At 32.9% G+C, this 129,830-nt stretch overlaps 2 protein-coding genes, 1 long non-coding RNA gene and 2 pseudogenes across 4 annotated transcripts; 1 reads left to right on the forward strand and 4 right to left on the reverse strand.

Moving 5' to 3' along the window:
• Positions 1–12,850: 12,850 nt before the first annotated feature.
• On the reverse strand, positions 12,851–14,525 carry LOC148600693 (uncharacterized). Its single transcript, XR_015917207.1, has 3 exons — positions 14,467–14,525; positions 13,807–13,869; positions 12,851–13,536 (listed from the first exon to the last, which is right to left on the reverse strand). It is a non-coding gene; the product is annotated as an uncharacterized LOC148600693 (long non-coding RNA).
• Positions 14,526–26,102: 11,577 nt separating this feature from the next.
• On the reverse strand, positions 26,103–42,158 carry LOC148600694 (uncharacterized). Its single transcript, XM_088555160.1, has 15 exons — positions 41,976–42,158; positions 41,442–41,683; positions 40,895–41,073; positions 40,346–40,443; positions 39,723–39,994; positions 39,269–39,430; positions 37,037–37,077; positions 34,801–34,932; positions 32,509–32,622; positions 30,891–31,004; positions 29,134–30,374; positions 28,261–28,327; positions 27,479–27,589; positions 26,742–26,873; positions 26,103–26,319 (listed from the first exon to the last, which is right to left on the reverse strand). Exons 1-15 carry the CDS (start codon positions 42,078–42,080, stop codon positions 26,171–26,173), a joined length of 3,159 nt encoding a protein of 1,052 aa, XP_088411286.1. The 5' UTR covers positions 42,081–42,158; the 3' UTR covers positions 26,103–26,170.
• A 9,119-nt stretch (positions 42,159–51,277) lies between these two features.
• Positions 51,278–57,836, reverse strand: LOC148600695 (uncharacterized; annotated as a pseudogene).
• Positions 57,837–65,371: 7,535 nt separating this feature from the next.
• LOC148600696 (uncharacterized) lies at positions 65,372–66,378 on the forward strand (annotated as a pseudogene).
• A 994-nt stretch (positions 66,379–67,372) lies between these two features.
• LOC148600697 (perlucin-like protein) lies at positions 67,373–70,478 on the reverse strand. 2 transcript variants are annotated; one of them, XM_088555463.1, is made up of 5 exons: positions 70,358–70,478; positions 68,888–68,967; positions 68,365–68,452; positions 67,888–68,110; positions 67,373–67,438 (listed from the first exon to the last, which is right to left on the reverse strand). In XM_088555463.1, exons 1-5 carry the CDS (start codon positions 70,443–70,445, stop codon positions 67,411–67,413), a joined length of 507 nt encoding a protein of 168 aa, XP_088411589.1. In that variant the 5' UTR covers positions 70,446–70,478; the 3' UTR covers positions 67,373–67,410. The 2 variants fall into 2 exon arrangements, with proteins under 2 accessions (XP_088411589.1, XP_088411590.1); XM_088555464.1 differs by having other exon boundaries at positions 68,888–68,992; positions 70,358–70,439.
• Positions 70,479–129,830: the final 59,352 nt, after the last annotated feature.

Here is a 129,830-nt window from a genome sequence, read left to right on the forward strand (position 1 = left end):
AATGTGTCAAGGTAGATCATACCTAATTTGTCAAGCATATAGATTTTCCTAGCTTTTTTTCCAAAAGATACCCCTGAATGAACATACTTTAGAATGTCAAACCAAGGGTAATCGAACTTGACTTCGAGATACATGCAGTAATTGAGGTTATATACATGTACATGTATATGATTTATGTGTATAGGGATTTTTCACTTTTTTGCAATTTTGTTTACAGAATCCTTTGGATATGCAAAATTAAACGAATTTAAAATGTGCAGCATCATGTACACATGTATAACAAACTTAAAGCATTCACTGCAATACAGTGGATTTTTGACAAATTAACAAATTTCACCGCACAACATATTTCAAATACAAATTATCTTGTCAAATTTTAACAAATTCGGTTGCGATTAACAGGTCGGACAAGCATTTTATAGTTGAGTTGAAAGATGTCAGGAAATGATTACGTGGTTCACCAGGGAAAATCCCAAGATAACGTATAATAGCAATTTTAATTATTACAAAACAGTTTTACTTTAGAATGCAACTTGAAAGATTTTTTTTTTAATTTCACTTAAAACAGCCTTAAAAAACCGTCATACGTTGCTCGAAGTAATAGGAAACCTGCGTCTGCGAGACCCGGGGTTACTATATCCAATGAGAAATCTTCTTACAAAATCGTGATGAGAGAATTCATTTGCATATCCAAATTATTATGTAAACTAATTTGCATACAATATTGACTTTTGTGACAAAATTCAGACAGCCAGACAAACTGTAGCATTATTGGAGTAGGTCGGGGGCAACCTCAGATACACTAAAATAATTTGATTAAAGCGGAGACTATATATATACATACATTGTATCACGTTTTATTGAGTTGACAAGTTGTCTTGCATTTCATTACCCCTTGCTTGCATCTGCATTGTACGCCCATTCATGTTTTTGACTAGAAAATTTCTATATTGTTAAAATGTTGCGGACAACTTGCATAAGTTCAAATTAAAATTAAATATAACCTCAGTGAAATTAAGTATACACGTAGTTCATGCTTGTCCATGCTACCAGTTTTTAGTTGAGCCCGAGTTACTCATTTACTTTAGTTACTCTATATGTATTTTGGTTATTTCATGCATGTCCTTTTTATGCGTGTTTGTTTTCAAGTCTGGTCTTTGTCCCTGGATTACATTCTTTTGATTTCCGCTAGAATCTTGGTTCCCTTGGTTACTTTTTCATTTTTAGTAATGTATTAGTTCGACCAACACAGATGTTTTTTGACATATTTTGTTCTCTATTAGTTGTTTGTTTTTCGGGTACCTATCAGGTAAACTATTGGACACTTTCAACCTTATATACATGTAGCTGTATTAATATCTCAATGAAATAAAATACTTAAAAATGAAATAAAAAGTTGAACAATCCGTTATCATGGTGCAGATTGTTACACCACAAAGATCCATGAGTTCATGATGACAACCGTAAAACTTTTGTAGTGATGACTTCAATCTTGTAGCAACATAACCCTGTTCCAGAAACCAAGTTGTAAGAAGTCTAATACGGTACAATAAATCTGCGTAGTTACGACAAGCTCTATCATAACGTATGAGTTGTGACATGAAAACTCAATTCTCGAGTGCTGAAGGGATGTTGTAATCGCGTCTGTTGTACTTCCGGTTAAGAACAATTGCCGACAACGAAATTTTCTGAACTGAAAAAGAGCCAGGAAAAACAGATTAGGTTCCTGTAAAAAGTATATACATGTCTGTTTCAAAACAAAGAAAAAGTGTACCTTTTATAACGCCAAGGGTGACAATCCGTATGATATGGTGAGCAGAGCCGTTGTTGCATATGCTGAGAAAAATGGTGTCAAAGTATTATACTTACACAAAACTTCTGAAGCAGTGTGATTGTCGTGGAAGATCCATACATGCATTTGAAAAAAAAATTGAGAATGATGATTGTTGGAGTCAATTGTTGGGATACATACCATATACCAGTAAAAATTCAAATATGGGGCTAAGATCTTTCATAATTATTTTTTTTTCCCATTTTCTATCATGATTAACTTTTTATTTTGGAATATGAAGGGTGCCTTGTATGGCAAAGTTACTTAAAGTCTTTATTGCGATGTTCAGATGTTTATTTTTTTTACTGAACATTGGTTAATAATTAAAGGTAACAACAAAATTACCGAACACTAATCCGATCCATATTCAAGTCAAGTCCAAAATAAATCTGGCAAAATATATATTACACCACTGGAGCAGCTAGTATCCCAATGGTCCTGACTTGGTACAGGCACTTCAAACAAAATGGTGGGATAAATCTAGGTTTTACAGCGCGCGAAGCATCCCTCTTCCATTGCGGTGTAACTATACCAGTGGTGTTTAAGAAGCATTTGCATGCTATTGCCGTATAACCACCATATGCAGGAAGGGATATTGTTGCACAGGTAAGGAAAATTTATGATATCAAAATTAAAGTCGTCTCTTTTATCATAAATCTTAGTGCTGCGATGACCAGTGTTGTCAAATTCAAGATGTAGCTCCAAAAAATGCAGAACAGGCTGTTTCTGTAGTCTCCTTTATCTCGAGATCTGGTGGATATATTGACGGTAACCATTTACCAAAGGAAGGGTTGATAGACAATACATAAAACGGATTTAGCATCTTTTAAATTTTTATTCTTCACGAGGTTCTGAAGAAATTCAGTCTCGTATGAATATTAAAAACAAATCGGCTACAAGAGGAGCGCAGCTAGTGCCCATTAGGACTTGTTGAGAAATAGCTCATCCAAATGTAACAAATATGTTATCAATGAGGAAATGAAGCATAACTCAAACCTGCTTTTCTGTGTAGCACACTTTGCCCTCCTGCGACGTTATTAAAATATGTTGATTTGTAACCAAGAACACATAACTTTTTTGAAAAAGCAAAAGATTTACGAATAAGTCCTTTCAAATGAGATTTCAACTTATCATGTGGTATCGTAGTGTAAAGAGTTGAGAAGTCAAAAGTTTGGAGGGAACTAATTTCCGAAAAGCTTCTGGATTTTAGGTTTTGAAATAAATCTTTAAAATTGTTAAGCATCCACATATGATTATACCACTACGAGAGTAAGTGGTATGCAATAAGCTTGCTGTCCATCCTTCACTGCGGACTAATGAGAACAATGTATCTTTTTTGCAAGAAATCGAACCAAGGTTATAGCGGTAATCAAAAGAATGTACTCCAGGGACAAAGACCAGACATGGAAAACAGACATACATACATAAAGTAACTAAATAATACATACAAAGTAACAAAAGCAAATGAGCAACTCGGACTCCATTAAAAACTGGGAGCATGGACCAGGTGCACCCACTAGATTTTGATACAGACAGATTATGTGGAGCTGTATTAAGTTTGGGGACATTTTAATGTTGATATAAACAATACTTTTTACAATACGAAGATTAGTTCTTTGAGATATTTTTTTTAACAAGGAATATAAAGGTTGCTCCGTCAAAAATAAAAATCGACCACAGAGAACACTGATAAATTGTAAAGATAAACCGGAATTTTTAGCAAATTGTGTACCCCTTGAAAAGGTTCATGATGATTGTCCTTTTGAATATTCTGATAATTTTCTAGTGTCTTTTTCATTAGAAATTAACTTGCTGTTTGATGTATCATGCCGACCTAGTGTTCATAAATTGGTCAAAAGTAGATAATGTATTAAATTGAAATCGATAAACTATTAACTTCCATGGTCCAGACATATTGTGCTGTAACATAAACGACATAGGGCAGTATGCCTGTATCATAACGAATGTTTTGCACATGACTCATGTATTCCGTATGGACAATATCGTTCCTTTTAAAAACCTTATTGGAAGCGAAACGATTTATGCAATTACTATTCCAAACAACGAATGGCCCAACGTGAATGGGTCAACTCTGGGACACCAAAGGGAATATCAAATAGGTTGTACACGGAATATAAAGAAACGAAAAGAGAGTTTAGAAAGCGGAAGCGACAAGCAGAAAGGATATGGAATGACGACAGCTATGAAGAATTCAAGCAAGCAGCTAAATGCAGTATAGGTGAGTTCTACAAAACAGCCCGAAATGCAAAAAATCGAACGTGTGACCTATGGGGACAATACTTTGAACGATTATATTCGGGTACTACGGACGACGAAAGCAGTACAAGTTTTTAGAATCATGTGACACAATCTGTTCATAACTTATTTGCAAATAATCATTATAATGGTAACAATTTAGAAAATCTGATAAAAACTGTTGAATTGCAAAGCTTTGTTATTACTTTAAAGCAAGATAAAATAACAACCGCACATTTCATATACTGAGGTAGAACTGTATCAAATATCTGTTTTCTTTATTCAACCTGATTATGAAATATGAATATCTACCGAATTCATTGAGACACGGCGCCATAATTCCGTTATACAAAAGGAATAATAAGGACAAGGCAAACCAGAGCAGCTAACAGTTATTCAACCTACGCATATGACAGGTTCTTACGGGTGACTGCAAAAACTCATCGATATTCTTGTCAAATATGACTTAGCACTTGTTCCTGAAGGCTTTTTTCTGATTAATATTATCCGAAAAAGCTACTCTGGAAGAAAATTATAACCATGCTTCACAAACGTATGAAGGAGTAATCAAGGGAACCAAAATTCTAGCGGTAATCAAACAAATGCAATCCAGGGACTAAGATTAGACATGAAAAAAGACAAACACAACAAGAACAAAAAAAAAAAAAAAAAAAAAAAATAAGTAACTAAAATAATACATACAAAGTAACAAAAGTAAATGAGCAACTCGGACTCAGCTACAAACTGGGAGCACGGACCAGGTGCACCGTTAGGGTAAGCGTCTTCTGCTTTTCTAGAAACACTCGTCGAGTATAAAAAGTCAAGTCCGGGGTAGGCGAATGAGGAAAGGAAAACTATGACACGTTGAACAAATCCGTTTTCATGGTGCAGATAGATCGAGAAAATCAAGGGCAATCCGCACTTATAAAACGACCAGCCTCGGTGCGATATGCAAACATACATACATATCTTACTGAACAAAGCTATTAGGACTGGCGACTTTGTTTTCAAGGAATAAAAACAAACTTTTGGTACTTGTCAAACTAGGTTATTTACCGATCAAGGAAGTGAACAGTTCTTTGTGCAGTATTTATTCACCAGATGTACTTAAACACTCAGTCCTAAGTTGTGAACATTTTCTAAATACTCACACTGAAATGGTTTATGGAATAGTTGACATTATCGATCAGAGACTCGATCAATTATTTCGAGCAAGATGATGACAAACCTATGACTTCGCTCATGGATGGAAAAACATATAATATAAAAGCGTTATCTGCCAACTTATGGGCTGTATAGATGTGTCACACAGCTGACTATATGTATAAGCTTCATGGTGACTTGAAACCCCCTTCTTCAGTCTTATGTACGACCTCACTTAAATGTATTGAAAATATTATGATGATACGACTTCACTTTAAATTTAATTTATTTGTAAACATTTTCATGTGTAAGTATGTTTTGTCTGTTTGCCTACTTGAATCGATTTGAGTTGTATTTGCTGAAGTTACAATATTATGCTCTTCATGTTAATGGAGGAATAAAATATATATTCAAATATCTTCTGTATTGTTTTGACTTCTGTTTACTAATTTTGAAAGGTGGTAATCTTATGTTGCCCATTCATACTGTAAAAACCAGCAATAATTAACTGTAATGGAAGCGGGAAATTTAGAAGTATATAAAACATTATTTAACCCACCATTTCTATAGTAAAAGGGATCATTGTGGTGATTTCAAACTTCCGGTCTTTACCTTGATATTTCCATCTGGCTGTTAATATTTCTTTTTGACTGTTTCATAGAGTTAATAATCAGTTCGGTAATTTTATTATTACACTTCAACTTAAACACGAATAGAAATACATATATAGGACCAGTTCTGTCATACATTGTTTGTGCGAAGAAAAACACATGAAATCATATGTATTAAATTATCATAGAAAAATATGACAGTACTTTCCTATATGAAGTCAACAGCGAAACAACTGCCATATGTTTACTTTTATTTACAATATTTCCATTTATATACATGCAAAATATAAGTGTGTTAATCTTAATTATGCTTTTTCAAATGTTTCCAAAGCATGTAAAACGAATGTTGCAATTTTTCATAGGTTCGCGGTTATGACTGCCTGATTGTTAATTCAAAATAAACAGAAGAGAAAAAAGTTATTTTGATATTTTTTTAAATAAATATTTACATTTCAATTGCTTGTATTACAAAAAATTGAAAAGAATTCTTTTGACCAATTCAGAATATATACTATAAGGAGAAGATATAGTCAACATTGGGTATTCTTGTTAAAGAATGTCTCTATACATTGTTCCAACTTTGACTTTTTTCAAGAACAACAATATACTCAAGAATAATATTATTATGAAAAAACCTGCAATTCATTTGACATGGTTTATTTTATCCAGTGGTAAACCACATATATTGTTATTTTCAATTCGTACATCGTGTAAGATCAAGGACATGAGTGTCTCCGATCTTGACACTGACCATTAGGTTGTGGTCTGTCAGTCTGTTGTTGTCCGTCGTTACTTTTGTTGTTCATTGTTGGGACACAGTAATCTCTAGAAAAATAAGTTGTGCTCCGGTTACGTTATGGGTAGTTTTTACTCAAAAGTGTTTTACATAAACCTCTCTGTAGTGACCCATACACGATACGTTTATTACGACCTGTGAAGTATTGAGGATTTTGGTCATCTTCTAATGACGTTGAATTCTTTTCCGAGTTCATCGTAGGCACTACCTCTAAATAGGATGACGTCAACCCCTGAAGAGTTGATAAATGTACATTCTCAACCTTTGTTGATACTTGATCAGATTGGTTGATCGAGCTATCATTGTCGAACTCTACCTCGTTAATACTTTCGTACAAATTTTCATCATGTTCACGACTAAAACTTGGAGTTTCTAAATAAGAACTAGTTTGTAGCTGTACTACATCGGTGCCTAGTTGTTGGTTTGGTTGTATCGCATTTGCTTGTGTCCTATACTTAATAAACCAAACTTTGCAACCGATAGTAATTACTAATACCAGTACAAATCCAGCACCAAAATATATATATATGTAAGGTCCTTATCATCATCACGTTTTTTGTTTGGTGAATCATCTTGTTTGATACTTGTCTGCCGTGACGTCCCCGTCGTGGCATGTTCAATAAACGTTGAATTGTAGTCTTTTAGAATATGTGAGAAAAAAATTATGTAATTGCATTGACAATAACATATTTTTATATCAATTTTATTTTGATAGTTAGGTACTGTAGTAATTAGCATTTTAAAACGGGAAGTTTATTTTGATCAATAACTGTCGCAAAAATGAAAGGACATTCGATCGAAAATCTAGGCATACGAAATATGTCAGGCCATTTTTGTGACTCTATTTGCTACACTGCTCCATCGTATCAAAGAGTAATCAAGGGAACCAAGGTTATATCGGTAATCAAAATGTAATACAGGGACAAAGACAAGACATGGAAAACAGACATACACAACAAAGAACATAAAGTAACTAAAATCATACATACAAAGTAACAAAAGTAAATGAGTAACTCGGACTGCACTAAAAACTGGGAGCATGGACCAGGTGCACCGGTAGAGTAAGCGTTCTTTGCTTTTCTAGAAACACTCGCCGAGTTGCTCATAAAAAGTGAAGTCCGGGGTAGACAAAAGAGCCATTGAATAAATCAGTTTTCATGGTGCTGATGGATACATCATAACGATCCACGAGTTCATGATGACGACCATAAAACTTCTGTAGTGATGACTTCAATCTTGTAGCAACATAACCCTGTTCCAGAAGCCTATTTGTTAGAGTTCTAGCGCGATACAAAAAGTCTGCGTAGTTTCGGCAAGCTCTAGCATAACTTATGAGTTGTGATATGAACACTCCATACGCAGGCGCCGAAGGGATGTTGCCACAGATGAAAGGAAAGTTGACAATTCTGAATGAAGGTCATCACGTTTGTCGTAAAGTTTGGTCAATAGTTTTCCTCTACCATCGATTTCTAAGTGTAGGTCAAGATATGAGGCTGACTTCACAGTGTCTGTAGTATCCTTTATCTCAAGTTCTTTTAGGTAGATGCGATGTATCAAATCCCCGAAATTAGGATTGTTTAAAGATAATACGTCATCTATATAGTGGAAACTGAGATTTAAGGATCTAGCCAAACGATATTCTTTCTTTCGGATCAAATCAGCTATAAAGTCAGCCTCATAAGAGTGAAGAAATAGGTCAGCAAGTAAAGGAGCACAATTTCTTCCCATTGGAATGCCGACCGTTTGTAGAAAAACACGTCCACCACACTGAACAAATATTTTGTCGATTAAAAATTCCAGCATTTTGTAAACATCTTTCTCTGTATATTTGAAAGATGATTTGAAATTATTTCTTACAAAGTATGAGGAATCTCTACCAAGCACTATATATTTGTATCTAGGTATACCATCTTTTTTGGAAAAAAAAACAACGATGTATAATGTTTTTAACTCGGGATTTTAACTGAGTATGGGGAATAGAAGTATACAGTGTTGAAAAATCATAGGTTTTAATGCTATTGTATTCAGATAATAACCTTGAACTGATTGTCTCCAAAAGATCTTTCGAATTTTGCAGGATCCACGTTGAATTAATACCACTACGGGAGTAACAAGTGTTGTGGTAGGACTGCAGGCCTTCTTTGACAGTTGTGAGTATAGAATTTAAAAGTTTTGAAAGAGGTTTGGTGGTACATTTTGCAGATCCAGCTATGAAACGTTGTTTGTATGGATTCTTGTGAAGTTTAGGAATCCAGTACATAGACGGTAAATCACAATCATCGTTCTTGGTAGAGAGACCAAAAGAGGATAGCACAGATTTATGGTTTTCCACAATCTCTTCTTTGGAGAGAGTGGTAGTAGTATAGGTCTTATCACTGCTATTATTTTCTACGTCTAACTCTGATAATAAACATTGGATATAAAAACATTTTGCAGACAAAAACAATGCTGTTTTGGGCTTTGTCTGCTGGTACGACAACATATTTGTCATGTAAAGTAGACAATGTTTTTGCTACATCGATACAGCGATCAATAGAAAATCGATACAGCGAAGATAATGTAAGCATAGAAAGGTCTGAACAACTCCCAACGATGTTAAAACTGTCCCGTCAAATTTGCAATTTTCAGACCTTTCTATATATATATTTCTCTCTGTGTGTGTGTATGTCTTTTTTGTGTTCCGAAGTAGTGAGAACTTATTTCAAATAATTTCCTATAGGTTGAATTATTAGTTATACCTGTAAGCATATTCGTCGAATTACTTTCCAAATCTGCATAGGTTGAAGTTTTTGTGGAAGTTTTAACTAAAACAACTAGAATCATATTGAAAGTCAAACACAACAAATAATTAAAGTTTCGCGAAAATTGGGGCAAGTCACCTCCTGTACACATATGTGCCGCAAAACCTAAATATTTAGATATGGCTTATTATTCTACATCTGAAAACTAAGTTACATTGAATTCAGAGAATTTGAAGTTACGGCGGGAAAATCAGTCAACATAGCATCAGCGACTTTCACATGGTCTGGAAATCCCAAAAATTATATTCAGCGCGTAATTTTCACCCGACGAACCAAATTTCATCGAAATCGGACCATTTTTTAAATTTTGGCTTGAAAATTGGTCGCCATGGTTACGGCAACGTTCGAAATTTCATGAAATGTCAAAAAATAAAATTCAGCATGTCATTTTCACCGTAAATACTAAATTTCATGCAAATTGGAGCATTTTGAAATTTTGGCGAAAAAAATCGGTTGCCATGGAAACGGGCAATATATCGTTTCTCTATTTTTTGCATAATCATCTTGTTTGGAATATAAAACTGTTATATTGTAAAAATTTCAAGTTCCTAGGCTTCTTTATTTCTGAGTCATTGCAATATCTTATATTTGGAATTTTTCTCTTATTTAGCAGTCATTTTAAAATCAAACACCTGTTTTGAAACTCATTTTTTTCCTAAAGAACTGTATATGTTACAATACAAATTGGAATCCAGAAATATTACCTCTGTACAAATTTGAATTATAATTTGTTTTTTTTTAATAGAACAGATCGAGTTAACTTGATTAACAAGAGAAACGTATGAAGAAATCCCCACTAACAATTTAAATTTAGATATGTAACAATATACCCCTTCATTTTCATTACAGGTAAACCTAGGAACAAGACGCCTATTAAAACTTTTTACATAAATTATCCAAACTAACCTCTGCTTCTTCTGGAAACATCTACACGAAAAGAGTACATTTCTTATCAGTTGTATTGATATACTTACCGTGCATAAAAAAAGAAAATGTAAATTCTTCCAGTGTAAATAACCATTTTTGTTTTTAGGGATACAAATCATCCACTACAAAATATTTCTTGTTATTTATTTTCGTTAAAGGGAAAATACATATTACTTGTACTGTATTTTTTTTTTAAATTTTGCGATATCACAATTTAAACTGATTACATCACCCCTTATATATAATCGATGTCTTTAACATCTAACTGATACATGAACCATTAATAGACAATTGATAAATATATAGAGTTAACAAGATTTTATATTGTCGATACTAAATGCATGATTTTTTTTTCTGTCAACGCTCTCCACAATTACAAAATTAAAAAAAATGTTCAACATGTCATAGTTTTCCTTTCCTCTTTCGTCTACCCCGGACTTGACTTTTTATAAGCAACTCAGCGGGTGTTTCTAGAAAAGAATAATTTATATTCGCCCTGCTCGGAAGAAATTCAAATGCTCGAACAACATTTGAAAGCAACAATAACATCATACTTTTTCCAACCATTGACCTAAGAGATATTGGTTCTGCCGGAAATAGTCATTGAGATGAAATATCAATACATAAATAGAACTGCAAATAATAGGAAATGCAAGTCGTTATGCTTTCCGGGGCAATTAAATTGATATAATTTCACCAGGTTTGTTATTAGTCGTGTACTTCGTTTGACGTATGTTGTGTAGCCTGTTTTTTTTTCGTCGAGTGTCCTTATGCGGTTTAGATTTGACCATGGCTTTTCTTTTCCCTCGCTTGAACATATCATGATTTCTTTATCATCTGAAACATCTCATGGGTATTCTAAGAACAAACAAAATGTTGTAGAAAAGTCAAAGAAAATTAGATCATTGTTTAGTATACAGTGGAACATGAACCGCAAACGACACTACCATGGTTTCTCATAGCAAAATGTTACAACATGTTTCCATGGTATAACGTGTCTGCCAGCTAGGCTATATAAAATATAGCTTTCTAGAGTGGTGTAGGGCGCTGGGCTTTGTGCAGGCGTTGTTGCCATAGATGTCACAATGGTACGAGTTCGAGTCCCGCGGAGGGAACGACCAAATATTTGCATCGCAAATTTGACAGTTCTAACATCGTTGGGGTTCTTTCAGACCCTTCTATAAGTTTACATTATCTTACATGTATCAATAGAAACGTTTGCTAGAAAACGTGTCCCCAACACTCCCACACTTGACTAATTCGTTGTTGATATAAAACTCCAGCATTTTGAAAACATCTTCGGTCTATTTGGAAGATGATTTGGGGTCGTTGTTTTTACAACGTATGAGAAATCTCTACCAAGTAATACATTTCTTCATCTAAATGTACTGTCATTTTTAGTATCATCCGTATATAATGTTCTGGAGTCGGGATTTTTACTGAGTGTTGGGAATAGAAATATAAAAAAAGTTGAAAAATCATGGTTTTTAATGTTATAATTCAAGTAACAAACCAAAAATAACTCGTCTTATCGAGGTGTAAGAAGTAACCAACACAACCAACATATTAAGATGTTTTAGTTTATTTAAGATTTATAAGTAGCAATTTAGTATTGGATGTTTTTTTTTGGAGTTGCTATCTGTTCTAGACACCTGATGTCATTCAGAGACGGACTAAACATGGAAAACAGACATACACAACAAAGAACATAAAATAACCAATTTAATACATACAAAGTAATTATAGTAAATGAGCAAGTCGGACTCCACTAGCCCGTGCAGGTTCGGTTGTCAAAAGAATATACCCGCAGCAGATCTTAGCGTATCGTTAGAGGCAACTAAATAGTGCTCAGAACCCTGGCCCGGGGCTAGGGCGTTCTGCCCACGGTGCAACTGGATTATGTGCCTCAGGTGGTGGAATGGGGTATTCCTGGCACGTTACATGGTGGGGTCGTCAGGCCATAATACGGAAAACCATCCCGCGAACCATAGTGGTGCATCAAGTTGAGAAAGATCCCATGTTTCTCGCATATTAAAAATAAACATTATATGGTATTCTCTGGAAGTAGGAACCATAGGGCTAAATTGCCAGATCCTACCAATCTCTCCCTACTTCCAGTTGCAATCAAAATTTGTCGAAATCAAAATCAAAATCAATCAACTGACTCCACGATGAACATCGAATAGAATAGAACAATCGTCATATACTAGAAGGCCACATAAGAAAGTTTCTGTACGATTTAGTACAGTTCAAACCTGTAAAAAACAGCGATGTGAATTACTCTCAAATGAAATACGAATTAAGGGTAAAAAGAAAATAGAAAGTTATCAAGAACTGAACATTCTTGATTCGAAAGTTGAAAGTTGTATGTCGTAATGAAACCAAGAGGTCTTCTACTTTAGATATTAAATCAATAAATAGTTAATGTAAAATTTTGTAAATGTTTAAAAATAAAAAAATTCTCTTGCACATGTTGCAAGTTGACATGAAAAATCTCCAGTTTTAATGCTGCAAGTAGTCAAGGACACGAGTTTCGTCAATGTCGACATTAATTCGAAGATGCTACTTTATGTTTATGATCTTTGCCCTCATTTTTATTTGCAATGTAATACGCTGAAGATGGACCACTTTGTTTAGATTCAGTGTTAGATAGTTTCTATGCTGTGATGTTTTGTCTTTTTCAAAAGACCTGGTTGAGGACATCAGAGTATTCTCGTCTTCTGATGATGTCGATTTGCATCTATCCGAACTTTCCATTGATACAACTTCCAGATATGGTGACGACATTTCCTGCCCTGTTAATACCTGACTATTGTTCATTTGCTGAAAGGCATGGACAGGTTGGTCAGTAATGCCTTCACTGTCCAACAATTACGTCGTCAATAATTTCGTAGTAAGAGTGAACAGACCTAATTGTGGAAGCTCCTGGGTTTGGTGTAATCTCAACTGGCTCTGATGGTTCAAACTCTATTCCACTTGCCATCGGTATAATCCGGTGATTGTGTTTATAAATCAAGACTTTGAATCCAATAGTCAGTAATGTAAGTATGAAAAAAGCAGCAACACTAATGAGATAAAATGTCTTGGTTTCAAAAATATCTGCTCTTTTATGCCGACTTGTTGATGTGTTGGCTGTTGAAATTAATCTTGATGTTGAAGCTTTTGTTGGACCTGCAAAACCATCTGTATAGCATTTGCCAAAGTGAAAAGAGAACAATAGCATGAATAAAAAATTGGTTCCGGTTAAAGTTTAAAAAAAAATAAAATAAAACTGTTACAATGAAAATAACTAATGTTAGCAAATTGTACAAGAATTCCTCTACAAAAGAGATATTTGGAAAATCCTTTTAATATATATCGAATAAATTTAAATACAGAAGAAATAATGATAATACTAAAGATGAAATAAATACACTTTACATCAAGCGAAGCAAAAAGTACCTGATGACCACTCTGGAGTTGTTGCGATCTTTGCCGTTGGCTTTGTCAAATTTACAGTAGAAACTGAAATTCAACGTGTAATTTAAACTCAATTACAGCCTTAGAAAAAAATGTAAAAGACATGATCAGTTGCGTGTAGCGATTTATTGGGAAAGAGGTAAAGTGTAAGGATTGGACATGTAAGGTAAATATGATTATTATCATGAACTCTTGGATAGTGATTGTGTATCCATCTGCACCATGAGGACCAATTTGTTTGCCGTGTAGTAGTTTTCCTTTCCTCTTTCGTCTACCCCGGACACGACATTTAATGAGCAATTCGGAGGGTGTTTTTAGAAAAGCAGAATGCGGTTACCCTACCACTGCACCTGGTCCATGCTCTTAGTTTTAGTAAAGCCAGGATTGCTTATCAATTTTGTTTTATACGTGTTTTTTTTGGTTTGTAATTTGTTCTTGTCTATTTTCCTTGTCTTTTCTTAATTCCCGGAGTATATTCGTTTGGTTTCCTCTCGAATCATGACTCCCGTGATTACTTATTATTCAATTTGAAATATAAATTACGGCAACAGGTTAATGCGTGTCAATTTGTGATATTCCAAAGTCAGGTGTATTATTTCTTATGCATTACATACATTTGGCTTCGATCAATTTTTTTTATACCTGATGATGATGTTTGGGATGTGATTTCCACTTTGTCAAATGGTTCGTCGACCGCTTCTGATAGAGTAAACAAGAATAGCATATTTAATGTTATCGTCAAGCGTTTTTTCCCATTTGGCGCTCTTTAAATCGTAAATAACATAAATACAAAGTTTTCATATTGGATGAAATTGAACCTAAAATTATGATGTTTTCTTCCAAGTAGAAAAAAATGTTAAACATATAAATACTTTTTTTCTAAAAGAATATTCAAAAAGGGTAAATATGCTTTGGCAGATTGGAAAACAGTTAAGCTTATAAGCATAGCTATGATCAGGCGATACAGAACAAATTATAGCTTGGTGTTCCTCCCTTTGATAGACAGAAATATATTATGGTTAACAATATTGCCATCGGCTTGCGCTTCACACAAGTAGATGCCCTCATCTGCTTTCGTGACTTTTGTAATTTGTAGATTGTATTGGTGATGGTCCTTAAAAATATTAGGTCTGTCTATCCACGGTTTCTTTTCTACTGTCCTTTTTCCATCCGCAAGCACATCTGTATTTTTTCTCCATCTATGGTCCGTTTACCCTTTCTTCGTATTACAAATTAGAAGAACATCTTTATTTACTTTCCCGTCTTGAATTCTTATGCATTGAATGACACTTACGAAGACTGAACAGATTCAACATACAAACTTTAATTGGTAAGTTCGTGTATCACAATTAAAAGAAAATAACAAACATTAACCAGGTAACGATTTATTTCAAAGCTTTCAATATTGGAAATGATGCAGTCGTTCAAAGTATTCTTCAAATTATGCTTATTAGGTTCATGTCGGTTGCACATATAACATAGTTTATTTCTGGTTTCCTGGGGATTTTTAAATGTGTACATACATGTTCCGTTGTATTATTTATGAAGTCTTTTCATTCATTATATCCGACTATGTTTGGGCATGAGATCCCCTCTTGACACCGTAACTCCTATTTGTACCTTCAGCTTAACTTTTACTTCAAATTTGGAACAGTTGTTTAAAAGAAACACTTATCAATGTTATATGCGTCATCGTATACAGGAATGAAATCATGTTAATTTTATGTGTTGACTATTATATATTCATTTGTTAGGAAGGGGCTATTGTTCGACAAAAGTACATATACCTTAATTGAACGTAACTATTAACACGACAGTGGGATTTCATCAATGTACAATTTTGAAAAAAAAAACTTACTTTCGATTTCTTTGATATTCTTATTAATGACGATATCAAATACATACTTCGAGAAGTAAATTTTATGAACATAATAAAAAGCAATACAAAATTGTCTTCGAAGAATGTTTTAAGTTTTATTAGATGGAAATTGAAATGTTGCAATGAATTATAACACTACTAAGTTATATAAGTCTGAAAGTTTCAAAAAGTATTGACTGTGTCTCGACTTGTCTTGACCCAGTCTCGACTTGTCTTATCTTGTCTTGACCAAGTTTTCACCAGTCTCAACCCGTCTCAAAGAGTCTTGAACAGTCTTAAAGAAGTCTTGACCAGTCTCAAATGAATCTCAAACTGTCTCGATAGCATATATTTAACAATTTAGGACTGAAAACACTCCTAATTTAAGAATACAAAGATAAAACCACTGTATCTCTTTTATGCATGAATTGCCTTTTGCATAATTTTTATTGAGACTGTTATTCAGGTTATAGGAAAGAACATTCATGATGATACTATGATATGGAAAACATCAAAGTTTGGATGGAAAAATTTGAAAAGAAAGCCAAATAAAAATAGTTTAATTGAAAAATTTGATGTTTAACCACTGCCTGTGAAATAAAAAAAATATATTAAATACAAATTACTCTGCCTAATTTAAATCAATGCATGCATACAAACATTTACAGTAGATAACAGAGTCTACATACAAACAGCAATATTATACTGAGAAATTGAATCAGTAGACTACTGAAAAATGTAAAATTTCGGCCGAAATTGTGCAGATTATAGCTTGAAACTCGTTCGTGGTTACCTCTGAAGTTTGTCTTTTTTAAATACTCCTGTTCATCCCCGAAGTTATTTTTAAAAAAGAATCTGAATCGCCTTTCTGTGCATCTTAAAACCGCTCAGTAGTCCTGGGTACACAAAGGACTAGATAAAAATTCTAGGTACCTGTATGTGACGTTCATCATTATACTGGAGAAAGTTGTATACTAGTAGTTACGCTATTCAGCCAATATACAATATACCGTGCAATCGACCCGGCTGGTGGCATTTATTACGATCCTCGAAATCACAATACCTATATGTACATGAACTACTTGAATCACATAAGCAATAAGCATGGTACCGTATAAAATGATAATGTTGTTTAATCATTATACAGATCTATGTTGATATATAATGTTCGTGTGATATATTAATTACAAAAAAATAATAGATTTCTTCTTTTCTCTTCTTTTACTTGTTTTTTTTTCCTGTTGTGTGTGCAGTTTTTTATGAAATAAAAATTATAGTTTATAAAAGGATGTTTATAGAGAAGAAAATTGGTTAAATCGTGCCTGTCAATAATAGTATTATCTTTTAAATTAATTTGCAATTTAATTTTCTATATCTTAAGTACATCTATGTATCATCGGAAGAGAAACCAAAATATGTTTTAAGCATTTTAAAAATAATTGAAGATATGAGAGATGCGAGATGCATCCCCTATATAGCATAAGGAAGTTAGTATGCACTGAGGGAAGTACAGACATCCTACATCTTTACATATCCTCACTTTGCAAATTTAGGTATAACTAAATCCAAATGTCTGACCATTTAATGATATAGTTTAACGTCTTTTTGGCAGTAAGAACGAGAACGACTTAACCAATCGAACAGACCCTGCTTTAAACTAGTCGTACAGCCAAATAAAAGAAGTTCACACTCTCGCATGCACCGTAAACAATGTGTCTGGCTGACTTTTGTTTTGTTAATATGTAACTTGTAACGAGATATGTATCGAAAATCTGTAGCGGATGTTCAGCGTTAATGTTGTAAATGCATATTTTCGCATGATAACGCAAAAAATATAATAATAAACAGTTTAGTTGACGCTAATAAGCCTCTGTGGATACATGTACATAATATACAAAGAGTAATCAAGAAAACCAAGGTTATAGCGGTAATCAAAAGAATGTAATCCAGGGACAAAAGGTTTATAAACTATTTCACTTTTTATCTAGTAAAAAGCAGACAAGTGGCATGCAGAAAATTTGTATCAGCTTCATGTTTAACAATATACATGTTATAAAAAACATGCAATTAATGACTCCTTTTAGTTTGGCTATGCATTATAAAATGGAATGTTTGAATTTGTTAACAACAAAACACAATCATCATAATCATCTGAGATGTAAGCAGATTGTTTCTATGGTTTATAAGCTATTTATTTTAGACGGTAGTTTCGGTGTAATACTTAGATCAATTTTATTTTAAAGAACATGTGTCTATTGGTGTCAGACATGAGCCATGAACGCAGGGGTATAGAGGTGAAAGATGTCTTTTCTTACATTTGTATAGTTATTGACCTGTATCAAATTAAAAGGGACTTCGTGTATGTACATGTACAATGTACCTGTATGATGAATTGTCAATGTGTACATTTGTATTACTGTTTTTTCTATATAGTAATCTATATAATATACATGTTTTATAGCTAAATTTAGGGCGATCCTTTCTTGGGTTAGTCCCAATATTATATAAACCTTACTTAGGGGCTTTATTATTCCCTAATTAATTAAGTTTTCAGAATTTAACATAAACACATGTATTTAGACACATGGTAGTTAGCTAACAGTTGATAAGTGACACGCGTGTATACTGTGCCTTTAGTGACATTACACAGATACTGAGTGAAATTATGTAATATTTAATATACTAGCGGTATACTTGTACATGTATGTACAGTTCATTTTTGGTATCGAAGTAATGTTATAAAATCTAGTACTGACCAAGTGAACCGAAGACGAGAAATATGAATAAAATGTAAACCTTATACACATCATAAAATTCCAAGCTGAATGGAGATTTAAGGCTCTTCCCTTACTCCACTTTTACATGTATAAAATTTACGTAAAAATTTCTATTTAAAGTTTAGACAGCTCATGGAGGCTCATTTCCTTTACATCACATGTATCGTATATGTATAATTCACATACACAATTAATTTGCTCGCTGGGGATTTGAAATATGCAGCAGATAGATCAAGCACTGAGTAATACCATTTATAACCGAAGTACTCTCTGTTTTCGATAAGTTACATGGAAAAAAAATATCTGTTTTCTTACTACAAATTATTTCACTGCATTGAAAAGATATCCACACTTTACATATACACTCCTGCAGTTGGAGTATAAAAATGACAAACAATTTCTGTACAAGACATGATTTGAGAACTCAAGGGTACCAAGATTCTAATTAAAATCAAAGGAGCTCAATCCAGGGACTAAGACCAGACAAACTATAAAACGTTGAACAAATCGGTTCTCATGGTGAAGATGGATATACCGGAACGATTCATGTGTTCATGATGACAACCATACAATTTCTGTAGATGACTTCATTATTGTGGCAATATAACCCTGTTCCAGAAGCCTAATTGTAAGAAGTCTAGCGCGGTACATAAGGTCTGCGTTATTACGGCAAGCTTTGGTATAACGTATGAGTTATGATATGAAAACTCCATATGCAGCCGCTGAAGGTATGTTGCAACATACAAAAAGGAAGTTGACAATATTAATGCAGAATGGACAGTCAATAGTATGATATTTAGTTTGTGTGACAAGTTCCTTCAATTTAATCCTTGATCCTACAAAACAACACCCATGAGGAGCTGTCTAACCCTTTTGTGTCCTACGAAGAGCAATGGCACGGTCAGTTAATGCTATATTTCATATAGCTTGGATGCGTAGTGGTCAAGGGCGCTTGATTTAGTGCCGAATATGTTGCCATGAATGTCCCAGCGTTACGTCTCCGAGTCCCGCCGAGAAAACAACCAAACATTTGCTTTACAAACATCTTTAAGAATGTTTCAGACAATTGTATGCTTACGTTATCTTCCTTGTATCAATTATGGTCCAATGGAACATATATTAAATAGATTAGTCACAATTTGAGACGTTCTACATATATATATTTATATATACTAATATTCTTAATCATTGTTTTAATTTTGTATTTAGACAGGTATGATACAGGTAGCAAAAAGCAAAAAAAGACAAAATTGATGAGAGCGAAATATTCACAGAAGTCGAAGATAAAGGACATTATCATGATACTGATAGACGAAATTCTAGTCGACTTGCCTCTTTTGAACCAGTTAATAAAGATAATCAAGAACATTCAGCATCATGTCCTGCAGACTTCGTCTATAAGAAAAAAGAAAGACGCATACAATCTGCTCCAGATGTAACAACTTCAAGTAAAGGGGAAGACATTTTCAAATCGGTGTCAGGTGTTGTACCGAGAACGAAAGGTCTGTAATTTTCCCTAAACTTGCACAAAAATCCAAAGGTACTCATTACATACTACCCGTTTTACAGTAATACATATCAGTACGTCACACTTAATTATAGTCGTACCTGTAAACATGTTTATGATATGTAAACATTAACACGTGTTAACCTTTGTGCTTTAACCGAAACATTTATAAATTTATTTACTGTAATACAATAACAACAAAAAATATTATCGTTAATGGAAACTTTTTGATGGACAACTTTACATTTTTACAGGCATTGTTGAACGACAAAATGACAAGAAAAGGGCAGGTTCAACTGCATCAACTCGTTCTTTTCAAAAACTGGACAATAACAGCGCAAAATCACTCACTACAGAAGATGTTTGTTATTTTGAAGACAATGTTGTACATGTTAAAGATGAAACCTATGGTAAAGACGCCAACGCAGAAAGACACGATCATTTTTACACATAACGTTAACGTTGCAGCTTCCAAAACAAGCATCATTACTTGAATAATATATCTTATGTCATAGACAGTAGGAAATGGATACACTCCCTGGTTCAATCAACATTCCTTATATTCCTCTGTATACTCTGTTCCGTGTGCCAATTTCCGTGAACCATGTATGTTCCGTGTCCAATGTGTGTGCTGTGTTCCGTTTGGTTTTCACTCATTACAGACTTTGAGAAGACAAATACCAATATATAAAACGGCAAACTTATATTGCAAGGCCCCTATTAAAGTGCACATATATTTATTCTTAAATAAACGTAAACAGCAAAATATCGAAAGCTGTACATATATGACTCAATTTGAGAAGTCAATGTGCGAGAACGTCTTATGCCTATAGAGTTTCATTTGGCATCAATGAAAACATAGAATTCGATTTTGTATCGGGTTATAAATTTCGACATAATGTACCATGTTATTTACCGAACAGTATGATTTCTCTCAGGCTTTAATCTATTTAAACAAATGTTTTAGTAAAACATTGTAGTTCGTGGGCTGATATAAGCCCTGTGACCCCTACTCATCAACCAAAATATGATTTTCAGCTACCCATAAAACTCCCAACGAAGCATTTTGTCATTTTGTCAACAACAAAAAAAGGAAGCATTTCTATACGTTTTGTCTACTTTTAATACCTCGTTGAGGCAAACATCCATTTGTTACGTTTTTTTTTTATTCTTCGAATGACGTAGACTGATTTGTTGTGCCATGCATCATTAATTTGATCCTCTATCCTACATAATAACACCTAGATGAATTGTCCCGTACTACCATATATCGTGTATTTAGTTACAGCCCTATATCAATCCTACGAGCCTAGCTGGCCGAGTGGTCTAGGGTCTTTGTGCAGACGGTGTTGTCATAGATGTGACAGCGGTACGAGTTCGAGTCCCGCGGAGGGAACGACCAAGAATTAGCTTCGCAAATTTGACAGTTCCAGCATCGTTGGGAATTTTTCAGACCCTTCCATGCTTACATTATCTTCCCTGTATGGTATCAGAAATGTTGCAATAACACCAAGGGTTTTAGGGAAAATTGAAAAAAAAAAAATATATATATAAAATGGCTTATTTGATATTTTCTGTTAAGTATTATCACAGTTAATACTTCTTGTTTATGACTTTTGGCGATTCTTGAAGTCAAAATTCATCAAAAATACATAAAATGGGATTTTTGATTTTATCGTAAAAAGTCAGAAACATTTGACTTGACAAGGTATTGCACAAATAAAACGTCTCAAACTTGGTATCATTTGATAGATAATTTAATTTCCTACATAAATAAACCACGAAAATATATTTTTTAAGAAAGCATTTTCAAAAAAAAAAAGTATTACCCATACCTCTAGAAAACTTGTCTCAGTATCAAATAGAATTCTCTTTCAGAGCATACCTCGGATTTAAAACTCATATTTTAGGTATTCATAATTTATATAATGATGTACCTAACATATCTGACAAATTGAGGCAATTAGATTTTTCCTTTTGGGGTGACAATTACTATAAAATCGAAAAAGAAAGGAATTTTCAGAATATCAGAATGTCCTCTTTATCACCCGTTATTGTCTTATTATCAGAATACTTTAACTTTTGTGTTATATGGTACATTAATATATTGTCTTAGCTTCCAAATGAATACAAGGAATATACATTTTTACTTTTTAAAGGCAAACTAGATGAAATATTGCCACCCCTACCCATAAAAAAACCTCAAAATGAACTAAAAATGTTAATGTAGTGTATGAACGGTATGCAATAGAGACATTAGGAACTATTGTATTAATTATTGATGTACCAAACATTTCTGCTCATTTCCGGCGCGTATTTTTCAGGTTTAAATGTTACAATCACGAGTTTTTCATACAACTTTTATTTATCACACTGAAAAATGAGTACAATTCCAAACGTACCTTTCGTTCAGTTGCGTATCGCTGGGATTATGAAAGGGTACGAAACTTTCAAATGTTAAGTTAATTGTCGCCCATGATGTCCTCAGCTTTATTTACATTTCTTATAGTTTTTGATAATTCTTATATTTCATTATATAAGCAGAATAAAAAAATATACTTAATGAATTTTGAACTTTTTTGAGCGATTTGCTATTTCTTTGCAAAAGAGTAATCACGGGAAACAAGGTTATAGCGGTAATCAAAAGAATGTAATCCGGGGACAAAGACCAGACATGGAAAGCAGGCATACACAACAAAGAACATAAAGTAACTAAAATTATACATACAAAGTAACAAAAGCAAATGAAAAACTTGGACTCGACTAAAAATTGGGAGCATGGACCAGGTACACCGTTAGGGTAAGCGTCATCTGCTTTTCTAGAAACACCCGCCGAGTTGCTCATAAAAAGTCTGGTCCGAGGTAGACAAACGAGGAAAGGAAAACCATGACCCGTTGAATAAATCAGTTTTCATGGTGCAGATGGATACACTATAACGATCCCCGAGTTCATGATGACGACCATAAAACTTCTGTAGTGAAGACTTCAATCTTGTAGAAACAGGTGGTGAAAGGATGTTGCTGCAGATGAAAGGAAAGTTGACAATTCTGAGTGAAAAGTCATCACGTTTGTCGTAAAGTTTGGTCAATAGTTTTCCCTTACCATCGATTTCTGAAGTGTAGGTCAAGATATGAGAATGACTTCACAGTGTCTGTATTATTCTTTATCTCAAAATATTTGCAAAAGCTTAACATCATTTAAACATCATAAAGGCAATTTACAAGTACTGATATTACATGATTCATTTAAGACTGAGTTTTCATAGCCATTAACTTAAACATTTCTAAACTGATGATCTAGTCAATATCTTCTGGCTGTCATTTGTCTATAAATTCATTGATTCACCCATATTTATATATAGAGATATTGAAGGGTAATGATGTCCTGCTCTACTAGTGGCACCAATCATATTACAAATGAGTACAATCCGGTTATAGACTAGCAATAATTTCATGACACACACAAAAGGGTGCCGTCAAAACCAATTCCCATTTGGGGAATTCAATTCAATTTAGATACATGCAATATTATACATAATAATAACCCAAACTCGCGGAAAAAATGAAGAAATCATTGAATCTTTTGAACTAGTAGATCATTGGCGCATTTGTAATCCTACTGAAAAAAAATATACATGAAGACAAAAACGAAGTAAATTACATTACTTTTTAGTGACTGAGAACTTATTTACATTAATGCAAATACAAAAATATTACCTGGTTACAAAATTGATATTCAGCCATTGTTAACTCATTTTCCACTGAAATTTGGAAACGTGGGAAAGGTTACTGGAAATTCTTCTATCAACTCAAGACTCTTTATCTGAATTGATCTTTGTCTATATCTTATAGTATTAACAGAGCTAGAGAAGAAAAGGAGATCATAAATTAGTTGGAAAATGATATACAATAATAGGAAAATTGTATGAACTCATCTACAAGTGACTCTATACAATCATTGTTAGATAAGTTAGAAATAGAAAATATTAGAAAACACAATAGAGGGACTATATCCTAGATCAAAGGCAAGCTAGTATGAAAATAGAAAAAAATGTTCTCAGTATTTGTGTAATTTGGAAAAAAACTTCATTAAAAAAGTAATAGGTGATATGATAGATAACTATGGTGTCCACATAGCTGATCAATTTGAGATTCTTTCACAGCAGCAAACTTGTTATCAAAACTTGTATTCAGAAAGATAAACAGGTTGTTCAGATAGATTATTTTTACCACATGATGTGGTTAAGTCAACGAACCAACATAACCTTTGTGAGGGTAATTTGTCATATGAGAAATGCCCTTTTGCCTTGAGGAATATGATCAATGGTAAGAGCTCCGAATCCGATGGATTCACGACTTACTTTCATAATTTTTTTATAAAGATATTGGTCCATTGGTATTTCGTAATTTGTACTTTGCATATGCATATTCACAGACAGGGTTAAATGTAACACATTTATAGGAGACATATCACAGGGAGGGTTACATATGGTTACATATGACATATACCTGAAGCCGACATGGGCAAATAGGTATCTCCTCAATCATGATGACATCTGGCAGCAAATATTATTTTATATGCACATCCTAATGAGATTTCTTTAAAAAGAGAAGCGAATTTAAATTTAGAAATCCCAGATATTAAAAGGTACTTTATTGTTTTAAAACAATGCTGTTAAAAATACACACTTGAAGAATTTCCAGTACAAATTATTGCATGAAATTATTCCTACCAACACATACTTGCTCAAGATAAGGCAAAAATTTACAAGAGTAATCAAGGGAACCAAGGTTATAGCGGTAATCAAAAGAATGTAATGTAAGCTTATGCTATTTTTTTAATAGAGGAATACACATTTGAACATTTTGTATTATTGTACTTTTACGAGACAATTCTGGTTACAACTTTCAGAAATAGTTAACATTTTTGGACGCAATTTTACATTAAGCCACTATCAAGTTTTACTGGGATGTTTATCAGAGAGCCCATTTATTAATTTTCTGCTCATAGTTGCCGACATTTATATATAAAGATACAGGTTCAAGGATATTACATAAAATATCTTTGGCTGGGATTCAATGTTCAAACCATACCAATCTTAAGAGTTTTATATTGCAAATAAGAATAATAAAGTATTTCCTCTTAAGAAAATGATTGGTTCTCTTACACATTATGTTCCACTGACACATTTTATTGTTTTGATGCTAATGCACTTGTTCAGCATATTTATTCGTATTTTTCAAAATAAGGTACATGCACGCATACGTTGCATTAAAAAGTGTATGAACGCGCACGGTAAATGAATGTAAATAAAATTATATATATTATTGTCAGGTGGTGGTGTAAGGCTGAAATGTAAAATCCTGATAATATATATATATTTATGCAAATTTTAGTCGTTCCCACCGCGGAACTCGAACTCGTACTGCTGTGACATCTATGGAAACACCGCCTGAACTAAATCCAGCGCCCTATACAGGCAGAAATTTTTCACATGAAATTCATGTTAATCGAGCTTCACAAGAAATTCACGTGAACTTCACATGAAATTGACATGATTTTCACGTGAAATTCACTTAACATGAATTGCATGTGTACAACTCATGTGAATATCACGTGAAGGCTCGATTCACACGAATTTCACGTGAGCTCTGACACGAAATTTATTTGCTCAGTTCAGGTGAAAACCATGTGAAATTTGTGTGAAAGTCATGTGAAATATTCTTGCCTGTGTAGACCACTGATATATATATTGCCATAAAGAGAGAAGATTTGAATAAGAGAGATAACCTTTTTTTTACCACAAAGTCGGAATAGCTCTGTTAATACTTCGCTTCGCATTGACATAGAGCTTATACACGTGTCTATGTTTGTTTTATGAGTAATTTGCATAATAATCTTTATTTCATCTACGTCAATTAGTTAACAATGTATTGTTTATGGCAACCTGAACACGTCTCCTTATAGACAAATATAAGTTTCAATGTCGCAAAAGATACTGTATTAGAATTCGCCACAAGCAATTACGTAACTCCAGGTTATATATATACTTTCTGTCACAACCTCAACATTATCATTATGCATGCTGGTTTTATCAAACACTTATAATAAACGAACGAAAGATTTAAGACTATACAGTATATAAATCAAATTTATTTGCGCCACAAATTAGTATATCAAAAATTAAAACAAATATATAACATTTAGTCAAAAGGTGAATATCCTGCCATATTTGGTCCATTATTCACAGTAGTAAATACATTGTAGACAGCATAAAGCATAATACCACCAGACAATGCCAACCCAGTGCTGAGGACCACTACACTTGCAACGTAACCAATGCTGCTTATCTCTACAAATAAGGTTTGAAAATGGTAACAAAATAAGTTAATAATGTTTTCGATTAACCCTTTTTCTTTTTCATAGACACCGCGGGCACTCAAACAGAACTACTTTCAAATTAATTTCGTTAATAAAGGCCTTTAAAACATAGTTAGCGCTATGTTGATCTTAATATCTCAAACGAGATACCTAATTTTAACTCTAGAAGAAATATACTGATTTGAAAGGTAAATGTAAATAGGAATAGATATTAACCAATTCATCAACTTATATGGTTTCGTCATTTCCCATGAAATGAGCGTACCACAAGATACATTTAAAAAATAAATATTATAACAATAAAGTCCTAAATGATATAATAAGCACATACACTAAAAATGCAAACTGCTGATTAAGGGTACAATATATTGTTAGTAATATACTTGAACTTACCATCTTCGCAAAAATCCCCAGTATGTGTGTCTGGACAAAGACATGAGTAGTCGAGCAAACCATCTAGACATGTCCCTCCATTTTCACAGAGAATATCTTTCACGGCATTTGAAGTATGGCAGTAATCAATGTCTGAAAAAGTACTAAAGCACTAACCAGAATTTTTGCGTCATTAAAAAACCGTACACAGGCAATTTTATCAACAGTCCAGGAAAAACTTGTATAACTTAAATTCAATTGGACGGAAAAAAGATTTAAAACATAATTAATTGGAAATAAGAATGACCAAAATATGCCAAAAAGACTGAACGATTACGCGGATTTTTTTCCGCGCATGAGTTCAATCTTCTAGAGTGCTCGTCACGGTTAACTATATTTTTTTTATTTTCGATAACAAATTGATTATTTTATTTATTATATAGATTTTTCTCTATAACTAATTGTAATTCCAACATAAGTTTTGTGATTGGCTGATTGATATTCGTTTGGGACATTCTGACTTGAGTAAGTCTGACAGAGACATGTCGATTGATCACTGCCATGTTCTTTATAAATGGGATTTCACGTATAAAGACAAGATATATGATATTTCACACTATTCTAAAAGAACATATATATTGTAATACATATCATATCATGGTAATCAATTACGAGGACGTAGTAGTTTCTTTTCTGAAAAGTTGGAAGATTTAGTTAAATATTATCTTTTCCGGAGTATCGCTTGTTATCACATATACCTATATGGCATAAGCGTCCAGTGTAACCTGCAGTACAAGTACACACAAAATCTATCCATCCGACAGGTTCACATATTCCATTGTTCATGCACTGAACATCTTGACAAGGATCTGTAACAAAAAACAATTAGAATAATAACAAAGTTATAAATGTTATAATTTATGTTGTCCGCGCGATTATTTATTAATGAATTATCTAAGCTCTCTTAACTGTCAAGTCCCGTGTGGATATGAGTGTCAGACGAATAGGCCCGCAGCATCGCTTAGCTTGTCGTTAAACAGGCGACTAAATAATGATCAGAACCTTTGCAAGAGGCTAGTGCACTCTGCCTACAGAGTAAGCGGGTTGTGCGCCCTAAATGGTGGAATAGTTTACCACGTGCATGCTACATGCTGGAGTCGTCAGGCCATATATTACGGAAAACCTGAACTTGGTCGACCCTATTACTCTTGTGTCCCTTCCAACTTTTTATTTCATCATCATAACAAGATTCATTTTATCACAATTTTTATTTTCATCGCTCAAATATAGCTGAAAGACTGCTGCTTTGGGGTTAAACACCAACAATATATCAATTTGAGCTTTCAAATTTGCATTTTCACAGTCGTAAAAACATTTTTGTATAATACTGCTCATAAGAGGAGAGTTATGTATTTTTTTATTAAGAAAAACTATATAATATTGTAATGGCAAGTAATTCTAACTGCCTGTATGTGTGTGTGTGTGTGTGTGTGTGTGTGTGGATAATTGATTATAGCCTTCCTACTTCAACGACATATACCTATTCCAAAGTAGCAACTGTCATTTCCAAATCCACCGTCAGAATTTAAAACAACTTCAGAGCAATTCTTCAAAAAAATATAAATCAAAGATGTAGACGATAAACAAAGGACACCTCAAGCAAATAGAAGACTGCTTGGAACAAATAGTTATGATCACTTTTAAGCTAGCTTTGTACGTCTTTTAATCAGAGTATTCTGAATTCATGCTCTTGTGAAATCCAATGTAATACAAAAGTTAAGTTAGAACGTACTTTTCGAGTAAGGTACAATTTAATTTGATAAGCATACTTGTATGTTTTAAATATCTTCAAACAAATAGAAACGGTAGATATATTGCCAACCTACTGTTCACATTCTTTTTTTACAAGTTAATACTCTCAACACACGATCTTTTATTTTCAAATGAAATACAAATTCTTGGTAATTTGTTTAACTGACAGGGGAATAGCTAAATGAGAAGATGCAACTAAATTCCATAATAAATGTCAATTTGAAGAGCAGTAACTTTCAATAATTTATGCACTTCACGAAAGACGAAAAAGTGATAAGATTAAATATGAAATAATACACCTCGTATGTAACAACAACTGGATAAAAAGATTTTGCTTGATTTTTTGTTTTTTGTTTTTGTTTGTTTTTGTTTTTTGTTTTTGTTTTTTTTTTCAATTAAATAGTTGCGATTTACCATATGCCATATGTTAGAATACCCATCTTTCGGCAGAAAAAGAGTTTTATATAACTGTATCTGCTTCTTTATCGGGCACTTAAACGCAACGTGAACATGTGAAACAATTATATTTATGTGACATTAAATAAACAAAAACAGTAATTCATTAAAGATTATATCAGGTACATTTTAAGATAATACTTACTGGAGTCTGTTTATGGAATCTAAATCCTGCTGTATATCCATATGAAATAAAGTGTTGTATTCCTGTAGAAATTGCCATAAAAGTCACTGTTGGGAAAATGTGCCTAAGGGTATGTGCCCCACTGCTTATCTTTACATCTGCAAATTTTATATCATTTCGGCCATGGACAGAACTCCAGTTCGCATTATGTATCGCATTATTATCCAACCGAAGCCCAGGTATAAAATCATCAGATATGACAATAACAACAAAATTTTCAAATTCTTTTGACACGAGGTCTACCGTCAAAAATGTGTAATCGGAGGAATATTGATTAATGGGGGGAATTATTATCATTGAAGGATCCCCAGTTTGTGTTTCATTGCAATTTCCGTGGACAAATAGCACTACAGCTATTGGATAATTGGCCAAAATTATTCTTGATTCAATGTTCGGTATAACGACGGAGTAGAAATCACCTGGTTTAATTAATGTAATATTAGAATAACCTTGCACATTGACAAAGGTATTGGCTACACTACTGACTATTTTGAATGTGTCTGGTTGTGAACATCCCGGCATGCCAACAGTCACAAATTCTGTTCCCCATTTATCTATAGATGGTATTTGTTGGACTAAATGATCACAGGAACTACCTCCAATTTTTGCGCAAATGCTCCCACTTACAACAGCTATTGGCTTAGATCCAACGACATAAGTACCTGTGAGGTCACCTTCTATAGCTGATAAGAGAACTGTCTGGAATTTGTCTAGAATTACGGCGAATGTTTCACCTCCTTTATATAATGTTTCATTAAATATGACTCCTACTGAAGTGGTACTCAGATGCAAGGTTACTTCAGTCCCATTGTCTGCTCCTACTACCATGAATGTTGATCTTTCGTCATAGGAAATAACGTTGTGTTCCTTACCCAAAACATCTGTCGGTAAGACAAGGTAGCTATCCGTTGAAAACTCCTCTTTATTATTGGCATACACTACAATGTCCTTATCAGAAACCACGTAAATACCTTTGCCCTCAACATTTCCTGCGATACCCTGTAAATCCGTTCTTACAACATGTGTATGCACCTGTCCTGGTTTGACCGTAAACGCTGTCTTTTCAGGAGAAAAAAGCGGTGTTGATATCTGCACATTGGCCTCTTGAAAATCGGTTGTAATAAAAATGTCTAGCTTTGGATCACTTGTATAAGCATTAGGTATGTATCCAAATATGAATTCAGTTCCTTTATTCTCGGTGCCTATTAAATAAACAAATGTAAAAAAAAACAAACAAGTTGTAGTATTATCATGACAATTTTTGACATTTCATATGATGTAAAAAAATGTTAATCACCCCATCTTTTAAGCTCACTTTACCCGAAAGGCCGTGTGAGCTATTGCCACAACTAGGCGTTTGTCAATGTCGCAATCCATCGTTCTCGTCAATATTATTTTGCAACACTCGTTACCACTTCAGTAACTAGACCAGTAAGAATCCAACTTGGTATGAATATTCCTTAGGATATGTTACTGCAATGGCCCATGACAAAACGATCTTGATGACAAGGGATACAAAAGTATCTAGAATCAAAGTAGTAGGAAGATAATATACTAGGATCACTGCCTTTGGAAGGCCTAACAATGAACCAGGTTGGCGTCCGGGTTCCTTGGAGCCACTAGTTTAAGTAACAAGATCAATTATTACCTAAATACAGCCAAAGTTCTTTTCTGGAAAAAAATGTAGATAAATTTGGCATTGAAGTTGAATATCTTACCTAATTCACAATGAGTACCACTTTTGGTTTGCGGGCAGCTACAATGGTACGTAAATAAGCCATCAATGCAAGTGCCTCCATTCAAGCAAAGTGTTCCGTTACAGAAATCAATATCTAAAAATATATAGCTGCCTTTGACATATATATATATATATATATATATATATATATATATATATATATATACATATATACATATATATATATATATATATATATATATATATATGTATATATGTATATATATATTTAAAGATAACTTTACGCTTAGTGGCACAGTGGCATATAATTTAATTAAAACAGCGACGGTTTCCGAAATATCAGGCATGAGAAATCTGATTATTTTTCTTCAAAAACGTACAAATTACAATTTAAAAATTGGATATAAAGTATTTGGTTAACTACCCATTCAAACAGGAATCGACCCATGTCGAATTGGGAATACGGAATAGAGTATTTGAAACACGATAATTAAATGAAAGAACTAAATTCAATGAAACATGCGATTTCTTACTTAGACTGTGTTTTAAAATCGTATCAACGATAATCATCATCATCATATGAAATTCACGTGGCGCATTATCCGTGATAATAAAGCAATTATGAATTAGGTAAAGAAGATGTGTGCGGGGTAATTAGGTTTTTGGGCTTCGGTAACTGAAAATGGAAAGAATCTAAAGATTACTCACTCCCCAGGACAATTGTTTGGCCTTATTAACCTTATATATAACTCTAACAAAAATGGAGAGTGTTTTGATTTCCTAATGGACTGTTAGTCAACGGTAGCTGAAACGTCCGAAAATCGAAAGTAAGAGAAGCATGTTGTCAAGTACTACTAATTGAAGATTGGGAATGAAACATGTCATATTGCAGAATATCGCAACAGTCAAAAAGCTTGTATATTTTATCTTTTATGTTGTCTACTATGCATACTTTAGCTCTACTGAAACAATTAAATCTGCTTAAAACGCAACACTTACGCATGTATGAGATGGCTACCGATTTTGCAATACGTAATGGAATTTTGTTTATAAATATATTGGTCTAAAATGTCTGAAAGGGCAACCAAGGGAACAAAGGCCACAGGGACAATCAAAAGAACGCAATCCAGGGATAAACACCAGACATGGAAAACAGACATACATAACACAGAAGATAAAGTAACATTTGCGTGACGATAGAAAACGTATGTGGCTTTACAAAATTGTGCTGCGTTTACTTAGACAAAAAACCTGCGGTGAATAGCTTCCACAATAAATAACCCAGTACAATGATCCTATATAAAACAAGGCACGATCATTCGTTTTCCCAAAAAAGTACGAAGCACTGTTGTACAGTTCAGTTTTACACTCGTTAAAATTTAGAGGTAATGAATTTAAACTTGTAAGAACAAAACCATTTGTTAAAAAGGTAATTTTGAAAGACAATAAAATTGGAAACTATAAAGAGATTACAGAACCTAAAAAATACCCGTAATCCAAGAAAAAGTACAAAAAGTATCCCAAAATAGGTAAAATACTTTCTAATATGGCACTATTTGAGACAATTGAGGTTACTGTACGTGTGCCATTAATTCATGAATGCACCAGTTATAATAATAATATAATTCGTAATATACCAGTTTGACAGTGATCTCCCGTGTGAGAGGCAGGACAAGAACAATTGTAACTAGTAGAACCTGCAACGCAGCTACCTCCGTTATAACACGTTGCTCCTTCACAAAGATTTATTTCTATAAATAAAAAAATGATATCTAGGTATTCTGTATATTTAAGGGTCAATACCATACTCTCTCTTTTTGTAAGAACAAAACCTTTTCAAATGCTGGAATTTTTAATGGACAACATATGTATCTAGTGTGGTGGACGTGTTTTTCAACAAACGGTCGTCATTCCAATGGGAACAAATTGTGCTCCTTTACTTGCTGACCTATTCCTGCACTCTCATGAGGCTGACTTTATTGCTGATCTGATCCGAAAGAAAGAATATCGTTTGGCCAGATCCTTTAATCTCAGTTTCCGCTATATAGATGACGTATTATCTTTAAACAATCCTAATTTATGGGATTTGATACATTGCATCTACCCCAAAGAACTCGAGATAAAGGATACTACAGATACTGTGAAGTCAGCCTCTTACTGAGTGACCTACACTTAAAACTCGATGTTAAGGGAAAACTATTGACCAAACTTTACGAGAAACGTGATGAATTTCATTCAGAATTGTCATCTTTCCATTCATCTGTGGCAACATCCCTTCAGCACCTGCGTATGGAGTGTTCATATCACAACTCATACGTTATACCAGCGCTTGCCGAAACTACGCAGACTTTTTGTATCGCGCTAGAACTCTAACAAGTAGACTTCTAGAACAGGGTTATGTTGCTGCAAGATTGAAGTCATCACTACAGAAGTTTTATGGTCGTCATCATGAACTCGTAGATCGTTATGGTGTATCCATCTGCACCATGAAAACTGATTTATTCAACGGTTCATAGTTTTCCTTTCCTCGTTTGTCTACCTCGGACCAGACTTTTTATGAGCAACTCGGCGGGTGTTTCTAGAAAAGCAAAGGACGCTTACCCTACCTGTACACCCGGTCCATGCTCCCAGTTTTTATTGGAGTCCAAGTTGCTCATTCGCTTTTGTTAGTTTGTATGTATGATTTTTTTTTTACTTTATGTTCTTTGTTGTGTATGTCTGTTTTCCATGTCTGGTCTTTGTCCCTGGATTACATTCTTTTGATTACCGCTATAATCTTTGTTCCCTTGATTACTCTTTTTCAAAGTTCTATCTTATTAAATGGACATTCTTGGTCCTGTATCTGACAAAGTTTCTTGCACTATGGTTTTAAATTGCAGACTGGATGATAACATATTCTGTTCATTTGTACTGATCTCCTATGACATTATCATGATTATGTGCATAAGCTGCTGAAATAAAGATGAACAATAACCTCTGAAGATTAAATAGTGAAGCTCCAAATTCAAAATATAAATGCATTTTTGAATCAAGGAGTTGACTATAAATAAGTATTAACAAAAAACGTTAGATAGATAATGATCAAATAGTTAAGATCAATGTCCATTAGTTCAAAGGTGAACAAGATCAAAGTCCTCCTCCTAAGAGTTAATCGAATTAATCGCAATATGTAATGTGTTCAAACAAACACAGCACAATTCTTTTATTAAGCTATCATTAAATCAGACTGTCATTATACTAATTTAAAAATATACCAGCTGTTATACCTGATTTTAATATAAATCCTGGTATATTATTACAAATTTTGCATATCAATGTAAAGTTATCATGACATAAGCATGCGCACACTAAATCAAAGATGTTAAAAGATTTAATCGAAAGCATAGTTTTATTTGTTTTTTGGTTGTTTATAATACCGTGAAATGTACAACACCAAACATGCATACAATATTCTGAAATTCAACGGGTCATAGTTTACCTTTCCTCGTTTGTATACCCAGGGCTTGACTTTTTATGAGCAACTCGGCGGGTGTTTCTAGAAAAGCAGAGGACGCTTACCCTACCGGTGCACCTGGTCCATGTTCCCAGTTTTTAGTGGAGTCCGAGTTGCTCATTTACTTTTGTTACTTTGTATGTATGATTTTAGTTACTTTATGTTCTTTGTTGTGTGTGTCTGGTCTTTGTCCCTGGATTATATTCTTTTGATTACCGCTATAACCTTAGTTCCCTTGTTTACTCTTTTGCAATATTGTATACAATATATGAGTGTTCTTTTGTAACGTAAAGTACTTTATTCAAAGTGATCAGATCAAGTATATATATAATTTCAAAAGTATTTCTCTCTCTCTCTTGTTAAATGGGTGTGAGAGTTTGTAAGTGTGTGTGTTTGTGTGTTTGTGCTTTCGAATAACAAACGTATCATAACATACCTTCCATGCATTGATCACCTGTGTATGAAGCTGGACACAGGCATGTATAGTTCTGCAAACCATTGAGACATGTTCCTCCATTTTGACATAAAACTTCTGTTCTGGTCACTGTATTGTTACAGAAATCCAAACCTTAACATTATAAATATATGGTTATAACATTTGTTTTAAGACTTAAGATAATTGACATGTAGATATATTGTTATTAGGCAGTGATGTGAGGAAGGTGAAACTTGAAATGAAATTTAAATACCATTTATAATCATTGTTATTCATAATATAATATAATGTCTTTATTTAGGTCCAAAAAGTAAAATTGGCTTTGATGTACGGTTTTCATTTGACCAAATACATTTTCCTAATTGTCATGTAATAAAATGTTTAAAAGTCCGAAATGTCTTTGGGTCGAATTATCTGGTATTAATAAGCTGATTACGTAATTTTCGTAATCAACACATGCGTATGCCATGTTTTGACCATCCTTATCTTTGTAGAAGGTAAAATGCGATTTTTATCCAATCATCGAAACTAGCAAATGATTTACGAGATTGTTGTATTGCACAACAATCCTATTCACAAAGTAAAAATAAGCTGCCATGGTAATGTTTACGCTCCCGACTTTACATGCACTCAACCTTACAAGAATGTTTTTTCTCTCCTGTTAATTATAGAACCGGCGATCGTACTAATGCGTTTTCCATAATCATGAGTAGTACATCTATTTTGCCTTTGGCGCCTAGGTCAATCACAACAAGTTAAAACATGGCTATTAACCTATGCATCGGATATGAGACTTTAGCCTTGTCATCAAAGTCAACTTAGGGAAATTTTGGCTTCAATTAAACTTTAGTTACTGTAAGCTCCTTAACAGATGGCCACATTTAAAAACGGAAGTTATGACTATCACTATGATTTCACAATTAAGTATCTGTATTCGCAATGCGTAATCCTTATATTGATTATTCAGTTGAATCGTTCGCCAGTTCGTCTTACGTTCCAATTCGCAATTTATTTGAAACAACTGAATATTTAATGATTGCTTAATGCTCATTTGCTTTTGATCCTTTGTATATATTATTTTAATTACTTAATGTTCTTTGTTGTGTATGTCTGTTTACTATGTTTGGTCTTTGTCCCTGGATTACTCTCTTTTGATTTTCGCTAGAACCTTAGTTCCCTAGATTACTCTTATACTTCATGATATGATGCCGCTGTGTACCACTTTTCTTCATCTTACACACTTTGAGGTTTCTTTATGCAAAACGCAGACTTTAGCATTCGTCATTCAAGGATGAACCATTTTCTCTTTTCGCAGCTCCTCTTATATGAGGCAGATTTTTCACATTTTTATCATATGATGTTAATGTGCAACTCCTATTGTTTTAGATATACATATATAAGGGACAGTGAGCGGGGTGGGGTTATGTCAGAGTGAGCCATGCCAACAGTTTTCTTTTGTTTAAGAAGAGGTTGTTTTGATCGTAACATTTTGATTTATATTGCATTTGCTTTAACTCTTATATACATATGTTATTTCAATTTTTCAGTTGATGTAAGTTTTATAATGGCTTTATTTATAACCTTGATGTTACGTCAAGTTCAATTAAAGACACTAACAATTAGTTGGTATACATACAATACCCCACGCACACTCTTTCGAAAACTCCCTGTACCCAAATAAAAAGTGGTTCATCTTAAACGATGTTCACACATTGGAAAAGAAAAACATCTCTTCTGTCCGACCCCTCCCCAATTTGATCCCCTTGAACCGACTTCTGTAACATCATTGGTGTAAGGATTGCTTAAACTGCTGGTTAGATTATGGGATTTAAACGACTTTGGGTCGGTTTACGCTGATTATCCCCCAAGGCGGTTTATGTTGCAGCGTAAACCGTCCCCATAATCTACCCAACAATTGAATAAATTCTTATATTTTAATTTAAAAGATCCAGAAAACAAAAATGAAATCACAATATTTTGTTTTTATAATATGAAATCAACATTTATTTTATAAAGGATTGAAACCGTCAACTGGCAATCGATTGCGCAATTTGTAATTAATATGCATGCTTTTAGTATATTGGGTACCCCACTGAAGTACTCGTAGTTCCCTATATATAGCTAGTTAGGTGCGTGGCAAAAACGCAAAGTTCGGTTAGACGAAATGGACTATATTGCTCGAGAACGCTGAACTATTCAAATATAATAAAAACATTTAAAATAAACACTGACTCACCGGGTACTTCTACAGTAATACAAGCCTGGTCTGATGATTGGCTGTAACGACACATTTGCTACTTTATATCATTATGCCAAGGTAAAAAATATTACATTCTTCCGATATGATACAATGTGAAGTAAAAACTTTGAGGAAATGCAATTCTTGAATAAGGTAAGCGTCCCATTTATTTGAGTATAAAGCATATGGTAATCATCCCATCTGATTAAGTTTAGAGCAATGGGGAATAGGGAACATTGGAATTGGTCATGGTGCAAGACATTGGTATAGGTATTAAATATGCTCATATTCATGAATCCTTATGTAATATCCAGCTGCCTAATACTAACCGTGACATAGTATTCTTTTCCTCTGTTATCTACGACGGGTGTGACAATTAAAGGAGAACTCGTAGGACATTTCTAAACAATCAAAGGACGATTTCTTACCAATGCACCTTGTCCATGCTCCCATTTTTTACATCGACATATAAAACACCAGTACCCAACACGTATTTTTTGCATCTATTATATGCTTAAAATTAACATTTTGGTCCTTGTTGAGGTATTCTTCTCATGGATAGGGGTGGCAATTTTTCACCTAATTTGTCTTGGAAAAGTTCAAATATTTATTACTCAGGTTAATTAGAAAGCTAAGAAACTATATAATTGAGTTTGAATATACAAAAGCTTGTTTGAAGTACAGTATTTGGAAAAAAATACAATTATTGGTGAAATTAAAGAAAATGTTAACTTCAGAAAAATTCCTCTTTTTATGAAAAACTCATTATTGTTACATTGAAACTGAAAAAATGGCGCCTGAAATGAAAAAAATATGTTAGGTACATCGCTTATTAAAACAAAAGAACCCAACATGTCTATTGTACATCCTATATTTGCCAAAAAATAACATTTTAGTTCATGTTGAGGTATTTTTTTTTCATGGGTAGGGGTGGCATTTTCCCAGCTAACATGGCATGAAAATGTTCAAATATTTATTTCTTAGGCTCATTTTAAGGCTTAGACATTTTATTAATGTGCAGTATCACATAATAACTTGTTTAAACTAGGTGATTCTGATAAAAGACAATAACGAGTGATGTAGAAGAAAATTCTGAAATTCTGAAATTATCCATTTTTCCGATTTTAAAAGGAAAACAAAGCGCCTGAATTGATCAGATATGTTTTGTACATCTTTATCTAAATTATGAATGCTTATAATATATATATATAACTTGTAATTTTACTAAAAATTCGAAAATCCCATTTTTGTTTTTGCATTTTTGGATGAATTCTGACTACGAAAATCAGCAATATCCATCAAAAAAACCCTGGATTTATAAATTGGGATAATATTAAACAGAAAATACCGAATAAACCATTTTTAACTGATGCATAAATACTGTAAGGGTTTTGACATTGAAAAATTTGATTTTTCGGTGGGGTAAGGGTTCATTATTTTCATTTTACCCTAAAACTCTAAGTGTAATCACACCTGTTTTGTCATCATTAGAAAGATGAGACATTTGGCTACACGATAATATCTAAAAATGTTTAGTTTTTTTTCATAAATGCTATTCCAGGAAGACTTAGACTGTCAAACAATTGAGTCACAAAAATCTTAGCTTTTTGACGCAGTGGGTAACAAATATAGGCTGTTACTGAAAAAAAATCCGAGAATATTCTTTGGCAATAAATTAATTCGGTAATGGGAGGTATAATGATATCTAAAAATCACCATGAAGTTGATGAGGGGGGAGTGCACGGTGGACCCTCCCAGCACATGGACTATTATAGAAATTGCAAAGTTGTAAATTTAGTGATAAAAATATAAGACAGTGATTTAATACTGATGGCACTGGCCAAATTCTATAAATTTAAAGGTGACATTAAAGATGAGAAACATAAAAAAAAGCAAATCATGACATGGGTTGCAAATGGTAAATCTTACCTCGCTCAATTTGTTGCTACAAGGTTGGCTCAAAAAATGATTTTAAAGTTCCCTTTCAACGAAACAACATTTTGCCTCAATTCAAAGATTTGTCACTCTTTCGTCAATGAATTTAAATGTATTTATTTCTCTGCTATCGTTGAAGATAATCGAAAACCATCTTTCAACTTTTAGAAAAGATGAATTTGTGATATGAAGTCGGTGATTTTTTTTTAACATAATTTGTCATGTGCCATCCACTGCCTGGTCTTAGCATGTACTCCTTCTTAATGCTAATAATAGGACACTAAAGTTATTTACCCCAAGCTATTTACAGCAGCATAACAAAATATATGACTACCGCTCTGGTCAGGCGAAGGAGTCCAAGTAACATTAATGTACCATTCAGTTCCAGAAGTTCCGAATGGCGCTACCGGCGTCGTCAATGTTCCGATTGGAGACACTGTGAGAAATTCTGTGATACTTTTCCATGAAAAAAAAATCAAAAGGATAAAAATAGTAATTTATGATTCTGATTGTTTTTGTCACAATGCTAAGTCGACGTCTGTTTTTCACGTTTGCTACTATTATCATTTTTATCGAAGATAATTGTGTGTAAAAGTAAGGACGTTCAAGACCAAGTCATGCTTATGGTTGAAATACAATATTTTACTGAGAGGTTGTCGGGAAAAATACGTTATCATAACTTTGATATTTTAATGTGCTTAGATTTGATTTGAAACTCCAATAGTTCTGTACATAATAAAAAACATACCTAACACTTGTAGATCCTGTATTGGCAATGAGCGTTTTGAAAAACGTTGCATCCGGTTCTAATTTTGTAACAGTGTCATTTATATTTGTATCGTTTCCTAGTTGCGGTTTATTTCCACACGAATCAGTTGTAGTAGATACATCTAGTAAAAATTGCAAAGGAACACTGCTATATGGTTCACTCTGTGTTGTAGATGAGAAATCTTCAATTTGAAGTGCAACAGCGTATAAACCAGTCGTAGTAGTTGGTGTCCAACGCAAGACACACGCATCCTTAAATAGATTAGGAAACCATATACTATGGACAACGATATGCATGAGTGTAATAATTTCTTTTGCATTCACTTTCTACATATATCGTAGTTGTGTATTTGATTGAAATTGTTTATTTTCAATGCGATCATTTGAAACAAGCAGAGAAAAAACACATAAAATACCTTTACTATCACCAAAATAAAACCTCTACTGAAAAATACATACATGTAACAATTCAAATTTGTCAAACTTATTTCTCGTATAATGATATTAACGCAATTTTTTGTGCAGATAAAACTTTCTAGACAAACATTCGTTTTTTTTTTACAAAATAAACATAATTTCACATGATAACGTGTATTAGCATACCTCTTCCAAAACAGCACCAGGAACACCATTGCACACCGTAAAACACTCATCCGATTCGCCCCAGCGACAACGTATTATATCACCATCATCATCTGCTACTGTAAATGTCAGAAGGTAAAATTTTAACCACGAATAAAAAAATATTACAAGCAGAAAATTAAAGGTCTAATTACGATACATAGTAACCTAAAGCACACAAAAAAACTACTACAACATTTAGCTTTCAGACTAAATAACTAAATAATACTTTTTTTTAAATATTTTAACCATAAAATAGATTATCATAAATATGTTTTGAAGTAAAAGAAGATGTTTAAATATCGACGAATTTTGCCTGTTGAGCAGCAACATCAATGCATATAAATGTTTGGCAATACAGAGTTGAAAAATCACCTAACTGAATGGACAATATACAACAAACGAATTGTGAGGCCTATTTGTAACAAATTCATTCCAACTACCGAATATCTAATCCTTCATTTCAATGTTTGAAAACTTTTATTGAGTTCTGGCTGGCAGTTTATAAAGTATTTGCGAAAGATGTTTTACCTGGAATACGTAAGTCATAGTTGCAGCCAAGTTTTAATCGAACAATAGGTTGCATCGCTGATACTGGCGAAGTGTTGATGCGGCCTATATCGTTTCTAAGGTTTATATTTGCGACGGCTTTTAGTACCCACGAGCTGGACCCGACTATAAGAGAACTTATCCAGCAGCAAGATGTGTACCTATGCAGAAAAACAAAAAAAAAAAAAACAAAAAAAAAAAACACGAAAATTAGCTACTAAATGTATCTGATTACGATTCAGCTTATCAAGACAACATATTTATGTAAGAAGTTTGAAAAACAATTGAAGCATTCAAGCTTGGAATTGACTACTATTGATCACCGACATACTTGAACACATTACCACTCAAAGTCACAACACACCACTTTATCTGCTATATGCCAGCGGGGAAGCAGTGACACTCATTCTTAAAGTCTGCTATGACTTGGCTTAAATCAAAGCATAAGGGAAGAGAATGCTACTGATGACCTAAAAGGCGGGTTATGTTAAAAAGAGGTCGATCCACTTTGATAGATATTGAAACATACCTAAAAACAAACACGTTATCTGCAGTCGTTGGAAAACTGTACTCTACAACACGTTGACCAGTTGACCAATTTTCGTCTATACTGTAGTCGGTGCAAATATAAGACATTGGGCTAACAATATTGCCAGTACATCCATTATAACAAGATAATGTTCCTTCTCCATTCATTAAATCACCTTGCTGATCGCACATATGATCCGACGAATAGTCCCGTCGAAATGCCACGCGATAAGTAATTGTTATCTACAGAATAAGTTAATCTATTTTGTTGTGCATCAGTTTTAATGGGAACAAAAAATAATCAACAATAAAAATACTACAGCTACGGCCAGTACTCTTTGCCTTTTTTGTTTTGACAGGAAACACCTAGCAAATGTTATAACATTACTCCTCAAAATGTTTTAGACATTTTGAAAACAACACTTATAATATGTTTGGAAAACAAAATACTTGAAAAATAAAATGACAAAGCAATATATTTCATATCAATCAGAAGTTATTTATAATAGTGCAATTCAAGCAAATTAAATCTTGCCTTATTTCCATCAGGTTTCCATGTGATCATTCCTCCACGAAAATGACTGGATTCTGAAAAACGTAAACTGCATGCTAACACAAATGTGACCAGAATAGGCATCATATTTAGTAAAGAAGAAAGTGTAATTCTTTAATTCGTTAGAATGAACACCAAATTTGATACTTTTATATCGTTTTGTTTTAAATTGTCTAGTCATAATGAAGAAATACTTCAAAGATTTAATACAACGACCACATTGTAAAGTGTTATCTATATTGTGGGTTATTGAAGACTTATTGAAGGCATTAAAATCATTTGTTACATGCGAATGATATCTATTATCAAAACAAAACCACATGAAACATAAGTCAGTTGGTAATCGAATAACAAAACTATTGTCTCCACACAAACAATAGATATACTGCATGAAATGAAATCCATATGTGTTATGGTAAAACATTAATTTCTTACTTTAGTTGACTGATAATTTAAAATTTTATCCGGTTGTAAACAACCCATTTTGAATAACATTTTAAATAAAAAGAAAATAAATGCACTGAAAAAGGCTTAAATTGAGCGTTATGTTTATGAAGGAGTAATCAAGGGAACCAAGGTTATAGCAGTAATCAAAAGAATGCAATCCAGGGACAAAGACCAGACATAGAAAACAGATATACACAACAGAGAACACATAGTTATTAAAATCATACACACAAAGCAAAAAAGCAAATGAGAAACTCGGACTCCACTAAAAACTATCTAACATTTTAACAATGATTATACCATTTGTTGTACGGACCTATCTGTTGACTAATGAAATTGTCATATTAAAACTTGTTGTTAGCATACAGACTTGTCTTTCCCCTAAAACAAAAACGTAATTCTGAATTACCCTATGCAACATTCTGGAACCAAATTATTCCTATAATGATCAGCAAAACTTTGATGCCTGTTAATTTAGTTATCAAGAGTGGTGACAAATATATGTAAATTGATAATAATCAGTAGTATTTGATTTTTTGTTTGTTTGTTTGTTTTGTTTTGTGTTTAAAATAGATAATAAAATGTGCAGAGTTTATACTTTCATTGTAGGATCATATCAAAAGAAACATCAATTAAGAAATACATTATATCATTGTCGTAGTTTCAAAGTGACTAACATTTTAACAATGATTATGCCATTGATGTACCGACTTACCGGTTTACTATATATTATGACCATTGCCCAGAGTTAATAACTTTGGTATTTTTATTGTATATCCTTAAAAGAAATATAATTATTGATGATAATTAATCAATTAAAATGACCACGTGATGCAAAGCAGGATGTTCTTGTTCTCGTCGAATGAGCAGAAGAACCGGATAAGATAGTTTTACGATCTATTTTAGTCCTTGAATAGTCTATTATATACATATATGATGAGAGTGTTGCCTATGTCTCAAATTCATATACATGGTAAAACTGATGCATTCAATCAAAATGTAAACGTTTGCATTGATTTAATGGTTATATTGATAAAAATCATTTGAAACTAAACTCCACACAAACAATGTATTTTTTCTCGAAATACTGTATTAGGTCTTAACAAAATATACAATGCCTTTAGAATTAGAAGTCCATTTGTGGTTAACTCTAGATCTTAAAAGCAGCAGTTTTTTTTTTTTTTTTTTTTGGTAAAATCAGTTTTGTAAAAACATAACGCCAGCTGTCATTTCCACCTAGATTGTTTCAACTGTGATAAAACCTTATGTCATTTAAAGTACGTGAGACAATAACCTTTGTTGTCAGGGACTCTCAAATTACTCGAGGAATTTTAAAAAATCTGTAAGAAGGGTAAAACCACCATACATAGTATATAATATAAGAAAAGTGAGTAGCAAAAAAAAAAAAAGTAAAATTCTTCACCTGGTTACCAACATTATCTTCCTTTAAAATAATAATAATGCAGTAAAGTTTCAAAACTGGTTGTGTATGAATACAATATTGCCAAAGCCATTGCTGTCATTCTGCTAACTGTTTGTCTATACACAAATATAATTTGATTTGATGTGTAACACGCTTTCTGATTGGTATAATTTGTCGAACCCGGCGTTTAACAAAGATTGCGTGATATTGCAAAAAAAATGAGAGTATTTATCGAAATTTGTATGATGAGAGAAAAGTCTTCGGTATGCATTTAAGGTTCATAACAGACCGGTTGTAGGTGAAAGAGACAAGATTCGTTCTGTTAACATGTGCTTTTCGCGACTGATTGTTAACAGATATAAAGATGCATATCTACATTTCACATGTTGTTCAAAGAAAATTAGTACAGATGACATCCACATTTACAACGTCAAGAAGAGGTTTTCAAACATATACTTCTTCTTCATACACAGAAGAAAAACAACACTGACCTGAGCATTATTTACATTAGATAAAGGCAAACAATATTTTGGTTACATATTGGGCATTTCCATTTCATTTGGATCATTTTGAAAGCATAGGTGGTTGAAATATAGGAAACCTAAATTGTCGGATTACTGCTTCCCCAACACACGGTGCTTATCTTCGAAACTACAACGAATGTAGAGTCATGTGTAGACATATCTTCCAATTAGATTTTACCAGTTAGGTCTTATGGAAATATTAAAATACTATAAAAGTTATGTTTTTATTCTCTAAAAGAGAAAAAGATTTTTGTTTTTGGTTTTAAGATTCAGTCCACAATATTGGACTCCTGCTTTTACAATGAACTGTCATATTTACGTACTGTAAAGTATATCCATTCAAATATAGTTCTTCCGAGAGATCTCTAGATATACACTCAGTATCAAACGCAATTTTCTCGGGGAAGCCTTTTTCCAAATATTTGAAATTTCGAGAAACAAAATTAGATATTGAATCCATTGGCAATTAGAACATTCGCATCAGAGAACACGTTTTTGCAATTCGAAAAAGTATCTCGAAAATAAAAAATAGGGAATTGATAAGTTTGATTATTGATTATTACCCGAGAGATTTCTTTTTTCGAATGTTGAAAAAGAATATCAAAATAGAAGGTAATACCTAACATAAAATAAATACTTCAGAACGAACAGAAGAACCGATCGTATTTAATCCACTATAATGTTAAATCGGTATAATAGGTCAATTAAGGCCAGAGGTAAAAAAAAGGAAGAAAGAAGAAAAAAAAAAAAAAAAAAAAAAAAAAAAAACAAGCAAAAATAAACAAACAAAAAACAAGAAGAAAAAAAAAACCAAAAAAACAAAACAAAACAAAAAATAAATAAATAAATAAATAAAACATAAAGAAGGAAACGTCAAAAGAAGTATATGAACAATGCAAAAAACGGTTCAGTTTTGTCAATAAACTCACAACAGAAAACCTTGAAAATAATCAGATATTACTACTCGCCAAAAGTCTAAAGTTGTTCGGAGTATTAAACCAAAACATACTAGAATATCTCTTATACAAGACTTTGTAGAACTAGGAAGAAAAATGCGATGTTAATATTTATTTGCCGGTGAATCTAATGAATTCAATCCCTTCCAAACAAAAACAGGATTCAAGATGAACGCAGAACGCAGCAAACTGTGCAAATGAAACCTTCATTTCAACAAGAATCGTATTAAATAAAATACCAATGAAACCATTCCGACACAACTTATTAAAACTTGAAAGAAATGCACTGTACACAATAAGACTGAATGATCGAATAATAATTAAAGCAGACACAAAGTCCTCAACGGTTGTTTTAGACAAGGAGGTATATTTTAGAATGGCTAGAAAACAATTAAATGATGAAATACATTATCAACAAATTCAAGAATCAGAATCTCACACAAAAGAAATATTACAAAGTGTTAATGTAATCATTTATCATCTACGACATAACAGTTTCATTGACAATGTTACATTCAAATATCTGGTGAGCAATAAATCATAACGATTAGGTAGATTTTAATTTCTTTATTTTCTACCAAAAGTACAAAACTTAAGCTCCAAAGACAGGGAAAGAATTAAAGAGAGTAGAAACAAAATTCAAAATATAAAAAATCCCAGGGAGGTCAATTGTTTCGTTTTACAATAAACCATTGGAAAAAAGTAGCAGAATACAAAGTTTATTTTATCAAAGTGTGGTCAATCAGTTCTGGACAAATAAAAAAGACTCGTCTGCATTCAAAAATAAGCTTGAAAGTGTCAAAACACCCTGAGATATATTATTGGGTTCGTTTGGTATTACGAGTATGTACACAAATTTATACCACTCTGAAATAATAGATGTTATTAATAAAGCGTGGCCTAAAATACCAGAATGTAAAGTCGAAATTTCAATCCCTCCAAAAGAGAATTACTGAAACTTTTAAAATAAGCACTTGAAAATAATGAATTTGAATTCAATGGGCGAATATATAAACAAAACGTAGGAGTGCCCATGGGTTCACCAATGTCTCCATGTTAAACTGACCTAAGAATATTTGAAATAATCTCCGAAATACTAGAACAATTGCCATACTCATCGAATTCTGTATTATCAATATATAGAGACGATGCATTTTTACTATTTAAAGCCAACAAGCAACATCTTTATGAGTTATATAATATCGCAAATAACGTACACCCTCTCCTTTTGCACATGAGTTTTCTGATTCTGAGGGAGAGCGATTTAAGGCTTACAAAACACTGGATGTCAAATTGTATCGTAAACCCACAAACAACTTCAATACTTAGAAAAAATCATCAACCAACCCAACTTCCGTCTTCAAAGGATTCATGATTGGGGAAGTAACATGATTCAAAACAAGGATGACCTCAACGGACAGATATAACTATTCAAGAACAAACTTTCCAAAAGGGGTTACAATTTGGTGAATCCATGGATACTAAATACGCCTTCGAAATTTCGATAAAAAAATTAGAGTATAAAACTAAAAATAAGAGATGTTCATCAGTAGTTTTCGCTGCTAAATTCAGTCCAGTGTTCAAACAATTAAGACGATGTTTGACAAAAACACTAGCATTTCATTGAAAACGACGAAAAAACACGTGCATTATTTCCTAGACCGCCGATAATAGCTTACAAAAATAAAAAAACGAAAACAAAAAAGATTATCTAACTTGAGCAAAATTATAAACAGTCATAGAAAATGGAAAATTTATAACTATACTCAGGTAAAAACAGATTCACCGGTTGTAGAGCTCTCTGTCAAAATAAAATATATTTTACTCTATCGATATGAAAGGCTAGAGAACTTGATGACGATGTACGGCCTTGGTCATCGTGGCCTAAATGATATCCAAAACACAAGGTGAACAGAAAAAAAAGTTCCTACTGACTAAATCTAAAAAGAGAGGTAACTGCTACCTCTTATGAGTACACTGAACAGTACAGAGGGAATAACATTATTACAGAAATCATGTTTAGAGAAAATTAATAAATACAAACAGACAATCAACTCCTCAAACTTATTGGAAATAGGGAGCAAATAGCTTACTAGAAACTCTGTTTAACACATTAAGTGAACATAAATATTATGAAAAAATATAATCAATAATCAAAATACTAGACTATTAAAATATATATTACAAACTTAAATCTCTTTTAGGTATTTGCGAATTGATACAATGAATATATATGGTCTCCAATAAGAGATAAGTCTACAAGATCAATAATGCCAATATGTGTTGATATGAAGTTACAAAAAATAGGCAAACACACAAAAAAGGAGGTGAAACTACATCTAATCAATCATTTGAAAACTATTATGAAATCAATAGGCATACAATAACTGACAAATAATTTACATGGAACTTGTTGATTTGCATGTGCGTGTTGTGGATCTGGTCCATAACTACAATTGTATTTGTCAATTTCATTGACATGAGGCGATGATGAAGATATATTTCGCAGGAAAAAAAGCAACGTGTAAGCGTGTTCTTAATATTTGCAAATTTACGACGCAAGGTTTGTCATATCAAAATTGTTTCATCATTAGTCTGAATTTTGACAATTGCATTTTTGTGACAATTTGTATATTTGAATTCCCATGTATTAATTGCATCATATTAGAACATATTAGATTAAATTTATGATAAAAGTGATGTTGAACTGAACTATCTTCACCTGTGCAGCAATATACCTTCATCCAATTTATATTGTGTATATAGTTCGACGCTTATGCAAGTGCTTACTACTCTGAATCTCCGTGAAAGCCATAAATATCTGTGTAAAATACTCCTGAATCAGGGATATAAAGCAATGTGTATCAAAAGGTCTCTTTCCAATTTGTCTTTCAGATATCAGTCCTTGGTTGAAAAAATACCCAATTTCCTTTAATAACCACTGATTTAACGTTTATGACACTATAGCTTGCAAAAATCTTTAATCATCACCGGTATATTTAGGCCCCAGTGTTAGGGAGATGTTTGGCACACTGTAAAACCAAGATTTAACCCACTATTTCGTTAAAAATGCTTGTACCATGTCAGTAATGTTTTCGTACCTGCTACTCCGGAAATGTAATATCTGTTTGTCCGATTTATTTTGACTTGACTTAATAATGTTCGTTTATTTTGTTGTTAGCCTTATTTGGAAACATTTTCGTGGGTGGGGGTGGGGGAGCTTGGCGAAAAAAAAACAAGGAAAGTTCCTGATACGATGTATGACCAGATTTTTGGGGACTGCCCAAAAATTCGGAATGAAAGTCAAAACCCACATCATGTAATAACCATAATACGTTTTTCAGTTGGTTTCGTCAGTTAAACTAACAATTTGATAATTTTTTATCTTACACTTGATGAATCTTTGTCTCTGTGGGAATGGTCGGCAGTTGTCTGTCTTCTTTTCTTTACTTTTTGCCACTGACAAATGTCATGACGCCAACCATTGTGGTCGATATTCTGTTTATTTCTTTACATTTTATCTGTATTTTGTCTTTTGGTTTTCGCAAGAATCGTGGTTCCCTTATTACTCTACCAATCAAGTCAATGAGATGCCTAAATAGATACGTTTTTACTTCTGCTTAGAAAGTAATAAGTCCGGTAATTCTGTTAATACCATTCATACATAAATACGTCAGTTTTACGCTTACTAAACGTTGTTCTCATGTAACTAAACATAACTTTAATGTACATTTTCGGTTGATATCTTCGACTTAAAATTTGTATCAATGTCTTCCCTTTGAACCAGAATACTATATGTAGTATTCTTATTACCTGATTAACCATCAGTTTATTATTTAGTTGATGACAAGTTTTATTTTTTAAGTAAGCATGCAGCACAATAGCAAATACATTATCAGGTTATTACTTATAAGTAAAACCATTACGGTAAGATCGAATTGCGAGTATGGAATCAAAAAATATCTTATAAACTCAAAATATTTTCGAAGTAAAGTGGATTCGAAATTAAAACGTAACTCGAAAACTATAGAACTTTACACGTGTTCGTGTGACAATACAACTGTAGAAGTAACCAATAGTAATTGAAGCGATTGGTTGTTTAATTACATGATAATTCGGTTTATTGTTTTGCTTCATATTTGGTCTTAGAGAAGTGACACACTTAAGTACGTAATAATTCATAGTATACATGTTGTACAGTGGCACCAAAAATGTGTCTACGTAGTCTTGATATAAGGCGAAAATTAAAGAAAAGCTATATTTTACTGTTAGCCAAAAAATGCCTGAAAGTGTGACATCTATTGGCTTGCAAACAAGGTCTTTTTCACGTTGTCTTTTTTTTAATATTGGACAAACTTAAAATCTAATGAACGGATAATATATATTTGTACAACAGACAAAAGAGATTAGAAGAAAAATTCAAGGATATATTTTGTTTAAAATGCATATTTAACATGGTTCTAAAAATACCCCCTATAAAGAACATACACTTCAAAGTTAGTGCAAGTTATTCATAATAAAAAAAAATATGAATGTATTCGAACACTGATTCGTCGAGAGCACCTTTACTTTACTCACAAATAAATTATCATATGAATTTCATAACATAATGTAAATAATATCTTATCTAGTAATTGACACATAGTAACGCTTAAGCAGAAAGTTAAAATTCGTGTTATACATGTAATAGCATACAGCTTGCAGTGATCTAATGGCACAATCAACATACTCTTCCGAACCATGATCATTTTATAACATAGATAATTATCAGTTTACCGTAACAGCCATTTTCGAATGAAATCAACATCTACATTAGATTTTTGTACGGATAAAGACAATGAAGACCAAATATATATTCACGATATAAACTTAGAACCTCAATTTGAAAAAAAAAAATAAGCAAACAGATGCACGCACACAAGCACAAATCAGAATATCCCTCAAACTTGTTCTTATTGTACAGTACTGTTTAAAGACTGAATTAGTTGTACATTACCACAAGTAGAATGTATAGCTTTAACTTAAAATAATATATTCAACGTAACGTTAGATGCCAATATTACAAATAGATGGAATAAAGTCAAAGACGACTCGAATGCACGGAGAATATCAAAGTAATTACAGGAGTTTCTCCGGTTTCATTTTTGCTTAAATTCGTATCTGCATTGTTGGCTAATAGGATTTTAACAATATCCAGATGACCTTTATCACAAGCTATGAATAGTGGTGAGGACGAAGTGTCTTCTGTACATTTATTAACATCAGCTTTGTTGAGAACGATAATACGAACAATTTCTATATGTCCTTCTTCAAACGCTTTATATAAAGATGTTGCGCCAATGTCTTCTCTATCTTTATTAACATTAGCTTGACTTTCAATTAAAACATAACCACTTCTCCATGGCCATTTTTACATGCTATATACAAAGGCAATGTTTCTATATGTAATCTATCTTTATCAGGATCTGCATTTTTGTCCAGCAAAGTCTTCACTATAGCTGAGTGACCATACTGACAAGATATATACAACAGATTTACATTTTTCAATTATTTCAGATTTGTTTGAAAGTAAAGTCCTTACAATTTCCAAATGTTCATTTCTGCATGTTATAGACAGAATGGATGTTCCATTATCTGCTCTACAGTTATCGATGTTGGCTTTATTTTCAACAAGCAAATTTACTATATCTCGATGACCTTTTGGCACGCTATATACAAAGGAGTAACCCCTTTATCCGTTCTCTCTTTATTTATATCACCAAAGTTAGTTAATAATATCTTTATTATTTCTAAATGTCCATGCTGCGATGCTATATATAGAGGTGAGGCCCCAGTGTCTATTCTGCATTTATAGGTGTTTGCCTGGTTCTCGAGTAAAATTTTAACTATTTTAAAATGGCCATTTTCGCAAGCTTTATACAAAGGTGTTTTTTCCATTATTGTTTCCACCTAAATCAATGACAGCCTGCTTATCAAATAAGAGTTGTACTATTTCCTTGTGACCTGCTTGGCAAGCTTTATACAAGGGTTATTTTCCGGTGTCTGTTCTGGATTTGTTAATGTTAGCCTTGTTGTTAAGCAAAATTCTTACTATTTCAGTATAACCATGTGTACAGGCGAAGTTCCGTCTTCTTTGCAGCCATTTGCACTAACACTGTATTGCAAATATCATTTTAGCCATGATGTTTCACCTAATAAACAAGATTGAAGCCACGCGCTATCCCCATTTTCAGAATCAATAGTATTAGCTAATTTGGACTAGTTTAGAAATGTCTTGAAAAAAATCGTCACGGATTTTTTGTGTCTTCATATTAACATTATTGAACACATCTTACACGCGTCCATTCGACCAGTCATTGACTAGCCTTTTAACAGGTAGTTCGCGGTTTTTTTGACGGGACATTGATCAAAAATATGTTTTCTGTTGTGACATTTTCCATCTTTCCCTTATCAATGTGCTGCTTGCGTTTTATATTAAGCATGGCAAAATCTTAGTACCGAAATAATATGAAAGAAAGTCAAATATCTTATCATGGTATGTTTTATAGACACCTTCTTCTTTCTTCATGAAAAATTCCAAGCAAAACTTCTAACTCATTCCTTATTCTCATTCTTGATGTTCCTTTCTTTAATCAGCATGCCTCACATGTATTTTCAATAACAGTTCGTACTTCATTGTCTGTATCCTTTGTGAACCATTCCTCCTTCAGCTGATTGCTGAACATTACGCACAAAGCTAAAGCACAATACTTTCCGAAATGCTTCTCAATAAACATGTTTTCCAGTTTTTTCGAATACACTAAAAATGGATTATGAAAAAAAATCCTGTAAACTTGATGAAGATTTTTCTTTAATTAACTTACAAAATAATGGAAAGAAATCATACAAATGGGCATATTTAAAAGCGCCATGTGGAGTAGCTCCAACATTTAAAGATTCAATTGATTTTAGCTCTGTATCAGAAAGTTTAAAGCCATCAGAATTTAGATCACATTCTTAAGCAAACAACTGAAAGAATCGTCCTTATAAACCTGCAGTCTACATGCTACAGTTATTTTGACCCCACCAAAACTGTAATAGCTATTGATATTCTCTATAAATTCTTTCCATTTGTATATTTCGGTAATGTTAGCTGAGTATTTACCACAAAAATCATCAAGAATGAAAACAGTTTTCTAATTTGGATTGTAATAATGTTCAATATCAGTTGATGTCTTTACTGGAAGAACGTCAAACTTATCGTCTACCATCTATAGGGTCACATGCCTAATTATTGCCAATAATTGTCAAACAATTGTTTTCCTTGCACAGTTGTAGTATTCTGTGCACTGCTGTTGTTACGATAAACATTTTATCGTCGTCCCGCCATTTTTTTAGCTCTCGTTCAGTAATTCCTGTAATAAAGTATGAAAGATTACAGTGTTAAATCTCATTTTCGCAATATCTATAGGCAAATACATAAATATTTTATCTAATGAGACAAATACAAATACATGTCAGAAACCATTGTCAATTTGTTAAAACATATTCATTCATTAAACGATTATAACATTCAACAAAAGTCATTTAAATGACTTCGTCAACTTAATGTGACAATATATGTAACGCGCGCGACATATATGTTCTGTTTATCTAACAAATAATAACATATCAACAAAACAAGCGTTTCGCAATACAATATAGGTTATGTAAAAAATACAGTAATAGCGATAAAAAGTAGGGAAAAATACTAAACAAAAAACGAAGAACATTACAAAAATAAATAAAGAAGACCAACAAAAAAAAAAGGAAAGACACAGAATATATAAAAGTAGAATAAACGAAATGTTATGTAAACAGGGTTCAGTCTTACGTTTGTTCTGACAAAAAGGTCTTTACGAATAAAATATGAGCTAAGAATCAAAAAACGTTTGTATAATAATTCATCGTTTAGTAGAAATATTCTAAACACTTCAAATGCTTCCCCTAAGGTGGTTTATTATCATTATACAAAAAATATTTACACGGTTTTGTTAGTTTTAATGTCTAGCCTTTATGACATTTCAGACAACAATTCAATCAGTCATTGTTTCGCCCATAACTTGCTTTTAATATCTGTAATGCTTCTTAAATTACAAATGGGACAAAGTTAGTGCAGTGACACTTAAATGAAATTTGTCATGATATTAAATCGTCTGATTTATATGGTTGGTATCATTTGTTGTTTGAGTTGATAAAGGTTAAGTTATAATTGTTTGTTTGTGTACAGTATGAACGAGATTTTACACATTTTGTTTTTTCTTGCTAAAAAGCGTAGTTTGTTTGAAGGCACACGTTAATGAATGAAAGAAATTAAGTTTATACTTCTTTTGTTCCAAGATACAGTGTCTCTGACCTATTACTGGTAAATATTCATGCATATTGGACAATTCTTCGGTTCTTCGTGACTCTTGTTCGAAATCACCAAGGCGCTGTTTCAAGGAGTAATCAAGGGAACCAAGGTTATAGCGGGAATCAAAAGAATGCAATCCAGGGACAAAGACCAGACATGGAAAACAGGCATACACAACAAAGAACATAAAGTAAATAAAATCATACATACAAAGTAACAAAAGTAAATGAGCAACTCGGACTCCACTAAAAACTGGGAGCATGGAATAAATCAATTTTCATGGTGCTGATGGATACACCATAACGATCCACGAGTTCATGATGACGACCATAAAATCCTGTAGCAACATGACCCTGTTCCAGAAGCCTATTTGTTAGAGTTCAAGCGCGATACAAAAAGTCTGCGTAGTTTCGGCAAGCTCTGGCATAACGTATGAGTGGTGATATCAACACTCCATACGCAGGTGCTGAAGGGATGTTGCCACAGATGAAAGCAAAGTTGACAATTCTGAATGAAAAGTCATCACGTTTGTCATAAAGTTTGGTTAATAGTTTTCCTTTACCATCGATTTCTAAGTGTAGGTCAAGATATGAGGCTGACTTCACAGTGTCTGTAGTATCTTTTATCTTAAGTTCTTTTGGGTAGATGCGATGTATCAAATCCCCGAAATTAGGATTGTTTAAAGATAACACCTCATCTATATAGCGGAAACTGAGATTGAAGGATCTAGCCAAACAATATTCTTTCTTTCTGATCAGATCAGCCTCATACGAGTGAAGGGATAGGTCAGCTAGTAAAGGAGCACAATTTGTTCGCATTGGAATACCGACCATTTGTTGAATAACACGTCCACAACACTGGACAAATATGTTGTCCATTAAAAATTCCAGCATTTTGTAAACATCTTCCTCTGTATATTTGGAAGATGATTTGGAATTATTTCTTACAAAGTATGAGGAATTTCTACCAAGAACTATATATTTGTATCTAGGTGTACCATCTTTTTTGGAAAAACAACGATGAATAATGTTTTTAAGTCGGGATTTTAACTGAGTATTGGGAAAAGAAGTATACAGTATTGAAAAATCATAGGTTTTAATGCTATCATATTCAGATAATAGTCTTGAACCGATTGTCTCCAAAAGATCTTTTGAATTTTTCAGGATCCACATTGAATTAATACCATGTTTTTGCTACATCGGGGTCTTTGAAAACTGATGTAGCCTTTGCACTCATTGACCTACTTAAAACTTTCATTCGTTTCAAAATTAAAGACCTCACGGCCTTCAACCACTCTGACAGATGTCTTCTTGTTCTCGTTTTATCCATTTTCTTGCATAGTCCTCGACGGCATCCATAAGAACTTTAAAGTTATAATTCCAATTTATGGAGCGTGGTTCACGGTACTTGGGACCTTTAGAAAGGATTTTACACAGAGATTCGTTTTCGACAATGGTTGAATCTCCCGTAACGACGTGACCAGAAGGACAACATTTGAATGGTGAGGTTTTGCAAGAACAGTCAGGTGGTTTAGCCTTGAAGTCCTCAATCTTGAGGTTCTGCAATAGCCTTTTATAATTAAAAATTTTGGTTGCGATGGGTGAAGTATAATATACTTATTATATATAATATCTTCAAGTATTATATTTTGATTAGATCTATCCCATACCATGGTTTTAAGTTTGAAACATTCATCATATAATTAAACTCCACCGATTCTTCTTATTGCCTTAGGCAAGTAAACATTTATACAATGACAATACAAAGAATACACTATTTAGGTAGAAAAAAACGCATCAAAATTATGCTTTATCTAAATATAAACACAGCCAAACTTGTAGCGTGTTCTGAATTGAAATTCAATGCTATGTGTATAAGGGTGCCATATTTTATCGGAACATATCAAATGTAATATTATATATGTAAGTAAAGAATATAGTAACTATAAATCGATCTACATGTAATTGAACATTTCGGTTTCAGCTCATTTCAAACTGGGTTTAATGGGGATATATTCATGTTATATCGAAAACTTACGACGATAAGATCTTATGCGGAAATGGTACGGTGTATTTAAACCATATGATTGTTAATAGTATAGTATGATGAAGCAATTATATTGACAATAAAGATGGGGGAGCAAAAATAGAGGGCGCAATACCATGATATTCAAAGGACAAATTAAAAAAAAAACTGTTAGGAACCGAATAGATAAACGACATGAACCTTTCTCAAAGCCAGGTAAACTAAGATACAGTAAAAATGTTCCACTGGAATTTCAAATTTAACCATACTGCTTTCTGAAAATATTACGATGAAAAAGGAAGCATATTTTAAACAGATGGTAGTTCATTCCTATATTGAAATCTAATACTGTATGTTATGCTCATGACTTTAAAACTTTAGATGTTCTATCTACATACAATGTATCATTGTCCAAGCTACCTTTATAAGCCGTTGAGATTCAAAACTGTTGATGTTTACATAGAAAAGAAAACCAAATTCCGATGAGGTGCCAATGAAACTGGGGATATGAAAGAAGGTCAAACAAAGGAGATAAGCGTATTTAAAACATACAAATAAGAAAAACAAAATGTAAAATTACACACACAAATATGTGTAAACTGTATATAATGAACAGTTATAGGGGTCATGTCACTAGTATAGCATTGGCTTATTTATTTAAAAGGATTAACTCTACAAGTAAGGGTCACATGTCTTCAAACCGTTGGTTTTCTATTTTAGCTTCATATGTATATGCAATTTCATTTCGGTAAAATTTGATTCTACACAAATCAGCTCCAATAGAGATATCTTGGATTTCAGGCAGTCCATCGAGTACTATTATCGATGTTAGGTGTTTAAAAAGAGTCAGGGTAATATCAAATGTGTTTGAATCTGCTTTTCCTGTTAAAATTCAAACAAAACAAAAATCAGTAAGACTAACTTTTTACATAATACCGCTTCTAATTAAATGTGGCGTATCTATTTATAATTAAACATCGCAAGCTAGGGATATCGCTACTGTAACTGTTTGTAAGTACAATATAGATATTTGTCCTTAATTGTGCCCTACACTGTTTTAAATACCATCAGTTTCAACACGATTAGATAGCAAACAAATCGATCAAATACAGTTATTTATTGTATATGCTTCGCTGTTAAAATATCTTTATTTATTTGTAATGTGGTTAAAAATTAAAAGGTGAAATGCAATTCCCATAACAAATGCTATTGCTTTTAATAAACAATGTGTGCAAGGAAAAAAGTAAATGGACCACAGGACTAAAAAAACACTCGGAGTTTGGACTAGGTGCACCGATAGGGTAAGCATCCTCTGTTTTTTTTGGAAATACCCACCGAGTTGCACATTAAATGTCACGTATTGGGTAGTTGAGAAAGGAACAGAAAATTGTGATACTGTGAACAATGCTACAGATGCAAACGCCATAGCGACCCACGAACTAATGATGACGACCATTAAAATCAGTTATGATAGCTTTAATCTTGTAGCGACATTTGTATAAGAAGTCTAGCAGTGTACAAAAAAGTCTGCTTTTTTAAAGACAAGACGTCGTCTTTATAGCAAAAAACTGAGATTAAATGATAGCATGGGGTTAAGTGCGCTATCAAACCGGATAAACTCACCTTTCATTTTGAAATAACTGTACCAAATCAGGACTAGGGCGATGGTTTTCCAACTTTCCATATTTTTACCCTGATATTGCCATCTGTAATCTGTAATACGGACTTTCCTTTACACTATTTTGTTTTATTATTGCATACACTTGATCAGTTTTGTAATTTTGTTATTACCCTTCATTCTGATTATAACCTTGTATTCATGGTTTTCCGAATACCTTTCGAATTTTTCAGAATCAACATTTGACATTTGAAACGACTACGATACAAACTTGAACTAGGAAACAGTAATTTTCACTGACTCTGGTTGATGACGCGTTTTGTTTTCAACTCCATTAAAATACTACGATCCCGCTTCAGTGTTCTATCTAGACAAGATGGTGTGAAATCTCCATCAAATACAGTTCTGACGGCACGAGGGGATATTTTGGTAAGTAACATGGACATCCTGATAAAATTTTCCTCCTCTTCTGTAGCCATGGTGTCTTGTTTTTATCAGAAGTTGTTTGGGTTAAAAAAAACAAAAACAAAACAAAAACAAAAGCAAAAAAAAACAAAAACAAAAACAAAAACAAAAACAAAAACAAAACATAGTAATAACAAAGCTAAGGGAAAGGCAGAATGAATTAATCATTTTTTAAAAAGAAATTATTTTTGACATTGTGCTTTAAAATATCGACTTTTTGACCGTCGGCATTATGAACATTTAAGAGTTACCTAAATGTGTAGTGTCTTAACATTTTCGATGTCGTGTTTCGATTTTGTGCGTTATTGTTTAACAAGCATCCGGTTTCCTTCGCTTAGATCTCATATTTTTATTGCGTGTTTTTTTTTGTGTTTCTGTTATTTGAGTGTTTGTTTTTTTTATTTATATATCTTACAAAAAAAAAAAGATTATTTGTCAAGTAATAGCGAATCAATGTTTAGTATTTCGTATAGTTTGTTAATATTGAATTGACTGCTAAATGAAATTTAAAAAAAATGAATTATATGTTTGTCAGATATTAAAAAAGCTTTGATATTTTTTTTTAATGCTGTTACGTTTATTTTTTTAAAATTAATTGCAATTTAACTATATAAAGTGTAATTATATTAGGATATATGTATGTAATGTATCTTTCTTTGTACTATAAACTACACTGTGAAATATATCTAATACATACATGTTTATGTACGACACATATCGATTTGGAGAAACTTTACAATTTCATGGTCTGTGAACCATTATCTTTTTTGTTTAAACAACTAATTGGCAAACCAGGATTAAACCAAAATGGTTAAGGTTCTACATTATTAAAATCATCACTTCAGAAGTTTTATGGTTGTCATCATGAACTCGTGATTCGTTATGGTGTATCCATTTGCACCATGAGCACCACTTTGTTCATCAAGTCTTTGTTTTTCTTTCTTTCTCTTTGCCCGACGTGCAACACATGTGTTTGTTTCTAGAAAAGCAGAGGACGCTAACATTATCGGCGCACCTTGTCCACTAATTCTTAGGTGAGTCTGGTATGCGTATTTCCTTTTTGTTCTTTGTACGTGTTATTGTGTTTATGTCTTGTTCCTTGTTATTTGTGTTTATTTTCCCAGTCTAACATTTATCCATGGACTATATTCTTTTGATTTAAAAAAGAATATATTTCTAGAAAAGCAGAGGATGTTTACCCTACCGGTGCTCCCAGTTTGTTAGTGGAGTCCGAGTTGCTTAATTGCGTTAGTACTTTGTATGCATGATTGTAGTTTTATGTTTATTGATGTACTTTATGTTTTTTATTGTTATGTATGTTTGTTTTCCATGTTTGGTCTTTGTCCCTGGATTACATTCTGTTGATTACCGCCAAAATCACTTAGAGACATCAAAGGGCAACTAAGAGAACCGAGATTCGTAAAATTACTCTTGGACAGAGTAATCAAGGGAACCAAGGTTATAGCAGTAATCAAAAGAATGTAATCTAAGGACAAAGACCAAACATGGACAATAGACATTGACAACAAAAAACATAGAGTAACTAAAATCATACACATAAAGTAACAAAAGCAAATGAGCAACTCGGACTGAAAACTGGGAGCATGGACCAGGTTCACAGGTAGAGTAAGCGTCCTCCTCTAGAAACACCCGCCGAGTTGCTCATAAAAAAGTCTAGTCGGGGTAGACGAAAACTATGACAAGTTGAACAAATCAGTTTTCATGGTGCAGATGGATACACAGTGACTATCCACGAGTCATGATGACGGCCATAAAACTTTTGTAGTGATGACTACAGTGTTGTAGCAACATAACCCTGCTACAGAAGCCTATTGGTTAGAATTGTAGCGCGATACAAAAAGTCTGCGTAGTCTCGGCAAGCTCTGGCGTAACGTATGAGTTGTGATATGAACACTCCATACGCAGGTTCTGAAGGGATGTTGCCATAGATGAAAGGAAAGTTGACAATTTTGAATGAAAACTTATCACGTTTATCGTAAAGTTTGGTCAATAGTTTTCCTTTAACATCGATTTCGAAGTGTAGTTCAAGATATGAGACTGACTTTACATTGTCTGTAGTATCTTTTATTACAAGGTCTTTGGGGTAGATGCGATGTATCAAATCCCCAAAATTAGGATTGTTGAAATAATTGATAATTGATAATACGTCATCTATATAGCAGAAACTGAGATTTAAGGATCTAGCCAAACGATATTCTTTCTCTGGGATCAGATCCGCTATAAAGTCAACCTCATAAAAGTGAAGGAATGGGTTAGCATGTAGAGGAGCTCAATTTTTTCTCATTGGAATGACGACCGTTAGTTGCAAAAAGCATCCACTACACTGGACAAATATGTTGTAGATTCAAAATTCCAGCAGTTTCTTCATCTGTTTATTTGGAAGATGAAATGGAATTATTTCTTACAAAGTATGAGGAATCTCTACCAAGAACTATATATTTGTATCTAGGTGTCCCATCTTTTTTTGGAAAAAAAAACAACGATGCATAATGTTTTTAAGTCGGGATTTTAACTGGCTATGTTGAATAGAAGTATACAGTGTTGACAAATCATAGGTTGAAGTCTCTAAATGGCACATTTTTGGCGTGTTAGTATTTTCTCAGTTGACGCTACCTGATCTTAATACATTGTATCATAGAAAAACATCTTTGTTTCTTTTTCACCAAAAAAGAGACTACTTGAAATAATAAACCATAACAAAAATCTCGAAAATAGGCTTTTTCATTTCGATAACTTCAACACTGGCACTTAAATCAATACATATTGAATTAATTGTGTAAGACAAGGCACCGCTCTGCTGAAATTGTAAGAAAAAAAACTCAAATCAAATCAATAAGGCGAAAAATGTCATTGTACTTACTTCTTTTTAATTCGGAATATGATATTTATTCGAGTATTATACACATTGAAATGCGTTCACCGTACATGTGCATACACATCGGACTATAAAAGATCACGATATATAACTTAAATGGATATAGTAAATATATCAAGGAAACGACAACACTACCGGGATAAAAAATGTCGGCTCAAGGCCACTCAAGGCAACTTCAATTAGTGAGCAGGACACTCAAACCACAGGAGTGACTGCAACCGGCCTCAATAGATAATATACAGGTGCAGGTTCTAGAAACACGCCCCGTGTTGCTCATAAAAAGTCAAGTCCGGGGTTAAAAAAAACGAGGAAAGGAAAACCCGTTTATGGTGCAGAAGGATACAAATATACACCATAACGATCCACGAGTTCATGATGACGACCATAAAATTTCTGTAGTGATGACTTCAATCTTGTAGCAATATAACCCTGTTCCAGAAGCCTAATTGTTAGAGTTCAAGCGCGATACAAAAAGTCTACGCAGTTTTGGCAAGCTCTGGCATAACGCATGCTATGAACACAGATGAAAGGAAAGTTGACAAATCTGAATGAAAAGTCATTACATTTGTCGTAAAGTGTGGTCAACAGTTTTCTCTTACATCGATGTCTAAATGTAGGTCAAGAAATGAGGCCGAATTCACAGTGTCTGTAGTATCCTTTAAGTTCTTTTGGGTAGATGCAATGTATCAAATTCCCGAAATTAGGATTGTTTAGAGATAATACGTCATCTATATAGCGGAAACTGAGATTAAAGGATCTAGCCAAACGATATTCTTTCTTTCGGATCAGATCAGCTATAAAGTCAGCCTCATAAGAGTGACGGAATGGGTCAGCAAGTAAAGGAGCACAATTTGTTCCCAATGGAATGACGACCGTTTGTTGAAAAACGCGTCCACCACACTGGACAAATATGTTGTGGATTAAAAATTCCAGCTGTTTGTTAAACAAGATTCCAAAATTTCTTCTGTATATTTGGAATATTGTTTGGAATTATTTCTTACAAAGTATGAGGAATCTCTACCAAGAAATATATATTTGTATGTAGGTGTACTGTCTTTAAAAAAAAACAAAAAAAAAAAACAACGATCTATAATGTCTTTAAGTCGGCATTTTAACTGAGTATGGGGAATAGAAGTATACGGTGTTGAACAATCGTAGGTTTTAATATTGTCTCCAAAAGATCTTCAGAATTTTTCAGGATCCATATTGAATTACTACCACTACGGGAGTAACATGCGTTTGGTAGGACTGCAGACCTTCTTTGACAGTTGTGAGTTTTACATTTTGCAGATTTAGCTATGAAGCTTTGTTTGTATAGATTCTTGTGGAGGATAGGAATCTAGTACATAGACTGTAAATCAGAATCATCGTCCTTGGTATAAAGACCGAAAGAATATAGCACAGATTTATGGATTTTCACAATCTTTTCTTTGGGGAGTGTGGTAGCAGTATAGGTCTTATCACTGCTGTTATTTTCTACTTCTACCTTACGGCCTTTAACCACTCTGACAGAGAATCAATGTCTTCTTTTTCTCGTTTTATCCATTTCTTGTATAGTCCTCCATAAGAACTTTAAAGTTATTATTTCAATTTATGGAGCGTGGTTCAAGGTACTTAGGACCTTTAGAAAAGATATTACGCAGAGATTCGTTTTCGATGATGGTTAAATCTCCCGTAACGACGTGAACAGAACCATATTTGAATGGAGAGTTTTTGCAACAACAGTCAGGTGGTTTAGCCTTGAAGTCCTCAATCTCAAAGTTCTGCAATAGCCTTTTATTATTGATTTTTTTGGATGCAATGGGTGAACTATAGGAATATGAAATAATTGGTATGGATTTGTCTTTGAAATATGGGGAAATGTTGTTGGTAACGTTTTTGTGATGGAGGATGTTAGCCAAATTAATTGTATATACATCTTTATTGACAAACGGTAGTGGAAGAAATGATCGTTTTTCTTCATCTTGACTTTTCACACAAACTGGTTCAAAGAGTTTGTAGAAAAAGTATCCAAAATGATGGCAACAAGTCATGTATAATGATGAGGTGGGGTCAGAAATACTTGTTTTGTAAATGGAGTGTAGTAGAGTGAGAGGTATAGAATAAAGTTCGATCCTAATTTGATGAAGTCCAAGAGGTTTTTGTATGAAAGGAAGCAGACCATTTATGGAGACATCCTGTAACTTAGGTGACGTAAAGTGGCGATGGCCATGACTTCTTTCCCGTCTTGGATTTTTATCAAATACATTCATCCCATTTATGCTATTGTTCTATTTGCTTGAAAGGCTTACTATACTTTTAATGTTGTCATTGCACCCGTAAGGTATTGCAGTGCCTAGTCTGCGTATCCCATATTCCTCTCTTTCCCTAGGACAGTTTTTACTTAGAACGGGATTGTTCGTAATGTAACATGGCAATTTTTTTTTCTAAAATACGAACTTTCATAGAGTTGACTGAATGATCTTGTTGATTGAAATGTGGATATATTGTTGGGAATTTTGCGTAAATTGTCGAACGATGACCGCACATTTTTTTGTTTAATCGTTCTTGTGTTTCTCCGCATACTAAACCACATAAGTTGCATTTTTAATTTGATATATTAAGTTTGTTGATTTGTAAATTAAGTCATTGTAATTTCTTGCATGGAATGTTTGTTAGGGAACTGTCGAAGTAAGAGTCGGTTATAAGAATGTTTCATGTTTTGCAACTTTTATGCAATTGATATGAAAAATATAAATGTTTTACGAGCCTATGATATCAAACATATTTGATGAAGAAATGTCCATCTTTTATATAGCTTTTTCTTGTGAAAATCCGAAACACTGTTAAACTACGGGCAATTCAAACTAATTGTGATATGTAAACACCATATAACATTGAAAATAAGACGTCACCATCATTAAACGGGAGTTAACAACAGAGAATAAACAACGTTACATTGTTTGAATATGTTTGCATTGAGTTGTAAATTTTCCAACATTCATAGGAATTCCATAAATACTAAGATAAAAAAACGGACACTTTTATAAATATTTGCTTTGTTTAATTAAAGTTCTGCAGATATTTTTAGTATAGATATTGAAGTCGTCGTTGTTTAGAGCAAAAAAATAAAATTCGTCCAAATATCTGAATGTGTTACATGTATAAAATTGTTCTACCATATGTTGTTTGGAAGGTCTTCGTCCATTTTAGCAATAAACTGTGAATGGTTTACTTATTAGTACAGAAATAAATCAATCCGCAACAAATAGTGCACAATGATTTTAGAACTATCAATTTTGCGAAGGAAAGTTTTGGTCGTTCCTTCCGCGGGACTCGAACTCGTATTGCTATGACATATATGACCTGTACAAGTCCAGCGCCATGGACCACTCGGCCGGGACTCCTTTTTGTTGGATAATTCTAGGGTTGTAACTTAGTACATGATGTATGATAGTACGAGACAACTCATCTAGGTGTTGTTATGTAAGATAGAGGATGAAATTAACGAAACATGTCACAACAAATCATATGAACAATCGTCCGAGTTATCTTAATTTTCAAATAGAAAGTTAAGATTATTATTTACATTTTCGATTAGAAATTATGAACCACAAATAGATATACCAAAGAACTGGGGTTCCAATTTTATTTGATTATGTACATGCATACGAGAATGGATGAGCATTATGAATTAAAAAAAAATGCATAGAGTACACATCTACTTGACGCAGTCACTACATATTTATAAGAATAGAGCAATACTTTGTATCATTTTAGAGGGATCCTTACTGAATCATACGGGGGGGGATTAATAAGTCAAACATACATTAAAACTTTCTAAAACCGCTCATAGACCTGTAAATCACTTATGATTTGAAACATTGGACCTTCGTCGATATCAGGTCAATAACAGTTCCAATTTAAAAGTATGTACTGAAGTTAATTAAGTATTTCGTAGATAAATAAGTAAGGTAGTATCAAACCCAACCGTTCATTTATGTCATCAATAGATTTGTTTTAATCTTACCAAAATATTATTACATAAGCTATGATAGTCAGTCAGAAAGTAATTAAATAATACCGATACACACAAACACACACATATATATATATATATATATATAGTTCGCGGGACTCGAACTCGTATCGCTGTGACATCTATGGCAACACCGACTGCACAAATTCCAGCGCCCTAAACCACTCGGCCAGCTAGGCTTACTACCTTAGCAGGTGAGTATCTGTGACGTTAACAATTTTATTGACAATTAACGAAGGTCTTGAACATTGTGTTATAGACACATGTTGTGTATTGATCTTGAACACTGAACTATAAAACAAAAAATATTTACAAACACTGTAATAAAAACTACAAAATAGAAAAAAAATAATGTTTTTTGTTCATTCCGTGTGGGTGTAAAACGATGAAGATTTTCGTTTTGTTGAAATCATCGAGGCAGTGGTTTGGTAATCTGAAGTGTTGACTTACTGGGAGTAAAGGCTGCTTTTGTTAGGTCGCTCCTTTGTCCGTTCAAGCGCTTGGGAAAAGGCTGTTTAGATTCACCAACATATTGGACAGTGGAGCAAATATATTACATTAGCACTCTTGCAGTGCACGTTACAAAATATTTTGTGGCGTTTCCCTGTGACTGTGCTGGTGAATGATGACGAGTGATGCATTTGGTTGCAACATTTGCACCTTTTGTTACCACAGGAGCGACTTTCGCTTGGAGTCAAGTTTGGCTTAGATATTTTAGTGACGATACAGCACAAACAAAACATTATATAAGTCTTAAGGATTGTACGCTCCTACAGTCAAGTCTTTCCAAGTCAACCAAATCTGCACACAGACATAGTTGGAAATTATCAATTGAATTTTGTAATTTAAAAACAAATGATTTTGTCATTACCTTTACCTTCTGTGGAAATTTGAAATTTCATTTGTCATTTATTTGCCAAGTCCTTTAGTCCTTCTACTATTACATCACACATATCAGTTCTAAGTTATATCCATAATATTTTGGAAATGGAGGACAAATCCAACTCATTTATTGTCGGAAAAATGCTTAAAGGTTGTGATAATGCCCAGGGTTCCAGGTGTGACTCTCGCTCACCAACCATTTTACCCCAAATTTTGTCTAAGATGAAGTATGTATCAGTGACTATGCCATAAGATAACTCCTCAAAGCAGTTTTTTTTTCTGTTATCATTTTATGCTTTCTTGTGTTTGGGAGAGATTTTTTTAAGGTCAAAGGAGGACTCAACTAGAATAATATAAATCGGTGATTTTTAGCCACATTGACGCTTCATTTTAAGAACATAAAATCACACCAAACTGTCTCAATATCTCCTGCAGCTAATTTGTCTGACCCAGCTTTCTGCCCTGTCAGAGCTTTGTTTTTATACTTACACCATTTGGTCACTCTGATGGTCCTCACGTTCAGTTTTCTAACTATAAACCTGTAACCCAACATTTTGTTACTACACAAATGGCCGAGATTTTACAATTTATTGGTATAGACAACAGTTTCTAAAAAGGCCACAGTTGTTGCATCGATGCAGCTGCCTATTTTGCCAACCTAGGTTACTCAGAAGTTTACGTTAAGAAGCTTGGCCGATGGAACTCAAATACAGTAGAAAGATATATCAGAATTGATCCCTAATCAAATATGAATAATGTTTAGAAATCTACAAAATATAGGTGCTAACTGACCAAATCATAAAGACAAACTGAATATTCAATATCTGTTGTTACGTGGACATGAAACAGTTTAAAATGTCGGCAAATTCTTCAAAAATAAAAAGGTCTAGATGTTAGGTTCTTTTTGTGCGAAAAAAACCTGTATACATGTCGGTGTTTTGTAAAAGATACAAAATGTTTGGTCCCCTAAACTTCAAACAAATATACTGAAGGAACACATAAAGAATTAAGAAATTCAAATCCACTCCGGAAAGCCATTTAGACAACCAGAGCAGACTTCAGATAAAAACATTATACAACAAAATGTCATAAAATAACGATTAAATCTCGAAAAATAAAGGTGTAGGAGCATTAGGTTATAAATATTGTCCTCTGTTGTAATAACTTGAAATTGTTCATATCATAGTAAAATATATAAATATTGAGGAAAATAATGTTTTCTGGAATTATTTTATTGCAATGGCGTCATAATGGTGACATAAATTATACGCCATTTAACCAAACAATTGCTTAAGAAAACTATGTCCACGCCAAGGAAACAACTTTATATTTTGACATATGATAATCTATGTAATAATAAATGTATTCACTAAATATGAAGACGTTTCTTTGGTGTGAACACCATTTTCTTGACAAACATATTACCAAGCACTTACCAAAAAGTACAAAGTTGATAGAATTATGAATTTTGGTCAACTTCAAACAATTTGTCTGCCCTTTTAATGCAAGAATTATCCGGTCTTTACGTTTTCACATTTGTGATGGATTCATGTCTCCAAATTCAAAATAAAATCTTTCAACACTTCATGATTAATTATCAATTGTAAATTAGGCCAATGAGACCAATTATCGACCCTTCTCATATCGCACGCAGGGTTTGTCTGCACAAAGACGAATATAAATACTTGAAACTATTGGTGTAAATATCAGTGACTTGTAAGTAGACCAGGATATTGTTAGGGAAGAAACTCAACTAAAAATACTAATATTTTATTAACAATAGAAGTCCTTGTTATCCAATGACTTGTCCTCCACTTGACCTTTAAAAGATTACAAACAATAGATGTTACTTGACACGTCCAACTAAAACAAGTGTATATACAATAATGTGAACATAATTAGTTTTTATTCCTTTCTTCGGTTTTATTGTCAATGCAAGACAAATCATGACAACAATGGCACCTTACTTTGTCTATATATATCTTTTATGTATGCCATTCAATTCAACAAGAGTCATTTTATGACCTTTTTCAATGCTGCTTATCAGACATGGCTTCAAATATTAACATCCTTGCTGAAATGGAAGGAGCGAATTGTGTACAAAAAATGGGCAACTCTAACTTCTCACATATCATTTCAAATGTAAGAGGACCTGAACATCCAATAACTACCGTCTTTATGCAAAATGCCTTTGGTTGTATAATGGTGAACTATCCGTAATGAAGCTTATTTTTTTTTAATGTTATTTTTTATCTTAGCAACCACTTACTCTGTAACATTCTCTAATTCACATACAAAGAATAACCTGTCAGTACAACTACCATCTGCCCACTTCCCATGTGCATCATTCCAAAGCAAAACACAATTAGACCCGGTATGACCATCTGGTTGACCTGGTTGAAAGTCGCTCACCCTTATTGGAAGCAGTGTTGAAGAATATATCCATCTGTTTTCTTCAACAATATCGGAAATTCCTATCCAATAATGTCCATCTGTATGGAAAATATGTACAAGAATTTCAAAAGATTCGTAAACAATTATGATAGTTTTTTTTTTTTGGTATTAAAGTATTGTCATTTGAAAAGAGTTATAAAAACATACATATAAAAATGAATGATACATGTCATCAGAATGTATGTTTTTTTTCTGTTTTTTTTTTAATTCAATAGAGCAATCATTTATATTTACTGTTATAAAAAAGGAAAATATACATCGACATTAAGCGGTTACTATTTAGGATATTTACGCTGGTTTTGCATATGGCTGGTCAGAAAGGATGATTCCTCATTTGTCATAGGTTCAGCCAATTTTCCATGAAAACCTGTACAAATTCCCTAAAAGAGTAATCAAGAAAACCAAGGTTATGGAGGAAATCAAAAGACTGTAATGCATGGACAAAGACTAGACAAAAAAGAACATAAAGTAACTAAAATCATACACACAAAGTAACAAAAGCAAATGAGCAACTCGGACTCCACTAAAAACTGGGAGCATTGACCAGGTGCACCTGTAGGGTAAGCATCCTCCTCTTTTCTAGAAACACCCGCGGGTGTTCCTAGAAAAGCAGAGGACGCTTACTGAAACATGTATTTTAGGATTGGACCCACAGGTACATGTTGACGAAATACATGAAATTATATCTGAGTATGTGGATAGTTATTTAACTTATTTTGTCATCATCTCATTCGTACAAACTTATATTTGAGTACCATTTGTCAAATGAAATTCAACATTTATCAAAAACTAATTATACAATTAAGAATTAGTACCTGAGCTTCACCCCATGATGCCACTGTGTGACTGAACATGTAACACTTGTTATTAAGTCGAAGCCAGCCTAGTTCACAACCTTCCTTGGGGAAAAGAAATTCCTTCTTGTAAAAATTAAGAAATAACATTCACAAAAATCAAAACAAATATTGAACGCCTAATTTATTCAAACTTATATATCATTGTGAAACATTGCTGTCACAATTAAAGACGTGTAATGTTTAGGCTTTACATTTGCAATTAATACTTAATCTGAAGTTTTTCGTTATTCAATGTATACACAACAAATAACATTTTAAACATTTTTATTACTCTTCTTACTAATACTATTACAAAATTGCCTGTATTTAAATACTTCTTTGTCTAAGAATGAGGCAAAATATGCATCAGGTGTGCCACATATTTAACAAAAACAAAAACAAAATAAAAAAAAACAAAAACAAAAACAAAAACAAAACAAAACAAAAAAGAGAACAAAAAAAAAACAAAAAACAAAACAAAACAAAAATCACCTGATACCTCCAGAAATAACCATTCAAATGTGTGTAAGAGTATACAAAGAAAACACGACATCAACGGAAATTAGTCCGGGGACAAAGACCTGACATGGAAAACAGACACACACAAACAATGTGTATAAATAACCAAAATAATACATGCAAAGTAACAACAGCAAAAAAACAATTTTTAAATGATATTTATACAGTAGTTTTATGGAGAAAACTTCCCATTCTATGGTACAATGTACATAGGGTGATGGGGGATGGGCATATTGTATTGAGGGATTTGGGATTTTGAGAAAATTGGGGATACATTGTATTAGTTTTAAAAGTACTAACTGACTTGAAAAGAAATTAAATTAAAAGTAAAATTACAGTTTAAATGTTGACCAATTTATAAATATAAACTTTACTTTGATAATGTAAATATTTGATAAGAAATGTGTCATGGGGATTCAATTGGGGATGGAGATTTTTCTTTGGGGAATAGGGAATTCTTAACGGGGAATGGGGATGGGAACAATGGGGAATGGGGGATGGCATATCGTTACAGGAGAAGTTCATACCAACCAAGAGCTGTAGGTAAAATTTAGTTAAACTACACTATTGAAAAGTGGCAGGAAAACTTTACCACACTTTTTCCTTATAACAGCAGTAAAATAAAATATATACGCCATAGATACGTCAGGGTAAATTTAAATATCTTTCCAATTGTTTTCTAGACGTATTTAATATGTATGAGGCAAAGAAGACTAAATTGAGAATTATGATGTGCCACTAATTGCCTGATACACAGAGTGGTACTTAATTACAGTTTTAAAATGAATGGTCAATGTCTACTTATTTATTCTATAACTATTTCAAATCCTAAACTATAAGCATTATTTTCTACAAGTCGACTTCTTCCATAAATTTAGCTGCTGTTAAAGTAATGTCTTAGAGGTTCAAAATAAAGTATATTATACGTACATGTACACACATGGAGAAGTGAAAAGGACAAGACACATAATAAATACAGCACCATGTTGATTGTGTGTGGAACTCTTCTTCTTATCATTCAATATGTGTTCAAGTAAACTAAAACTTTTACGGGGTCAAGATATAACCATACGATTAATATCGTGTGTATTTATCATTCCTCTTAAATATTGCCATGTCCTATCATCTAATCTAAGAGTTTACAAGAAAATCACAATTTCAACGGTTTTCAATAAATTAAGTTATATGATAATGACTGTACGGATAAAATATTCCTTTCCTCTTTTGTGAACCCCGGTCTTGTCTTTTATGAGGAACTCAGAAGGTGTTTCTGAAAAAGCAGAGCACGCTTACCCTACGCATCTGGTCCATTCTCCAAGTTTTTAAAGTCCACATTACTCAGTTACTATTGTTACGTATTATTTTGTTTATTTCTTCTTCTTTGATGTGTGCGTCTGTTTTCCATGTCTAGTCTTTGTCCCTGAATTGCATTCTTGAGATAACCGTTAGAATATTTATCCCATGGATATCCATAACAACGAGCAAAACTTGACAAATTAACAGGTACAAAGAAACAAATGTATATGAGCAAAAATGACAAGAATGGCGTTTGAGAATACAAACCCAATTATTGACTTATTTCACCCTTTAAAACACCCCATTTGTATGGAGATAGTTTTTTGTCTTTTGAGTTTCTTGTGTTGTTTAATTCGTATTTATAAATTTATCCATAAGTATTGTTATGTTGTCTTTTCGAAGGATACCCATTATTAAAACCAAGAATCTTAAAAACAACAACAAAAAGAAAGAGTACTGTTCTGTTTGTTTTTTAAGCCGATATGTTATACTGATTAAACCAATCACAAAATCAAAATATCTGAGGCAAAACATATACTACCTATAAAGTATCCTGAACATGTTTATATATGTATATTTGTTTCCCTAAAGATAGATGGAACATCTAAATACTACCAAGTATTACTTGGCTGAAAAGCACTATACTGTGTGAGAAAACATGACCGTAAGAGCGTAAGATAATTTTAAAGTCCAAAGTACCGTGAACCACACTCCATAAATCGGAATAATAACTTTACAATCGTATAGATGCTGTGGATTACTATGCAAGAAAGTGAATAAAAACAAAAACAAGAAGATCATTATTCAGTGTCACTGTGGGATCTTTAGTTTTGAAACGTATGTGATTTTAAAGTAGGTCTAAAGGTATCAATGCTACATTAGTCGACATTAGTCAACACGGAATAAAACCGTTTCTTTTTCCTTTTTAAATCAACATATGGTGCTATGATATTATTGTATTATATTAAAAAAAATATTTTATAGATATTATTATATTATTATATAAATTACTTTTTCCGATAAAAATATATATTTCAGTGCCTTATTTTCATGCGCACGCCTTGTTGTAAAAGCAATGTAAATACATTTGATAAACGTAAAATTCTTTATTTAATTCGAACGTAATGAACAAAACAAAAAGAGGACACGCTTTGTTAATTGCATTTCGTACATTGTTCTATTTTTTACTAAATTTTATATTTATATTGTATAAAAGTAATCAAGGACCAAAACTATAGCGGTTATCAAAAGAATGTAATTCAGGGACAAAGACCAGACATGGAAAACAGACACACACAACAAAGAACATAAAGTATTTAAAATCATACACACAAAGCAACAAAAGCAAATGAGCAACTCGGACTCCACTAAAAACTGGGAACATGGCCCAGGTGCACCGGTAAGACATACATGAATTTTTTTCTTACTAATTTGAAACGAATCATCAAATTAAAAAAAGTAGGAAAGGTTGTTACATGGATGTAAGACGAAAAGAAAACAAACATTATATGAAGATTCCTTACGTTATCTCCATTTTGTCATGTATGTATTCCTCAAACTTTAAAATACATATCCAATTGTACACATGCATAGATAATAATAATGTTTTAATAAAACCAGTTTAAATGCAGCAATACATGTTTGATTTTCGTAAACTTGAGTTGATTTTCATTCATGCATTTTCAGGTTTTAAATGGTCTCACTAATTTGTACTTTGTGGTGCTAGGAGTTTGTTGTTAGAAAATTGAGCGAAATTAGTAACCACATTTCAGTATCATTTCTGCGCTGTTAGCATAATATTTTGCGTTAGCCTGATAAACACAAATTTTATGTCAATCAATAGGAATTGGGTTAGGATTCGAGCCTAAAATTGAAGACCGAGGTTTCATGATAGCGTCATAGACTTGAGTGTTGGAGGCCATTGCTTTGATCGATCCCAAACCGAGTTTGACAACATACTGTAGGAGAAGTCATTGCCACACTGTATAAAACAGATGTTAATGCTTCGTTCGTCCTGGCTGTTGACATGTTGAATATTGGCGAAATGAAAATTTCGTAAGATTGTCTGTCCAGTACAAATCTGATCCAAAAATGTTTTATTCAACTGTGAAATGACATGGAGTAATCGATAAAACTTTTTTACAGACGCATTTGAATAGTAGAAATATATGTTTAAACTTTGAATACAGATCAACTATAGAACAGTGATTAGGATTATCTTGATAGATAACCAAATCACAGGATTCAAATATAAGTACGAATAAAAAATCAGTTACAGATCATGCGTGTATTTCTCGAAAACAATACATTGTTTTTAAAAATTATGAATTTCTTCACCGGTGTCTGTTTGTAAGAAGGAATGAGTTGATGGTTGTATCAAATCATTTTAATAGTTTGTGCAGTCTGAAAAAGCACATGATAGCATGAAACCCAATTTCGGTAGACATATGGACCGGTTTACCAAAGATATTAGACATATCATATTGCATTCATTATTACAGCTTTATGACCATCATGAGATGAAGCTCAAGTTGCACAATAAAACTATATTAAGACAGTCATTATAAAGATAGGTCTTACGATTGTCATAAAGTGTTACTACACCATTATGTAAATCATATGCTTGAAAGAAGGGATGAGTTGTACATGTAAAATAAGTGAGAAGTAATGTATCCATGTTTTTTTTTAGTAAGACATATTTGTTAGACCGCTCCTTGATCAGAATCCACATCTTTTATTCTATAAAATAAAACCCTAGTAAAATCTTGTTTGTTTTTTCACCTTGGTGGACAGACAAAACTGTTTTAGTAGTAAATGAGAAAAACCGCCATTTTTTTCAAATTAAAATAACTGATTTTTTGTTCATATTGAGCGTTTATAACTGACATCCATATATAACATAAAACTAAGACATAAATACAATCATGCAAGTACATATACAATACATGCAATATATAAGCAGCAAATAAACTAGCTTAAATTAAGAAAAAGCATTACAATTGGCATGAGTTGGCGTTCCAAGAGTTTATTCAAGATATGAACTGTTTGAAAGATATTTCCATTTAAAATGGTCAGTCAACTCATTTCATAGTGTAGCTGCAGAGTGGCAATAACAATTCAAGACACACCTTGTGGTTCTTACTCAGGGTATGTCCACTATATAATGATATCTAAAGGTATACCTTTTATTTTCAACATTTATCAGATTTTGTAAACATGAATAATAACTGACATTAAAAAAAATGATATATTGTTAATGTTCCTAGAATGCTAAACGAGTTCCAAGGCGTTTTAAGAGTAATCAAGAGAACCAAGGTTATAGCGGTAATCAAAGGAATGTAATTCAGGGACAAAGACCAGACATGGAAAACAGACATACATAACAAAGAACATAAAATAACTCAAATCATACATACAAAGTAACAAAAGATGGAGTTGTCTTATCTTAATGCTTTATTTCAAATGTTTGAAATGTGTGTGTTAAAGTTAAGTTCGAAGTCTATAGTTAAGTTTCGAAGTTTCCCCTTTTTTCCATGTTTTATTTTGATGCACACCAGATCAAAAGTGATATTTTTATCCATTTTTTTTTGCTAAATAACAGTGCCTGAATTTTTTCTGGGTTTGCTTTCATTTGGTTTGTTGAGAACATAGCAAAGTCGGATACATGGTTTTCTGCTTGATAGGCAATTCTGCAGAAGTTAAAGAGAAGATTCAGAAACATCATAGTGTTTAGTTTAGCAGGAGGACATGTGAGACACAATCGAAGGCTTTAGGTCTATTACTATTGTTCCTATGTATTTTTTTGGATCCATTGCAATTTCCAATCTTAAATGATTCCAAATAAAGTATGACAGTCATATCTCGGTCTGAAAGCATATAAGTATAGGTGAAAGTGTGTGTCAAAGTATTCATCTAGTATGCTAATATATCTGCAATTGGAAGAGTCCAACATATTGTTTTTCTTGTGAAAAGGACGCACTTGAGCCTGTTTCAATTTTTCATGAAATTCTGAAGATGCAATGGCTTTGTCTATCGACTGAGTGATAGGTTTATTAATGCTGTTTGGGCTATTTTTAGGGCTTTTACACTAAAATGCCATATATTTCGGTTGCCTTTTTGAGATATGTTAATTCAGTCAGATGATAGCGAAGTCGTTATGAATTCAAGTTCTGTGCAATCATTTTTTTTTTTTTTTTTGGTTTTCTTTGATTTTGTTTTGATGCAGTGGTGTTGGTCAGAAGGGTGTTGTTGCTAATGTCTTTAGCCACATTTATGTAACAAGTTGTTAAATTGTTCTGCTACAAATGTTGGTCATTGATTATATTTTTATTTTCACAGAAAAATTTTTTTTTCATTTTGTTCAAACTGAATGAATAACAAAATGCCATACTATTAGAAGGCTTGGATCGATTTGTGGTTTTGTGGTGTGTCAATGCTGGCATAAGCTGTTTTGACCTCTGAGGTCGTATTAAGCTGTGCCATGGAAAAACTATAACACTTATTATACAGATGTGTTTAATATTAAATAGCTGGCATCTGAGTTTAAGAAATTACTCGTTTCCACTTTTCGCGTAGTCAGAGAAAATCGTGAATAAATAATTCCTATGAAATGGAATCAATGTCTCTTATTTAGGAAACACTTAGTTCTTTAAAAAAAATATCGGTCCATGAGAGGAAGTATAAATACCAGCAAATTCTATAAAACAAAACAAGCGTTTATAAGAACCATGAAAACTTGAATTGCAAATTGGAAAAAAAATTTGGTGATATTTCCTTTTCTCTGGTTCAAAGTAACAGATTAATAAAACCTATTCATGGCCTTAATATATAAAATAGTAGAAATTTAGAACATATCCACTGTTTGTCCTCGTAATTCAGTTACAGTTATTGATCCAACACTGGTTTGTTATTTCGACAAGCGCAGTTACTTATTTATGATATTTAACCATAATCAACTTTTATGAATTTGCTTATTTTGATCAACACAAATTGTTCGCGTGTTATGTGTAGAAATAAAAAAAACCTACAAATCCCTTCTAACGCAAGTTACAAGTAGCTTATTTGAAAAAAAGTTAACATATAAGTCTAATATTGATTAAAGACTCGTTGCGTCAAGACAGTCCGTATATAGATCGCATATTTCTTCATACATATTTGCCATTATTCGTGAGTGAAACTGTAATGTTTACTTTACTTTCGCGCGTTAAGTCAAAATTCCTTCATACTTGATAGGAAAAATATACCCCCATAAATCTTTCACAACTTCAAACCTATATACTTAAGCTGTCAAAGAGGATCAACAGTCTTATCACAACACTTGTCATTCCCAATATGGTGAGTATTCAATATGCATCCCAAAAAATGAAATGGTCTTCCGGAAACCCTCAAATCAAGATAATTATCAAACCCTAAGCATCAACCCTACATACTTCTATTCTCCATACCAACAAAAAAAAAAAACAATACATCGTTATTAATACAGAAAAGACGATACAAATAATTGTACACGGCGTGGATTCCTCATATATCATCTTCAAAATATATCGACATTTTTAGTTTTTATATCACGACTCATACTTTATACCATACCAGAGTCTTTCAAAACTACTCAGATTTGTTTGTACCGTGCTTGATTTCTTAGGATTACGTCTAAGTGTTTGTTTCCTGTCTCATTGGTAATCATACCTCATTTTTATAATATGTGGCTACAATATCAAAGTTATCGATACACATGTTTTGTTTTCCTTTTCCGTCGATCTATTAGTGTGGGTGAAGATATGAGGCTTACTTGATAAAAAATTTAGGGTAGACACGATTGTTTGTTTGTTTATTGGGGTTTAACGTCCGAGCAGAAATGTTTCAGCTATATTCAGACGAAGGGTAGATACGATGCATGTAATTCTGTAACTACGGTTGTTAAAGGACCATACTACATATGTAAAGCGAGAACTGAGTACAAAGGTCCGTATAAACGATGTTTCATCTGTTTGATCAGATCAGTTGTAGTCAGCTTCATAGGAGTGTCTTTAGCTATTGTCATTGCTTTTAAAATGTAGATGAACATTTATCATACACAACCCCAACATTTCGTTTTATTCTTAAATAATACAAAATCTGACATCATTTTTTTAAACTTATATTTCAACTTATTTTACTATTCTCTTATGAATACTTGACCTGTACTTTCATTACTATATTTCTGTTCTTTGTGTATTTTTCTTGACTTTTTTATTTTACTTGTTGCATGAATTTAAATAAGGAAAGTTATTTATATTAAATAAAACTGATGTATATGATTTACCATTTTAATAATTTGAGACGAATTACTCTATACAAATAAAAGGTGTACATATTGTATGATCTCTTGTGTGGTTCATTCTTTGATTTATCGAAATCCTTTGAAGTAGAGGATGTTTACCTTACCGTCGCAACTGGTCCATGCTCCCAGTTTTTAGTGGAGTCCGAGTTGCTCATTTGCTTTTGTTACTTTGTATGTATGATTTTAATTACTTTATGTTCTTTGTTGTGTATGTCTGTTTTCCATGTCTGGTTTTTGTTTCTTTTGATTACCGCTATAACCTTGGTTCCCTTGATTACTCTTAGCACATGCTTGTTACCGAATTTCACATACAAGGGAAAATGTAGAACACTTGGGTAAAGTTTAAAGCACTTTTGGTATACATATAATAATAAACAAATATCTGCAAAAGATTTGATCCAAACATTTCAGATTTTAATGTTAATTAATTAAAAACACATTGCCGTAGTTTACAGATCATCTTATTTATTATTGTAACTAACGGTAAAAATAGCAAGTTCAATTCGTTCCGCAGACTGTGCTTATTTTTGCCATTCATCGGGGCTTGGCGCGAAACCAAAAGCCGGCCTGTCTAGATTTTTTATTTGTTGTGCCTGTCGTTTCTGTACTCGATGTAGGAGATTCTGCAGATGGCTTTTAAGAGTTGATAATTGATCAAGTGAAAGTTGGTTGTTTTCATCCTCTCCTAAAAATACGAATGAAATAAATATGATTTGTTTAAAATTGTATAGACATTCATCTTACTAATTAATAAACTGCCTTTTTATATCAGAAAATAGTTGATGTATTTCTGCGGACGATATAACCAACGAGAGTTTGGAAATGAATTCTTGGTTCACAAATCATGAATGAAAATTTTAACAATTGCATAAACTGTTCATGGGTGACATGTATTAGCTCCCCCCCACCCCCACCCAGGAAAGTTGTTTTCGATTAATGCGAATCCCTAAAATCATTTTTACTTCAGTTATTTAGCATGATGTTTTGTGTAGAATGTCTTAAATTGTCATATTGTTCGAGAGCGATGCTATTCATAAGGGTGGGGAAATTGGACGCCAGTTGGAGTTGACTGCAAATTAGCTGCACAAAAACACATTGATATTACTTACAAAACTAATATAATTACTCGGGAAATAAATATTTATAATCAGTTTTAGTAAGTACTCAAAGAGAAAAAAAACATTCAAGGTTAAAGATCCTTCCTCTGTAACGATAGATTTAAATTGCAATAGTGAGAATTTTCTTTTTCCGTTCTTGACTTTGTATTTCATGAAACGAGGAATTTTTAATTTCGTTATTTTTCATTTGTTTGTGAAACTTATTCCAGTGAAAGAAAGTGTAGAGAGTTAATGGATACACTGGATAAAAAAAGGAAGCAGGGTGACAAACGTTTTCATTAGCCTGAAATACAACTGAAATCATAGAGTTTTGAAAGATTTCAATGTGAATATAAAAAAAATGAATCAAGAACAAATAAGAAAACATGACGATTCTTGAAATTAAATGACATTAAAATTTGTCTTAAACTATATAACATGAATTTTGCATGTTTTTTTTTTCATTTTGCGGTGGAAAGAAATGGTGTCTACACTTAAAAAAAGAACTTTATATTTAGTGAAAATTAAATGTTATATCATTCATGAAAATACTAAGTCGCAGCAGGTGTATAATTGTGGCACAAATAAGACATCGTTAAAATTATATAAAACAACGAAATATTATTTTTCAATATATTCAAATATTTTCTATGAACATATTTGATGTGTCTTAACAAAGCTAATACTGGAACCTTTTGGCAGTATTGCTAGCCAAATGTCCGTTCACCTTACCGTTTGGAATAGCTATGCCTCACCCTTTTAGTTGTAACAAATACATGAAAAAAAGATATGCGTTCTTTTCCTAAATTTTCGTGCATAGTTTTGCATTCGTGAATTTATTTTAAAATTTATTAATAAGATCTGTTGGTCATTAATTGAAAAATGCGTATAACAAGTTCTTTCCAGCACGAGATAATAATTCTATTTTTGTTCGAAAAAAATTACCACATTATCAATTTTACCTACATAAATCTCTGTTGGGAAACATGTAGCCAACTTAAGTTTTACGTTAAATTTGGTATGACATAAAAAGTATGATAATTACCTACGTTAAGCGCATTGGTACAGCATATTCAACGCTATGTACTAAGCATTACGATCACTATGTCAGAAATGTTTATGCTGCTTTTGCTGTGTACAATTGTCTTATTTCAAGTTGAACTTCCGTATCGTGTTTCAATCTTTGTTTATCTATCGATTTTTCCTTATTTGAACAATCAAAAGTGGTAGCTATACTTGTTAAATTAATACTTTACCCAGAAATAAATGAGGTGCAAAATATTTATAGTAGTATTCACTAATCCACAATCATAGTTATCTCTAAATGCAAATATTCCTACCATCTCAGCACTACAACATCGAACTAATTATTTACATATACATACCGAGTACAGCGCTGTTACCAAGACCATAATATAAGAGTGAAATAACGATGATCAAACTAGAATTCATCTTTTTAGAATAATGTGTAGTTGTTTTCTGACTGTCCTGTTTTGGGCCGTGATTTATATATACTATTTCAGTATCTTATTTTTACAACCTGTGCCGTTTTGTAGAAAAACATATGTGAATTTTGGGTTCAGACAAGAGTCAGTTTTTGAATGTATAATTAAATGTTAACAATCTTGTCATATTGTACAAATACAGGTGTAACTTTGAAATAAATGAACTTGTTGTCGGAAGATGTTCGTCTGGTCTTTACTCTCAAAAGTTCATAAAAATTTCAAAAACGATGAACAATGTGTGTACTCGTTTTATGTTACACGGGTTCAGTTTAATGTCACGGTTAATGCATAATGATTTACGAACAGTGCACATGCATTTTGTTTACAAACCATACTGTAGTCAATAAACCTGAATCCACACACACACACACACACACAAAAGAAATATACGAGATGATTAAAATACATGTGATACTTCTTCGTTGGCTTCAAAATCTAAATAAAAGCGTCCATAGGACCAATACTGCATGTCGACACCTTATTGAAATTTTGATTTTCATACAAATACTGTACTAAACTGACATTTGAAGGAATAACATTCAAGCATTAAAATGCTTCAACAACTGGACATAATGTTGATAATATTATGTTTTAATTCATTCATAAGTCCCATTGAATATACTACAATTCACACGTAATGGGAGGTTCCACCCCTTTCTTTAGAGTCTACTTCTGTAATAGTAAAAGAAGTAGAATAGCGGTAGGTTTTGTTAGAAATGGTAATGGTAGATGTTAATAATTCAAAGACATTTTTAATAGAAAATGTGGTTCAAAATGAAATAATCGTGATTTAAAAGTCTGTGAATGTCTTTTTTCCAATATAAACTGGAACGGTCAGGTGATCAATTCTTATGTTCAAATGTTAATCCCTTTAAATTTCAGTTTGGAGATATTTTTCTTGAAGGATTCAAGGCTTGAGGCTGTTGCGATTTTTTCTCAATGGCAATCCGTTTCAGTCAAAAGTAGTGCAGTAGGAAACGGAAAACTCTCTAACTTCGGAAAGTAGATTTAAGGGGTCATTTATAATTGACCTGATGATAAATATTTCTAAATTCAAATTTTTACTTCAAGTAGATATGTGTAATTATATATACGTAAAAATGCTCAACACCAAATTGCAAAAGCTATATAAAATATATTTTTCAACTGACTTTCGCTACATTTTAACGGAAATAAGTTTGTACATTTCGTTACAGTATTTTTATCGAGAAAGCTTCCAATTTTATGGAATATAAGGATGGGCAATTTTGGGATGGAGAATGGGGACTGTGTATAGAGGAATGGGGATATTTAATTGGCAGGATGGGAAAATCTGATTTAAGATATATATCAATATGAAAAAATGAATTCAATTTAATTAAAAATAACAGCTAAAACGTTGCATAATTCACAAAAATTAAAAATTAAATTTAAAACATATTTTATAAGAAATATGCAATGAAGATTATATGTTGGGGGGTTGGACATTTTTCTATGGGGAATAGGAAATTATCAATTGGGAATGGCATGTGGTATAACTGGGGGGGGGGGGATTTATACCATTCAAGAGCTGAACAGTAGTTTGGTTTGTTTATACATTGATACTAATTATACATTGACAATACAAAGAGTAATGTTGCTTAATCTAACAATAATTTGTTTTTACATTATTATGTTATGCTTTTACTAAGAACGTATTATTTTGGATAATGTTAAATCTTTAATTTCATTTAATTCTTTTCCATAGCTTCATTTCCTGTTTTAACAGACGATGAAAACAAGCTCATTTGGGCGTTCAGGTAAAACGGGGATACACAAAATCACACATTTCACGGGAAAATGCCTTATGGATCAATTGTTTTGTAGTTTCCTTTGTACAATCCAGCATGATGTGATCAGATCTTAAACGGCTTTCTCTCAGTAATTTTAGTTTGTTTATAAATCCGTTATTTCGAAAAAATGTAATAATAAGTAATACTCGATTTGTTATATTTACCTAGAAATATAATACCAATCGAACTCTTTCATACATACGTAACATTCATGTTCTTTTATAAATAATTCCAAATCCTTACTGATCTCTGACCTTAAAGTTAATACATGTTATTGGTCTCGTCATGTATTCGTTAGTTTAAACATTGTATTGGATTTTGTTATAATCCATGTATTAACACTTGGTGTATTCTTAAGTATAAATTTATAGACCCAAGTAATTATGCAATGGTATCTATCCAGTTTAAACATGTTATCATGCAGCCGGACTTGTAAATAAACACAAAAAAGCAATCGTAGAATTTTTTTTAGGGGGGGGGGGCGGGGGTGTCTCGTCTCAACTTGTTGTGTAAAGACATGTTACTATATGTCTCTGTCATGACCTAACAAATGTATACACAGAATTTAATAGATAAACGAAGGTTTCACTATAACGTACTTAATTTCACCAAAAGAGGTTTTGTGATGAACCGTGATTCTTATACTCGATTTAAAAGAAGTGGGTATAATTATATATACGATGGGGGCATAAATTTTGTAGTTTAAAAATGGGCTGAAGCTGGCATGTCAGTTAACTGCTAGTAGACCTTAGTTTGTATATTTGTGTAATTTGCATTGTAACAAAGGACTCAGACATTTGTTTAACTGATTTTAGGTGTTATTGAATGTGTAATATTTTTCTTTCCACATTCCTCCAGATTTTAAAGGAAGAGAGTTGTGATCACGCGAAAGTACTCTAACCTCGACGCATTTTCTGAGCCTGACCCAAATTATTTCTTTATGTTAGTTGAGTATATATGCTTTAGTTATACTCGTGTTCATATAATGTTTTGCGGCAAGCTACAGCCTGTCCTGTGGTATGAGAATTTGCTCGTCATTCATTGAAGATCAAATGGTGGCCTTGGGTTGATATTTTCATTAAGGTGAGGTTGTCTGTTTGACAAACATACCATACCTATTCTCGTTATATTTATTAAAATCAACCTTTATTTTACAGTTGGTACATGTAAATGTAATATAAAGGTTGATTTTAATAAATGAATCTACAACGCCTGACTTCACCAGACAACCGCGTTTGCTAGGAGGTTCCTATGTTATCTAATGTCAAACTAAAAAGTGCGAGAAATATTTGACTGTTGATGCACACGTTCTAATATACCCTGCTAAACCTGTATGATACAGACTGTGTAGGAAATAACACATAACACAAAGACTTCAAGATCAGTTCATACAAAACAGTAGTATACTAGGAGTTCCAGCCTTATCATTTTTCGGGAGGTGCAGGGAAGTGCACCCCAATGCGCATGCGTATGACATCATATCTGGTGGTCGTAATCAAACTTACTTATTTTGCAAAATGTGCCGATGTGTGTCGGTTGACATAAGCAATTAAAAGTGTTAGTGCCAATTACACATGTTCCTTGATTATAATATGTAACACTTTGACAAAAGTTCACACCTGAAACAAATACAGTATTTTACATGTATTCATATTGTAAAAATGATATTTAATTATTAATTAATATTATACGTTAAAGATAATGAACTGCAGGATTTGAAAAGGTAATAGTGTAATTACCATTATTCTTTATTTTAACCACAATTTGTAGGATATCGAAGTACAAGTTATCTGATCGGATAAAATGTTTTGTCCATTTCTCATAGCCAACTTTTTTAATATGACTTTGACGTCACCAATCTTTTCTGAATTTTGATACTTAAATTTAATTACAAAGAATGACTGCCATATTTTTTTCGGTCTATTTGCATTTACCTCAATCTCCGTGTTGCACATTTTAAAATCACCTACTACGCAAGTTATTTAGTGTGCATTGCATGATTACAATTTTTTAGACTGAACATTATAGCAGTCATTCCTTAAGTGTTGCAGTAAAGGAGCCCCGTGGTTGGCAAAATATCAGTACTCTAATATGTGTACAAATACTGATTAGAAAATTTTCTTGTAGCATATACAAAATAATTCGTAAAGGGCAAAAACAAATTATAATAATTCATACATACCTGTTTGGCAATGATCCTTAGTTGTCGAAGCAGGACATGAATAAGTATAGTTTGATATTTCTGCAACACAGGTACCCCCGTTATAGCATGGTGTTCCATAACATAAATCAAACGATAAAAGCAAATAATTACGATTTTTTATCTAAACACTCGTACAAAATAAGTACAAGGTTTCCAATTTTTAAACGTATTAATTTAGTGCTGTGGGGTTTTATTAAACTGGTTTCACTGATGCATAAAGCAATAAAAGAATTGTTCTTTTTCAGTCAGGAATTATAGTTCCAGTTTTGTTGTTTTACATTTCTTAATATGACAACTGCGCATTCCTACTTCACAAATAAAATATTTTGAATACCTGTTTCACAATGGAAGCCAGTGTATGCCCTAGGGCAATAGCAAAAATATCAGTTTATGTCATTTCTGCAAACAGTCCCTTTCTGAGAAGGGTTAGGTAAGCATTCATCAAAACCTACAACCATAATAAGACTATAAAAAAAAATTAATCAAATTTAAAATGTGCAAGTTTAATCCTTCATGTTGAATAGCAATTTCGTCAAAACTTAGATTTTTTGCATTTTAACTTTTGTCGTTTTTCATAATTTGTATGTCTCATTTTCAAAACCTTAATGTTTCGACACATTTTGATGAGATTTAGCATGAAAAATGGTTACCCTAAACTGTTTACAGCTGTATAACAGAATATGTGACTCCCTCCTTGGTTTGGATCTGGTGACCATGTTACATTGACATACTATTCCATTCCAGAATCACCATATGGTAAAACAGGTATCTTGATCATACTAATTGGTGATATTGTTGTTATATCAGTTATACTTAAAAAAGCGAATATGATAATTGTAACTCACAAATTTTTGGTATTGTATCTGCGTCTTAACTAGCACGTTTGAATAATTTGGTAACTATAGATCTTAATTAGGCTTGAGATTATACAAGTGTTATATTTGATATGCATTATATATTAAGTAATATCATCAAGTTTCCCTAGAGTCAAAAAACCAAGTTATTAGTAAGCTACATCAATGTATGAAAAAGTACTCTGACAATTGACCTGAAATGTACATACCTAATGCTTGTTGATCCTGTATTTACAATGATAATTTCAAAAAAGGAACTATTTTGCCGTAATAGTATTTCAGCTCAATTTTGGTAAGTCTGGTTTTTGACAATTGGTCTTTCTTCGTATGCTTCTGGGGAGTTACTAACATCCAATACAAATTCCAAGGGCACACTACTGAATGTTATCGCGGCACATGAAGACCCAAAGTTCTCAATTATGATAGATACTGCATACCAGCCTATAAACCCAGAAGGTGTCCAGTGATGAAGTACACATGCACTCTTCAAAAAGAGAGATATACACCATCGAGAAAATACATCAACTTATTCGATAAAGGTGTTAACTGCATAATTAGGATACAGTTTATTACTAAGAGAAATCAATGGAACCAAGGTTATAGCGGTAATCAAAAGAATGTAATCCAGGGACAAAGACGCGACATGGAAAACAGATATACACATCAAAGAACATAAAGTAACTAAAATCATACATACAAAGTAACAAAAGCAAATGAGCACCTCGGATTCCACTAAAAACTGGGAGCATGGACCAGGTGCACCGGTAGGGTAAGCGTCCTCTGTTTTTCTAGAAACACCCGCCGAGTAGATCATAAAAAGTCACGTCCTGGGTAGACAAACGAGGAAAGGAAAACCATGACCCGTTGAATAAATCAGTTTTTCTGGTGCAGATGGATACACCATAACGATCCACGAGTTCATGATGACGACCATAAAACTTCTGTAGTGATGACTTCAATCTTGTAGCAATATAACCCGGTTCCAGAAGCCTATTTGTTAGAGTTCTAGAGCGATACAAAAAGTCTGCATAGTTTCGGCAAGCTCTGGCATAACGTATGAGTTGTGATATGAACACTCCTTACGCAGTTGCGGAACGGGATGTTGCCACAGATGAAAGAAAAGTTGACAATTCTGAATGAAAAGTCATCACGTTTGTCGTAAAGGTTGGTCAATAGTTTTCCTTTACCATCGATTTCTAAGTGTAGGTCAAGATATGAGACTGACTTCAAAGTGTCTGTAGTATCCTTTATCTCAAGTTTTTTTGGGTAGATGCGATGTATCAAATTCCCAAAATTAGGATTGTTTAAAGATAATACGTCATCTATATAGCGGAAATTTAGATTGAAGGATCTAGCCAAACGATATTATTTCTTTCTGATCAGATCAGCTATAAAGTCAGCCTCTTAAGAGTGAAGGAATAGGTCAGCAAGTAAAGGAGCACAATTCGGTCCCATGGGAATGCCGACCTTTGTTGAAAAAACACGTCCATCACACTGGACAAATATGTTGTCGATTAAATATTCCACCGTTTTGTAAGCATTTTCCTCTGAATATTTGGAAGATGATTTGGAATTATTTCTTACAAAGTATGAGGAATCTCTACCAAGAACTATATTTTTGTATCTAGTTTTCTGGTTTCCAGAAGGTCTTTCGAATTTTTCAGGATCCACATTGAATTAATACCATTACGAGAGTAACAAGTGTAGTGGTAGGACTGCAGACCCTCTTTGACAGTTATGAGTAAAGAAGTTAAAAGTTTTGAAAGAGGTTTGGTGGTACATTTCGCAGATCCAGCTATGAAACGTTGTTGGTATGGATTTTGTGGAGTTTAGGAATCCAGTACATAGATGGTAAATTACAATCATCGTCCTTGGTAGAGAGACCAAAAAAGTATAGCACAGATTTATGGTTTTCCACAATCTCTTCTTTGGAGAGTGTAATAGCAGTATAGGTCTTATCACTGCTATTATTTTCTACGTCTACCTCTGATAATAAACATTGGACAATGAAAACACTGAACAACAACAACGAAAACATATAAGCAATTACATATAAATCGTAAAAAAAAATTGTGGTATTGAAACTGTAGTGGATTAATAAGAAACTATATAGGAAATGAAGAAAGAAACCAAGACAACGAAAGACTCTTTGAACGTATGTATATCAAATTTAATTATGTATTTATGAATAAACCTGTCCAATTGATGATGACCTCTGGTACTCCATGTCACACACTATAACATTCTGAGTACAATTTTTTATTGTTTGCCCATCGACATTTAACAATATCACCGTCATCATCCGCAAATATAATTATTAAAAAATCTAACATGACAAACTACTCCATTAATATGTCTCACATACGGTCATTGTGAATTTATGAATAGCTTCTCATCAACGATTTTACCTCTGGCAAGGTACCACATATGACTTGGAATTAATTATTTATCACGAAATCCATAAGAATGAGTATCTTATAATAATACATTAAATGGTTTAGACTTTCCATTTATACCATATACAATCCCCTGTTCATCAATCCCCATTGCATATATCTTATCGAATATTTACATTAACAAATTGAATTGGTAGTTGTATTTTTTTTTTCCAAATTTTTGCTATTATTGTTAACTAAATTTAATACATATTTGAATATCACAAAAATGTTTAAAAATATTTTCCTAATCCTAATTCCTCATTCCCTATCCCCTTTATACCATAGACTGGGAAACTTTCCCGATACAAATACTGTATTGTTAAACTATAGAGCACTCTCGTAGTGTTAGGCAAATCAAGGAAAATAGACAAAATTTAAATTTGTACTGCTCTCACGAATGCATATACACGTATGATAACTTAAAGGAGTAAACAAGGGAACAAGGATTCCGAAATCAAAAGAATATAATCCATGGACACGGAAAACAGACACACACAACAAAGTAATTCAATAACCATAAACTACAAACAAATTAACAAAATTAAATAAGCAACTCTGACTACAATAAAAAATTGTCGTAAATTTTGGTTGACAGGTTTATTTTACCATCGACATGTAAGTGTAGGTAAAGATATTAGCCTGACTTCACAGTGTAGTGTAGTAACCTTTATCTCAAGTTCTTTGGGAAGAAGCGATGTATAAAATCGATTGTACGTCTTCTGTATATAGCGGAAACTGCGAGTAAAGAATCTAGCAAACCGATGTTCCTTCTTTTGGGTCAGATTAGCTATAAGGTCAGCCTTATAAAAGTGGAGGAATAAGTCAGCGATGCACAAATTGTTTCCATAGAAACTGTAGAAAAACGCATCCACCACACTGGACAAATATGTTGTTTATTAAAATTTCAGAGGGTATATTATTAAACAAAAAGAAATACGAATTACATATCTAAGATTTTTTATGGTGTTGTTCGCTGTCAAAATATAACATAAAGGTATACAGTCACTTGTTTTATGTAAAATAAAAGTAAATGAAAGATTCATTAAACAAAATTTATTTTATGGTTAACAGAAATAATATCATCAAGACAATTACAACAAAAACAAAATTATTCCACCCTTCTAATACATTAGGGTATACACAAGCCATGTACCTGGTATTTTCAAACCATCTATACAGCCCGTTTAACAAGGACATGTTTTTACTTATTACACAGGTCAAGGAGTTGAATGTGCATCACTATAAAAATGAATAAACACAATTCAGTCAATTCAATTGTGTAATATAAAAATAAACCTAACAGTGTATAATTTACTTTGATCGTGTGTTTTACAATATTCTAGATGCCTTGCAATACAACGTTCAGACGATACATGAAACATAGCGCCCCATCTACTTGCAAAAGTTTCTCAAATGGGATACGAATTCACCAATATGAATAAATAAAATAGAAACAAATATCTATTCCACTCCACTACCTATATCTGTCTGTAGAATTGATGGTACTCGAATGCGTAATGTTTGTTTTACATTGATACAGTGAAATGTATTTTTTTTAACGATATGGTTTTACATGTGGACCTGTTGTAATTTGATCAAAACAGGGACTTAAACAGTCTTATCACGGCCTGACACCGTCTTAACAATATGTTCGGCGCAAGTCTGAAATTGTCTGAACGTGACTGACCCGGTACTATATACAAATGACTGAACCGATTTAAATTGCCTGATTAAGACTTGTTTTACGGCCCATGTTAATCTTAATAGCTACTGAACGACTAAATTAGACTTAACATTTTTTTGTCAGGACAGGTCCGACTTGTTCAGACGGAAATAGCCATTTACGATTTAAACCTAAACACTTGTTTCGCAAAAACAAAATTATTTCACCCTTCTAATACATAAGGGTATACACAAGACATTACCTAGTATTTTCAAAGCATATGTACAGTCCCGTTTAACACGGACAATAGGGGACATCCCTGAAATAGGGGAAGTGTTGATGCGTCCAAAATCCGGTCTAACAGTAAGTTTGGCTTTGGCAAACAGTATCCAACTGCTATCAGCTCAAACATTCAAATTGCTTATCCAACAGCAAGATGTATAGCTGTCATTATATATAAATATGTGTATTATGTTTGCATTATTTATAAAACACGCCTTTAAAAAATGGAACGAATCAACTATGTCATTGTCTTTTTCTTTTTAATAAAGCCATATCTTGTAATTACATGTTTTGTTAAACAGATAATTGGAGATGAGCAAGTAAATATGTGCACATATGCACATATCTTACTACTTTGGGATATTTGGGGTTTGATACATTCGTGTCCTGTGATTACAACACAAATTGCCATAAAGGTGTGTAGTTTAATTATGCAATTATATCATTTAATTTGGTTGATATGTAACAAAATATTTTCCAGTTGCTGTCCATTTGATGAGTATCGTCCTTCCTCAATCCATAAAAAGTGACTATATGTTTAATTCCTATTAAATTCTTAAATTTATTGCCAGTCTATATTTGTAAACACTGAATGTATACTGAAATATGTAATGCTTTAAAAGTGAAGTATAGTTATTTTTCTCTTACACATGAAGTTTTCAGATATAAATTCATTCGGAAAGTATAATGTTCATGACACTTCAAGTCTAATGGCTAAGATATGGATCTATTGATTCTTCAACGAAAAAAAGTTGAACCTCAATTATGATGAGATTTAAATAATCTTTTGGACAAATAGCCGGTCGATAAAAACCCATGTAACCAACTATATTGGCTAATTTGGTTAAAATTTAATCAAGATATTGTTTACAAACTTTACACAATAAATTACACTAGGTTATTCAATTGTGAACATTTTTGCGTGAGGCATAGCTTTGATAAGGTGGCAAAATAGGTAATATATTTTTGGCATAATTATAAATTTGATTTATCCTAAAATATGATAATATCTGTATGTTCATAGCTTTATAAATAAAACAAAATTACTGTTCAAGATATAATTTGGACATTACAACGACAAACAGAAATAAACAAACAAAACAACAAAAAATCAAACAAATAAAAAAATACAAAAAAATTAATAGATTTAAACGTACCAATTACCTAGATTAAATTGTGTCTGTTTGTTTTGCTCCTAAATAGTTTTCAAGAAATAGACAAGCACCGTTGTGGATAAGAAATTACTCTAAGTGAACCTTAAACGCCATAATGGCATTGGGGTGCTATTGTTAGTTGTTGAAAAAATACGCATTAATAAAAGTGAAATATTTGTTTTAAAAAATTGCCACTGATTTATTTGATAATTTCATCTAATGAAAAACATACCTGATTTTCAACAGGTTTCCATGATATCATCCCTCCGCGAAAATGAGATGATAAAGTACACTTGAATATTGTAAATACTAAAACATTAAGCAAAACATTTCATTTCAGCAAATCCTACTTTCAGAAATCTTTTTTTTTCTATTGTGAAGGCTCTCATTTGGACATAAACTTAATTTGTTAAGTAAAATATAATCATTTAAATTATGCAATTTACATGAACTGCATTAAGGCTAAAAACCACTAATTCCACTTTCCATAGGCTTCTATGCTAATTTCACAATATTCAATGGCTTCTCTGGACTTTACCTTAACTTTAACTTGCAGAGGACTATATATCAGCATGATTCTACATATGTCAGCTCACAATCCTCAGAATGGCATGTGGGGTTAGCAGACTTGCAGTGCAGTACTGGTCACCGGAAGTGAAGGGTCTATAAATAGCATGGGAAATCCCAGTGTTTTCACAAGATAGGGGTATATTTAAAAAATCATTATGGAGATTAGGCTTCACATCACAAGAAGCAAAATGCACCTATAAAATGTACAGAAATGTTTTTCCTTTCAGAAACTGTTTCAATTTTTTAAATAAGATGAGAACTTTTTTTCACAGCACTATGAGGAACAGGGGTAATTTCTGCGTAGGACTATTTTTGCGTACGTTCCAAATGCTCATTGGTTGAATTGGTGGTCTGTAACCTATACTTAAACAAAATTTCAAAGAATCAACATGTTATAATATCATAAAACACTGTCAACTCGACTTGAAAGTTGATCGATACATTTAAGTCATTTGACATGTCACATGAGAAGTAAATGGTTAGCATTACCATTGTTTAATTTTAATTTTAATGTCTTTTAAATCCAGAGCAATTCTAACAACTGTTACTTATTGTAAATAATCAGACTTAACAAAAGTATGGCGAATTTGAACAATACTTTAGAAATAATGTTTCTAATGTGTGTGCTTCAATGTAGTTTTGCCTGACAAATCTGACAACAGAAAGGAGATCCTGTTGTCTTGTAGGACTATGGTGTCCCCAGATAGGAATCGTAGCACGCTCATATCTGGTATGGATAATGTTCGTGCTCTAGATTTACCTACGAGGAAGTATCACTCGGTTAACGAAAGCTATATTTTTATATAGCCCAGTTGGCAAGTGGTCCAGAGCGTTGGAACTAGTGTTGCGATAGATGTCAGAGAAGATAAGGAGCTCGAATCCCGTTGAGTGAGCGACCAAATGTGCATCGCAAATTTGCAATATCGCATCGATTCTAGAGTTGGGGTGTAGTTTAGACTTGATTATAAATATATGTTTGTATAATATTGATTTTTTGTGACATGCATAATTAATTTGATCCTATATCCTACACAACACCTAGATGAACTGTCCCGTACTACCATATATCGTGTACTAAGTTACAGCCCTTGGTTAATCCTACGAGGATGAATGACCCGGCTTGCGAAAGCTATATTTGATATAGCCTAGCTGGCCGAGTGGTTTAGGGTGGTGTTGCCATACACGTCACAGCGGTACGAGTTAGAGTGCCGCGGAGGGAACGACGAAAAGTTTGAATCGCAAATTTGACAGTTCTAACATCGTTGGGAATTTTTCAGACCTTTCTATACGTTTACATTTTCTTCCCTGTATCAATTTGGTCCGATGGAGCAGTGTAGCGAATAGAGTCGTCACATTCTGAGACGTTATATATATATATATATATATACCAGCTTGTCCAGCAAGGTCTTCACTATTGCCGAGTAACCATACTGACAAGCTATATACAACGAACGTGATCCAATAATTTCAGATTTGTTTGAAAGTAAAACCCTTACAATTTCTAAATGACCATTTCTGCATGCTATAGATATAATGGATGTTCAATTGTCTGCTCTACAGTTATCTATGTTTGCTTTATTTTTAATCAGCAAATTTACTATATTTCAATGATCTTTTTGGCACGCTATATGCAAAGGAGTAACCCATTTATCTGTTCTTCCTTTATTTATATCGCCATGGTTAGTTATTAATATCTTTACTATTGCAAAATGTCCATGCTGGGAAGCTATATACAGAGATTAATTGGTGTTTGTCTTGTTCCCGAGTGAAATCATAACTATTTCAAACTGGCCATTTTCGTAAGCAATATAAAAAGATGTTTTTCCATTATTGTTTTTACGTAAATCAATGACAGCCTGCTTATCAAGTAAGAGTTGTACTATTTCTTTTTGACCTTCCTGGCAAGCTTTATACAAGGTTGATTCTCCGGTGTCTGTTCTGGATTTGTCAATATTAGCCTTGTTGTTAAGCAAAATACTTACTATTTCAGTATGACCATGTGGATAGGCATTATAAATAGGCGAAGTTCCGTTTTCTTAGCAGCTACAGCCCTTGAACCGATCCACGGAACGATTTGACGGATCGACGACCGTTGACTGATTGATCGCTGACGGATCGATGACCGATGACAGTTGACCGGTCTGATCGCAGTTTTATTATGTTAAATGACGTAAGATATGTTTTGAATAAAAGAAATGAAAACTTAAAGTATAAATTGATGTTTAAATATATAACATTATGCAAATATGTGTAAAATTGACAACGAAAACCCAAAATCCTGTAAAATAAATTGACCGCTCTGTTGTCACGTGATGCGATCACCAGTTAAAGGGATCGGTTTGACGGATCGATGACTGACCGGAAACTGATTTATAAACTAATTAAAAATACGCGCTATCCCCATTTTCAGAATCAATAGTTGGACTGTTGCAACACGTTAAGTTTAAGAATGGCTTGTCACGGATTTTTTGTGTCTTGATATTTACATTATTGAACACATCTCCCACGTGTCATTGACCTATCTTTTAACAAATAATTTGTAGCTATTTTACGAAACATTGATGATATATATCTTTTACGTTGTGACATTTACCAAAGATAGTCTTTCCCTTATTATTTTACTGCTTGCGTTCTCTATTAAGCATGGCAAAATCTTAGTACCAAAATAATATGAACGAAAGTCAAATATTTTATTATTGTATGTTTTATAAACATAACTCATCCCTTATTCTCATTCTTGATGTTCCTTTGTTTAATCTGCATGCCTCATATATTTTTCAATAACAGTTCGTACTTCACTGTCTATATCCTTTGTGATCCATTCCACCTTCAGCTTATTGTTAAACATAACGCACAAAGCTAAAGGACAATACTTTCCGAAATATTGCTCAACGAGCATGTTTTCCAGTTCTATCGAGTACAATAAAAATGGGTTTTGAAAAAAATCCTGTAAATTTGATGATTTTTTTCTATATAACTTACAAAGTAATGGAAAGGAATCATACAAATTAGCATATTTAGAAGTTTCTTGTGCATTAACTCCAACGTATAAAGAAGCAATTGATTTTAGCTCTGTATCAGAAAGTTTAAAACCATTAGAATTTAAATCACATACACAAGACTTAAACAAAGAGAAACAACTGAAAGAATCGTCCTTATAAACCTACAATCTACATGCTACAACTATTTGGACCTCACTTAAACTGAAATAGCTATCAATATTCTCTAAAAAAAAATTTCATTTGTATATATCGGTAATATTAGATGAGTAATTACCACAAAATTCATCAACAATGAAAACATTTTTTTTTTATTTGGATTGTAATAATAACACACATCGCATTACAGCAGAATGAAAAACATTAAAAAACAAAAAATAGAAATCCCACCCCAGAGAAAAAAAAAATAACAAAAAAATAACAAAAAAACAAAAAAACAAAAAAAAACAAAAAACAATCAAATAAAAAAAGGAAAAGAAACAGAATATATAAAAGTAGAATAAAAGAAATGTGGTGTAAACAGGGCTAAGTCTTACGTTTGTTCTGACAAAAGGTCTTTACGAATAACATATAAGCTAAGAGTAATCAAGGGAACCACGGTTATAGTGGTAATCAAAATAATGTAATCCAGGGACAAAGACCAGATAGGAAAAACAGACATACACAACAAAGAACATAAAGTAACTAAAATCATACATACAAAGTTACAAAGTAACAAAAGTAAATGAGCAACTCGGACTCCACTAAAAACTGGGAGCATGGACAAGGTGCATCGGTAGGGTAAGCGTCCTCTGAATTTCTAGAAACACCCGCCGAATCAAGATATACGTTTGTAAAACAATTCTTCTGATTGCCTTCGGGAAATAAACATTTATATAATGACAATGCTAAGAATACACATCAAAATTATGCTTTATCTAAATATAAACACAGCTAAACTTGTAGAGTGCATACCATTGAAAATCGTATTTGTATAAGGGTGCCATATTTTATCGGAACATGTTAAATGTAATATTATACATGTAAGTAAAATATATAGCATCTACATTTACATGTAATTGAAACTTAAATCAAAACCTTAGGTTTCAGCTCATTTCAAACTGGGTTTAATGGGGATAAATTCATGTTATACCGAAACCTTAAGATGATAAGATCTTATGCGGTATATGGTACGGTATATTTAAACCGTATGATCGTTAATAGTATAGTATAAGATGAAGAAATTATACTGACGATTAAAGTGGGGGAGCACAAACAGAGAGCGCAATACCATGATATGCAAAGAACAAATTAAAAAAAAAGAAAAAACAACAAGGAACCGAATAGATGAACGGCAAGAACCTTGTTCAAAACCAGGTTAACTAAGATACAGTAAAAATGTACCACTATAATTTCTAATTCACGATGCTGCTTTCTGAAAATTAATTTCGATGCAAAAGGAAGAATAGTTTAGACAGATGACAGTTCATTCCTGTATTGAACTCCGAATACGCGCATTTAAACATACAAATAAGAAAAACAAAAGGTAAAATAACACACGGAAATATGTGTAACCCGTAAATAATGGTTATAGAGGTCATATCACTAGTATAGCTTTGGCTTATTTATTGAAAAGGATTACCTCTACTAGTAAGGTCCATATCTTCAAACTGTGGGTTTTCTATTTTAACTTCATATGTATGTGCAACTTGATTTCGGTAAAATTTGATTCTACACAAATCAGCTCCAACAGAGGTATTTTGGACATGTTGCATATCAGGCAGTCCATTGAGTACTATTATCGATGATAGATCATGTTTAAAGAGCGTTATCATAAGGGTAACATCAAATGTGTTTGAATCTGGTTTTCCTGTAAAAATTCAAACCGACCAGTAAGACTATCTATTTACATGATACCGCTTCTAATTATATGTGGCGTATCTATTTTTAATTAAGCATCGGCAAGCCAGGGGTATCGCTACTGTAACTGTTCGTCAGTACAATATGGATAAATGTCCTGAATTGTGCCATGCACTGTTTAAAATACCATTAGTTTCAACACAATTAAATATCAAACAAATCGATCAAATATACTTATTGTATATGTTTCGATGTTTAAATATCTTAATTTATTTGTAATGTGGTTGAAAATTTAAAGGTGAAAAGCAATTCCCACAACAAATGCTATTGGTTTCAATAAAGAAGTATGCATTTATTAGGAAAGAGTAATCAAGGTAACCCAGATTCGAGCAAAAATCAAACGAATTTATGCTAAGGATGATTATCAAACAGAAAAAAAAACAGACATTCACGTCAAAGAGCATCAAATACAAAATTAAAAGAAAAAAAAAAGAAAAAAAAAAAAAAAAAAAAAACACTCGGAGTATGGACTAGGTGCACAGATAGGGTAGTTATCCTCTGCTTTTCTGGAAATACCCACCGAGTTGCTCATTAAATGGCACGTCTTAGGTAGTTGAGATTGGAAAAAAACTGTGACACGGTGAACAAATATGTTCTAATGGTACAAATGCATACGCCATAGCGACCCACGAAGTAATGATGACGACCATTAAAATCAGTAGTGATGGCTTCAACCTTGTAGCGACATTTGTGGAAGAATTCTAGCAGTGTACAAAGAAGTCTGCCTTGTTAAGGACAAGACGTCGTCTATATACCAAAAAAAAAAAAACAAAAAAAAAAACAAACAAACAAACAAACAAACAAAAAAAAAAACAAAAAAACTGAGATTTAATAATAGCATGGGGTTAAGTGCGCTATCAAACTGGATTAACTCATCTTTCATTTTATAATAACTGTACCAAATCAGGACTAGGGCGATGGTTTTCCAACTTTTCAGTTTTTACCCTGATATTGCCATATCTAATCTGTAATTCGGACTTTCATTGAGACTATTCTTTTTTACTATTGCATAGACTTGATCAGTTTTGTAATTTTGTTATTACCCTTTATTCTGATAATTACCTTATATTCAGGGTTTTCCGAAAACCTTTTTGAATTTTTCAGAATCAACATTTGAAATTTGAAACGACTATGATACAAACCTGAAATAGAAAACAGTAATTTCCACTGACTCTGGTTAATGATGCGTTTTGTTTTCAACTCTATTAAAATAATCCGATCCTGCTTCAGTGTTCTATCTAGACACGATGGTGTGAACTCTCCATCAAATACAGTTCTGAAGGCATGAGGGGATATTTTTGTAAGTAATATGGACACCCTGATAAAATTTTCCTCCTCTTCTGTAGCCATGCTGACTTGTATTTTATCAGAGTAATACAAAAGCCCAGGGAAAGGCAGAATGAATTAATCATTCTTTAACGAGAAATTATTTTTGACAATGTGCTTTACAAAATATTGACTTTTTGACCGTCGACATTCAGACCATTTAAGAGTTACCTAAATGTATAGTGCCTTAACATTTTCGACATCGTGTTTCGATTTTGTTCGTTATTGTTTAACAATTCAAAAACATTCTTCTTCTTCTTCTTCTTCTTCTTCTTGTACACCTCCCCACTTAGACGTTGATTCCTCGATGAATTAGCAAAGAGGAAAAAAGACAACAAGATATATCGCTTTTTCTTTAAGCTAGTTCAAAATCCAAAAACAAATGAAAAGTACACCCTGTACACACAAAACAAAATATCAATAAAAAATACGTCCAGGATTTTTTGAAAATATATCGAAATGTCGAGGTAAAATAGGGCTTTTTGTAAGGAGCTTAAGATAACGGACACAACATACACTTTAATTCAGTCTAATATCTTCACCAACACTTAGAGAGCAATGGAAAATTCGTGACCAAACTATGCAACATGCGCTATTTCTTCTTATTCCATATTGTCTACATTCGTTTCATCTGTGGCAACTTCTCTGTGCATTGATGTTTCATATCACATCTCATACATTACGCTAGGGCATACCAAAACTAATTTCAACACGAAATCGTTCAAAAACTTCATGCTTATAATTAATTATAAAACGAAACTAAAATTTTGTTGAATATTGGAACAGTTTTGTGCAAAAACGATTAAATTAAAAAAAAAATTAAATAAAATAAATAATGAGCTAAGAGAAAGAGTAATCAAGGGAACCAAGACTATAGCGGTAATTAAAGGAATGTAATCCAGGGACAAAGACCAGACATGGAAAACAGACATACTCAACAAAGAACATAAAGTAACTAAAATCATACAAAGTTACAAAGTAACAAAAGTAAATGAGCAACTCGGACTCCACTAAACACTGGGAGCATGGACCAGGTGCACCGGTAGGGTAAGAATGAATGTCACTAAGAAATTTTTATTTTCCTTTCCTCTTTTTCTGCTCCAGACTTGACTTTTTATAAAAAAAAGTGTTTCTAGAACAGCAAAGGATGCTTACGCTACCGGTGCACCTGGTCCACGCTCCCAGTTTTTAATGGAGTCCGAGTTGCTCATTTGCTTTTGTTATTTTGTATGCATGATTTAAGTTACTTCATGTTCTTTGTTGTGTATGTCTGTTTCCCATGTCTGGTCTCTGTCCCTGGATTACATTCTATTAATTACCGCTATAACCTTGGTTCCCTTGATTACTCTTATATTAATACTTTTTTGAATATTCAATTACATTTTGTTTAAAATTGTTGAAAATTTAAATTTAGAATTTTTTTCTCGTTTCCTAAATTTAATATTGTGAATTTTGTATATTTTTCTTTGTCTTCCCTTTATACTCTACCGATGCATCTGGTCCATGATCCCAGTTTATAGTGGAGTCCCAGTTGCTCATTTGCTTTTGATTCTCTGTATGTATGATTTTATTTACTTTATGCTCTTTGTTGTGTATGTCAGTTTCACATGTTTGGTCTTTGTCTCTGGATTACATTCTTTTGATTACCTTGGTTCCCGTATGCAGTTTGTTCCACGAATAGCAAATTTATCACTTGTAGCACAAAATCTAATTGAGATGTGGGGCTCAACTCATGATATTTGAAAAGCTGGCAACAAACCCATCACAACACTTTTCACTGACTTTGTTACATGGCTTTATGCTGCTGAAATACACTGCTTCTATGGAACCACATCAATACATGGGCATTCTGCACCAAAACCATGTCATAGTGATACAAAAGACCACACTGGGAACAATAAAATGCACCATTGATATTCAGTACCAGGCAAGAGTAATGATCCCACCAAATGAGATACAAAGACAGAGAAACTTGACTCGAACAATTAAAGACAGTTCCAATAAGGACTCGACCGCCAAAGCAGTAGACAACGATGACACAGCATTCGATTTCCTTCGCTTGGATCCAATATTTTATTTGCGTGTATTTTTTCTCTTTCTGTTGAGTGTTTGAGTGTTTGTTTTTTTATATAGTTTACAAAAAAAAAGATTAATTTCTCAAGTAATAGTGAAATATGTTTAGCGCTACATACAGTTTGTTCATGTTGAATTGACTGCTAAATGAAATTTAAAAAAAATATATTTTATATAATTGTCAGATATTAAAAAAGCTTTTATATTATTTTCAATGTTGTTTGTAATTTAACTATATGAAGTGTAAGTATATTAGGGTATATGCATATTATGTATCTTTTTTTATATCATTACCATAAACTACACTGTGAAACATATCTAATACATATATACATAAATGTCTATGTATGACGCATATAGATTTGCGGAAAATTTACAATTTTCATGAACCCATTATCATGTCTGTTTAAATAACTAATTGGCAATTGGTGTAAATGAAAGTCGACAAACCAGGAATAAAGCAAAATGGTTAAGGTTCTACATTATTAAAATCATCACTGCTGAATTTTTATGGTTCTCATCATGAACTCGTAGTTCGTTATGGTGTATCCATCTGCACCATGAGCAACGCTTTCTTCATCGTTTTTTTGTTTTCCTTTCCTCCTCTTTCTTGTCTACCCGACATGTGTTTGCTTCTAGAAAAGCAGAGGACGCTAACATTATCGGCGCACCTTGTCCACTAATTCTTACTTGAGTCCGGTATGCTTATTTCCTATTTATTCTTTGTACGTGTTGGTGTGTTTATATCTTGTTTTTTGTTGGTTGTGTCTATTTTCCCAGTATAACACTTATCCAGGGAATATATTCTTTCGATTGTTCAAAAAAAAGAGGATGCTTACCTTACCGGTGCACCTGGTCCATGCTCCTAGTGTTTTTAATGGAGTCCGAGTTGCTAATTTGCTTTAGTACTTTGTATGTATGATTGTAGTTTTATGTTTCTTGATGTACTTTATGTTTTTTTGTTGTGTATGTTTGTTTTCCATGTCTGGTCTTTTTCCCTGGATTACATTCTGTTAATCACCGCTAAAACCTTGGTTCCCTTGATTACTCTTCCAAAATATGTACCATTTAAAGACATCAAAGGGCAACATAGAGAACCAAGATTCGTACATTCACTCTTTAAAGTCTCTAAGTGGTACATTTTTTGGCCTGCCGATGAAGACATCTTTGTTTCTTTTTCACCAAAATGAGACTACTTGAAATAATTAACCAGAACAAAGATCTCAGAAATTGCCTTTTTCATTTCGATACCTTCAATATTGGCACTCTAAATATATACATATTGAATTATTTGTGTAAGACAAGGCACCGCTTTGTTGAAATTGTAAGAATAAAAATTAAAATAACATCAATAAGGTGAAAAATGTCATTGTACTTACTTCCTTTTGATTCGGAATATAATATTCATTAGAGTATTATATACATTGAAATGCGTTCACCGTACATGTGCATACACATCGGACTATAAAAGATCACGTTTGTTTGTTTGTTTGTTGGGGTTAAACGTCCGAGCAGCAATATTTCAGCTATATTCAGACGATGAAAATGAAATTGATGATAAAATGAACATGAAATGATGATGAAATGAAAAAGGGATGGGACACAAGGACAATAGGGTCGACAAATTTTGATTGCCACTGGAAATAGGGAGAGGTGGGTAGGGTCGGGCAATTTAGCCTCCTGTGGCGGAGCCCTATGATTCTTACTCCGTGAGAATACCACAGTAGGGTTCTTTAACGTGCAAGAAACGTGGCATCTTTCCCAACACGGTGCACCACTACGGTTTGCGGTCAGGTTTTCCGTATTATAGCCTGACAACCCGAGCATGTAACAAGCCAGGGGTACCCCATTCCATCACCTGGGGCACACATCCCAGTTGCTTTGTGGGCTAGGGTTCTGAGCACTATTTAGTCGCCTTTTACGACAAGATTAGCGCTGCTGCAGGCCTATTTTTGTAACACCCGGACCTGCACGGGGGTAAAAGATCACGATATATAACTAAAATGAATATGGTAATTATATCAAGGAAACAACAACACTACCTGGATAAAAAATGTCAGCTCAAGGCCACTTCGATAAGTGAGGAAGACATTCAAATCACGGGACTGACTGCAACTGGCCTCAACAGACAATACAGCGAAATAGTTGGCCCCATATTCTCCAGCAACATATGAGGAAACTGAAAGTGAACAAAACAGCATAAACAGAGACTTGCAAAAGGTGCAAAAAAGGTGATGTGGTTAAAAAACTTTGACTTGATGACTCCTTGGAATTCTGACCACTGTGGACAAAAATGACATACTTAAACACACCTAAAAATCGGGAAAAAATGTAAAGGTCTGCGCCTTGTTAAACCAGATTATATGTTACACGAATGCACACAGAAAGGACTACTCGCAGTAAAATTGACATTCCAGCTTTAAACAGTTTAAGCATACAAAACGTTATGCCATCACCGCATGTAATATTAATCCAAATTCTTCCCATGCAAAGTTGAAAATTATGTAACATCATAAATCATACAATAAGGGCACAACCCATTTCATGCCGAAAACATAAATAAAGTGTATTAGTTTGTATGTAAAGATCCTATGAACGAATCAATGTTGATACCAAAAAATGATATCTTTAACAATTGGACAAAATATCATTACTAGGTATTTTACGCATAGGACTATTCATTGGCCTAGATAACTTATTGGATGAGTATTGAGTTTTCCGTGCTTTACCATAACATAAAGGAGCGTGATTACCCACACGTATAAATCCTTTACAATTACGTCAACAGTACAGACATTCACAACAAAGAACATTAAGTAACCAAAGTGTAATCAAGGGAACCAAGGTTTTAGCGGTACCCAAAAGAATGTAATTCAGGGACAAAAACCAGACATGGTAAACAGATATACACAAACATAAAGTAACTAAAATCAGACATACAAAATAACAAAAGCAAATGAGCAACTCGGACTCCACTAAAAACTTGGATCATAGACCAGGTGCACCGGTAGGGTAAGCGTCCTCTGTTGTTCTAGAAACACCCGTCGAGTTGCTCATAAAAAGTCCGGGATAGACAAACGAGGAAAGGAAAAATATGACCCGTTGAATAAATCAGCTTTCATGGTGCAGATGGATACACCATAATGATCCATGATGACGACCATAAAACTTCTGTAGTGATGACTCCAATCTTGTGGCAACATAACCCTTTTCCAGAAGCCTATTCGTTAGAATTCAAGCGCGATAGAAAAAGTCTGCGTAGTTTTGGCAAGCTCTGGCAAAACGTACGTGTTGTGATATGAACACAGATAAAAGGAAAGTCATCAGGTTTGTCGTAAAGTTTGGTCAATATTTTCCTTTATCATTGATTTCTAAGTGTAGGTCAAGAAATGAGGCTGACTTCACAGTGTCTGTAGTATCCTTTATCTCAAGTTCTTTTGGGTACGCGATGTATCAAATCCCCGAAATTAGGATTGTTTAAAGATAATACGTCATCTATAAAGCGGAAACGGATATTAAAGGATCTAGCCAAACGATATTCTTTCTTTCGGATCAGATCAGCTATAACGTCAGCCTCATAAGAGTGAAGAAATAGGTCTTCAAGTAATGGAGCACAATTTATTCCCATTGGAATGCCGACCGTTTGTTGAAAAACACGTCCACTACACTGGACAAATATGTTTAAAAATTCCAGCATTTCGTAATTATCTTCTTCTGTATATTTGGAAGATAATTTGGAATTATGTCTTACAAAATATGAGTAATCGCTACCAAGAACTATATATTTGTATCTAGGTGTACCATCTTTTGAAAATAAAACAACGATTTATAATGTCTTTAAATCGGGATTTTAATTGAGTATGGGGAATAGAAGTATACAGTGTTGAAAAATCATAGGTTTTAATGCTGTTATATTCAGATAATATGCTTGAACTGATTGTCTCCAAAAGATCTTCCGATTTTTTCAGGCTTCACATTGAATTAATACCACTCCAGGAGTAACAAGTGTTGTGGATGGACTGCAGGCCCTCTTTGACAGTTGTGAGTATAGAAGTTAACAGTTTTGAAAGAGGTTCGGTGGTATATTTTGCCGATTCAGCTATGAAACGTTGTTTGTACGGATTCTTGTGGAGTTTAGAAATCCAGTACATAGACAGTAAATCACATTTTTTGTCCTTGGTAGAGAGAACAAAAGAGGATAGCACAGATTTATGGTTTCCTACAATCTCTTCTTTGGAAAGTGTGTTACCAGTATAGGTCTTATCACTGCTGTTATTTTCTACGTCTACCTCTGATATTAAACGGTGTGTAAAACGTTTTGCAGACAAAAAAATGTTGTTATTGGTTTTGTCTGCTGGTACAACATATTTTTCAATATTAGTAGACAATGTTTTTGCTACATCGGGGTCTTTGAAAACTTTGAAAACCTCACGGCCTTTAACCACTCTGACAGAGGATCAAGGTTTTCTTGTTCTCGTTTTGTCCATTTTATAGTATTTGTATAGTCCTCCACGGCATTCATAAGATCTTTAAAGTTATAATTCAAATTTATGATTTATGGAGCGTGGTTCACGATACTTGGGACCTTTAGAAAGGATATTACGCAGCGATTCGTTTTTGATGATGGCTAAATCTCCGGTAACGACGTGACCAGAAGGACCCTATTTGAATGGAGAGTTTTTGCAAGAACTGTATCGAGGTTCTGCAATAGCCTTTTATAATTAAAAAGTTTGGATGCAATGGGTGAAGTATAGGAATATGAAATAATTGGTATGGATTTGTCTTTGAAATATGGGAGAACTTTGTTTATGTGATGGCGGATGTTAGCCAAATTAATTGTATCTATACCTTTATTGACAAAAGGTAGTGGAAGAAATGATCGTTTTTCTTCATCGTGACTTTCCAAACTGGTTTAAAGAGTTTGTGGAAACCAATATCCAAAATGATGGCAACAAGTCTGTATAATGATGAGGTGGGGTGAGAAACAGGAGTGTCTATACATGTACTTGTTTTGTAACCTGAGTGTAGTAGAGTGAGAGGTATAGAATAAAGTTTGGTTCTAATGTTAAGATGTTTTTGTATGAAAGGAAGGGGACCATCTATGGAGGCATCATGTAACTTAGGTGACGTAAAGTGGCGATGGCCTTGACTCCTATCCCGTCTTGGAGTTTTGTCAAATAAATTCATCACACATGCTATTGTTATATTGGCTTGAAAAGTTTTCTATACTTTTGATGTTGTCATTGCATCAGTAAGGTATTGCAGTGCATAGTCTGCGTATCCAGTAAGTACTCGTCTCTTTCCCTACGATAGTTTTTACTTAGAACGGGACTGTTCGTAATGTAGGGTAGTAATTTTTTTTCTAAAATACGAACTTTTTATAGAGAGGATTGAATGATGACCGTACATTCTTTCTTTAATCGTTCTTGTGTTTCTCCGACATATACTAAACCACATTAAGTTTGTTGATTTGCAACTGAAGTCATCGTGACTTCTTGTATGGAAGGTTTTGTTTATAAGGGAACTGAAGTAAGAGTCGGTTATAAGAATGTTGCGTGTTTTGCAATTTTTAATACCAAATTAAAATTAAAACCAAGAAAAAATATGAAGGTTTTTACGAGCCTTTGATATCAAAAATGTTTAATGAAGAAATGCCTCTGTTATATAAAGATTTTTCTTGTTAAAATCCGAAACACTGTTATAAATACGGGCATATCAATTTAATTGTGATATGTAAACACCATATGATAGTGACAATGAGACGTCATCATCAATAAAAAGGAGTTAACAACAGAGAATAAACAACATTACTTTGTTCGAATATGTGTGTATTGAGTTTTAAGTTTTCCTTCATTGATATGAATTCTATAAATACTAAGATAAAAAACACTTTTATAAATATTTATTTTGTTCAAATAAAGTTCTGCAGTATATCTATTGCATAGATATTGAAGTCGCTGGATTTATGCATGGACACTCTACAGTATATCAATTGAAATTTATCATAATATTAGTCTAGCTTTTGAAAAGAAACAAATTATGTGCACTGTTTTTTGTGATATATCGAAAGCGTTTGATGGCTTTTTGCACAATGGCTTAACTCAAAAGATAAAGGTATGTGGTATATCTGGAAATTTATTAAAATGGATTGAAAATTATATGGCAAACAGAAACCAAAAGGTATTAATAGGAAATTGTCTATCAAATAAAGGAACTAGTAAAGGAGGTGTTCCTAAAGGGTCAGTGCTAGTACCCCTTTTTTTATTGTATATAAATGAAATTGCTTACAATACCACAAGTCTATCCAGATTATTTGCTGATGATACATCACTGTCATATGCCTTCGGAAATATAAATCAAATTGAAGAAAACATTAACTCAGATTTAGAAAACATAAATAACTGGTAAAAAAAACTGTCTAGTAAAAAAACAGAATATTTGTTATTTTCTACAAATCGGCAACCGGATAGACCAAGTATTAGATTCAATGATCAGTTGATTGAATGTGTAAAAAATCATAAACACTTAGGTGTTACATTTCATTCAAATTGTAAATGGACTTGTCATATTCAAAATATAGATATTTTTGAATCAGTTCAATTATTCATCAAACAATCAAAGCGTTTTGACATAGGATGACACAGCAAGCAATTTTAACTTCATTCTGTTAATATTTCCCATATTGTTTTATACTCATTTTTTAGTCCAGATAACTATTGCCACACATATTGAAATGACAAGTTCATCACATATGATAACATACATACTGTTCTTGATTCAGTTTTGTCATAATTAGTTGTTTACATTGTATATTATGTTTTATCGCTGACGTATGTTCACAAAATATTCGTAAATGATTATGTGGGAAGGACCTTTTTAAGTTGGTATAACTTATGTCCGATCCAATTGTTTGTAAATTTTAGCAATAAAATATGGTTAAACTAAGTCGTTGTTGTTTCGAGCAAAAATAAAATTCGTCCAAATATCTGAATGTGTTATATGTATAAAATTCGTTTACCATATGTTGTTTGGAAGGTCTTCGTCTTTGTAGCAATAAACAGTGATTTGTATACATAACAATACAGAAATAAATCAATCCGCAACAAGTAGTGCACAATGATTTTAGAACTATCGAATTTGCCAAGCAAATGTTTGGTCGTTCCATCTGCGGGACTCAAACTCGTATTGATGTGACATATATGGCAACACCGCCCGTACAAGTCTAGTGCCCTAGACCACTCGGCCAGCTAGGCTATATAAAACATTGATTTCGATGGCCGGGACTTTCCTTCTCGTTGGATAAATCTAGGGTTGTAACTTAGTACATGATGTATGGTAGTACGGGACAGCTCATCAAGGTGCTGTTATGTAGGACAGCATGTCAGGTTACAGATACATGTGACAAAAAATCATATGAATAATCGTCCGAGTTATCTAAATTTTCAAATTTTCAAATTAAGATTATGGTTTTGCAAGTTTTAATAAATACAAAACTATCAATTGTTTACATTTTGATTTTAAATTCTCTTTCAAGTCACTCATACAAATTCACAGTAAACATATTTTCAGTTACAAAAAAACTATGTACTGTCATACATGTAACACATAAATATGACATTAATAATATAAAAGTCACCTCACTACCAACTGAGAGGCCGAAATTTTATATTAAACTGTGCGTGGATTAAGGAAAAAACAAGGGACTGGAGTATAGTCTTATCAAGAATTACAAAAAGCCATATTTTTTAGAAATGACAAAAAAAAGCAGTACTCTGAGTCCGAGGTTGCCTAAATGTTAAGATTTTTAGTGGACAATATTTTTGTTGAATTTAAATGACTGGCATTCCAACACATCCCTTAAATATATATATAAACAGGTGATACAGATGTGACAAACAGTTTGCAAAGCATGAATATGAAGAATACATCCTACATGTAGTACCTCTCTACATAATAACATGAAAAGCGGTGCATTCAGTCCAGGATATTAAATCTTTTTTAATAATTTTATGCTTATTTAATTGCGTGTTTTGTATTCTATCTGGTCTCGCGTATGTAGCAATTCTAAAGATATGTAAAAACAATTCCCGCAAAATAGTAGGGGTAGTTCACGAAGATCGGACAGAAAAGTAGTGTTGAATTATAAATAGACATTTTCTTTACTTTCACTTTCGTTTTTTACTTATAAAACAAACCTTTTCATAGGAACATTTTTGTGTTATTATGTTAAATTTCCTTCACATAAAAGTTTGTCATCTTATAAATTACTCTATTTTATAAGTCACTGTTCATATCTTTTCACAAAACATTATTTTGTAAAGAGACACAAAGAAAACGCACTGTATTTTATTTTCTTTTTATTTTGAGATACGCCCGCTTAAGAATATGCAATGCAAGATTGTTATCTTTAACTTCGTTTTATTTTTTTATTCTTTTTGATGTTCATATGGATACTTCACTAAAAATTATTTGTATCCAATTATTAAAATTCATCTTCCATGTATAAATAAAATATAACAATTACATTACTAGATACCTGTTATATTTTGTCGAATTAGCATATAATTATTGGCATATTATGAATGAAAAGGCCAATAAATACAATGTCATAATTTATATGCATATATTTCTATCAAATATGAGATAAACAATAATTGGCTCTAGGCGCGATAACTCATAAAGTGTTGGTGACAAGATACTTGCAAACGAGCAGTATGTTTAATTGTCATTCTATGATAGATCCAGGCAGAAGTCAATACATCAAGGTATACATAATTCCACCAAATTTGTACCAAAAAGTACCTAAATGAAGCAAATCCTGTTTAACATTTCATTTTTCATTTTTCTAAATAATAAGAGTCTCAATTGAGGACCATCTCTAGGTCCCCCTTTTTGGCTCCTGATTCATCCAATTTCCTAAAAAAAACCCAATTTCAACACCCTACTGAAGTGCTCCTGATGAAAAACAAAGCAATCAAAGGTTATAACTCTATAAATGTGTCGAATATCCTTATGCCTGAACAAAAATATAACAAATTTTAAGTTAAACTTAAGGGAAATAACTCTTGACGTAAGATGAATTTTCGAAATTAAATAACTACCAAATAGTGCCAATCTTCAAACAAAAATAAAAAAAATAGAATGGACGCCTTGGTTTCTTTCTCAATAGTTTCTAATTAAAGATTCATAGACTTGTTTTTTACAATATATCAAGGTTTTATTCGGGTTCTGAGGATTAAATACTTTTTCGTAAAATTTAAAATTGCATATTTAAAAAAAAATGATAAAATTCACTGAACAAAGAGTTGTCTTCCTTGAAAAACATATCTTATATAAAATTCAGAGGTTTTTTTTATATTAGTGCTCAGTTTTTCGTCATTAATTTTTATTCAATACCAAAATTCAAATAAGTTAGCTTACTTTAAATTTCTAAATTAAATGGAAAAAGGGGTGGGGTTGTTACATGTACTCCCATATACATGGATACATTTCAATTTCTATTAAATGCATAACAAGAACATTTGGATTGAAAATAGCATCTTGTGAAAATAACACCACGAGATTTTATTTCTGTCTTGTTGATAACTCCCCTAAACTTCAGTGAAATTATGTCTTCTCTCTTTCAAAGGGGAGACAATTTGAATAACAACAAGGTATTATTTGAAATTATTTTGAAATAAGTGAAAAAAAATTGGTAAAACTTACTCCTACTAAGGAGGTTAGTCATCCCGTCATGATTGAGTGGGGTTAGTAAGTTTCTTTGACTTTTGTTATCCTACTTACCCTACCCCTTAGACATGCAGGCATGACTAATCCCTTTAGTGAGGGTTACATGCAGTTTTACAAATTTTCTTTTTGATCATTTTCTTAATTCCAAAATAATTCCGAATTCAAACAATAACTTGTTTAAATTGTATTGTATACATTAGTTTTCACATATATCTTAATTTAAAACTACTTTTCAAGAAATAAGCAAATCTTTCTACCTAAAACACAACAAATAGTAAAATAGAATAACTTACATGGATTTTCATTTTTGTATATACGCTTGGTTTTTTTTTCTTCAATAATCTCGTATATGTTCATGTTCATGTTGTACATGCGTTATATATGGTCTGCATCAATAAAAAAAGTTTTCAGGGTTGAAATAATGTTTTCTCCCATTTGTAGTAGAGAAACACTCAGTATGAAAATTATTTAGCTTTTTGAGTTAAAATCATACTCCTATTACATGTATTTCAGACTATACTACAGACTAGTAATACTTTGGGACAATCGCACTTATTGGTGAAAATGAGAAATGAAACATTCAAATATGACGAAGAATTTGTGGAAACCTCATTAATTCTATTTATAAGTTATCTGAGGAGTAGCGATTGTACCGACACACAGAATGATCAATATACATGTATACTCATGCTTTTCAAAGGGGTAGGGATAATAAAACAGACCTACACTGTCTGTAAGATGTATTATTTACATTCTAAATTTCCATTTTTTAAACTATTGACCAAACGTTACGACAAACGTGATGACTTTTCATTCAGAATTGTTAACTTTCCATTCATCTGTGACAACATCCTTTCAGTACCTGCGTATGGAGAGATCATATCACAAATTATACGTTATGCCAGAGCTTGCCGAAACTACGCAGACCTTTTGTATCGCGCTAGAACTCTAACAAATATGCTTCTGAAACAGGGTTATGTTGCTACAAGATTGAAGTCATCACTACAGAAGATTTATGGTCGTCATCATGAACTCGTGGATCGTTATGGTGTATCCATCTGTACCATGAAAACTGATTTATTCAACGGGTCATAGTTTTCCTTTCCTCGTTTGTCTACCCCGGACTTGACTTTTTATGAGCAACTCTGCGGTTGTTTCTAGAAAAGCAGAGGACGCTTACTCTACCGGTGCACCTAGTCCACGCTCCCAGTTTTTAGTGGAGTCCGAGTTGCTCATTTGCCGTTGTTACTTTGTATGTATGATTTAAGTTATTTTATGTTCTTTGTTGTGTATGTCTGTTTCCATGTCTGGTCTTTGTCTATGGATTACATTCTTTTAATTACCGCTATAACTTTGGTTCCTATGATTACACTTTCAAGCTGGTTTTGACAGTTTGAATAAACACACAACTATTAACTGTTTACATTTGATTTTAGATTCTCTTTCAAGTCACTCATACAAATTCACAGTAAACATATTTTTAGCTACATCGTACTGTGCTAGTTTAGAAATCTCACTCAATTCTTCCTCTGTTTTAGACTTAACTGGGCAAAATGTATGTCTTCCACACTAATCACAGCCATTGATAATTTGTAACAAATGATATCACAGAATTTGCTCACTACCAGAGGTTTCTCTTTCCTAAAACAATGTTCATATATATCACATACTGTTTAACATCTTTGTTTGATAAGGGCCCTTCCAGTTATGTTTTGTTGTTTTCTGTGAATTGTAATTATTCTCATTAGATTGATTGTCCAATAAATTGGACTGGTTATAGGTTATTGAGTCTGCACATGGTACCTGCCAACAACTACATATGTACATTGCAGCACTTGTAGTGCTAGTTTCTCCATGGTGAAAAAAAGTTTTCGGCCATCACTGTGTTTTTCAAGAGGAAACTACTTTCTAAATTATTTTTCACAGCTAGGTTCTGAGCAACTGAACTTCCATTTTCAGTAATACATTTCTCTTGAGATGTGCATTTCACACATGTAGCTGCATTTCACATAGTTCTTTTAAAAGCTGAAATGTAGAGACCAAATAATAATCTATGCAAATTATTTCTCTTGTAAGCATTCATACTGAGGAAAACAAAAAAAAAAAAAAAAAAATATATATCGCTCTTTTAATGAATATTGCTATTTACTTTATAATATAGAAAAATACTGTTTAAATACACCTGGTATTGATAAGCGGTCTATAGGACACAAATGCCCAGGGTTTTCAAAACAATACGGGCCATTTGTTCTGTGTTTTGTACATTTAACTCCATCACATTGATATACATGTTTACTAGTAATACGCCAAATTGTACATTAAGTGAACATTCAGTAAATTACAGCTTCTACTACATTGTATGATGTCTTAAATATGGATGTTAATTCTTATATAAATGTCTTCTTAATTTATTGACATCATAAATAATTCAAGGGATTTTAATTTGGTTAACTGCTAGCTATATGTACTGTTAACACTGAGATTCAATTATTATATGCATGCATGAGAAGGGTGTAGCATAATGCCCAGTTTGCTGTATACTTGCATTTGTCTTTTTAGGGCAAGTTCAAGGCATATGATTGTTGTGGGAATTCTTGCACCACTCAATGTAGACCCATATTGACATTTTTATAGTACAGAGTATAATGCAGTGTAGCATATCATAAGAGCTAATTATAATCATATTGTATAATTAAAACCGAAAAAGATATGAATTTATGGTTTATGTCCTGAAAATAAAATAAGTCAAGAGGGTATCGACTTATCTTGAACTATTGTTTTAAATCAATGGCGGATTTAGGCTGGGGTGTGGCGGGAGTGCATCCCCTAGAAATTGCAAAGCATGGGTTGTCAGGGGATTTAGGCGGATTTAGGATAAAACCTTAATTTCTCGCTAATTTTACCACAAAAGATATCTACAATGCGCCCAACATAGAAGAATATTTCAACAATTTAACCTCAAACAATTTTATCTGTGCACCTCCCGCCCTGGATCCGTCACTGTAAACCATTATAACACATGCAAGGATTTCATTAAATAATTCTCACTTGAACCAATCTAGGTTTTATATTCGCTGGAATATGATATTACCCATTTAATATCACCTCAATTTAGTACAGAATAGCTTTCTGAAATACTAAACAACTGACGAAATTATATGAAAGTGTAATTGAGAACAAAGGTGACGTTGAAATATTTTTCATGACTCACGTTTGTATATGTAAATAAACAGCTCCTCATGCTTACACATGTGTAGCAGTTATTGGCTTTGATCCCTGGCTGAGACATAATATGATATAAAATCGGTAGTCATGCACTACCTCTGCCACGCCTGTGCCATATGAGAGGTTGAATTATAAATGGTTTGCATGAGAACAGAATAATGCGTCTGACTGCCTACCTGCAGGTTGTTACTACTGTCAGGTCAAGCACCAGGCAAGGTAAACTTAATTGGTCAAACATTCTCTTCCTGAAATGCATGAAAAAAATGGAGAATAATAAATCACAATCATCAAAGTCTAGATAGAAATGGACATTATTAAAGTGACAGGTGAATATGAAAAACTAACTATCAATTTCAATATACTATGAAAACACAGGCCCCCATTTCAGACAGAGCCTTGCTCTCTAAGTACATATACTTCTCTTGTGTGGTAATGGGTCTGTGCTTTAATATTTATTATGCTTTGTAGTCAACCATGGCATGACCATAAAGAATATAATTTGCTACATTTTATCTAAGACTTTGTAAATCATACATTTTCAAACTGTAATTTATAGAGGATGAAGTCCCCATAATGGTACACAAAAGCAAAAGAATCAGATACCGAATACAATGTCCTGTGGACATCATGTCATTGACTTTCGTACCTGGCTCCATTGAGTGTGGTGCTCTGAATGCAAAATAATAGCTACTGCTATTTTTATGTGCATTTAGTAATTTGAACGGTCTCAACTGGTAAATATAAAAAAAAATAATGATAAATGAGCAACCTCAATAGCTACATGTTTGCAGCTAGGGACTGATACAATTAACTAACAAAGATTTATCAAATTTTGTAATTTGTGAAGATAAATGAATTAAAGATGATGTAAAACTGTAAAATGCAGTCATTTTTTTTTAATTTCAATTTACTCTACTTCATGCTCTTACAGGTTACATCTGCCTCATAGTATACAAATATTTCTAATTTTACTTACCAGAATCAACTCGTACAATATGCCAGTGGTTGCACAAGTTCTTCCCTTGTCCGATTTCTCCTTCTGACAGTGCAGTAAATGCAGAATAATCTTACAGAGTAATAGTACATTGTCCTCGAAAGCAGATTGTTTATGCCAACAACATCTTTGTTGAAAACAAATTGACTCTTTCGTAAAAAGTACATGTAGGAATAGGATTTCTGGTATTATTACATGTGCATGGACTGGGAATGATTTACACTTTCTTAAGTGCGTTAGATTGTCTGTCCTGTATGTACAAATCATTTCCGCTCTCTAAAACGTTAAAGAGGTGGACAAAATTCATAAGAAGAACAAAACTTCTTAGTGTATTGGGGGCTGCATTTTGGCAACTATTTTACCTCACAATTGAAAAGTTATTACATGAAAGAGTAAATGGTTTATTTCATATCTTTTATGGAGTTTAATAGTAATATTTCAGCATAACATAAATAAATTACTAGGTATAGCTTTTTTTTTAGAATAATTTGCTGACATTCATGACCAGAGATGATTGTTACTAACAAGTGCTATGAATTTCGATTGGAAAAAAATTGCTACACATTTATTGCAACGACATTTTAAGGATATTTCGACAGCCATTTATTTCTAAACCGGCGAAAACCCAAATATACCAATTGGCACATGTAGAGAGGAAAGGCTAGTTTACCCAAACCAGTAGATTTCACAAAAACAATGCGTCTATTTTATGCTTTCATACTGGGTTAAATTGATACTAATTGAACCATAGCTGATATGACGTCATTTCGCGTCGTTGCCATAGCAAAATGTCAAATACTGTTTCAAAAAATGTAACTCATACCTTTTAAAATTATAACAAACAAACAGAAAACAATAGGACATGCATTTGTATCCTTTAAAACACATATACTTTTAAAATTTATCACAATTTTGGGGTTTGCGAATACTGCAGAAATTATATTTTTCAATATTGCCTGGTTTTCTCGTCAAATGACAGTTAAATGTTCAGATTATTCCGCTTCTTCCATAAAACCAAAACACATTAACATAAGTTTATTTAATAGCAACATATGTGTAAGAATGTAATCAAGGGAGCACAAAATCGAGTGCTAATCAAAAGGATATATTCCCAGAAAAAACACAGTCCCACACAACAGAGCACATCAAATAACAAAACATAACACGGACATGTACAAAGAAACAAAAGAAATTGAGCAACCAGACTCCACTAAAACTGGGAGGATGGACCAGGTGTAACCGATAGGGTAAGTGTTCACACCTTTCGTAAAACCAACCACCGAGTTGCCCATATAGTATCAAGTAATTTTGTGTACGTTTTTTTTATAACCTTGGTTCCTTTGATTACGCTTTAACATGATTGGCCAAATTTCACCCGTTACGCAATTGAACATTGACATTGTTAAATTATAAGGACATTATATCAGTTTTCGAATAAAAATAGTTTAGTTACATGAATAACTAATAATTGTCTTCCTTGTACAGGCACAAACATGTTTTAAATTTGATTGAGAATGTTTCTTCATAATATACGCGCGACACGTGCATAAATAATAATACGTGTCTATTTGTAAAAACAAATTGTGTACATGTAGTTGTAATTGGTTATTGTTAACATTATACTCTGGTATCCTTCAATACTCAAATACATAACATAAATATAGTCAAACATTTTAACAATTTGTGTTATGCACTCTTTTTAGTCTTATGAATAATTTGCCTTCGATTTAATTCAAAGAATGTAGGAAGTAGAAGGCAGACAAACTAATTCAAAATTTAGCACAAAGTATATACCGATTAGTTTTAAATTCGAAACATTGGCTATTTGGGTAAAATCAAGATCTGTGTTAATTGACTTACAACAGGACCTAACAATTATATGCGATGACCGTCAATGAAGGTAAATTGTAAACTGAAGTTATATGACAAAAACTCTTCTGACTCAGTACCTGTTTGTTTAAGTGCAGTCCAATATTAACGGTTTACTGACATCCTAATTACCAGGTGTACCTCAGATAAAGTGGAGTTCGAGTTGCTCATTTATTTTGTTACTTTGAATGCATTATTTTCGTTACTTTATATTCTGTGTTTTGTTTGTCTGTTTTCCATATTTGTTCTCTGTCCCAGAATTAAATTCTGTTGATTTTCGCTTGTATCATTTTCCCTCGATTACGACTCCTATAATTTTTGATTTCCTAGTCATATCAAACAAAAATTGAATAAACAAGTCTAAATGTTAGTATCTTTATAGGGTGTAACGTCGGCAAAAAAAATTAAAAAAAAACAGTGCCTCAGTTATAAATCAAAACTTCAATATCAAGTCATGATAATATATTTGACCTTTACATAATGAATTGTAAGGAACGCCTGTGTTTGAATCGGAAACTGTGTAATATTACATAAATGCAATACTAACCGATCGTTTTATCTTTGAATGTAAACTCACCGTTCTCACTCAAGCACAAAAACGTATAAAGACATATGTATGATATTTTTTAAAAGAGGTATAGTGTAGCGATATCTGGGTCGCTTATGATATAGACCAGGCGTTGGTTTCACAAAAAGTCGTAAGTGTGAAATTGATCGTAAATCATGACGTCACAATGCTATTTTAGTTTATGACGTCATTACTTACAATCAACTTTACACTTACGACTTTTTGTGACATAGATACCAAGGAACCAGATAAGGGACCAGATTAAATAACTGGCAATGAATATTCATAGATATCGAGGTTCTGCTATTATAAATGACTTTTATAGTCTTGTAACGAGCCACTAAGCTTGGAACTGGAAAAATTGGTAATGTTCAATGGTAACCGATCATTTCATGTAGACTTCCCGTTCTCATACTACCAAGAAGCACACGTAGAACATACACGTGTGATATTTAAGAGATACATTTTTATCTCGTATGAAATTAGAACTATGACACTATGGCGGTAAACATGGCATAGATCCGCAACATTATGAGACGTATATATTTAACAAAACAAAACAAAATATTCTTTCTTTTGACTTCCGTGTAATTTGTCTGTCAGTTTGTTATAACTAATGACTGTTACATGGGAGTACATTTGTTTTCATTTTAATGAAAAGTCTTTTTTGTTTGAATCATAGAAATATAATTGCGATTAATCCAACAGTCACTCCAACAAAAATCCACTTCGATACATAGGGCCTTTAATAAAATGATCTGGTATACAGTATACAATGAATTTCCATCATTATCTAATTAAGCTTTTGACAGTTTTAGACATATGGTTATTGGAAATAAGAATCAATTAAGACTTATCAGTACTAAACAAGAGAGATTTTCATGATATGAAACAAAAATAAGTGATTTGAGTGACAAATTCATTAAATCTTAAGCATAACATAGACGCGACCTTGAAGTAATAAAGTTCTTAATACGTCACTTCCGATATGAACACGTCCGATCCGAATAGTTCGAATGGCACTGTTAACTTGATATTGAGAGATTAATGTCCTATTGGGAGAGATATTATTTATTTCACGTGTTTAATTCGGTTAAGATTATTGTTTTTGACTGAATTTTGTGTACGTTTTTTTACATGCTTTGCAAAATAGCACCCGTTAAGCAATTGAACATTGAACATGTTTAATTACGACAATCGAAATTAGTAATGTAAATTAGATTTATTAATAAAAAAATGCCTTTTGAAAAGAAGTAAAAACATGGATATAAGAATACATGTATGAGCGAAACATATTGGTATATAAAATAATTGCAGGTCTTATATGAACACTCATTTTGTATTAGGACCAACAAGAGCTTGTCTGTTAGTGAAAACTGCTCTCTGTTGGGCAGAACACTTTTTTTTTCTCTTTTTGTGACTGGACAATTGGATAAGTTGTTTCTTCATTTTCTACGTTAAGATATTTGTGTTTATTGTACACTTCAATATTACAAGATTGATATTATTTAAGAGGAACAACCTTATTAGAAGCATTTAAAAAAGTTCCCAATTCAGTTACACAAAACAAAAACAAAACAAAAAAACAAAAAAAACAAAAAAAATTAAACCAACTTTAAAGCTTGTAAACACAAATAAAATTATAAAAAATTGATTTATTTTCCATTTGTACTACCTGAATTCTGTATATATAAGGCTCTGAAAAATTCCCAAAGATCAAACTGTCAAATTATTATAGCCTAGCTGGTCGAGTGGTCTAGAGGGCTGGACTTTGTGCAGACGGTATTGCCATAGATGTCACAGCGGTACGAGTTCGAGTCCCGCGGAGGGAACGACCAAAACAATTGACAGTTCTAACATCGTTGGGAATTTTCCAGACCCATTTATAAGTTTACGTTATCTTCCCATATCAATTTGATCCGATGGAGCAGTGTAGCGAATAGAGTCATCACATTCTGAGACGTTTGTATATATATTGTGCATCGCGTTCACCGAGGATGGAAACTATATATGAAGCTTCAATTATGCCTCATCTTTGGAGTGCCAACAGATTTAAATAAAACTCTGTCAATATGTGAATGTATTTCAATAAATCAAGATTGACCAATCTATACTGAAATCAATCATTGCTTTTTTAAAGCACGTCTTTGTCATAGGTTACTCGTGATTGACGTCTTAACTGGCCTTTTACGGAACACGTAATGATGAATTTATCAGCATGTGACTCTTATTTGAAATTGATGGATCGGACCGTCGATCAAGTGCTTGTGTCAAACTTTCCCCGTCTACAGGCAAAATGAAATCATTCTTTGTTTTGTTAAGCGTTGTATGCTATTAACTTTCCTTAACTTCAAGATATATATATATATAATGTGTTTTCTAGTCCTTGCTTTTCGCAAATGCAGTATCGCTTTGGCATCAGCATGGAAACATCCATAAAACAGTATGCTTATACCACTAAAAGAAAAAAAAACATAACTGAACAAAAAGAAATGCGAAAGTGATTATTGAATTTTCAACACTAATATGGACTTAAATACAAGCTAATGTCGGTTCCATTATTGTGCAGTAAGCATTATTGTACAAAGATGGCCTTGTATATCTAATCGTTTTATAGATTTAATGGATATTTCCCAATAAGAAAGCCCAACCCTTGTTTGTTTAGGATTAAATGTCGCTACGTGTTAAAGCATTAAAAAGTTCTAAAAACTGCATTTAAAAGAAAAAGCCTGCAGCAGCGCTCAGCTTGTCTAGACTAAAGGCGACTAAATAGTGCTTAGAAACCTAGCCGGGGGCTAGGCGCTCTGAGAACTGAGCAACTGGGGTGTGTGCCGCAGTGGTTGAATAAGGTACTCCTGGCGTGTTATATGCTGGGGTTGTCTGGCTATATTACGGAAAACCTGACCGCAAACCATAGTGGTGCATCGTGTTTGGCAAGATGTCACATTCCTCGCACGATAAAAAACCATGTTGTGGTATTCGGTAGGAGTAGGAACCATTGCCCTTCGCCGCAGGAGGTTAAATTGTCCGACCCTACCAATCCCTCCCTTTTTCTAGTGGCAATTAAAATTTGGCGACCCTATTATTTTTGTGTCCCATCCTTTTTTTTTTTCATTTCATGTTCATTGTCTGAATATAGCTGACATATTGCTGCTCGGACGTTAAACCCCAACAATCAATCAATCATACAAAATTCCATTTTCCGTGAATTGCTAATTTCAATTAGTAATACGCAAAGTGTCTTGCAAGACACAAAAAGCGATCTCTACTCCGGGACACGTGCATGCTCCATGGGTTGTATATTGGTTTGTGTGGGTCATTTTTTTTATGTTTTTGTTTCTTTTTATTTTTTTTTTAAATTTGTGTCTCATGTCTTTCATAACCTCGTTTTTTTAGTTGTGCCTGCCCCTTCGAATTCCCTCTTGCTGGTGATACTATCATCTGTGTATACCTTTAAAGTACAAATGTGTTTCTAAGTTGTTTTTTTTTTTTGTTTTTTTTGTTTTTTGTTGTTTTTTTTTTAACTTTTTGTTGTTGACCTTTAATATTCCTGGAATTTTCAGAAAACAAAACCGATCGAGGTATTTTAAACCGACGCTTTACCAAATGACTTTGTGAATAATGGTACCGGATTATAAATTATCAATAGATTTGAAACAATTATATAAGTGGACAGTGTAATTCCTTCCCCTGATTCAAGTTTTATTCAAATCTTAGTATATGCTTACTTGTTTACATGAAAACTACAGCATTGAATTACAAAAAAAAAAAAAAAGAAAAGAAAAAAAAAGAAAAAAAAAAAAACAATCACATGATTGTCGAGCTTAGATGTATGTGAACGATTGAAAAGTTGACTGGATAAAAGGCCATGACAAACATTACGAAATGTACAAAGAACAACTAAGATTGGTTTCGGCTGATAAATTTAAAAAGATATTTGTGTATTGCATTTATCTTCTAAAGTTCCAAATGATTGTGTTCTATTCCATCGTTCTTCGTTGACATTAAGTGTTAAATCAATTTTATTTCTTATAGATAAACTGTAAATTTCGATTCCATTTTGACTGTATGTTTAATTCCATCGACTAAATGAATTTTACGCCAAGAGAATTGAGTTAAACCAAAATGAATTTTCCGTATTACGTTAAATATTATGAGGGGATTGAATTGGAGTTATAATTTACCAAAATGTTAGTACTAGGGTTGATATATGAGATTCTTTATCATTTGAGATATATTTTGTTATATTCATTTTATTCTATATTGACCGCTTTCTGCAAAAGGCTTGCGACAGTAAATGGCTCTTTTACTTAATTAGTTTTGGCACTTTGTCACTTAAAGGAAATTTATAGATTTCTCTCAGGTTTGCTTATAATTAATTGGCAGTGTCACTCAACGTGACAATATTTACACAAATATCTAAATTAATTTGGAAATTACTTTTTTTATACATTTTGGAATGTAATATTTTGGGTAAATATTTCATTAAGCTTTATCCCATCTCTGCTAATTGTCGATATCCCAAAACGTCGTTTCTGTTGTTCTTGGCATCTGATCTGCTTATGGAATTTTCATTTTAGAGTTCATACATCTTTGTTCGTAGGAATCGCTGTCTCTATGCCGATTTTTTGTTAAGAAACTTACACAGAAATTTTAAAATACCGCGTCAGGAGTGGGATGATTCAAATACGTCCGATTCCAAGTACATGGCCTAAAATTAAACACATGAATCGAAGACGATCCGAATAGAATATAATACACATAAAACTGCAGATAAGAGAAACAAGACGTCACGCAAAAAACTTAAACACTAGCAATATGAGCTCCCACAAATCAAACCCCCAAAAAGCCGTGAAAGACATCAGGTGCTTTGGAAGAGTAAAGCATGTCTGCAACGCGTGCTGCACCTGTCATGTGTACTTAAACAAGTATATATTTTCGAAAGACTGAAGTCATAGTTCTTCTGGCTTCGCAATGTTGATCATGATTGCTTTTTGTAGAGCTTCCTCCAATTTACCCAATATACCATTCATCGGTCAGCATACAGAAACTATTAATGCCAGACTTCTTAAGTGCATAGTCGGTTTGTATTAAGATATGCGGGGTTTATGATGCATAATTGTTTTGTTTTGCCTTTCTTGTTGCATGGCCTTAGATTATTTTATGTAATTCGAGTGTTTTGCTCATAATTTAACCTTAATAATAATTCACTTTCTATTCGTGTTTCAGTTATAATGCCTTTTTTTCATTTGTATGTTTTTGTGTTTAAGTTAGCACCTATAACGGCAAACGGGAAAGTATGTTTACTTATATAAGAAATTACCCAAACATTTTTCATTGATGAGACCTAAACAACATAAACGATGTGTGTGTGTTGGAAAATTTCGTTCAACATTAAACCATCTTGTGTTCAAGTGCCGGTGAAATTTTGATGCTCTGTTATAATTATTACATCAAAGGAATTCACAAAAATAGATTCAATAAAAAAATATCATCTTTCACAGTTCTGATGCGATGTCACAGCAGTACGAGTTTGAGTCCTGTGGAGGAAAGACCAAAAAGTTGCTCCGCCAATTTGACAGTTCTGACATCGTTGGGAATTTTTCAGTCCTTTCTATACAATTACACATCTTCGTTAATGACGTTAACTTATAGAATGTACTGAAAAATTCTCAACGATGTTTGAACTGTCAAATTGACGAAGCAAATTTTTTGGTCGTTTCCTCCGCGGGACTCCAACTCGTACAGCTGTGACATCTATGGCAACACCGCCTGCACTAAGTCCAGCGCCCTAGACTACTCGTCCAGCCATGCTATATAAAAATATAGCTTTCGCTGGCCGGGTCATTCCTCGTAGGATTAATCTAGGGCTGTAACTTAATGCATGATGTATGGTAGTACGCGACAGTTCATCTAGGTGTTATTATGTAGGATAGAGTATCAAATTGATAATGCATGTTAAACAAATAAATATTATACAACGTCTCAGAGTGACGACTCTATTAGCTACACTGCTCCATCGGATCAAATTGATACAGGGAAGATAACGTTAACTTTAGAAGGGTCTGAACATGCTTAACGATGTTATAACTGTCAAATTTGTGAAGCAACACCGCCTGCACTTAGTCCAGCGCCCTAGACCACTCGGCCAGCTAGGCTATATATATAAACACAAATATATATATATATATATACATATATATATATATATATATATATATATATAAACACAAATATATATATATATATATACATACAACTCTCCTAGCGTGTTAAGTTCGATAGTGGCCTGACATTCGATTATAAATGTACATGGTATACTCCTCCTGTACCTTTTTAAACATGCCCTATCCTGTATATCTTAGCAAGTCAGTATACAGACATCAAAAGCATTAAATCATTCCTATAATCCAAATTTCTACATTCAATGACAAACAATGACAATTATGACAATAAATCTTTACGCACACCTCACAATTCGGATTTGCCAGTTTAATGATCCTTTTTTCGCCTGTCTACTTTAACGCGAGATAAGTAAATGAAATGACAGATTTATTACCGAGATAGGACTTTCCCATTTACACTGGTCACTCTGTTAAATTAGAAAATCTTCCAAGCAGATAAAACCGCTGTATTTCTAAAGCAAAGTTTCGGTCATTTTGTTCAAAGAAGCCAAACCGATAAATATATTTAACTATTAATCAAATGAATGCGTAATAGTTTGTTAGTTATGGCGAAAATGTATCTTTAGGGCAACACACCAAACATTAAACAAGCAAGAAAATGACACACGTATATGGCAATCTGGCACGTACAGTGTCAAAGTTAAACGACGGATCTTAGAAACAAATAGGAACTATATTTGGGAAATATAGGAAGCAAATTTGAACAAATAAAAAATAAAACATTTCTAGAAGAGGGATATGTCTGCAAGTAGATAAAAATAATGCATTTTTATTTATACTATAACAAAACCCGCTGCTAAATAAAAAAAAAAACCGCATTGTCGGTAAGTTTTTTATCCTTTGTAACATCATTGATAGCATATTACAGCAACATCGTTTACATCCTTTATCAAATCAATATCTCATTTAGTCTTAAATATGCATTATACATTGGAAACTTGCGATTTACATAAATATACCTGAATGTTATTTTAAAACCCAGCATTTTTTTATAAATGCATAACAGAAAATATGATCAGATATTCATTATCTATTTTCAGTGGTAGTTTTGAAAACACACACACACACACAAATACACACTCTATTTGACAAAACACACTGCAAAAAGATAATGCAAGAACGCTTTATAGCTGCTTGAGTGTTTCTATTATCATTTGATATGCACATCTAAGAAACCAGGATTCAAAGGGTAATCAGAAATATATACTCCAAATAAATATTCATGTTTTGGATTACACATAGTTACATGTTATATAATATCCACTCCAATCACATATTTCTTATAATTATTGGGTATGCACCACAGTTATAATGTTGAGTAATTTCTGGAATAGTGTTACGTGCTATGCTACCATGAACTGATAAAATGGAATTAACTCAAAGACATATGTTTTTTAATTTAGTTTGAGGGATGTTTAGTAGAAGAGTATTTCCCTTGGACAGACACCAATTATATCGCATGAACTGTCAGAATAAATGAAAAGACAATAGAATTAATTTGTTCCATTCTGTTCTAAGCAATGTCTCTGCTATAAATAAGAAAAACGGCGACCTTGATGAAGTATTACGGCAGCGAATCAAATGGCCAAATGATTTATTTAATGATCGGTTATGTGGAAATATTCTTGATTATTTCCACGGGTTTCGCGTTTGTTTTATCACATTTTCTTTCCGTAAGAAATATACTTTTTACGAAATTGTATTATCCAGGAAAATAATTCTAGACCAATATCTTCTCCAACTAACTCTTAAAGCCGACGTTTTCCATTCAAAGTAAATGAATCGTGATTTACCAAATAGGAATTTGATCAGCAATGACCATTTCATTTCACATCAGAGTTATTTGAACTCTTTTTGTTAGAGTTCAATAAAGAATGTTTCGTCGACAAAATTAAAAATGGCGTCGAAGTCAATTCATTCACTTCAAACACTTTCAGACTGTGATTTTTAAAAACAGTAATGTTCTGAAGACCTTTTAAGTAGTTCACAAATAACTTCCATGACAACAATTAATACCAGTATCACGACGTTTTCGTTGCCATTCGTAAAAATGGTAGTCAATTTTTATTTCGCTTTAGAAAAATAGCATTTTGAAATCTAAAAGGTTTTTCATTTTTTAGTGGCAATATTTTTTGTTCTTCTCCAAAGTTCAGAGATATTTTTTTGTCACAATAGACAAGATACATAACAAGTTTGTGTACAATACATTTTTAGATTTGTTTGTTTGTTTGTTGGGGTTGAACGTCCGAGCAGCAATATTTCAGCTATATTCAGACAATGAACATGAAATGGATGATAAAATGAACATGAAATGAAAAAAAAAGGATGGGTCACAAGGATAATAGGGTCGACAAATTTTGATTGCCACTGGAAAAATGGGGATGGGTAATGTCGGGCAGAAACTAAAATATTGTATTTCCCCGCTTATGCTTGTAACATGTTGTATGTATAAATTTTATAGCTCACATTAAAATATTTATCCCGTCGTGGGCCTCATTACAAATTGCCGCTGCTGTTACGCTTCGATTACAAAAAGATTAGGCAGAGTAAATCTATGCACATATTACTATACTTTTTTTGTTACTATAAGACTGAAGTCATCACCACAGAAGTTTTATGGTCGATATCATGAACTTTTGGATCGTTTTTTTTTAACTGATTTTGTTCAATGTGTCATAATTTTACTTTTCTCGTTTGTCTTCGCTGCACTTTAATTTTAATTAGCAACTCGGTTGATGTTTCTAGAAAAAAACAGAGGACGCTTATCCTACCGGTGTACCTGGCCCATGCTCCTATTTTTAGTGGAGTTGCTCATATACTTTTGTTAATGTGTATGTATAATTGTGGTTATTTTATACTCTTTGTAGTGTGTGCCGGTTTTCCATGGCTGGTCTCTGTCCGGGTAGACGAAAGAGGTAGGAAATGATGCAGATGAATACATCGTAACGTACCACAAGTTCATAATGCCCACCATAAATCGTCTGTAGTAATGAGTAGAATTAACGAAACAAGTACTTCTGTGTCAATTACTTTGCATTTTGTTTTTTTTTTTCATTTCGGAAGAAATTTAAATAAAAGAAAATACAAACAAAGTGTAAAGAATAAAACGATAAGTAAGGATGGAGTCACGGTGACTTCGCTCAATGTACGAGCAAAATTATTCAATTTTATTACCCGTTTTTTTTTATAATATTCATTATAAAAGAATAGTTATTCCGGCCTTAGATAATGTTTATAATGTTACATGACGGCTAATGATTTATATCGCATTTGCATTTAGCTCATGAAATATAGATGATAAGCCGTAAATGTAACATTATATACCCTGTCTAAGACCAGAATACCAAATAATGTATCTTAATTGATGGCAAAAATAATTAAAAAATAATGACGGAGCTGTCTCAACGCTTTCCTCTCTGGTTGAAGCAATATAGTCATTGAATATTTTTGTAAATACTTGATATATCTGTATTTGCAAGGTAGGATACTTATATTGTATTATTTAAAAAAAAAGTGATTTAATTAAATTTCATGAACATTATTATATTTCATAAGAAATGGAATTTAAAATTACATTATTGAAATGATAGATGTACTGACTTCATTTAATTTCCCCAAGTTTTCGCATTAATACTAATGAAATCAAATCACACCATCAAATTAGATTAAATTTGAATAATTGGTATTATACAAAAGATTTGTTTATGGTTATAAAAGCTCTTCCATCACCATCTACTAAATGTTATTGGTGATAAACTAGATTGATTTTGTGGCGACAATTTCGTTTACGGAGTTCTCGTTGTGAGTCAGTTCAATGCTACAGAAAGTGGATATGATATTATCAGATCATAAGAAATCAGTATTCAAAGAGAAATAAGAGTAACCCTGGTACACGGAATGCTATTTTCTGTCCGTGAAATATTAGAGTAATATTAGGGAAAATTTCAATGCCAAAAACTTATAAATTGTTGGGAATAAACAGATTAATGAGGAAATTCATGGCGCTAATTAATGATTTGCTAACATTCACATTTAAACAGATACCTTTCCATGCGACAATTATATTTGGTGTAACAAGGCATAATATATTGTAATGTTCCTCATTATGCACTTAAAAAGTAGTCTTGGGGTTGAAATAATGGATAAAACTATGTTACCATATTCATTGCATTCAGCAAAAAGAGTGAAAGAGTAATCAAGGGAACCAAGGTTCTAGGTTAATCAAAAGAATTTTATCCAGGGACAAATACTAGACTTTGAAAACAGACAACAAATACACAAAAAACGTAAACTAACATTAAGTAACTAAAATAATACATACAAAAGCAAATGAGCGACTCGGACGCCACTAAAAAAATGAGAGCATGGACCAGGTGCACAGGTAGGGTAAGCATGCTCTGATATTTTCTAGAAACACCCGCCGAGTTGTTTATAAAATGTCAAGTGTGAGGTAGATGAAAGAGAAAAGGAAAGACTATGACACGTTGAACAAATCAGTTTTCATGGCGCAGATAGATACACTGTAACAATTTTAGAGTACATGGCGATAACCATAGAACTTTTGTAGAAAACATAACTCTGTTCCATAAGCTTACATGTTAGAAGTCTAGCGTGATACAAGAAGTCTTCATAGTTTCGGAAAGGTCTGGCATAACATATGGATTGTGAAGTGAACACTCCATACGCGGGTGCTTAAGAGATATTACCGCAAATGAAAGGACTTGACAATCTGAATGAGAAGTCATCACGTTTGCTGTAAAGTTTATCTCAAGTTCCTCGGGGTAGATGCGTTGTGTCTAATCCTCGAAATTAGGATTGTTTAAGGACAAAACGTCATCTATATAGCTAATACTGAGACTAAAGGATCTAGCTAAACGATATATTTTTTTTATTTCGGATCAGATCAGCTATAAAGTCAGCCTCATAAGAAATAGGTCAGCAAGTAGAGGAGCATAATTTGTTCCCATTGGAATGCCGACCTTTCGTTAAAAGACGCGTCCACCACACTGGACAAATACGTTAACAATTCCAGCATTTTGTAAACATCTTCTGTGCATTGGAAGATCATTTGGAATTATATCGTACACAGTATGAGGAATCTCTATAATTAACAAGAACTATATATTTGTATCTAAATGTACCATCTTTTATTTGGAAAAAACAACGATGTATAATGTTGTTTTTTTTTTCAGTGAGTATGGAGAATAGAAGTATATAGAGTTGAAAAATCATAGGTTTTAATGCATGTTTTGATAATAGTCTTGAACTGATGGTCTCTAGAAGATCTTTTGAATTTTCCAGGATCCTCATTGAATTAATACCACAAGTGTTGTGGTGGGACTGTATTACCCTCTTTGACAGCTGTGTGTATAGAAGTTAAAGGTTTTGAAAGAGGTTTGGTGGTACATTTTGCAGGTACTGCTATGTAAAGTTGTTTGTATGGATTCTTGTGTAGTTTAGGAATTCAGCACAAAGACAGTAAATCACAAGCATCGTTTTTGGTAGAGAAAAAAAAGAGGAAAACACAGATTTATGGTTTTCCACAATCTCTTTGGAGAGTGTGTAGCAGTGTAGGTCTTATCACTGCTATTATTTTCTACGTCTACCTCTGATAATAAAAATTGGATATAAAACGTTTTGCAGACAAAACCAATATTGTTTGTCTTGGGCTTTGTCTGCTGGTACGACAACACATTTGTTATGTATAGTAGACCATGTTTTTGCTACATCGGGGTCTTTTAACTCTGATGCAGCATTAGCACTCATTGATCTACTCACAATCTTCTTTCGTTTAAAAATAAAGACCTTACGGCTTTTAACCACTCTGACAGAGAATCAATGTATTATTGTTCTCGTTTGATCCATATTCTTGCGTAGTCCGTCAAGGCATACATACGAATTCTAAAGTTAGAGTTCCAATTTATGAAGCGTGGTTAACGATACTTGGGACCTTTAGAAAGAATATTTCGAAAAGGTTCATTTTCAATAATCGTTAAATCACCCGTAACGACGTGACCGGAAGGACCATATTTGAATGGAGAGTTTTTTGCAAGAACAGTGAGGTGGTAATGAAGCAATGTTTGCTTAAGGACATTAAACTAAGAGAAAAAGTAATATGCGCATACTTTGTGCTGGACGATATGACTAAGCATGTGTAATGTAAGATTTCTAATCATCTGTAGTGTCTATTAATGTGAGTGTGAACTTTCTTTTTAACTTTGTCAATTTGTACCAAGGTATATGTATCCTAGGAATTCTTCTTCCAGTTGAATGACAATTCGGTTTTGTACTTTTTGTGTCTATATTTTTTATTCTATTTTGTGGGTTGTTTCTGTCCATATCAATTAGTTAAGGGCAAATGTAGGAAAAGAAGCATGGAACAGAAAACCCATCGAACGATCCATATTTTTCCATCAAAATGTGGTCTATTTTTAGGGCAAATACAGTTGTTACTGTACACATTCCTTTAAACAATGCATTCATGTCCCGCTTAAAACACACGTGTCGAGAGAAATATCTCTTCATCATTTTCATTTCGAAAGCATAACATCCGAATGTAAAGGTGAGACTTGTTATATGGGCCGTAAATCTTTCTAAACAAGAAATATACATAACCTTAGATGACATGCATTATTTCTTCTTCGACTGTCATGAACACTGTCATAAGTCTCCGTTTTAGGTTGTCCCTTCATTCGTTTTGTCCAACGGTGTCTTTGCTGCGTAATTTGAGGATCATCCTTGGGGGGGTTTTCCATACAATGATGTTGTTCGTACATAAACATTGATGTTCACAGAAAATCATATCAAAAACAAACCAACCAGGTGTGTCAATTTCTATGATACTGACACTCTGAACATGAAAAATGATGTTTAACAATACTAAGGCAAATAACTGAACGCTAATACAGTAATGACAATAAGTGCTGCGAAATAACAACAAAATGTTTCTAGACCTTATTGGCCACCCGCTAATAAATACCACATAATTATTGCTTTATCCCATTAGTTTGATTGATGCATCAGCGAATGTATGGGTAATGATCCGTATGAAAACGAATATCATTGGGTATCATTTTAAAATCCGTTATTAGGTGAAATAAGCCCATTAGTGTAGCTTTTAATCCAAATTATTAATCTTTCGGATTTTTTTTTTTTTTTAATTATCAAAGTATTTATTTGTTTAAACAAATATATAAAAGGGATTTGGACAATGTTGAATGTGGATGATATACATGTAGAGCTGTAGTTTTATTTTACATATGTTTGATTTAAAAAATCACGACAGACTGTATATAATGACGACCTCATTATTTTGTTTTAAATTTATATAACATTTCCACGTATAACTAAACTGTATGACCGATATGATAAATATGTTTGAAGTTCTAAAGAAATCTGTGTTACCAGGTTATTGGTCATTGTGTAATAGTATAACACAATACATCCATTCTATAAATATTCGTAAATGTAAATGTAGAAATAAAACAAAACAAAAATGTAACAAGCAACATTGAAGAACAAACAAACAAGAAAACAAAACAAACTCGGAATAAAAACTAAGAGCATGGACCAGGTGCACCGGTAGGGTAAGCGTCCTCTGCTTTCCTAGAAACACCCGCCGAGTTGCTCATAAAAGGTCAAAATAGTGGTAGACAAAAAAGAAAAGGAAAACTATGACTCAATTCAGTTTTCATGTTCAGATGGATACACCGATTTACCAGTTCATGATGACGACCATAGAGATGACTTCAATCTTGTAGCAACATAACCTTGTTCCAGAAGCCTAATTATAAGAAGTCAAGTGCAATGCAAAAAGTCTGCGTTGTTACGGCAAGCTCTGGCATAACGTATGAGTTGTGATATGATACCTCCATACGCAGGTGCTGAAAGGATGTTGCCACTGATGAAACGAATATTTGTTAACCAATTTCATATTACATATAATGGATTTGTTTTCACATAATATGTTATGTGGATAGTCTCAATCACATAAGTTTATTCTCTAATAACTATCAGTCAGTGATTCTGATAGTCATCATTATATACCTCGTGACAATTATGTCACACATGTTAAAAGATTTGTTCCTTTTGTATGAAAATAATGCAATAATAATTTGGTGGTACAGAAAACAAAAAGAGATTCCCGGAATTAAAAATAGGGAAAGAACGTCATATCAGAACTAAAGGAAATATGTGTTGTTATCACTGTTGAAATTGTCAAAAAACGCTACATAGTAGAATGAATTGGAAAATGTTGTCATTCTTGATCACTACTTAATTCGTTTTCATAAAATAAAAAAAAAACAAACAAACAAACGAAAAAAAAAACAAAATCAAAAAACAA

This window comes from Perna viridis, chromosome 12 (genome assembly GCF_037379345.1).
Source record: "Perna viridis isolate PV_CMFRI_1.1 ecotype Kerala chromosome 12, ASM3737934v1, whole genome shotgun sequence".
Classification (NCBI taxonomy): Eukaryota; Metazoa; Mollusca; class Bivalvia; order Mytilida; family Mytilidae; genus Perna; species Perna viridis.

Bases quoted from the DNA above. Each gene is read 5' to 3' on its own strand.
- LOC148600694 (XM_088555160.1), bottom strand. From the start codon at position 42,080: ATGATGCCTATTCTGGTCACATTTGTGTTAGCATGCAGTTTACGTTTT. The intron at 41,074-41,441 runs GTATGTTTCAAT...TTTTCTGCATAG, and splicing joins GATAACGTGTTTGTTTTTAG to GTACACATCTTGCTGCTGGA. The intron at 26,320-26,741 runs GTAAGTTCAAGT...CCTTATTTGTAG, and splicing joins TGGGGATTTTTGCGAAGATG to AGATAAGCAGCATTGGTTAC.
- LOC148600697 (XM_088555463.1), bottom strand. From the start codon at position 70,445: ATGATAAGAAGAAGAGTTCCACACACAATCAACATGGTGCTGTATTTA. The intron at 68,968-70,357 runs GTACGTATAATA...TCCCCAAGGAAG, and splicing joins ACTTCTCCATGTGTGTACAT to GTTGTGAACTAGGCTGGCTT. The intron at 68,111-68,364 runs GTAAATATCCTA...TTTTCCATACAG, and splicing joins CAGCCATATGCAAAACCAGC to ATGGACATTATTGGATAGGA.